At 40.1% G+C, this 112,717-nt stretch overlaps 1 protein-coding gene across 1 annotated transcript; it reads left to right on the top strand.

Moving 5' to 3' along the window:
• Positions 1 to 32,241: 32,241 nt before the first annotated feature.
• Positions 32,242 to 109,335, top strand: COL4A5 (collagen type IV alpha 5 chain). The gene is made up of 51 exons (XM_065729625.1): positions 32,242 to 32,496; positions 55,376 to 55,435; positions 62,343 to 62,432; positions 63,640 to 63,684; positions 64,367 to 64,411; positions 64,518 to 64,580; positions 65,582 to 65,635; positions 65,828 to 65,854; positions 67,115 to 67,195; positions 68,259 to 68,321; positions 68,748 to 68,783; positions 68,884 to 68,925; positions 69,037 to 69,129; positions 71,160 to 71,213; positions 71,320 to 71,376; positions 73,461 to 73,505; positions 73,602 to 73,655; positions 73,828 to 73,869; positions 74,375 to 74,507; positions 75,328 to 75,501; positions 76,619 to 76,702; positions 77,821 to 77,913; positions 78,439 to 78,509; positions 78,701 to 78,892; positions 79,289 to 79,457; positions 80,089 to 80,181; positions 80,279 to 80,383; positions 80,979 to 81,076; positions 81,333 to 81,483; positions 82,097 to 82,210; positions 86,076 to 86,243; positions 87,119 to 87,208; positions 87,730 to 87,879; positions 89,173 to 89,271; positions 90,265 to 90,354; positions 90,971 to 91,110; positions 92,396 to 92,522; positions 93,771 to 93,851; positions 94,442 to 94,540; positions 95,127 to 95,177; positions 96,032 to 96,217; positions 101,735 to 101,868; positions 102,271 to 102,343; positions 102,491 to 102,562; positions 102,921 to 103,049; positions 103,293 to 103,391; positions 104,660 to 104,872; positions 105,194 to 105,371; positions 105,695 to 105,809; positions 106,146 to 106,318; positions 107,785 to 109,335. Exons 1-51 carry the CDS (start codon positions 32,401 to 32,403, stop codon positions 107,864 to 107,866), a joined length of 5,073 nt encoding a protein of 1,690 aa, XP_065585697.1. The 5' UTR covers positions 32,242 to 32,400; the 3' UTR covers positions 107,867 to 109,335.
• Positions 109,336 to 112,717: the final 3,382 nt, after the last annotated feature.

The raw sequence follows: 112,717 nt of genomic DNA, 5'->3' as shown, positions 1-112,717 counted from the left end.
TTCTGAAACAGGGTGACACATCAACTGAAGACCGGGTGGAGCCAAGTGAGAACCACTCCCACAGGCAGAAATAGTTTAGTTAGCAAAGTTCTGTGACCCAAAGGCAAAATGTTCATCTACCTTTTCCAGTTCACTGATATCGAAATTAAGGTCAGTCAATCTTCTTTTGGGGAAGAGACTGATAAAAATCTCAACCAAATCATTTTTTCTTCATTTAACCTTTCATCTTATTTTTGAAATAGGAGATCTATATCACAAGTTACAAATGGATCAAAATGACCAAACAGCTAGAAGTCTGTATGATTATAGTTTATCTAAATAAATACATAAGTAGTCATCTTCTGGAACTGTCAGAAGACAATGATGTTGGTACTCTAACAGATTAACTCCTTAACATCTACCTGTATAGCCTCACCTGTTTGCTTTCTTCCTTCATTTTGTGGGGAAAGTAATCTAATTGCAGATCACCTTGTACTCTGAGATCCTGCAAACATGAGCTTGCTTATGTTTGTTTTGGATATCTCCTAAGACTCCTAGAGGTTGTGTCACTGTCCTGAAGACACAGACAGCCCACAGCAAATACCATTGTGAGGCATCTCACTATGAAGTTGATCAAGTCTTCCAGTCAAGACTGCATAGTTCTAGAAAGTACCAAGTACTTGTGTGTTTCTGATTAATAAGATCAGAAAAGATATAAGGGAAGCACTTAGTGTTCAACCCACAAAATACTTCAAAGAATAGCATCTGTGAGAAATTACCCTCCTTTGGGGGCAAAGGATAACCACCACTTTTATGTTTGTTTTAGGCACTGCACAATGAGTTCTTGCTGTTAATTAACCTTTGCCATCATGGTAAGCACAATTTAAGTACATATCTTCAGAGCTGTTCATCTATACTATTCCTAGCATTTTCAGGGAGTGGACTTCTCAAGTCAAAATAGTGCATCTCATAGGAATATATAGCTGTTGACTCTTGGCTGTTGATTACTTTGTCATCTTGATTGGTCATTTACCCTTTACCCAAAATGTAAGATGACGCCAGGTCAGCTCAGTCATCTTCAAAAGTTTTGCACTAGCATAAATATCAGTGAACAATTGGTTCCTTTATGTCAAAATTAAAAATAATGAATGGTGCATACAACCTTAAAATTGTATACACTCCTGCACGCACATTAAACTGACTGAGCAAACAAATTAGAGAGTAAAATCAGACATGTTTTACTATAGCTCTGCAATTCTGCAAAAGAAAAGTTACATAAAAGGCCCAACCAAGCAGCAAATGCAGTCAAAATGCCCTTTGAAGTCTAAAGATCTCTCATTTACACCCAGACAGAGGATAAAACAGTTGGCAATTAAGAGTTTTCCAGTACAGTAAAAAACATTAAGTAGAAAAGAGTATGTAAAAGGTGCAAAATTAGGAAATTATGTTTAAAAAGCAATTTTATATATGTAAGATTGACTATACTACCATGCAAGCACATTCACATAATTAAAATTGATTTTAAAGTAACTCCCTTTCCTTACCACAGCTGCTGGCAGTAAAGACACTTTCCATCAGAGCAATGACAATAACCATATGGTTTTAAAATAAGATAAATGTGCTAATAGATAAGTTGTAAAGTCCTCTACAGATACAGTGGTCATCCTGCAAGGCATTTCTCAAACAAGCCACCTATGTTACAGATGAGAAGAGACAGGGAGACTGAAAATTTTATCTACTGAAAATACTGCGTTTCAGTCTTTTTTTCCCACTCCATATGGAAGAAAGATTAGAAAATTAAAAACCTCCTGCAAAATGGAAGCCTTTTCAGGCTAGAATAAAATGTGTGTTTTTAAACCCTGGGAAATAAAATCTAGGGCACATTTTTCTTACCCTAAAGCAAGCCCCAGGAGCTTTTGTTTCAACAGCACATGAAATTAGAAGGCTGGAGCCCTTGACTGTTGAGCAGTAGGGAAGAGAGGAAAGCAGCTGGTGACCAGGCAGGTTTTCTAGGAAGATAACTTCACAGCTTCTGCCTACTCCAGGGGATTCCTTGTGGTGTTGCATATTTTCTCTCAGGAGCATTTCCCAGCAGCAAAACATTTTAAGGAGGATTTTCAACCCCCATCGGGGCAAACAAAAGCAATAGCCTGCCCATTTGAAACAAGTAAAAGGAAATAATATCCCAAAATTCAGACACAAATGACAAGATTGAAGGAACACAAGAAAAGAGAGCAGCTCCAAAAGAGGCAGAGAAGAAGAGACTGGAGGATGCAAGGCTGGAAATTCAAGACTTAAATAGCAAAAAAAAAATCTTTTTCAAATTCTACCCAAAGGGAGGAAACAGTGATGACTGGAGTCTGTTTTCTCCTTTGTGCCCCAGCAGAGCACTACTGAGCTGCATGCAGTCAGCTGCTGCCTCCTTCTCAGGTCCCCCATTCCCACTTTGCTGTCATGCAGTAGCTCTGCAGGCTGCTTTCCATGCCTCTGAAACCCAGAGAATGAGCTGAATTTGCAGAGAATCTTGTAAAGTCAAATGCTTCCCAGCACTTCTTCCTGCTCAGAAGAGCAGCAATGGCACAATCACGCAGACAGGATTCCTGGATCCTGCCTGGGAACCTGGCCGGACTTGAGCACAGAATGAACACTACACTATGCTCCACAGTCCTTAAAGCCTTATGTGGTGTGTCTACCATGAAATCAATTACTGATTTTCTTACCACTCCTCTCTCATCAAAATTACATATACTGCACAGTGCACACAACAGAATGCTGAGTTTAGTATCACAGCTGTCAGTACAGGCTGATTTTCTGAGCTGCCTCTCTCAATTCAAGGAGAATTGCCTGCAAGAGAAGGCAAGCAAGCTGTGCTTCCATGTTAAAATGACCCCTCTCAGTAACAACCAGCTAAGCCCTTCCTGCAGGGCAGGACAACTTGCCTGAGGATTTCTTTCCTGCCTACCAAGAGTGGACACCACTACAGAGCTATTCCAGATGACAACTAGACAGCAGCTCAAGACAAAACAAGGCTGTATGCCACATGTTGGAGAAGACCGTAGCTGCCCTGCTAATTCCTCTACCTCGTGACATGGTCAAAGGAAAAGTGAGGGAAAGTACAAAATATGAACTGAGGCAAACTACTAGAAAATATCAAAAGAAATAAGTGGCTCCATTGTGTACCCGTGTATTTAACTTATTTCTGAAGCCATTTAATTTCAAGTAACACTTTAAGCAGAATAGATGCCTACTCATCTGCTGTGGATATCACAAACTTCTGCCAAGACAAAATGCACACAGTCTCCATTAAGGATAATCCTACCTGTCTGGAACAGGAAAAGACAAAATGCCATTCTAACATTTATCTAGATTACATAGATCAGAGGAGGTAAGGTCTGATGCAGTATTTTGACAGGATGAGAACTTGTTTGCTGAGGAACAAGCACTGATTAAATCTGAGACAACGTGTGCCACGAACATCACCACTAAGAAAACCAAAAAAGGGCAAAACACAGAACTGGCAGAATAAATGCATGATTTTATTTACAAACATCCTATTTTTAGCACGTTTCTAGGCTACTAAGCAGACTATTAGCTTTCAAATTATATATTACACAAAATACATGTCATGATTAGTTTGTACTGGATACAGAAAGGAAAGAATTAGACAAAGGGAATCTATGTTTAGTAACAGCTGAAAAACGTGACAGGACAGTCCTCTGGGACATCATTATCAAAACCCCACAATTTGGGAACAATAAAAAAAATAAGGGCCTACGTGAGACATGTAATGTGTATTCTTTAGAATCTCAATTTTACTATATTACTTCAAACGTGTGGGGGGGGAGAAGAAAACAAAGCTTGTGTCTTCAGATTGCCTTAGAGGCAATAAAAGGTATCTAGTAAGCATTTGCAACGCCAGCTTTCAGTTGCCCAGTTTGCCACAGAAGTTGACAAATTTTATGGAGTTACCCCCCTCCCCTTTTCTTTACTAAACCATGCAAAGCGAAGTCTGTCATCAAAAGACTAAAACTAGAAAATTAGACTGGGGAGTCTGATGCAATTTAGAACTGAAATATCTAGTTGATAACAATCTCCAGAACTCCTTTTTGCCCAAGGCAGAGATCTGTATCACTAGGTGTGTGCCCTCACAGGTAACTGTTTGCAATGGTGACTTGGTGAAACACTTAACTCTCTAATCCCCACGTATCCATCAGATATATTGCTACCAAAGCACAGACATGCTGCCTGGAATAATTCAGCATCTCAGATGGGTGGATGAAAAGAAGCTGATCAGGAAGGAAAAGCAACTACAACAAAGCTTAATCAACTAACGTAAAGCAACAGGCAAAGCTAAATAATTTTATCCTGGAAGTCCAAGCAAGTAACTGTTTACTGAAACTGCAGAATTACAAATTTAACCTATAAGAACAGATTTAATCTGTTCAAGACTTCACTTTGCTCTTTCTTTCACAGAGCCCACTAGTGCTGATTGAGGTGATCTAAAGTGCAAAAACCAACACGATGATAGAAATAAGAAAATGTCACCAAAATTAACATTTAATGACCTGCTTCCATAACTGGTTTCCCTCAAGCATTCCCTCAGGACTGAGAGTACCATTGTGGTGAGAGTCAGAAGTGCTCAGACACGGGAGCCTTGGAGGGGAGCGTTTCTTGTTTAAAAAGCAGTTGCCCCCACATTCAGTGCTGAGAATTTAAATTGATTATCTTACAGAATCAGTAAGAACCCAAAAAGCTCATCTTAACATTTCAAAGTGTCTAAAATGTTCTCAAACTGATTGCATTTGTGTTCCTTCTTAGCTACCAGGCATAGAGTGATAACGGAAGATATGAAGTAGACAGGGAAAACTGGTGCACCCACCAAGAGAGAGACCAAACGCAATGCAGAAAGCATGCTGCCAGAATATTCTTGGTAATTTAATATCCAGCCTTGAACATTATCACTCAGATCAAACCCAGCAATTCATGAAAAACCGTAGAAGGAATAAAGATTAATGCTATGAGCAACAAATTCAGTGTCTGGTTGTGCAACATGCTAGCTAAGCACAGATGTCTCTTCTGAAAAAAGAACACCCACACTATTCCAAACAACGTTTTTCAAGGACATTGCCAACTAAAGGAACACTCAAAGTCTTTTAGCTACAAGCATCATAAATCATAACTCCTAGAAGCAGAAAGACTAACAGAAGAACTAACAGAAGAATGAGCATTTCTGCACTGGTTACTGATTTCTGCTGCCTTTCTGTACAACTTGCCTCATTGCCCTCTGATCGTTTACTGTGAATCTACTGGACATCAAAACAGATTACAGAATTTAACCCAGAAAGTGTCATTATAAAAAAGCAAACAGGTGACTGCAGCCACAGAGGGACCAAACTTTAACTGAACAATGACTACTTTTATTTTTAGAAGACTCCTCCATTTTTTCCTTAATTTTGTAAATCAGCTGAAGCTGAAAAATATCACGGTTTGTAGAACAAAACAACAGATGTACTTAGAGTAACAGGCTCAGGTATTTCTGACAGATACCATATACAGAGAAATGCCAAATGATGCTGGGCCCACCCAGGTCTCATCCCACAAAGTGCTGAGCCATCCACACGCATACAATGGGAGGGAACACTCAGCAGTTCAAGGACTATCAGAACCAATTCAGAATGTACCTAGTGCAATATTGCTGGAAAATCACCATGTTTTACTCAGAGCCAAGCTGTGGCAACGTTTGCATGGCTATGCAGGGGAATTAAAAGCAGAGCTAAGGGAAGCATCTCCTGCATTCTCACCTCCATGCCAGAGCCCTGACTTCAGCCTCAGTGAACCTCCCAGCTCAGGATCCAACCAACAGACCAACACTCCCAAATGCTACAGAACCAGAGCTTCTATCATCTTGTGGTATGTCCCACTTCAATTCCTGTTTGAGCCAGAAAGCATCTTCTAGGAAATCATCCAATCTTGATTTGAATATCTAAACATGAAAGTTCAAATGACAGAACTAGATGCAAAATGTTTTGATTTCATCAAAATGTTTATAATCTCCTGTACACCAGGAGAATGAATTTATCTACCACCTCAAATTCCTTGAGCTCAGAGACAACATTTTGGTAAAAAAAATCCATTTCAAATTTTAAGCACAGTTGGACAATGCTGGTTCATACTGAGAAAGCCTTATGCATACTAGGGTTTTTATTAAACACATTACTATCATCTTCCAACTGTGTGAGAACTACCACCAAAAGTACCTCTCTCCTTTCCATGTAATTAATTCCACAGCACTGCTGTAGATTTTAAAATGTAACTTCTAAAAGAGCTTTACTTGTATTTAAGCCTACCAGCATGTTAATCCAACATCAGCCTTTCTGTATCACAGAGAATAGAAAGTGGGAGTTAGCAGCATTCCTGTTTATCTGCTCATAACTGAGGCTTAGCCCACAATTTTATTCTCACTCCTTACATTTCTTCACCTGGCTAATCAAGCCAGTCCCTCACCAGCCTTTACTCCAACCAAGGCCACTCACTGATCACCTGTGCTAATTTGCTGAAAGAGCTTCTGAGATTACAAGCAAGTATCACTCAGGAAGAAAAACATGCTGGTTCCATGGCAACATGAAAGTCAATGAGCCCACCTTGAAACCCGCAAACAATGGTCTCTTTCAGAACACCGCATAGAGGGGAGGGGCTTTGTTTTATTGAGATGTTGGATTCCTTCAGATTATTTGCCAGGTTTTTTTTTTTGAGAGAGAGAGGAAAAAAAGGGAAAAGCACAACTTCTGCAAGGCAAATGTATGGTGATTTGATTTTTGGAACCTATTACCAAGCCACCATTGAATTTCCTCCTGCTCCTCAGTCCTACCCAGAAATCAGCAGCATACAGCAGAATTAAAGCTGCTATCACTTCATTCAGAGTATATACATCTGTGACAGCGGGACAAGAATGCTGATCCTAGAACAACCAGGAAAAAGGGATGGCCTCCAGGATGATGTGAATCCTAAAACAGAAAATCTGGAGAAATGTAGAAAAAAATCAGGAAACATACAATGACAAAAGGGACCCTCTCCTCCTGAACTGATGGGAAATTTGCTGAGATTCACTGCATTTCCCCAAGCTAGTTCTGCCCCAGCCACTTCAGCAGGCTTATTAATATTTACATGCCTTCCAGTTTAGAACAATACTTCAAGATTACAGCTGGCCATGGCAGTCTGCTTTGTGGTTTTGATTTTAGGTTTAAAGAACTGCTCTTCAAGGAGATTTTCCATATTCTCTTTATTAATCTTAGGAGATCTAGTCTGGCTCAACACCATGCTCCACATCAAATCCATCATAGCTGCTTTTTAATAGCCACTTCATCAACATCACTAGATGCTGAGACTCAGCAAAGTAGGAAGCAGAACCAGAGTCCGCCTTAGAGCACAGGTTGTCAGTTGAGCTGCCTAGAATTTGCAGCCTTAGGGCTGGCAGTTTCTGGAAGAATCTGGAATAAGCCCCTATGGCTGTCTTTCCAGTCTCTGCTGTAGCTTCATGATGTAACTCACTGGCTGCAGACCACTGGAAGCATCCGCAGCAGTAAGGCCCACAGGGTCACTTCTTGGATTGCTCCCTCAGCTTCTCCTGGTTCACCTCCAGAGAGGTGTGCTCATGGTTGTTGCTCAGATTTGCAGGTGCCTCACTGACAACTGTGCTCTGAGTGACAATTCATCACACAAAAAGTCAAGTCATTTGTGTTACCCTCTCCTCAGCACAGATAAGACTTCTGGTACACCATCATGAGCCTAGCCACAGTTGCCTGCAGGCAGTGTGACATTTTTCCTCCAATCCAGGTGTCAGGCTCTCATTCTCACTGCACAGCCTTCTAAAAGGATTAAGCAAGGGAGTAAAACAGAGGATCTAGATAAGAGATACACTTGTATTAACATTTCTTGTTCCCTGGAACTGAAAACACAAGAGTTGAAAGAGTTTATACTTCACACTGTCCAGTAAGAATTATTCTCCTTGTCTTCTTGTCTTTCTATTAGTAACTTCAGATTAAATACGTTTGCTTTTCAGAAGATGGTTTTACTCATTAGCTATTAGCAGGCGTGAATCCCAGAGCTGCAAGATTACAGCAGGCATATGCTCACAGCTGGAGCTGGCCATTCCCTTGCAGACTGTAATTACAGACCACAGCTGCTTTACCCACATTTTGAAGAGACCAGGTGTGTTCTGCTGAACACCTCTTGAAGTTGGGCTCCTTAGGCTCCTTTCTTGCCTAGCTCCTTTTTTATTTCAGCTACACATACACAAGGAGACAGTAAGTGTACACAAGACAGATTCATGGTAAATATCAGAAGCATTCAGCTTTATTCAAGCTAATATTAGTGGCCTGGAATATGTAAAAAAGATTATTTTCTTTGAAAGGAAGGTTCACCTGATCTCACAGCACACTGAAGCAGAGGAAAACTCTTTGGACAACAAGATTAAAATGTCACAATTTACTTCTGAATTCTTCCATTGCTTCAAAGGCCCCCACAAAGAACTCACAAGCCCTTCACAACAGATTGTTACCACATATCCTTAATCACCCCCACACAACTGCATGTTGGGTACCACTTGCTCAGAGTGGCATAAGATACAGTCCTTGAGCTATTCAGTCACTGGCACATAAGTGGTGGTTGTGCTCCCAGCACACCCACAGACTTTTCCCTTTTGAAATATCTCTCCAGAATGTTATAGTGTTGAGGCATCTATCGCAAACATAGTAATTGTGAGGAACATCTTCAAGTGGGGAAAAATAATCAAAGTTGCTCCTCCAGCTAAAAGAATTTTAAATAGCAACAAAATACAACTTGGAAAGCAACATTTATTTCCAGGGTACACAATCAAGAAACCTTGAGCAGTCACAGGTTAAGTGCCATTTACAAATGACACAAGCAAGACCCTTCACAGGGGCCACAGTTCTTAAGGAAATGGATGCTCTACCCCCTAGCCAATGCCTGTCCCAACAGCCACAGTGACACTCAGGTCCTGTCATTAAGGATGCCTTCAAGGTAACACAGGCACTGCATTATGCTCCAAAGATCACATACCAAGCAGCAGTAGGAAAGAAATGCAGTTCTTAAGTTCCTGAGAGCATCCTGCTGGCAGCAACCTACTGAGTATCTCTGCCCCGAATCACCTACGAGATAAGACACAGCACTATCCGGTTTCAGCAGCACCAGACAGAAAAACACATTTGTTTGAGGGGCCCTCTTTGTTCATAAAGTATTCTGAGGTTAAAGAATCTGCATCTTACTCATTTGCCTCAGGAAAATTACTAATATAGCCTCAGCTGAAATCATTATGTCTTTGTCCTGACAAGAAGTGACTGGAAAGTTGGTATCATGAAGAGTGGGAAAAAAAAAGACTGAATTGTGAATGTACACTGAATTATCCTCTCCACCTTTCCCACCCGAGGTGCACCAGCCTGCACTCTGTAATTCTTCCTGCTTCTATCTGAAACCTAAGCAGCAAACTCAATGAAAAGAACTAACAGTTTGCTAGTTGACTTAGAACAATATTTGAAGAGCTATGAAACGCGACAAATCACATTCATCCAGGCTTGTCTCAGCCTGATGCAACTAAAAACAGCTGCTAGTTTAGCTCTCAGATGGAAGGGACAAGACACAGCTGCTGCTATAGTAGGAGCAGCTTCACTGCCACAGCTCTAGGCAGCTTGGTCAGTCCCTTCACTCAGCTCAGTCAACACAAATGTGTTATTTTTTGAGGGGCTCTGGCACCTGCATAGGCCAGACTTACAGTTTAATATCCTTGATTCATAAGATTATCTGCGCTCCCATGCAAATTGCACAGGTCTGAAGGCCACTGTGCAAAATCCTGCTTCCTCTTCCATAGATTCCTCTGTTTTGTCACTCCTTATTCCCACTTCTTCAGAGCTAGCAGTCATGAGAGACTAGTGGCAACAGCTGGTCAGGCTGGCAGCAGGGAGCAGACTGCTGTCCAAGCAATGGGATGCAGCTCACCTTGCAACCACACAGAGCAGGCAACAAGCCATGAGCAGGACGGAAGAAAGTCCCTGCTTAGGTTGGATTAAGTACAGTATAAGACTGCACTTCATAGAGGACAAAGTACACAAGGTTTGATTTTAAGTATTCAATTATAGTTCCTCAAGTTGGATGGGCTCAGCTCTTTGCTGGATTAGTCCTTCTCTTGCTGAGTGTATTGATAGGAGGGGCAGTCTGACCTCACTGAAGACTTGCCAATACTTGTGAATCCTGCATTCACTGAAGTCAATGGAAACTTCTGGTTGACTCCAACAGAAGCGAGATTGGGCTTGTTACCCAGATGTCCTCCACAGGCATGGCTAAATGCCATTTTATCCAGTGACTGAGAATAGGTTGTATCTTAACCACCTTAAGACCTCTCTACAAACATATTCCACTATAAGAAAGATTAATACTCTCAGCTACTTGCTTAGTTTTACTCTCACTAGTGATCACAGAAAAAAAAATCACCTTCTACCCTACTTGCTTGTTCTTGTACTTGTCTCATCACTGCTCCCTGGCACACAGGATTTCCTATTCACCTCCTGCTCTAGCTCTGACAAGGTTCACAGGGACTCAGCTCTCAAGATCAGCTATGTTTAACCTGAATCAGAATTATTTCCTGTACTAAGAAAAAGTTAACAATTCATTTTTAACAGTACCAATAGCTATTTAGAGAAGGGAATAGGAGGTGGGTGTAACACTGGACAAAAGCACCTAGGTTGCTGCAGTAACCCTGCAGGGCACTGCCACGAGCTCACCAACATGCTACTCATGGCAGCAGACACTGCATCTGCCTACTCAATCTAGTAGTCTCACAAGACTAAACTGTGGTATGGAAGAACTACTGATGCTTCTCCAAGACTAGAACCACAAGACTACACATACTGCTCTTTCCACACAAAACTTTAACACAACTGCATATGGTGGAAGAGTCACTTTTCTGAAAACTATTAGCTACTAGACCATCAAAATCACCATCATCAGACAGTAAATAATTACACTGAGATTGATAAACTTCCTTGCCTCAGCTGTTGGATGTTAAGACAAGACTAAACACTTGCATACATACTAGTAAACTTCCATCATTTGAGTAGCTTTCTTGTTATTGTCAAGCCTATAAGCAAATAATCCTTCTGACTGAGCATATGGTAGGAGAAAAGCAGCAGGATGGGAGAGGAATTTAACATGTCAGTACAGTTTTGAAGAGGCCTCTCTCAAAGTAAGGAACAGGCTGTCCTTTTAATGACAGTTCCAAAAATGTCATTTTAAGAACAAAGTGCTCTGGCCTATAGTTCTACTTAACACCCTGTCCTTATGAGCAGATGTTTTAAAGGTCACATTAGGTCCTTTTCTAAACTAACACAAAAGAATAGTAATGTTTGTTCATTTCACAATGACATTTCTACAGCCAACATCTCAGCCTCCTACTAACCCTTAACCTGCTCATAGATCTGCTATGTCTCAGAACACAGTTGCAGTCTGTAAGATTTATCTGCAGCGGAGGAGGATCAGGATGGGAAACATTTAAACAAGATGAACATCTGTAAGTTCATGGGACATGACAAACGCACCCATGAGCAGGGAGGGAGCTGGCTGATGTCACTCTGCCTCTCCTGATCATCTCTGAATGGTGATCAAGATGGGTTCTCGACATCTGAAAGAAATCACACATTGCTCTCATCATCAAGACAAGCAAGAAAGAGGATATGGGAACATGCCAATCAGCCTCACCTCACTCCCCAGCAGGCCAGAAGAGCAAATCCTTCTGGAAACCATTTTCACACTTAAGAACAAGAAAGTGATCAGCAACAGTTTGCACATGTTTCTGAAGGGGCAGTGATGCTTAATCTTCCTGACAGCCTTTTACAATTAGATAATGTGCTCGATGAATGAGGGGAGAAGTGGATGTTGTTTAATATGACTTAGTGAAGTGCTCAGCACTACTTGCACTAACATCCTCATACACAAACTGATAAATCACAGTGAGACGCACTGAAAAATGATTCAGCTGAAAAGACTCAAATGGACCTTTTAAAATGAATTAAGTTCTGATATTTAAGTTTTACTATTTATATACGTAAGAACAAGTGCAGTCATCACAGTCAAAGAAGCTGAAAACTACAGAGGATGGAAACCTGTTTTGAAACAAAGATTTCAGTTACCATTTTTACAAGGGCCTGATGCAATCCAGCTCCAGCTGGGATGAAGGTACCCAGTACAAGGGATAGACAGGTCTCAGAAGTCTGTCTCCTATCAGCTAATCCAGAGATCTCAGTTCCTTGTCATCTGAAGGCTAGTAAATAATCAGTTTCACTACACAGAGAAATGATAGAATAGCAAAAGCTATCAAAGGTGACTAACTTAAAAAGTAGGTAAAGAAACATGGTTCCTAATTCTAACTTCATATCACTTCAGCCACTTCATATTACCACTACTATCAGCAGGTAAAGCTATAGTTGAATAGGGAATCCATCCCAGACTTCTTGGGAACTTGCACTTGCTTAAGACAAACAATAACTTATCCTGAACATAAGTGTAAAGGAATTTTTAAGACACGATACTTAAATACATATTGCATAAATGTTATCTTAATCACACTTGGTAAAAACCTCCTGAGCAGAAGCATATATACTCTTCCAAACACACTGCTGGAGCACCACCAGAAGAACACCCCACTCTTTGATTTTGCTGTACTGCTTTAAGCTGTAGAAGATAATCTTTAGCACTACCCAAATTCTTGGGTCGCATTAAAAGCCTCTTCTCTACTTACTGCATTTTACTGAAGAAAAATGCCACAGAAGTAATCTAGTGAAATTCCTTCCTCTCCTCTGCAAACGCCTTTCCTACTGGTTGATTTCAGAATGCCAGCAAAAATAGTACCTCTGAGTTCAGAAAATGCCACCATAAAAAAAAAAACCCAGCATACAGATAGAATGTGAAACTTAAGGACAACCGATAAGACAGTGTCAGCACAAGCATAACAAAGACTTGTCCTGGCAAAATCTCTCTGTACACAGTATCTGCTGATATTCAGAGCTTAAAGTATGTTAAGAAAAATTAAGTAATTTGTTAAAGCCAATGGTTTTTCCATCACTTATATCACTGTTCCCATTGCAGAGAGGAGTTAGAAAATAACTCGCATTTGCACATCTCTTCTATGAGCAGAACTCTGACTCTCTGGACTCCAACTTGGCACTTTTATTACGACTCAAGACTATTTATCTTGCAGTAGACCATCTTCAAAGACTCCTCTTATGTCAACAATGAGAAACAAATGAGTTTTAACAAAACAGGAACTGATCAGATGCAAACAATGATGAGAAAACATCTGGGAGGATATTATCTAAGGAGACTATACCATAGCCATTCACATTCACGGTATAAGGTTATTCAATTCCCAACCACCCACATTTTGATTAGGACAATTTTGTCTTCATTTGTACATGTATCCTTTCCCTCCTTAAACAAATCTATGGGGTCTCCAAAGAGGACAGTAAATAGAATTCTGTCAGGCATGGATATCTGTTAGAACTGCTTTTTGTTTTTCCAGTGAGGAATTTGAACAGCATGCTTGAGCTGTTTGAAGGACACAGTTCAAGGATAGCCGTGCTATCTCCAACATTTTAAACAGAGAAGACACTCCAGGCCCCCTTAAATCACAAACTCTCCCCATCTAGCTCCATGGCTGGAATACAAGGACGAGATGTTCTAAGCATTCTTCTTAGTTTGAACACAGCACAAGAAGTCAAGCAATTGAAACTAGAAGCGTAAGAATACAAGCAGATGTTTGGACTTTTTGACCCTTATGATATCCTTGACCACAGACTGAATGCCCGCATACCAGCAGATTCAACAAGATGGTTTTAAATCCTTTCAATAGCACCTTTGAATTGAAACTCATAGTTCTAAGAACACTCAAATTCTCAACAAAAAATTTTGCTAGCCTAGGTAGCATACATGACTTGTCAATACCAGTAGCATTCATTTAGAGCTACATAGGCATTTAATTCTGATTAAGACAGCTGTAGAGTCTTACTAGCTGCTAATTTTCTCACAATCTCTTATTAATCATACTCTCCCTCCAGTATTCAGATTGTTCTTGGTATATTTTCAAAAATGCAATAGAGGTTAGACATTAAGAGGATGTTTTTCACTCAGAGGGTGGTGATGCACTGGAACAGGTTGCCCAGAGAGGTGGTGGATGCCTCATCCCTGGTGGCATCCAAGGCAAGGCTGGATGTGGCTCTGGGCAGCCTGCTCTAGTGGTTGGCAATTCTGCCCATGGCAGGAGGGTTGAAACTTGATCTTTGAAGTCCTTTTCAAACCAGGCTATTCTATGATTCTGTGAAAAAGGAGAGAGAACACACACACACACCTAGCTACTTACTGCAGCTCCGAGAAATAAGTATTTGGATAGGAGTTCCAATCTAAAGCCATGACTGGTGCAAGCAGAGACTCAGAAGTTAACACAACCAATAAGATATTTGTTCATTCTTACTACTTCTGCCTCGTTTCTTTGGACTTAAGATTGACAGAAATGTGCTTAAAATTGAATGTATTAAAAAAAAACCCACAACAGTGCATCCTTGTATATCTTAGCTCTGAAAGTTAAGATACAGTGTTGACGCTGTTCAGCATATAGTGGAAAAGAAAGGTCTCCATCTTTCTCCATACAGGACCACAGTTACACTCAATTACAAACAGTACTATAATATAATGGGTCAATTAAACTTATTCAAGATCAAACAATCATCCATTAATAAAAAGACTGATGTCTTTTCTTCGCCTGAACAACTTCCCAGAGCTTTACCTAGCCCCTTTAAGTTTAGTACAGGAAAATTTCTCTCTTAGCAGATAGTAACATAGCAAACCCATGAGAGTGACATTAGTGTAGGTCAGCAAAACCCCAAAATAGACAGAGGTGGCCAGCTCACAGCTTAGATATTGTAAACTAAGCCTCTCTGATTTTGTGCTTTATAAGAACTGTTAGAAGGATACGCAGAAAGAGTAAGAGCCAGAACACAGAACATTTGACTTCCCATATACCTGTGCTAAGCTACACTTCTGAGCAAAAGACATCACCTCCTGTACAGTAGATACACACACTGAGTTAGAACAAAAGAAGACCTGTTTGAATACCCCATCATGTAAACTTAACCCTGAAGATTTCTGAGCATACAGCAGTAATAATATATCGGTTAGAATTCTATTTCAGAACTTTCCAGCACTACTGGGGATCAGTTACCCCACTGATCAGAGTATTTTTCACCTTCAAAAAACCTAGGTTTTGGCTCAAGCTTCTTTATAAAGCATGCAATTTCACTGTCAACATCTCACCATTACAAACATTTCCATAAGGGAAACATTTCAGTTACCACTACCTCCACTGGATATAAACTAACTACCAAGGAGGAATCCAGTCTTAAATTCTTTCCATCCTCCAACCTCACAAATGTTTGAATTTGAGCTCCCTTATTACAACAAAATGAGCAAATTCAAGCCCATGAAATCATTGTGGTACAAGTTAAGTTCACAGTTGCCATATCTAAGATCATCTTTTCCATGAGCTGTTTGATGACATTCTTTAGGAAGGATGCAAAGACTGACTGGATTCCTGGCCTTGGCCCTGTCCAAGGCTTGTTTTGAGGGAGGCCAAAGGACGCTCAGTTGAAAAAAGGCTTTCAGCTTTCATTGGAGTGGGCTGGAATTTAGCAGGAGGGAGTTAGGAAAAAAGACTCAGTCTGCTCACAGCTGTCCCACAAATACAAGTCTGATATGCCTCAGCAAGGTTTTAAGGATTAAAGAAGTTCTTGCTGAAGTCCAGTAGTGGCACTTGCAGTAACAACAAATAAAAGGGCATTATCATTTCCATCACAGCTCCCCATACATCCACTGTAAAGTCAGCTTCCTTCTTTTGTTCATCTGCTGAGATATTAACCTTACTTTCCTCAACACACAAGCACTATATGGTTTTCAATGCTTTCCCCAGAACAGGTTTTTCTCATGCACTCCAGACATGCACAATTAAGCTCACCTTTTATTCTTCCCCTGGAAAAGTAGATGCTCTCCCCTAAGAAATTTGTTTCCCCCATGCCCTTTCCCCCCCAAAGAAAGGCTAGAAACCTTGCCTCTACAGCTGAACTCTGACTTCAGAAGTCAGACGTACAGTAGTCATAAACACAGGATCTGAAAACTTTCAAACAAACATTAGAAATAGTTTCCTCTTTCTACTTGTGATCTGTCCCACTGAGTTCATGTGGGCAATTCACAGCACTTGTATTGCACAAGAGCTGGAATGTAATATCCTGTGGTTCAGCAGGTGGTAGGATAACTCTTTACAAGCTCATTACTGCCTACAATACCCGTAGCCTTTTCCACAAATGTGGCTCCACTTGCCACTAAAGAGGAGAGAGATAGCAAGCTCTGGTTTTGGTATGACCCTGCAAAACTGATTAACAAAGATGCACGGCACAGCCTAAGGAATTTAAGGTAGCACTTCTTGAAACAGTGGTCAAAGTCCCTGCTTAACTGGAAGGCATGTGGCAATGGCTAAAAAAAAAAAAACACCTGCTTAATGACTTGCAAAGGGAATTTAATCACTGCTCACCTTTTGAACACTGCTAGCATCCACAGTTTTAAGAGTTAAAGCATTGTATTTGCTTCTGTTCACAGAGCAAACAAGGAGACTTGAGAAGACATCTGTTCTCCTCCAGGGCAGCTTGATGCTAAATCAGCACAACAAACACCATTAAGTTATGCCTGAAACAAGCCTGGCTTTATTTCATGCATATAGGAGCTATAGAAATACCAAAAGCAAGAACAATGCGCTATGGCATGACAATTCTCTTTCTGAAAAATGACTATTAAAATAAAAGCATTTCAAGTTGTCCAGTTCACAAACTTAAGATAGGTCCTATCCTCTTGCTGGCATGTTACAGAAGCATTACCAAATCTAAGAGGGAAGGGAAATGAATAATAATAAAGTATTAAAACACTTAATGACTTGAAGCCTGCAGCTTGGTGTTTATCAGCTTCCTGAGTGCAGGTGTCATACAACAGCACAGTGGGATAACAGTCACTAAGACCAGAGAGGAACGTTACTGCTTATACACTTACCTTACAAGGCCAATACACGGACTGATCCAATACACTACAACTAAGCCTTCTGAAGAAGGCTTCATGAAACACTAATATTCTTACACACAGCTGAGCACTTGACTGCTTTCTTAAAGGTAAAAAAAATAGGACTCATGGAAAGGCATAGGAAAGTGGCACCCACTAAACCTCTCACTGGAATTACTAAAAGCAAGACTATTTCCTCATTAATTCTGACAAACTACTTCTGAATTCATCACTGCATACAAATCCTCATAATCTAAACGATCCTTCATAATTTACTCCTGTGGGAGTAATCATTTAAAAAAGTGTTTTAGATAAGTGTGTCCAGATTTACTTTCTTTGTTATGACAGTGATCATCATAACCTTTGCCTTGATGTGCGTATCTCACAGGAAAGCCACAACCTTATGCACCCAAGCTATCAGAAATCCCCACCACAGAACAACATTGTCATAAGAAGCTTCCACAGAAAACAGTGACAGAAAAGGCAGGGCTGGGAACGTGCAGGATGCATTTCTCCCTCTTCTATCCTGCGCTATTAGATCTCTGATGACTTACCCTCTGTCTCAGAAGAGATAAAAAAACAACTAAGGTCCTGGCACCCAGTGGCCAATAGGAAATTGGAGTTATTTGGGTTACTAGACACTGTGTCCTGGTCATATTTCAATATAAACAATTAGATTTGACCTTAAAACTCCCTGCTGTTTCAAGGAAAGTCATGTGCTCTTCTACCCATCCAAAGATGCTGAGCAACACTTGGTATGCTGTAAAACAGAACATTAACACTGCAGAAAATTGGTATGCTGCACTCCACAGTGACACAACACTTGCTTCAGCTATTTATTACCTGAAACTGCTAGATTAGGTTTTCCTACCTCAACAGCTATCCAGAACTCTCACTCCATAGTGATGGAATGTGAAGGAGCTGCACATTCCATAACAGGACCCACCAAAAAATCTTAAGGTGGAAGTCCTTAAGAGTTCCCCATGCATTATTGCAAGGAAAAAATAAAACAGCTGTACAGTGTACAGCCTTGCTCCCTATTCTGGGGATCTCATGTACAGCTTGAGATACATCCAAAGGCCAGCTTACAAGAATGCTTGTTATAGCATCTTTGTGTCAGATGTAAGCATTTATGGTCCCCTGTCAGTCAGTCACCTGACCTTGGTACTCCAGTTTATCTTTCTTAATGTTGCCCTTGGCCATAGAAGGGCTCTGGTTAGTAATAGTCATTCTCAGATTTATGCATTAATTCATTCAAATAAATTACCTCAAAACAAGATTGAGTAAATATCATCACTTCCAACCTTCTTCCAGACATTGAAAGATTTCATATAATTTTGAGAAATTAATCTGGATATCAAATTTATACCAAGAACTATTTCAAACTGTTCTTACTGCCATTTGAGACTTCCAATAAGTCAAAGCTAAGCAATAGCTGCATATAAACATACACCCACACACATTTTTACTTCCATCAAGAATAATAACTTTGGATACTTTAATCTTAATCATCCTTAAGGATTATGACCCTAATTAGTTTCTCTATTTGTTAGAGACATGTGTATTGTCCCCAGAGCATACACTGAGATGTATTTTCTGGCATGAGCAGGTTTCCTGTATTCTTTTTCTGGCTGCACACAGGAACATCTCTCCTGATGATATGAAGTAATTTCATGTTTTCCAGAAGACTTGTATTCCTGCTGCTGCAAGGGAGAGAGTGATCCCTCTGCATAACTGATCATTGACTCAAAAGATTTATGATCTGAGCTATCACATTAACAATCCTCTTAACAATAAAACACTGTTGCAGAAAGGTTCCTTATTTATGGTCTCTGTTTACACCCAGCCACATGAAGCCCAGCTGTGCTGAGCTACAGGCCCTGCCACTGCTTCAGTGCAAGACTGAAAAGAAAGAACAGTTTGTGAAGAAGCAACAGATGCTCTCAGGACTTTCCTCAGCACCTACCCACTGCCAAATGGTATTGTTAATTAAAATCAGGCCTGAATATTCACATCTATGCTCAGGTAAGACATTTACCTCAGGTATTCTCTGCTTTAAGAGGCAAGGGATCAGGCTGAGCATCCAAGAAAGCTATGTGCGTACAGAGCCTTTGACAGCAGCAATGAAATCCTGCAAGGTTCCATATGCATCTGGAAAACTGCGTATCTCCCAGAGATTTCAATTCTAACTTGACACGTGTACAATAGGGTCATATCTAGTGAAATAAGTTCACAGGTGCCAGCATTGCAAAAGTAGTAATAAAAATGAGAAAACTAACAAATTGCCATAGTGTTTTTTTTTATATTTGCATAGCCATGTTTAAACTTCACAAGTTTTTAAATACAGTTGACAAAAGTTACTCTCTGAATTATCCCTTTAAATAGTAAAATCTCAAAGTTGCATCTTAAGATTTCTGATAACTGATAAACGTAACATTTCCTTCACTTAACCATAAGGAAAAAGTCACAACTAGCCACGCTGTCACATCATCACACAGTTAGGATGGGTACAAAAACCTATAGCTGCAGTGGGAGAAATATACCCAGAGCTCAGAGTTCAACCTATGAACTGATCCAAACATCAACTTCCTAGAATCCATCCTGGAGGCAAATAACTTCAAACTGTAGAACAGGGGTGGTACATTGTACATCCTGACACCCCACAGATTCCTGTGGGGCAGAATACATTAATAAGGGCAAAAGGTGATTTTCCAGCAAAGTTTGTAAATTAAATTCCATAGAAAACCAAACAAAAGGCTACACGAGTGCTCACTTATCTATGAGCAGTGAATTCAAAAGTATTTCATTTCAGATTTTCTAAAGTCACCCTAACAACGGCAACTCATACAGTACAGATCTGTAGTTAAAAAAAAGCTAGATTAACTGATATAAAAATCCTCAAACTTACTGACCCTAGAAGGCTCTAAGATGATTTTATAGCCAAATGAACACAGGGTTTAAGATCTTTGCTAACAATTAGTACAGTAAGCGACACTGAAATCACAAAAGTAATCAATTAAAATGCATTTAAGCATGCAGGCTGGTAAAGAGGTGCAATAGGCAAATAAAGCATGGACAAGGAAATAATCTGATTGATTTAGTTTGATAAACAATTTATAACTTATTTCAATTTAAACCAGCTACAGAAAACACCTTATCTCAAACTGAAGAGAACACCTTGCATTTGCTGCGTTCAAGACATAGAAGTTCACATCAAATCACAACAAGGAACAGAAGGATGCTGAGGAGCTGTCAATAAACATTGTCCTTTCTCTCATACACACACCTATACATGGTGCACAGACACAGCCTCCTGTCTGATAACAGCAGCACCGAGCAGGATTTCAGGCACTTGTCCTGGAGGCTTCCCTGCTGGGTTTCCTCACTTCATTTAACAGCCTTCCTCCTCCCACAGGCACCAGCGCATCCAAAGACACTTAAAATACTTAGAGAACATAATCAATCAATGTCTTTCAAAAAGCTGAACTTTGTTCTCAACACTTAACCATGTTCGTTGTGCAAATATGATATAACACAGCATATCCCATAAGCCAGAAAAATGATTTTTTTTCTGCCCTTCTATCCAGCCTGCCAGAGATCCTAGCCCAAACAGCACCAGTGCCAACTGCTTCAACACAAAGGTCCAAGAAGCCCTACAGCTGACAGATCTGAGACAGTGCAGTTACAGGGAAGCAGCCACTCAATCTCCAAGTGCTGGGAAGGCAAACATCCAGACATTGCATAACAGCCCCCTAAATTCACACACCTGACTTCAATGCAATGAAAAAAAATACTTTTCAGATTGTTTTGTTTCCTTCAAATTTTATCTAATACACAGGAACAGAAGGCAAGATTTTATTTAAAGTAAGAATGACTGTTCTCATTCACACAGAGCTGCAGAAGCACATCCAGAGGAGGGCTAAAAAAAAAAAAAAATAACCCAAGGGATGGAACCCCTCCCTATGAGGGCAGGCTGCGAGCTGGGGCTGCACAGCACGGAGAAGGGAAGGCTCTGGGGAGACCTGAGAGCAGCCTGGCAGTATCTAGAGGACTGTAAGAAAGAAGCAGGGAGTGTAGGACAAGAATAAATGGTTTCAAACAAAAAGGAGAGATTTACAGTGGATGCAAGGAAGTTTCTTACGATAAGGGTAGAACAGGTTGCCCAGAGACACTGAAGATCAGGCTGGACAGGGCTCTGAGCACCCCAATCAAGCAGTACACATCCCTGTTTATTGCAGAAGGGTTGAACCAGATTACCTCTGATCACCCTTCACAATTCAAACAAAGTTAAGATTCCAACATCCACAAGATTTTCTAAGTATCCACAATTAAAAAAACTAAAGCAGCAAATTCCATGGAATTTTCAGAGATTGGTATGAACTATTTTTTAACCCTTCAGAAAAAAACCCACATGTGCTATTCTTAAAAGCGCAGCGTCCTAAGGCTAGCACAATTAAGATTCATGGAATCCTTAGCACTATTAAGGTTAATTCTCCCGTAAAACTTTAAAGAAAACCCGTCATCACTTGTCCTTAAATAATATATTATGCTTTTATTTATATTAGGACACTAGAACACAGTAATACCAGCTTTCTTCTGCTGCTTTACATTGACACCATGTTTAATACAGTAAGGGATTTTATACAACCCTGATTTTTAATCATCACTATTGACTTCAGTGGAACATAGGTACAGGGAGGTAAAAGATTTAGGTGAGAGTTCTAGTTCCGTGGGGTAAAACTGAAACCCAGTGTTGCATTTGGAACAATTTTTATAAAATACATGTTAAATATTAAATTCTTGTGATCGTCGTTCATAAACATTGGAAGAGTTGACAAGTATTTTGATTCCTTGATTTCCATGAATAATTGACCATCTGTAGAAATATGAACAAAAAACAAACATCACCCCACTAAATTCCGTTTGATTTTACCAACATCCACTTCCCTTGAAGTAAAAGCAATCCCATCCCCTTCAGCCAGTTCCCTCTACTACAATGACCTGAAAGAGTGATTAGATATTTTCCCATTCTCTACCCTCCTTCAGCATGAGCCTAATAAATGGACATACACCAGGAATAAACACAATCACTTTACACATACAACAAGAACATCACATAACTCATTCACCAAGCCACACTGAAATTATAGAATCATTGGGGTTGGAAGGAACCTCAAGAGATCATCGAGTCCAACCCCCTTGCCAAAGCAGGTTCCCTACACCAGGTAGTCCAGTTCTGATTCTATACGTTGCAACCAACCCCTGAGCTATGACCCACAAAGTGCTGCCTGCCCTACACAACAGGACTGGCAGAGCCAACACCCTGCTGCAGGGTCCTTATACCACTGGACAGCAACCAGCAGCTTTGTGCTGCTCTGTGTATATCCACTACAGTCTCTGTTCCTGGTAAGCCCAGTAAATTTCACAGCTCTGCCAAGTATTTGAATGCACTGTAGCAGTTTCATCTTACAGAAAGAATCTGGCTTCAAACAGAACTAGAATTACTTTCCCATGGCAGTTCTATATTGAACTTGTTTAATTGCAGCATTTCTCCTCTGCAACTTTTTCTGGATACTTAGTGATCCTTTGATACAGAGACAGGTAATAACTAAATAATTGAGTATAGGATGTAGCTGACACCCAATACATGAGGAAATAAGGATCATTCATGCCAGACAATGAATTAAATTCCAAAAGAAATGGAGTGCAATCAGCTCAACAAGGCCCTCAGTGAGGTCCTTTGTAAGGTGCAGGCCAAATCCCAGCTATAAGCATAAACTACATCACAGAACACTTAAGTGCTTATTGATTTGGTGTTAGTTTTTTTGTCTCTACCTTTCTTACACCTTCATCCAGCTAAGGATCTTATAATACCCTTTTGCTACCCATCTATAACAGGGGGAAAAAAGCAACTGAAACCATTTCCATTACCTGAAAAGAAAACTCACAACATTCTTCATTAAGATTAACTGTGCTGTCACCCTTTCATTACAAAACCACACAGCCAAGGAAACACTGCAGAACGGAGATGTATAAGCTGCTGGGCTGCAGAAGGGCCCCTCCAAACAAGCACATCATGGAGCTAGCCCGTACCTGCACCTCACTGCACATTCCTCCCTCAAAGGAATTCAGAGCTGAAAGCCGGTACCCCTCTGTCCTCCTGTGTGTGAGCTCACAGCACTGGAATGAAGAGGAGGAAAATAGATTTCTCAGTGGAATTTCTTTAATGGGAATTATTAGTGCTCATCTCAATGACTGAACAAAAATCATTCCAGTACCCTTAAGCACAGAACACTTTCAGGATGGAGAACACATCTGTACCTCATCAAAATTAATTCCTGGTAAATTCAGTGATATACAGTGTGAACAAGATCAGTGAGCTGGCAGCCTTCTGACATGTAACAGTCATTCCAGATCTGGATAGTAGCTTAATGAAAATAATGAAAATAAATAAATCACTATCCTTTTCCTTTGTTTCACAGCTAGACAGTAACAAAAAGGACAAAAAAATCTGGAGAGTTATAGTCAATAACAGAGTACTTGTGTTTAGAACAACTTACATGATAGTTTTTCTTATTAAATTCAAAACTCAGTAATTTTTTAAATAAAATCTCCTGAAATTTGTTCAGCACTTACAGCTTTTGGTATCAGATTTATGCTTGAAGGAAAAACCACACACATTCTCAAAAAAGCTTTTTGTGTTTGTTTTTAACATAGCATTCATTTACTTCTATCCAAAAAACTCAAGAAGCAATTCAGCTTGTTGTTTCATAAAGTATCCCTGAATAGAGTTGAAGATTCATAGTAACACTGAAGATCTGATACAAACATTAATTCTGCTCCGCCACCATCAGGCTACAGCTGAGATAATGCTGCTCCCCAATCCGTGCCACTCCTCTCTGAACCACGTGCTGCCTAGTGTGAAGCCGAAAGATAAAATCCAGTGTGAATTTTTCAAGGTCTAGCTTTCACATTAGCACATAGAAGAAAATTGAATTGGACAGCATTTCTAAACAACCACAACCAACTTCTTACACTTCCATGCAGTACTGGTTAGAAGCACCGCCCTTCCAGCTCTCCAAAGGCAGGCTGCACAAGCACTGCACTCAGAGGGCCCTAGGGCATACAAAGCACTGCCAATTATGGTCTGACAGTTCAAAGAAGCTGCACTACCTAACACAGCAGGATCATTACGCAAAGTGTTATTTGCATTTCCTGGCTGGAACATCTGTTCTCATCCATTGGCTAACCTGAGAACAAGGAGTCACAATCCAGAACAAAGACGTACTCACAGGTGGAGAGGAGCAGTACTACCATGTAAACTACTACAAAACAGCACAGGCAGGACTCCTGCAAAGTACTCAGAATCATGAAAGACTATACAAATAGAACCAGCACTTAAGTATTTAGTAGTGAAGATTGATATTTTACTCTGTATTTACGTAAGGGAAGCAGAGTCAAATGCATGTCTGTGGTAATATGGACCCTAGAAAAGGGATTAAACAGACCTATTTTAACTGTTACCAGTACTTCATCTCAGAGCTGGTTCCCACCCACAGTTCTGCAGCCCAGTTTGCCTGTGAAAAGCCCTCCCCCAAGCTCAGGTGATACTCTGCAGATTACTTGAGGCTCAGAAGGCCCTCAGTCCCCAGACACCCACTGAGGGTTCTCAACATTCCACATACTTCAGGGCCAGCACATTAACATAGAAACTGTACCACTAAGAGGTATTAGGTCGAACCACAGTTCAGAGCTCACTCTAATCATCTAGTCAGATTTTAGTTTAACACTAACAAGATTATAGATGCACAGAGATTAATCTTGTTAAGAGTACCACTGAGAAAACCATATAATCACTACCTTGGAGAGACCAGCTGAAGTATTCTGCTTATGGACACTAACACATTTAGCTTTAAAACCTTTCTGGAGTTTAAAAAAAACATTCCTGGTATCTACTTGTTGGATCTCTAGCCTGCTTTTACCACATTTACTTTGGTAAAAAGAATACTTTATTACTGTGTGGTTAGAGTTTCTTCTCTTCATCACCCTACTCACATTTTTTTTCCCTCTCTTATTAAGCCTACACCTTCCCAAGTAACAGCAGAAATCCTAGTACCACTCACCAGAGGAGATTTCAAGGACAACTTCCTGCTGAAGCCTGAACTACTTTATTAGGTTAAAAAAAAGTAATACTCCTTATCAAAAAGGATCACATGCTCACAAGAAGAGAGAGCCATTAGAGAGCCATTAAAACTGTGTTTCAGATAACAGTAGATTAAAAGAAAGCTTTTCCTAAACAAAAAGCAATTAGTTTGCATTACATCTATTCCCCTAATGAATCAAAGTAAAAGGCATGTGTATTTCAAAAGTAAGCAGGAACACAAGCACCTCACTTTCAGCACCCACAGGTAACTAAAGCCCATCACTGCCACCACTGCAAGACAGGAACTCGCCACACTCCAAACCTTTCTTACAATGAAGAGAATAGCTGGCACACTTAGTGTGAAGCACTGCACACTGTGCCCTACAATGCAGAACTTGCAAAACAAACATCCCAGCTGAATCCATGCTTCACTCATGCTGCAGTTCATGTAGAAAATGTTTACAAAGATATATTACTTTTGCAGATAACACTCCAACTTTTCAACCCCTTCAAACACATTTTGTTGGTAGCCTGCAATCTCACATGGAGGGCTGAAGCTGAAAGCATACAGGGTCCTTTTATGGAAAAGTCTGAAGACTTCTATGAATTCTTAATTTTACAAGCTTGCCTTTTGCCAAGCCTTTTTGCTCCTGCAGGCTATGTTTTTCCAGCTCAGTTACGCCCTGCTTTGTGAACAGGTTTAATCATCAAAGTAAAACACAATGATTCACCCTCCTATTGTTTTGATGAGTTCACACTAAGAGTTGCAATGATTCCAAACTGCTTTCAAAATGTATATATTCTATCGAGCAAGTGACTCCTATACACTCTTTCACAGCAATATTTCAATATGACAAGGACAATTACAACTAATAAGTGGTCCTGTAACTCTTTGGGAAAGTCATTTAATTACTCTGTGTTAATTAATCTATTTAACTTTGTTACAGTAATGAGTACTTGGAGTTCTTATGCTTATTAAAGGAACATTAGGAAGGCCATTCTTTAACTGCACTTCCTTTTTTTTTTTAAACTGCATTTTTCCTCTCTTCTGTTGCTTCTGTGGAAATGAAAGCATGACAAATATGTAAAACGACATGAAAGGGAAAGACAACTCATTTCTTACAGAAACCTTAACTAACACATTACCTTTTCTGGCAGTTCACAAAAAGTCTAAAAGCAATGCCTGGATGATCTTACCTGCATTACATCAGACTAAGGTTGTGCTAGCTGCCTGCAATAGTGATAAGATAGTTTCTATTGGTAATGGGAAAAGTAGTAAACATAAGGCACAACCCTCAAACAGATTTGTGCAACAGAGATTCCTAGGTAACAGGCGTTGACATGTTCTCACTGCTGCTAAGTGAGGCATCAGAAAAAGCACTGCAAGATTAATGCCAGGAATCATACTGGCAGCCTTTCAAGACTACAAAGACACAGAGGAGAGCATAAGAGCACAGTGAGACAAGGGGTAGCAATGGAAATTACTGTAGGTTACTGTAGAGAAGAAAACAGACCAGTGAGTGAATCATCAAGCAAATGTGGCATACAGCAGCTACTGATACCTCTGTGGACCGAAGCAAATCTGACCAACCTACTTCTCAGGGCTATCTTAGTATCAAGGTACAAATGACAGAGACCAAGTTCACTGGATGGTGCTGGTTCAGTGGTAAAGTGAGGCTGACCCAACCAAAGCCAATGCAGAAGCAACAAGAAGGTGGCAAGCTTGCACTGACCATAGGGATTACTATAGCTTTGTACCTGTCCAGAATAAGAGTAGAATTAGAATGCCAGTTCAGTCTCTTCTGCCAGAGGAGCAGAACATATGACTTTGTGTTAATTCTGCCTCTTTTGGTTTCCTCACAGCTGAGGAAAGAGAAGGCTATTCCAGACAGAAAAGATGACTTCAAACACAAGCAATAACATCGATGTCAACACCTTTTGTTGCATACACCTACCAGAAACTAGAGTAACACAACTTCTGTATAAACGAGGCCATCACTGAAAGGGAAAGTGCATGGTGGAAAAAAAAACACAAAATTGGATGACCTGCAGGAAATCTGTGCAAAAAGCACAGGAACAGATTATTTTATTTCTCCAAGTACTTTCAGTTTTCTTGGATAGACCTCCAAAGACTCTTTTCACAAGCATCAGGCCATAGGAAATGACCATTTCCACCTTACCTGCTCTTCCTTCTTAAAGTAAACTGAAATGTATATCAAGTTCAGTTGGGTTTCACAGTATTCTCAGGAGGGTAAGGTACTTCATGGGGGATATTTTGAGAGGAAGACACAGTTCATGTTAGTTACTGATCTTCTGTCTCACTGATTTGTCTTCCCCCAATATTAACTTAACACTGCAGTCAGTAACAAGACAAAACTGAGTTGAACTTCATTTCACAAACACCTTCTAAGAAGAATCTCCATTTCCTTCCACATCCCTCTGCTAGAACAACTCCCTGCACAGGAGTAAGGACATTAGAGCTTTAATTTCACTTCTGATGAAAGAAAGCAGTCAACAGTTTGAAACTGATTCTTGGAGAACTTGGATAAATAAAGTTCCCTAAAAACTCTATTTTCTTTGTCATTATTATAACATTTAAGCCAAGACATTGTTGTTACCAAGCTCCTTATGCTTGCTGTTTAGGCAATGATTGAATTCAAAACTGCTATCAATGGAGAGAGACACAAATCCACTCTGGAAGGAAAAGAGCAGGTCAAATACGTCAGCAACTCTGACATCAAAGCCACCACCCTTTTACTGTCACAACTTTCAGCACCCTGCAGCACTCTCATAACATCCGTAAGCATCAGCTCATTACTGTAGTTACCTCAGGAGGAAGAATTAGGAAGGAGTTAAGATGCTAAACCACTATTCACCTGGAGAATTTTTCATCAAGTTTGACATATCTTGACAAAGCCACACAATTAACAATATGATACCTACTTCATATATTTATATGCTGCATATAAAACTAATTGACACTATTTTTATATAGAACCAGAGATTAGCAAATATATTGCTATTAAGAAATTGACATTTACAAGATAACAATCTTCAATGCAGTACAAAATTCTTCACTAAAGAAGTGCCTCTGTACACTCCACACATGCTCTTACTAGTAAGAAGTTGTGTTTTCTAGTAAGCAACTCCTGAGGTTTAGAGGATTGAAAAAAGAAAATGTCATTTTTCTACAGTTTAAGTTCAATAGACCTCTTCCTTACACAGGCAAATATATTACTACTTTCTTTACAAAGCTCAATACTACGTAGATATTATAGCTGTAAAAAAATAAAAAAAAAAATAATCAAGCAACAGGAGGCTTGCATATCTATAAAAGCTGATCAAAATGGCAAAGAAACAGGATAAAAAGATACTTTACTGCAAACCTTCATGGATAAAACCATATTTCCAGAAACTTAGCAGTGGAAAGCTAAGCGATGAGAGTTGTAACTGTGCTTTTGAATACCCAGTTAAACAGTTATTTTGTGCTTACTCAGATCTCTAGGATCTAGCTGATCATCTCAACCACCTTTATCTCATACCACACCCAGCCTCTATAACAGGACATCACAGAATCATCAACATTTTGAATATTCTCCTATGTCTATTTTTTAAAAACTGCATTTTGCTTAGATACCTGAGAAGCCTCATTAGCTGAGGCAAACAACTCTCTCAGGCATTATCTCATCATCCTATCATGATGCTTCCAGCTCTGAACCAACTCCTCTCATTTACCTTAGAGTGCAATGAAAGCATATTTGCTGGTTTATGCCTGCACAGGATCTAATACTAATGCACCTGAAACATGAGTTATATAAACTGCCACAAATAAAAGAATGAAAACATGAATGAGGTATTACTGCTGAAGCAACATCAGGTAAATATCAGTAAAGGAAACTCTTAAGTCACTCCCATCTATTGGTCTACAAACAAGGTAAGAGACTTGCGAAGTAACTGCATAGGTAACAAAAAGTCACCTATATTTTTGAGGTTTGGATCCAGGAAATTTACATTATAGGCTTAATTTCATAGTACTACTCAGCATAAGTCACCATTTACACCCAAATAAAACATGAATCAACAAAGACATTAAGTTCGATACATGCAGTGCTACAACGTGACAGAAAATAAAACAATAACAGCAGGGGGACAAAACCTTCAGTTGCAACAAATGAAAATGAGCCTAAATATAGCAGTTGTAAGCACAAATAAAGAAAAAAAAAAACAACCCTGCTTACCTTCAGAAGGCCTCAGGTAGGCCAGGATCTCCAACAAGATACCCTCACCCCCACTGCCAACCCTTAAATGAGGTCTGGAAGGGGTGGATCATGGTTCCACCCCTTCTGGTCACTCAGTGCATTGCATGCACCTGAGCTCCCCTGGGCTGGCCCTGCCTTCCCACCAGGTGCTCCATCACTGCTTCAGGCTCTAACAGCATTTCCGCCACAACACACTTTTAAATCCTATTCTAACAAACGTACGTTTGTGACAGAGACTTCTGAGACAAAGCCATCCTTGGTACAGCTTTATTGAAGTTGGTGGCCACTGCCAATTGGTTGTAACATTCCAGATGAGTTTATGAAGTTTCATGACTGAAATCTGATCAACTGAAGGAAATAAAAGGTAAACAGTTGTAAGTCACATCACCTCTGACAAGGAGTGCTCCAGCTTTTGACCATTTCTGAATAGCTTTGGGGGAAGCTACTATATTAACCTGAAGTTTTAACCTCTTTCTATTAATGTTTTATTTCACAACACTCAAATCATGAAGCAGAGATCTACTCAGGAATCCTATAGAGATTCTTAATTCTTGGAAAAAAGTTCTATTACTGCAGAAACAATTTCAGGTTCACATTTTCTCCTAATGGTTCCATGCTGGAAAGTGTTTAGAGTGTGCCTGGTTTCTTGTGTCAGATTTTGTTTTAATTTGGCAATACCAGAAAGTCAATTACCTATAATATCTGAAAAGATGACAATAACAGTTGTCTTTTCTTTTCCTATTGAGCATGTGACGGCTTTTTAATTAGAGTAATTAAGTGCCTTAACTGCTCAGACATATGAAGTGCTAAAATTATTTGAAGAGCCTATTTCTGATTCTCTCATAATTTCAGACTGCTCACAAAAACAAAGATTTTGCTCTCTTTCTCACTCTGAAGGAAAATGCCAGGAAGACTCAGAAATGGCACGTAGGCATTGGTCTAACTCGTTTCAGTACACTTCCCTTGACAAAGTCCCTTGGTACACAATGAAACTTGTCAAGAAACTGCAGAAAGAACAACCCTGAGATACGCTTTCTAACAGCTACACAGCAAAATGGGAACAGTTTAAAACTCTGTTGGTCACCTCTGCATCAATCGGGACGAATTTCACTGACACGCTGCACAGATTTACACGAATGACAGCAAAGCGTGCTTGCTGAGTTTGTTTCAAACAGCTCTGAAAATACCTGCTGTGTTTCCATGTACATTCCAGTGCTGTAGGAACGCTCAGGAGAACAGTTGCCGGGTTTTTTGTTTTTTGTTTTTCTTTTTTTTGAAGGGAAAAAAACTTACAAAAGAAACTCTCACAGTTTTGCATGCTGTCTAATCTCTTAATCTTTGGGAAGATTAGAGCCTGTAGCTACCACCTGATTAGGATGGTGAAATTCTACCAGCCCAACGCGTTAGGAAAAGCACAGGATAGAAACAATTCCACTACGTTTCTGAAAAATATAACCTCCTCTGCTGCTACAGCAGATTATTTCTCAGCGGTACAGGAAGGTTCTAATCAAAACAGTAGCAAAAGCACTGGGAAAACTGGCTCAGAAACCAAGAGCTCACGCTTTAAACTGTTCTTGTTAGAAGCTTGTTAGAGAAGTTGAGTTTCAATAAACGTTCGGAGGGCACGTTTTGCGAACGGCTTTCACCGATTCCTCGCAGGCGATGCGTGGCAGAGCCAGGACCACAGGGACCGGAGAGCATCGCACGATGCCATTAACATCACAATGTAACAAAGAGATCGCCCGAAGGACCGCGCGTCGCGCAGAGCCCACATCGCCCAGCCCGGAACGTCACCGACAGAACCAACGCCGCCAAGGCGTGGGAAGCCCGCGATGCCCCGCTAATCTGCTTCGACGTTAATTGGGAACAGCGGGAGAAAATCTGTGTTTACGCCATAAACTTGTCAGACCGACGGATCGTAAAGCCACCGCTACTGTATGCCACGCGGGATCTAAAGCACGCCGGCTCCTATAGCGCGTTCCCGCTTTACAGCCCCGAGCTCGGCGCCCGGGATCCCTCGCACCGCCGCTCCCGGGCACAGCGGAGGCGCGGGGCAGCCCGGCAGCACTTACCGCGCTCGCCGGCTCAGCACGCAGGCACAGCAGCAGCACCGGCAGCAGCAGCAGCAGCAGCGCCCTGCGGGGAGGCAAAAGGAGAGCGCAGCGTCAAGCGGGTCCGGGGCGGGATGGGGTGGCGGGGCCGCGTCCCAGCACTCACCCTGCGCGCCCCGGGGCCGGGCCCATGCCTCGGGCGGTCGGGGTCCGCGGTGCGGCTCGGAGGAAGGGGAGGACCGCCGCCGTCGCTCAGCCAAAGTTAGTGCGGTCTGAGCGGAGGCGCCGCACCTGAGAGAACGGACGGGGAGGGGAGGGCGGCGGCGCGGGACCGCAGCACCGCACCGCACCGCCCCTCCCGAGGTGCGCCCCGCGCCGTGACAGCAGCACCGCCCCCGCGCCCCGCGCCGCCTCCGCCGCAGAAAATAGTGCGGGGTCCGGCGGCCGTGCCCGCTCCGTGGAGGTGCGGAGCGGGGAGGGGAGGGTGCGCGCCCTCGCAGCCGCCCAGAGCCCGGCGCCCGGGGGGGGGAAGGGCGGCGGCTGCGGGGAGGTACGGCCCCTGCGCGAGAGCCGGCACGCAGCCCTGCCCGCCCGCACACGCACGCCACACGCCCGCCGCGGGGTGCGGATGAATATTGCGGGGGCAAAGTAGTCCCGGGAGGACTTGAGCCGGGAGAAGCGGGCGAGCGCGGCAGAGGGGCGGGCGCTGGCGTCGGGGCGGCCGGCGGGAGACGCCTGCGGGAGACGCGCTGCCCCGCCGGGTATGCCTGCGCCGCAGGGCCGCTCCCGGAGCTCCTGAGCGGGAGGGAGGATGGAGCCGCGGTGGTGGAGCTGCAGTCCGGCCGCTGGCTGCGCCGTGCTGCTGCTGCTGTTGGGCTGCTGGGGGCCGCGGGAGGCGGCGGCGGCGGTGAGTGCAGGGCGCGCGCCTCCTCCTTCTCAGAGCTCCGTTCGGGGCCCCGAGGGCGGGCGGGCTGTGGGACCGCGGGTGCCGGCACGAAGCGGGCGGAGCGGTGCCGGCGGGATCCCCTCAGGTGCCGGGGCTGCCGCTCTCTGAGGCTTCTCCCTTCCCGTGTAAGAACGCGCCGAGCCGGGAGCGGCGCGTTAAGGGCGCCCGGGCGGGCTTTGTGCGGGCCGGGCCGGGGGCTGCTCGGGACAAAGGAGGAGAAGCGCGGCGCGCTGCTGGGAGGGCGCACCTGGAGGCGGAGGCGACGCGGGGATGGCACGCGCGGGAGGTGACGGCCCCGCGGTTCCGTGCCGCCGTGGGAAGGGGCCCCGAGCAGAAGGGCTCCGCGGGCAGCGCCGCTCTGCCGGCACGCTCCGCTCCTGCCGCTCCGTAATGCCTCCCGCTGCAGCGTGCCTCCTCTCCGCGGTTCTTACTGCGCGCTCCTCCGGATAACTTTACTAGGCTTGCTCGGAAGGCACTTGGGGATGATATTCTCCTGGTTGGGAAAAGCTCGTAGTGGAATGGGAGGTGTGGAGTACCTCTGCCGCGGCCGCGCTACATGCGCGCTCATTTTGTAGCTAGAGCTGACAAACTTATCGTGGACTCAGTGCTGAAGTGCGTTCCTTTACTGTGAGGCTCTGTAAACCTTTCATTTGCCTTTCCGAAAGCTGAAGCACAGCCTAGCGTGCTCCTTTCCTCTTTCCTCCTCGATGCCCAGGCGTGTACCCAGGTGTGAGCAGTACCAGCGTGCAGTTGTTGCTCACAAGTTGCTGGGACTGCTTGTCTTCACACTGTCTGTGGTACTGCATCTGTTGCTTTGTGAAGTGCCACCCAGCCCCCACTACCTTCCATAGTGTTCCCCCTTTTTACCCTCCCTCCACGGAGGAAGGACTGGGGAAGTCCTACTTGTAGGACTTCCCTGTTTTAGGAGATAGGGATTGAAGATAGGCTTATGTTCATGCATTTGGCTTTTTTTTTACTCTTGCCCTTTTAGGAAAGTGCCAAAGCAGAGATCTCTGTGCGTGCAACTGGTGGGAATCTGTGGGGTCCTGAAAGGAGTTGTTTTATCCTGAAAGTGCTGGGTTGACCTTAGTGAGATGAAGGTGACAAAGTGGTGGAGGAGGTGGTGGGATTGTGAGTCTGAACACCACCTGGTGCTGCAGCCTTCCTTTTAGCATGAATCTTCTGGGGGTTTACTACTTGTGGTGAGATGAGATTAACTCACGACCTGCGGGCTCATGGGGTGGGAAAGAGAGAGAGACCTCTGTTCCCAACCTGCATAGGTTCCGCTGATGTTTGGTTTCCTAATGGTTTGGTATTCTGATGCCCTTGAATTTCCCGTGATGGTGACAGTGCTGTATGGATGCTGATCCTTATCAATTAAGATCAGCATTTTATTTTCTGATTGTCAGAAGCACTGGAATTAACGTTACAGCAGTATGCATGGTACACAGTCCTTTTGTGAATGTTGTTTGGGGCCTTGTGTCAGATTTCCTGACCTCAACAGGATGGATCTGATGGGATGCATTCAGGCTGCTTCAGTGTCCTGACTAAAATATCCAAAGTTGTTAGTCAAGCTCATCGTACAGATCTTAGGTGCAGAAATCACATGCATTTGTTCCAGATTGCGTAGTATATATATGCTGTGATAAATTACAAGGTAACAGAATGTCACTATCTTATCTGTTCAACTTGATGAGTAAGGCAGGGACCAGGCAGTGCTCCCCTGTGCTGGCTGATGTAGGATGAAACATGCAACTAGCAGTTGGTCGCTGTCAGAGGTAGTTGGCAGCCTGAGAAAGGTCCTGGTTCAGAATGAATGAGGTGGGAGATGGTGTCATCTGTGCATGGTGTAATTTCTAAGGTAACCTTACCAATAAGATGCTGATTTGTTTCATGCTTTTATTAGGGTGTGTGAGTGCTTAAGCTTAAATGACTTGGTGTTTTTTATGTAAAGCTACCTAAGCATATATATGCCAATTCACTCTTCTTACAAGCAGTCTTTTTCTTTCCTGGAAGGTAATAATTATGCTGTGCTATAGAAAAGCAATCTCAAGATGCAACTGTGGAAGCTTTCTAGTTGAAGATTATGAAATAATTAGATTACTGAATTGTGCTAGTCTGTGAGTCTCAGTTGGTGGTGGATTATTGGCTTATACTGGAGGAGGGAAAAACCTTCATATTGAAGACCTCAATTTGTAGTGTGTAGATAGGCTTTGTCAATCCTGAAGTTGTTAAAAGTAATTTCTGAATTGTTTTGTTTTCTTTACATTCTGTTTTGATGATAGTTAGACCCAAAGTATAAGAATGAAGATAAGTGTTGAGACACGGAAGGCATGCTGGCAAGATGGGTGCCACTAGTGCTTGTGAGTTGGTTTAAGTAACACTGCTTATGGAAAGTCTGTAAGCTTATTGTGTATGTAACACATATGCATGTCCATTCTCATTAGTTACAGTTTATTCAATATTCTTCATTTGTAAATGATGGTCACCTTTAGTTTCTCCTGTTTGTCTCAAGGATTTTTTTGCAGTATTAGTTACTGTTATTTTGAGTTTCATAACTGTTTGTGCCTCTTTCTTGTTATGAAAGCTAGGCCACTAGAAGGAGGAAGAAGTGGATGCTGGCCTTTGGAATTCCATGGATATGTCTTGGTTAGTCATGCACAAGACTGTTTCATAACGCTGAGGCTCAAACCCTCACACTTGCAGCTTGTCCATTGTCAAGGGTTTTGGTTTTGACTTTCATGATTCTTAACTAAAGACATGCAGTAGAAGTTGTATCTTGAGACGTGTTCTGGTATATATGTGTTCTCTGGTGCAGAGAAATCAAAGGAATCCGAAGTGAAATCGGATGCGATTCCTGTTTGGGCTGTAGTAGGATCCTCTCTGGCTCTGCATAGAGGATGGTTATGTACCCTAATCCATTTTTCCACATAATGGAAATGGACTGATAGTTCAGTGGGAGCTCCTAGGTTTCAACCTTCCTCCTTATGAATGGGTTAATCCTCTTGCTGAATGCAGTTAGCTAAGCCACTTAACTACATCTGAAGTAGGAAGGGAAGTTTTCTAAGGATGTTCCTTAGTTTACATTAAATGTTAAATCTTACGTGGTGATCTCTTTCTACAATGAATAAGGAACGAGTAGTGCTTACCATCATGCAATATAGTTGCTGTTTAACTGGAACGTGCAGAAACATCTTTATTACAAAACAACTGAAATCTGTAAGAACACCCTGACAAAATGAGTGTGCGTATTTTCTATCTGGGACAGAGTGCAGCAGGAGTCTGTTCTGCACAGGCAGTGAAGATGGATTGTGCACTTCAGCCTTTCATTCATTTAAATTAAAACTCTTCCTTCTCTAATCACATCAGTTGTGTATACTCTCCTCTGCATATCACCACTTAACAAGATATCTCGATAACGTCTACTCGCATGTTCTAGGGATATTGTTATGCAAGCACAGTGAATGGAAAGTGACCTCTGCCAGTAATGGGAATACCAGACAAGTTGATCTGAATGAAAATGCTTTTTGCTTAATTGGTTCATAAGGATGTATGGACTCAGTAATACCTGAACGTACTGAGATGCTCTGAAGCTCTTGCAGTACCCAGTGTTTGGCTGAGACTTCTCTGTTAAGAACAGATGACTTATAGCACAAAATGTAGAAAGTAAAACCTGTTCAGAAGGTATATTCAGGTATAGTTTTAAGGTGCCTGAAGCAGCATCCCGTTACCCTTCTGTGAAAGGTTAATGATGCAATTAAACTCTACTAAGTAGCACTTATATATAGCAGCTTTTAAACAAGGAAATTTGCTGAGAGCCCTGGTTAGAATGCAAGTGTGTGGCATGTGGAGAAGAAGCCTTGGTGTAACATGGAGTTATCAGCAGTGTAAACATAGCTGAGCTGAAGAGATAAAGGTCCTGTTTTAAAATAAATCTGATGCTTGTAAGTCAATTGCGAAGCTGCTTTTGTTCTGAGTCTTGCAGAACTCGGGTCTTTCTTCAGTTTCCAAAGAAGGAATGGTCTTATTTTTTAGTATACTGCGTGTGGAGTGTGCAAACTTAATTGGAGATGTCTTAATGTGGAGAACTATTTTGCAGTTGCATACCGTGAAAATTATACTGCACTTTAAACATTTTAGCTTGGACTTGTTAATGGCTTAGTCTCTCCAAAAGTCTTGATTCTTTAACTGCTTTATGTCTATAGACATGCTGACATCTGTTTTAAGACTAATGATATTTTTGTGCAGTTATTAAAGTGCATCTCTGTTGTCGTGCTCTGAGGGGGAATCTGGAGTGAGTAATAACCTGAGGACTCTTCCAACCTGCACCAGGCTTGTGTGTAAAATTAAACCAGAGTCTAGCTATACTCCTGAGGGTACTTCGTTAGACATATTGCATATTCCATAGTAAGAATTAGTCCTAACTATACTGTAAAGTTGAGAGTGGCAGTTTCTTGGTTAGATGGTTAAAATAGTTATGTGCACATACAATTTACTTTTCATTTGTGTGCAATAGTAGCAACCTTGCCACTACTTTCTAACCTGAAGTGTGCTTTAAGGAAAGGAATGCTTTGAGCTGACTGCAGTGATAGCCTCCAAGGCTTCTAATTATTGCCGCTCAGCCTTCTGTGGTTGGATTTCTCTTCTTGTCTCCCTCTCCCTTTTGGAGAGGGAAGAAAATAGTTTAGTCTCATCTGTATTTTGTTTTTAAGCTAATCTCTATGGAGAACTAGAATGAAATGGTTGAGTTTTAATCTTTCTTCTGGCACTGAAAAGGCATTTGCACACAGCACTTGACTAGAAGTCAAGTAGTTGTCTACAGAGTGGTTATTTTTCTTTACAGAGGCATATAACTAGACCTGCAAAACTCCCTTCCGGTCTAACGTGACCCCACTGTTTGCTAGGCGGGTTGAGCTCTATTTGTTTCCTCAGCTGCAAACAGCCTAGTAATATTTTTGTCTTTTCTGTGTCTGTTAAGGACTTAAAATGGCTTAAGCATGTTGGTGAAACCTATTTATTCCAGTACTGACCTTAGCTGTTATCACTGTGAATCTTAATTTCAAAGCACATCGTTAACTTTCAGGAAAGCATATATTCTGTATTTCTTCCTGGGGAATTCAAATGCTCTCTGAAGTGAGATGTGGAGCTGAAGTGTATATGCATGATAGATACCCTTTCCTGTAAGAGGCAATAAGCATGTAGAAGAACCTTGGTTATTGTTGGAATTTTTCACTCACATGAAACTGAGGCTTTTGTCTCCATCTTTCTCTAACAGTAGCTTCTCTCACCTACTTTGTGTTGTGTTTGGAGAGGTAGTGACAGCAGGTAAGATCACATCGTTGTCTGGTAGAAGAACTTGAAGGCTGGTCCACTTGAGTCTCTTGCATTAGGTTAAGGGAAGACCCTTCTGATGCTTATTTAGCCAATAGTCAGCAGAGCTACCTTGGAATGGTTTTGTTTAAGAGGCTGAGATTGTAGAGAACATCATGAGGAGGGTAAAGCTTGCTAGAGGTCTTTTGACTGCTTGTTCCTGGAACTGGAGAGGTAAGTGACTGCTGAGTCTCACTCAAGTTATAGCGTGTTTTTGGTATTTAGAAAATTAAGCAGAACTACACTGACCTTCCTTCCTAGCTTAATTTTCAGTTGAACTAACCATCTTCTTGCATGGATACTGGACTAGACAAAAATACAAAACCTTAATGTGCTGAACATAAAAATTGGCTTTATTTGGCAACTGTAGTGATAAAGTGAAGCAATGTGCCAAAGCTTACACTGAGAGAAAAGCAGTGAGGCTTGACTATCAGTGCTGGGGGGGTGGGGGGGGAGGGGAGTTTCTTGCTGTTTTTGACTGACTCCTGTTTCTACTTAGACTTTCAGGAACTTCAAGTACCTTAAAGTGTTGGCAGCATGGAGTGGAAGGAAAGAATTTTGTAGATGATATCAGTGGTGTCGTATTTTGTTTTATAGCCTATATTAGCAGTGTGCTATCTGTAACTGGTAGTTATGGCTGGGAAATGAAAGCCTTCTGTTCATCTAACACCTTCTAAAACAGAAATTTAACTTGTGTAAGCATGAGCACTGGTAATTTTCACTGGTATGTTGTATTTTAATACGTGTAAGCATGATGCGCATTTTTCTGTGAACAGGAGGAAATAAGATAAATGAGTTTCCTTTACAACGTGAAACTTAAGGAAAGAAATCACCTAGCACTTGATAACAATGATGACTTTTCAGTGAAACTAGTGTTTCAAGTCATTAGCACAGTGTCTGGAATAATCAGTTGCTTGGGTTTCTTTCCCATCTTGGAGGGTTATCCATTTCTTCCCGTGCTGTTGCTTTGCTCCTTGGTTAAGTGTCTCTTTCATTTACCCAGGAGAAGGGTGGGGTACTTTGGTGATAATTCTATAGGCTAGCAACTTTTTTTCCCTTTCTGTTACAAACTTCTTTATGCTGTTTTTATACTGGGAGGTTTCTATTTTTGTCTTATCCTAAAGGGATGTAATCCTTTGTTCTTAATTTGCATGCTACTATAAAATGTGGTACAAAACTTATTTTGGAATCCAGGGATGTGTAAAAAGGGACCAGTGCTGGATGGGTTTCTTCATTTGGCTGTGGACACATCGGCTGTACTCTTTTAGGAGCTACCTTTTGCTAGACAAATTAACTTTACAGCAGTGCAAACACTTTCAGGCAGTATTTCTCACTTCTGTGTGTAGAGGAGTAGTTCTGAGTACATACCCAAGTAACATAAAGCCGCTGCTCCTCTGTCCTTAGCAGTTTTTGCTGTTTTCTTAGTAGATAAGTTCTTTTTACCTACGTTTTCTAATCAAACCAGGCGACTGAAGGGTAATAGTTTTGATTATACATACAGAACTTATTTCTTCACTACTCTGGATATTTCTATAGATTTGGCACTTCTTTCATAGTAGTTAATTTTATACTTCTGGCCCTTAATTTCTCTGTAAATCCCATGTCCTTGGTGAAAAAAAGTAACAAGCATTAGTTATTGTAGAAACCCATTAAGATTAAGCAAGAATTAGTTAAACACTTGCTTTTGATTTTTTTTCCTTCATGGACAGCAAAGAAGATTAGTTTTATGTTAAGAATGACCTATCTCAACTGTGCAGTATCAGTGTGTGCTTACTAAATACAGTATTAATTGTTCAGAAGCAAATATTGCTATTTAAGCACTGAAATCACACAGATTTCCAATGGAGGAGAACAGAATGACCACTGTGGGCAAAGAATTGTGCCCTTTATACACCTTGAATTCAAGTAGCAGTTATTAAAAATCACTGCTTTATGTAAAGCTGTTTAATTGTGGTAACTAATGTAATGTGCAGGCAGGGCTAGATGAGCTGTCAGATCCCAGATGAGATGATTTCTTGATGAGAAGTGCCACCGCAGAACAGTGTCTGGGTGATGGAGCTGATGTACTCAGTTTAAAACTTTTTAAATTCTATTTGAGGTGGTGACTTGTGATTCAGCTTGCTCTGAATGAACCTGTTAAAAAGACTGACAGCACAGGCTAGCCTTTGAGTTAGAGAAAATACTTATTCTGAGTTACTCTAAAAGTTTCTCTCTATTGAACCCCAAAAGAAAAAGGGAGGCTTTTTTAATGGCCTGAAAGGCACGAATTTGTTTAACTATGTCTATCTCTCTTCATTCAGGTACTGTCTATTCAGGCATGAGAACAAAAGTTTCTGTGAAGCCATTGCTTTTTTATTTTTTTAATCCCTGCACATTAAAACATATCATGGAGAAAATGTGGAGAGGGTGAGAGAAGCTGCACATCTTGGATTTTGTATTTTAAATGATCCTAGGAAGTAAGTGCTGTGGCTCTAGGTTTGAATGAGGAAACTCTTACTGATGGGCATAGCCTTGCTCAGAAAGTGTATGCTTAGAACTGCACATGCTGCACCTCAGAGTGACTGCTGTTAGACAGGTACTCTGACTGCTTAAGTGATCTCTTATTGCTCATATACTGTGGGAATAACTATGGAGGCACAGTGAGGTCACTTATGGCTTTGATGGAAACAGTTTTTTTCCTTTTTTCTCGTTATTAATGAGTGTTTAACAAGATGCGGAATTGCTGTAGGTTTATTGTTCTAAATTTCATTGAAGCTTTTCAGAGACTTCCTTTTTGATAGTGAAGTGGTGTAGGTTAATATATTTGATTGAAGGCTGCTTGAAGCAGCAAGCAAGCCCTTAAGCTTTTTGGTGCTATTCAGGAACATACTACAGACAAATTCTTAAGTTCTTTAAACACATACTGAACTGAAGCAAAGATGGTATTCTTGCCAATTGGGAGGCTCAGAGGTCAAATAGAGAAGGTGGATGGTTAGATATTAAGACTGGTTTCTGAGGGCTAATGGTTACAAACCAATAATGAAATATGTGGAAAAAATCTCCAGTCATAGTCATGCAGTATTCTGCTGCTCTTGAGTTGCAGCTGTGTAATAGCAGTATGAACATCACTTTTCATTGGTCACTGTAAACCTGCTGCCTGAGAAGCTTGAATTCCTTGCCTCTAGGACCCGTGATGCTTTCTCTTGAAGAAAACTTTCATCCAATGAGTATCTGTAGGCAAAAGATCGTTAATATTTGGAGAAACTTCTGTAACTTTTTTGGCTCCTGGCTTTGGATTGAGAACTTATTTTCTCCCACTGTAGTGGCTGATACTAATCAAATGTCTGAGGTCTAATTGAATAAGCTGCAGCTGGGTCTTGGTAGCTCTTTCGATCCTTAGAGACCTCTGCTGCCTTCAAAGCTCTGTTTATTCCCATAGTTGCAGTCTAAAAGGACACTACAACAGCATCTGCTGTTCCAAACCTTGCTTTCTGTAGGCATACAGCTAGAACTCTGAAAATACTCCATATTTAGTGCTTGTAATTAATCCACTAGTTACTGCAGATGCAGAGCGTATATCACAAACTTGCAGCAGATTATTTTTTTGGAGTATGTCCAAATAGCACTTGTGGGAGTTGGTATCCTCCCTGGAAGAGTGCTTCAGGGAATACTTTCCCTTAGAGAAAGTGACTTCTTGTTTTGGAATGTGTGCAAATGCCAGTGGCTGTTTCTTATTCCTTCCAAACTTCACGGTGGACCGCAGCTTGTGTTTTAGGAAGGCTTGAGTTGAGGGTGCAGAAGCAACGTGTGTTCTCTCTTGGCCTGCTCTCGCTGTTTTGAAACTGGCAGTACTTTAATGCAGCACTTCAAAGAGGGCAGCTTACTTTAGAAACACAGTCAGTCTCCTTAACCAGGTACTTTGAGAGTTCTTAACTTGCCTGGAGTAAGCTCCAGAGAGTGACTGTAAATAAAACCAATTGATGGAGAAAGCAGTAACTTTTAAGCTTCTCCTTGCTTTAACAAGGAAATTATACCACTTCTGAAAGCTTCATCTCTTCCCAGGTAAATAATACTAAGCTAGTTACACACTATCTATTGATAGTAACACTTTGCTCATAGGTTTTAAGAGGATGCTATTCCCCTGAGTATTTTCCCAAGGAATATTTGGGCTACATATGTCATCTTGTTTTCAGTGAAGCTCTATCTGGTATGTTTTGTGTATATGCAGCGTGCCTCTACGAATTGTTTTTCTGACTGCATCTCTTTGGATGAATACTCAATTGTTATAAAGTTATCTTCTCCACTGTTGGGGGAGGGCAGGGGAAAAGTAGAGGCTAAGAACAGAAGAAATTATAAGGGAGAAAATATCAGTAACTGCTTGAAATAAAAATCTAAGGTGTTTTCCTCCCTCTGCACTCATTCTAGCATTGATCAGATTTATTTTGCTTTTCCTACTGGTGATACCATGTTAATTCCTCGAAAAACTTGTTGGTTTTCAAGGCTTTTTGTTAAGATCTTATCTCTGGTCCTTCTAGCTTGTTTCTTGGCACAGGTTCAAAATGTATTTTTTTTAATGTAGCAAGGCTTTGACAAGTGTGGTTGTTCCCTGGGCGTGCTTTCTGCTTAGTGATGATCAGTTAAAACAAAATGTGATGATTCTCCTGATAATGTGATGTATAGTCACTACGTGTAGTTTCCTGAGTACAGGGGAATTAAATCAACTTATAATCAAACTTGAATATCTAATTCCAAAACCTTATGTGTGCCTAGGTAGACTGCCCTAATAGTGCTAGCCTGAAGCTGTCTTTCTTATCTCTTTAAAGGCAATAAAATAGATTAAAGCTCGCTTTTTCTTTTTTGGGCCCTGTTAAATGCTCTGGGAGATCACTGTTTTGATTCTCTACTACTGTAGGCTCACTATATCACATATATGTCACATTTCAAGATGTAGCTTAATTTTATTACCTGTAGTTGAAGTGACAGATGTTCTAAGGTGACCCTAAGCTGGTGTTTGCACATATCCAGTGCATTAGAAAATGAGCTGAGGAGCCCAGTGTTGAGATCTGCAGTATCCTACTCTACTTAGTGAGTAAGCATCTAATTCCCATTAAATACCTCCTACTTTGATCAGCTTTAGGAATGTCTGAACCTGTGTGGATAAAAGAAAGGGACTTCCCAACTCACCAGCTCTCGATGTCCTTTTCATTTGGAAGGAGGTGCCCCTGACTTACAGGACTGTGACAATTGCTCTCAGTTCATTGCTTCCTTGCATAAATTCTCTCTCCAGAGGCACTTAATTTTTCAGCTTTGATTACCTGAGGCTGGAGGGTGGTTTTTCATCTATATTAAACAATACAGAGAAACCGCTGACCACAGTGTCTTCAGGTAATGAAATGAGCACGTAGAGTATGGTGATGCTACAGGCATAAACACATGATAAAACAGCTCTCACTAGGAGAACCTTGGAGCTATGATACTTGGTCCAAGAAATAAGAGAATGGAGAAAATTCCCCAGACGTCTACCAAGCTTTAAGTGAGTCAAGTCTTGTTCAGACAGTTAAGAGGGTGTGTACTTCTTGCAGATAACATCTCAACACAGTATCGCTGTGCAAAACCTCTATTCTTTTCAACATCTATACTTGCTTAATCTGTAGTTTAGTGCCTTCTGTAGTTTCAAAATAGACCACAGAGAGGTAGTTGGGTTAATCTGAAATGTTGTTCTATTTACTTTAGTTTCTCAGAGGAAGAAGTGGAGTTTTATTCGTGTGTGGTCTGTTTCATGCACATGAAGGTGCACTTCTCAGTGTTAAATGGGGGATGTCTGCTAAGGGACTGACACTTCCTCTATTGCATGTTGTATGGATAAAGGTGAGGAGCAGGACATGTTCTGGGGAATTATTCTATTTCCTTAACCAGGAAAGGGTTGTAAACAGACTGCCAGAATGAAAGGTGTTCTGACTGAACTACTTGGCCTGCAAGCATATCTGAGGCTTACAAGCCTAGCTGACAGTCAGGTCTAGGTTTGTGTTACATTTGGACATGGTTGTAGAGAGTGGAAACATCAAACACCTGTCACTTGAGAAAGGTCCTAAATGGCTAGTAAATTATAACCTGTAATGAATGCCATATGGCACCTTTTATTTGCATCTGGAAAAAATCAGGAAGCCTCTAGAGGCTAGTGATTAGAGACTTGTATGTAAAATTCAAATAAAACTGAAGTGTCTGAAAGTAGAGCAGCTTACTGTATATTGCTGCTGTCTGAATGGCAGGTGCTTACTGTTTGTGTCTGAGTGCAAGCACTGCAGATAAATAAGTGGACAGCAGAGATGAAGGCATGCTGAGAACAAACCATTCCTCTAATTTGCAGTGTGCTTGCCTGTATGTAAGGTATAGGATGGCTTGATGCAAGCTTTCATGGTATAACTAAGCCAACAGAACTGCAGTGCTGAGTTAATCTCTTACAAACTCTGGGCATTTCCACACACTGTTCACACTCAAAAACTTTCCCTGTGTATCAATGCACAACTTCGAGTTCTAGCTGTGGTGCTATCATTATAAAGCCATTTGCAGTGAAATAATATCTCCTGGTTTGAATGATGGGGAATTAAAGTAAATGTGTGTAAATCAGATATTAAAATATTCTAGGTCTGTTCTAATGCTTTTCACATAGATTGCTTCTGGAAAAGAATCTGATTTCAGCAACTGAACCTGAAATTCACGATAGCGAAGTGTGATCAATCTGTAGAGGAGGTATGAGAATGTTATCTACTGATTCACAAAGCCTCCTGTTACAAGACTTTAAAGTCAGGGAGTTACTTTGTCTGTGGTGTGTGTTCTTCTATTGGTGCCCTCTCTGATAATATTAAAAGCCTTTTCCACCCTGGGTGATTGATGAGGGAGGGGTTCCATGGATCTGCAGTGTATGCTGATAAGAGGAGTCTGTGTAGGGTACCCATGGATTTGTGAACTTGAAGGCAAAGTGGTCTAAAAAAAACCAATCCGGTAGCTTACATTAATTTCTCTGCTTGCACTGTTAATCAGTGGGATACTTGCCAAACCATCCTTGTAAGATACAGCCTATGGGTTGCAGCATAAAGATCATACTTACCATGAGCTGCCATCTGAGGACAGTTCTGCAAACTGGTACAGCATGATGCTGAGATGTTCAGAAACTTGACATGAAAGTATTTTGTTTTTCAGGTGTCTTCACTTCCAACTTTGAATTGTTTGATTATTTTTCTTCTCGTGTGTCCCACATGCTGCAAGAGCCTCATAGGCCACAGAAGCACAAGAGTTCTGAAGTGGTGAGAACTAGCCCTGTTCATTTGCTTGCTTGCAGTTTAGTGTGAGGTTGGCAGCACTCAGAAAAGCAGAGAGGCAACTATAATTTTCTAAGATGGAGTGCTCTGCAGAGAATGAGAATGAGCTCCTGGGAGTTGCAAGTTCCTCTCTGTTCCTCAGAAGTTCCTCACTGAAGTTTCTGTCCCTGGCAGTTCTTAGCTAAGCATGGAGAAAAGCAGCAGAACTGGGAACTGATTGGCTTGTGTTTTGTCCTCATCTTTGGTTGTGGAAGCTGACACACAGAATCTGTCTCACTGTGATGCCCCAGGGCTGACCTCTGTGTATTGGCCCATTGCTTTCACCTTCTATTTTTCTTCAAAAAAAAAAAAAAAGGTGGACAGCCTTAGCTTCTGAGAGGGTCAAGACTTTCAGTGCAAGCTTCTTCCTGCTGACTTGCAGCCCTTCTGTGCCTTGCTAGACAAAAACTTGCAAAGGATTCATCTCTGTTCCTAAAACAGGCATTTGATTAGCCTGCTCTTATACTCCCCTTTGCTGATGGCTGTCTTTTGTGCTGTAGTAGCAGCTTCTGTGTGGCAGGTCACTTGCCCTGCCAAACTCTGTAGGTATGTGATTCCATAGAGCTCTTCACCAAACCTTCTGTAGGAGCTTCCAGTAAATGAGAGAAAGTTTCCTTCTGGTCTCAGGCTTACAGGGAAGAAAAATCTTCATGGGCAAATAGTTGTGATTTGAGGTTAGATGAAGATTAAACAAGCTTTGGGCATGAGTTCAGTGAAAACGTGAAGTTTGAAAGCTGTCTGTGGCTTTTGTTTAGTTTGTCAACTGGTCTAAAGAGAGCTCTGATGCTGGAAATACTGCTGTTATTTTAACTAGAGACTTACGGTGACAATTCATGCGTGTCTCTACTGGTGCTTTCAAAGCAGCAAAGAAAAAAGTGAATGTTTGGATATCTAAATAGCCAACAGACCTAATACTTGTTATGGTTTTATGATTTTTGTTGTATTATTGATATTCCACATCATAACATCATGTGGTGTATTGGGAGTTAAAAAACGTATCAGACGTTAAACTGATAAGAACAGATACTACACTTTAGGAGGATATTAAATACTGCCCTTTAGAAGGAGGAAGGAGGGTTGTGGAGCATCAGATGTATCAGTGTAGTTAATCTCTCTCATGTTCTCGTTCACAGTGGCCAGAACTATGGCTACTGCACTTAAAAACTTTCTCTGCAAGTCTGAACAGACCTTGCATTGTGCAGGCTTCAAAGGGAGATGGTGCCTTGAGGTATAACGGGTTAGGTTACGTGTCAGAAGTTTCCTTAATTTAAAAAAAGTAAGTTGGTCAGTAACTTCTACAAACATGCGCTTTGGCTCTTAGATTTAGACCAAGATGCTTACTGTCTTGCTACATTTAGCTAGGTAAATTGAGGGAAATGATTACTTAATGGGGTGTGTAATGATGCACTTCAAATTTGGATTTTGCTTTAGAAATGTTACTGCTTGTAAGTACATAGGTTGCTCAAAAAGTAATGTTGCCTATTTATTTCCATGGAAACTACAGCAGGTACAAAGAGCTCAGTAACTGTTTGGTAGAGGAAATTCTCAGCTATGAAACATTGTTTTTCAACATGGTCACCACCATTAGCTGTGCATTTTCACCAGGGATGAATAACAGCCTGCATGCTGCATTTGTGGAAATTAAACCAGTGGAGGAGACCTGCAGTTTCAAAGCTGCGATGATGGTGTCGTTGCTGGGAAAATGTTGCCCATGCAGTCTGTCTTTCATTTTCCCAAAAAGATGGAAATCAAAGAGTGCCAAGTTTGGATTATATGGTGGCTGTGGTAGGACAGTCCAGCCAAGAATAGTGATGTACTCCGTGGTCTCCAAGCACATATGGGGCCTGGCATTACCATGTTGCAAGAGAAAGGTTGTCTTGTCTGGCCTGGCCCAGGAAGTTCAGGCCTGTATTGGGTCAGGATTGATGGTTTGTCTGGGTCATAGGAAATCCAGAAGGATCACCCCTTATTATCCCAAGATACGATGCATGTCACTTAACCTTCTGAGAGCTGTGCCTTGAACCTTTTCTTTGATGGGTAATTCACACATTGCTGCCCTGTGGACTGCCATTTTCGTGCTGCTCTTAGTGCTGTATGACATCTTGTCACTGGTAACGGTGTAATCCAAGAAACTGTCATCTTCATCTCATATTGGTTCAATAGGCCCAGACAAACACACATACAGTGTTCTGTTCTGGCATAGACATTCCTGGGATCCACCAGGCACAAACTGTGATGTTCCACAATTGTTACTATTATTTCCAATGCATTGAAGCCGATATTCAGCTCTGTGCACTGTTCCTTAGTTGTTATCCACTAACTGTTGCGATTGAGTTGGTTGAAACTCTTCATTTCATGGTGTGACTGCTGTGCATGGCTGCCCAGAACATGGCTTGTCTTTCTTGTTGTCACCACTGCTGAAACGCACTGCCCACCCCTCACTGTGCTCACATCCACTGTTTGTTTTCCATTTAGTGAGCTCTGATGAATGTCAGTGGGTGCCATTTTTCCTCATGGAGGAATTCAGTTCCACCCCTTCGCTTCATCCACACTTCTGTGTCAGATGACATTCTGTCAGACCACCCCTCTGCTGCCATCTCTCACACAGAAACAAAATTTAGTGGGATGTGGGTGGGAGGGCTCAGCCTCTACTGCCTTCCCCCCAGCATCTGCCCCTTGTATTGTGAGCAAACATTGTAAAATGTGAGGCATTACTTTCAGAGCAGCCCTCATGCAATACAGTGAGAAAAGAGTGACTGTCTGAAATCTGGGATCACAGTGGCTTGTGCTGCTGTAGCTGACTTGCACAGACAGCAGTAAACTTTTGATCTGCAGACTTGTACTCTTGTTAAGCCCAAAGAGCGTGTATCTAGAAATTAGAACTCGCAAAAGCAGCTTTAACTCTGCTTGTCTAATTCCCACACAACCTTTTCTTTCTCAGTTATATTCACATCCAGGCAAGTGAAAGGAAAGCTATACTTGCTGAAGATAAATGGTGGAATCTTTGACCTGGTTGAGCAGCAAATCTTTAGCTAGATAAGTGTGCAGGTGTCTTGTTATGTGGCTAATAAATACACATTTTTCAGGAGCAGCACCAAAATCAAGGTTAGTCTGTCTTCATACAGTATCAAGGCTGAGTTCCTCTTCCGTTATAAATATAGGCTGTGTGAGATGCAGAACTTGTCCCGTTGCATGAAAGCTTCTTTCGAGGAACAGTTCTCACTGTTGTTTAACAAATAGTTGCAGTATCTTCTGTGAAAATTTCTACCAACTTTAAGTCACAACTGAAGGCAGATGATAAGGCAGTGGGATTCATGTGAAAGTGTGTAGTTAGCACAGCAGTCTGGCAAACTGCAAGGTGCTGTGAAGCTGATCCTTGGCTGTTACAGCTGTGTGCTCCTGAGCGAATCTGGGTATTCTAGCAGTTCCAGGAAGTAGAACTATCTTCCCGTATGTGTGTAGGTATAGCATTGGTCAGTTGTGAAGTCCTGTGTCACTGTTTCCTGGAGTAGAAGACTTCAAAACCATGGATTTTAGTCTAACAACACTTACATAGTTTCTCCAAGTTCTCTTTGGCTCTCAAAAAGCTTGTGAGGATGAGGCGTGCTGGGTGAGAACCTGAGGGATTTGGTGTTCCTTTTGTTCTTTTGACCATAGGCTCTGTGACCTGATAGGGCTGTCAGAATGCACGACAATGTTCTATTCAGCTCTTTCTTTTCTCTGCTCTCCAAAGGTAGTTGTACTATTAATTTTTACTACCTGGTTAGCTGGCTAAGAAGAATAGCTAGTTGTGTTTTGCTGGCAAATATTGGAGTAAGAGGACTGAAACTGAGGCTGCTGAATGATTATGAGGGCTTATTATGAGGAGCATGTGCTTTTTGCAGCCCTCGGAAGGAAGGGGAAGAATAAAGCCTGAAGAACTTTGCGTTGTGTCCATCCTGAAGCTGCAATTATACTTGTCAATATGCACACTGATTACCTGAGCAGCTGGAGACTGAAACCTGCTGCAGGTAGTGGAGTGACTTGCAGACACGCCAGCCTTGCAGGAACATCTCTGTTGTTTGTATACTTTCTTGTACATATGGAGTACAATTGTGATTATTTCTCAGGTTCAAGAACAGCTAAAGGAGTGAATCCTCATGTGTTTGTGCTGTATGGGAGCTGTCCCAAGTTGAGTTGCTTTTGAGTGGATTTGTGGCTGGCTCTTTCTTTGCCCATTATGGAGGTCTTTTAAAACCAAACTAACAAAAGTTGAGCTTGTAAGTACTCAAGTAATGTGGGAATGTGCAAACACAGGAGATAATCTGCTCCTGCTGCTTACTATGGCTTGAGGGCATATCATCTGTTTATGTAGCTTTTGCTGCCTGCTCTCTCAGCTGCTCCTTCACCAGTGAGAGATCCATGGTTGAGTATGATCCTGTGATCCAAGTGGGTTGTAGACTTTTAAATTTGCTTTAAAATGTTAGCCAATTTTTCCTAGGCAGAATTTCATTTCAGCGATTTCTGTGCCTCCCTTTGCTGCTGGAGGGCTCTTCCCACCTGCAGTGGGGCTTACAGTGCAGTGGTGTCAGGTAACCATGGTTCTCTTCAAGGCACCTGCTTATGAAGCTGGCTTGGGCATGTTAATCTCATACACAAATAGATGTTGCATGCAGAGGCTCCTCTGAATGGTGAGAAAAGGCTTAGTGTATTGCAGGGCAGCACAGCACCTAAAAGCAGCGGATACTCACTGTCTATTTGCAACTGTTGCTGGAGCAAAGGAACTAGTCCACTTGTAAATGTTCACAGCTTTTTCTTTCTCTTCTCCAACTGTTTGGTGAGATCTAGATTGAGAATTCATTTGTGAGCAGTGTTGGTCACGTCAGAACTCTTTTAATTGTTTACAAAGGCACCTTATTGATTCTTTACCTGTGCCTCTTTAAGAAGTTGCACCTTATTCTCTTGACTAATGCACAGGTTTCAAGTTCTGTTAAGTGATCAACATCATCCCTCTTCATCTCTAATTTCTTACAGTGGAAAGAGCACTAAAATATTGTTAAATAATTGTATGTTGAAGTACTAATACGTTACTTAAATAATGCATACTTCACCTTGATGGTTTTTAGATGTGCCCCTGCTGCCAAGTAACTTACCTTCCTGCAGCTGGGTGGGTGTAGTGGTAACTCACTTCCAAAGCTCAACAATCCGTGGCAGTAGGTACAAAGTTGCTTAATTGTGCTATTACTTGGATTCTGATTGCTTATGAGCAGATTAATTGATCTGAATGTTTGACCAGTCCTCTATAACTTTTATTAACTTATTCTTAGGAGAAACTTTTATTGACTACAGTTTTAGGAAGTCCCAGGCTGCTGTTCTTTCCAGGAATAACATTTTACCCTCTTAAATGTTTTGGCTGATGTGGTTGTGAATGGGAGGTGGGGAGGAGTGGGGTGTGCTGAAGTTGCCTTGTAACTAACATCTCTAGGCCTGGTGAGAAAAGAAAGCAGTGCACCTAATGTTTAGTGGAGGTTTCTAGCCAAAACAAATCTTGAGGATAACTTAAGCTTATCCATTTCACTGAGCTGTCTGTTACAAACGTGGCCAAGAGTAAGAACTGACTTAGCAAACTTAGACATTTGAAGCCTAAGTCAATTTAAAGAAAAATTAAAAACCTCCACCCCTTTCTGTCGATGGCATAAAGCAGTTTTCCTCAGTTCTTGTAAGGCACAAAAGACCAAGCTTGTTCTGGAAGAATTATCCCTTGACTGGAAAACCAATACCATCCTTCCTTTTATATACTAATGAAAAGAACTTGCTCTCCACACACTGGTTCAATGGGGTAGAAGCTGTCAGGAAAATCCAATGAAAGGATTAGCTAAACTTGACTAGATTAATTAGAGCCCTTCATTATATCTTGCTATGCACTATAACAGCAGAGGAAACAGAAGTGATAGTGAGTCCATCCTTACAGGTGTGTGGTGGGTGGTGGTGAGGGGAGTGTTGATGGGAAAGCAATGAGAAGCAAATCTCCACTGTTTCAGGCATTTCTTACAAGCTGCATCCATTCCCTGTCCATCCTCCTGTAGCCAAAAATGAGAAGATTTTAATTGTTGTGAAGATCACGTGACCCACTCCTTATGATCAAGCCCTAGCCCACTATTCCAACCAAGATTTTATTACCTTCCCTTTCACATTAGGTCGTACTGACCAGAGCAAGATTCGAGCTGCTGCCTGGCAGGAGACTTTCTCGCTTTCTCTGACTTGTAACAAATAGACCAAATGTAACTTCTGACTTCCACTGAAGTGTGAGGCCTGAAAACACAGTCACTCAATTGCCTGAGCTAGTGATGATTAAGCTCTAACATAGCGAACTGCTGGTGGTAGTTTAGCGGATCTAAACCTTGGTCTTAATCTAAGTTTTTCTGGGAGTTCAGTGTTGTAGTAATCATATCTGCTCTCCTCAGACATACTGCTTACATGAAGGAGAGATTCCAGGCACTGGTACTCATAGTATGCAGCCTAGATTCACTCATTCATTTATTTAGGTATTTTGCATTTGTGTGAGGAACATAATTAAATCTGTGATATCAGAAGTCTCTTTCTGCTGAGTTGCTTTCAAACTTGTACTAGCTTGTTATGCAGTACATGTTCTGTAGCACAGTTCTTGAGCCTGCTCTTCTGAGGAAAAAAGGCCTTGAGACTATTGAAGAGTCTAAACAAGAAGCGATTTCTCATTTAGAGCAGATCACTGAGCTCTTGAGTGCTGTGCTTTGCTTTGTTTTGTTTTACACTGCTAACACTTTTGACTTGATTTTTTTGTTATATTGCTGTATGACCCAGAAGTGGAATGAGTCAGTCTCAATAGAGGACAAATTCTCAGGGATTCTTTCTTTCAACTGTTCAGGTCACAAACCTTAATGTAGTGTAGAATAATGCAGATTAAAAAACAGTCAACCAAACTACTACTTTTGTACAGAGAGATAAGTGACTCTGGTGAGGGAACGATTCTTGATAAGCTTGTGGGTAAAGAGATCTTTCCAGGATTTAAGCCAAAAGCTGCTGCTGTTTGCTTACAGTGAGGGAGTGGGGAGAGCTTTCTGATTACTGACTTCGTTCAGCCTCCCATTACTTCTGTCTGGGAAAGACCATTTTCCCTTCCTGCAAGTAAAACATCTCAGCTGGATATGCAAAGCAATCTATCAAAAAGTGTTCAGTGAGTACACTTTGAGACGGGATAATTGCCAAAGTTAAGAGGCTCCTCAAAGTGTAAGGAATTCAGTTCAAAAATATAAATGATTTTGGAAGACAGTCACAGCTTTTGTGGTGTTTTCAAGTTATGATTTATGGTAAGAGCTATATTGATGAATTCACTTTAAAAATGGGGTTAAGGAGAGAAGCACTTAAAAATACTTTACACAGTAATAAAAAGTCTTTAATGCCATAATACTGGAAGGGGTGCACTCTGTGTTTTGGTATCAAGTGCACAGATATTTATTGCCTGTGTGTGCAAGGAAGATATGTACTTTGTCAGCTCCGTAAAGATCAAAATCAGCACAGATATAGCCCTTTGTCGTAACCAAGCTGATTTAAAGATCAGTTTGCTTTGGGATACCCAGATTTGAGAGGCTGTTACCCAAGAGGTTTGGGAGGGTACTGGGAAAATCCTTTTCCTTCCTCTCAGGAAAAAAAGCTTAAGGGAAGGGGAAAATCTCATGGTTATCCTTATGCTACTTAGGGGAGGATACAGTAAAGACTCTTCTTACCCTGCATGGTGGCTGTGCATCGTGAGGGACTGGTGAGATTCTGTGGGGTGCTCTTCATGAAGGCAGCCAGCCCCTGGTCAGGGTCCAGAGAGGCCGTGGGATCTCCACTACTGGAGCTACTCAGGGTACAGCTGGACATGGTCCTGTGCAACCTGCTTGGAGCAGCTCTGCTTGAAGTGATCCCTTCTGTACTGCACTGTTCTGTGATTCATTATCTTTGATTGTATCTGCTGCATGCAGTTGTGCTGGTGGGATTGGTGCTGAAGATGAGTTAGCACTAGTGATACAGTTCTCTGCTTTTCTTTATAGAGTCAGTGGCAAAGGGCAGAGGCTCTTCTGAGTTTGTATGAAAACTTTACAAGTATCTTGTTTTGTGAAGGGGCCGCATTGTTCCTTTTCCCTTTAAATTCTTTCCCCATTCAGTCCAACTATTTTACCTGAAAACTCAGGAAAATTTCTGTAGGAAACATTTTTTTGAAATGTAAGAGGAGGACTAAATTAATTTCGTGTTCCTTAACCTAAATGAATTTTCCTCATGCTCTGTGCCATTGAGATGGTGCATTGTTTTAAATTGTTTTACCACTGTGTAGCTTAATGTTATTAAAGACTAATGATTTTTTTTTCCCGTCTCTTGGAGACAGCAGAGACCTTCAAGTAGATCTGTGTGATCTCCTTGCAATAGGAAACTGGCACTGCTGCACAGTGAGATAAGTACTTGTTCTTTCGTTCTCTTAGTTTTGTGAGGCAGGGGAGTATTACATGTAACTAAGGTTAATCTCTTTTAAATGAAGCAAGATTAATCCTAAAACTTGTTTAAATTGAACTTGTTATTTAAAATACACCTCTGAAAGTAACAAGGATCTGATCCTGAATTCAGAAGGTCGCTTGGACTGGAAGAGGACATCAGGAGTGCACCACTCTGCTTCAAGTGGAATCAGGGATGAGGTCAGGCCACGTTATTCAGGGTCCAGTCTGATCTTTAAAAACCTCACCTGGCTACTAAATTTAATCTTCACTTTAGCTGAATAATCTGATTACTGAGAATTTTGAGTTTCTGTGTACATCAAATTAAGGAACCAATTAGAAAAGCTGAAAATCTGGAGCTGTGCCCTAGCTGTGTTGTGTGGCACTATTGCAACACAGAAAGCTGCACCTTGTGGAACTGGATACTTTATTTATCCTGGGTTTCTGTAGCTTCAGGTGAATTAAGCTACTTTGGTGTCTTCATTCTGATGCTTGGTAGTGTGTTTAGGCTAAGAGCCAGGACATTAGTAATGCCAGGTAGGTGATGGGTCATGTCTCTGTGGTAATGAGGGCTATAGCTGGTGTGTGGGTGTACTGAGAACTGGCAAACTGGCTCGTCTCCTGCTTGAAACTTTCTCTGTACATACTGTTCCTTGCAGGTTATTTGAGGTTGAGGGGAGAAGCCCAAACCTTCAGCTTTTTCATCTGTTAATGATGTGCTGTAATTTATTGTAGATGTGATATTACATGTGTCCTCAGAACAGATTAAATCCTCAAGTATTTGGGGTAGTATATCTTCTAATGCTGGTTGTGATTTTTAACTATTAAGAGGCTTGGAAATGTTTACTGTCTTACATACACTATAAAGTTTTGCTTTCTCCATACATCTGACTTTTTTTAAGCACACCAGTCTGCTCACTTATGAAATCACTACAGAACTGTAGTGAGTATTATATGCTGAAATTGGGGAGAACTTAAACAGATGTAATATCAATAACTTTTCTAGCTTGAATCATCTTTGTGAATCAAATTCCTTAACTCCTTCCTCTGACCTTCCATCCCTCTCAGACCCTCATGTCTCCCCAGTATGTGAGGGAGCGTTTTAGCTGACTTGTCGTGCTTGGTAGAGTGTGAATATGACTAGATGACATCTAGATGGTTTGTTTGTTTGTTTTTTGAAACCTCTTCTGAGTAATTGTACTGTGGAGGCATGCATTAATTAGGTACCAAGTATCTTTCCAATAACTACCCTTAGTAAGGATTGGTTGAACTCTTGTTCAAAACCTGACATCTACTGGTGAGAGCTATAAATTGGGTGCTGTCAGTGTGGTGGTAAGTGCTGAAGAAGCTGTGTTAAAGTTATTTGGTCATAGGTGTTGCATTTTTACTTTGCCCTAAGGTAAATATTATTTGAGAGTAGATCTAAAAATATAATGAAATATAAAATAAATATAAAATTGCTAAGGAAACTAACATGTAAAAGCATAAGTCTCTTAATAAAGCTAATCAAGCTTCCAATATACTGTATGCTTTGAACATGTGTATAAGGGCTAGGTGACCTACTTCATAACTTCTGTCGTAGTATTGCAGACCTGATGTTACCTTACAGTGACTCAAAACATGTAATCTTTTCTTGTATCTTTAAAGGCCTGCCATGGGTGTACATCTCTAACCAAATGTGATTGCAGTGGAGTTAAAGGAGAAAAGGTAAGAATATCTTATGTGGTTGACTAATGCACAGACCATTGCTTCTGTACAGCTTTGACTTCCATTCCTGCTGTCTGAGCTCTGTATTTTACCACTGGTCCTGCTTAGGGTTTTACGAGTTTATCCTTTGGGGAAACAGTGGGTGCTCAGCATTATTTTTTTTTTAGGGCTTCAATTCTCTAGATTAATTTTTGACACATTTCAAAGGTGATTTTGAAGTCGCATAATCATAACATCAAGTGAACAAGTGTGATTCAAAATATTAAGTTACTGCTTTGATTCAATATTATGCTGCTGCAGAATTTTACTATTGGCTGAGATTAAAGAGGGCAGATGTTTAAAACTGAGAGTAATATATGGCACTGTACTTGCCATCCAGATAGCAGTAGACAAATGAGGTCATTCCTTGGTGTTTACTTACTTCAGTTCATCGAGCATTTTCACAGTATAATTATCTAGTGAAAAATAACATCCTCTTGATGGCAAGTTTAGAGTTTGATTGGGCTAGCTGAAACTTCAGCCTGGTTGGTGCATTTCCTTCAGATGCAGGTGGCCAAAACAGGTGTAGCATAACTCTAGTAACAGGACTACTGTAGGTTTAGTTTGAAGGCTCTCCAGCACTAAGCTACACATTCCTGATACAACTATAGCAGGTGCAACTTTGGAGGCTCCATCTGTGATGTACTGTTAGCCTTTTTCTGAACTAGTCACAGCTATTTTGTGAATTCAGTGAACAAAATCATCTGGTAAGTATAGATACAAAAACCTTGGAGTACATTTTCTGGCTTTCTAAATAAAATAATAAAGGGAACATAGTGTTTTTAGCACCCACTTCTGAAACTGGTAGACATATATAATGTAGATTTCCACTTGCAGAGTGGAAGATTTACCATGAAATATGGGAACCTGGATTCCTTCTTCACCAAAGTCAAGTTAAACAGCATGGAAGTCTGGCAGGCCTCAGTATTTTTATTAAACAGCCTTTCAGAAACTTGCAGGCCTTCATGGTACACAGCTGCAAGACATCTAGAGGTTGTCCTCAGATGATGAGGCTGACCCATCACAGCATACCAGTTGCTTAAACATTTGATACCTCTTCACCTTAACCTTCTTGCAAATTATCTTTGTACTAGTTGCAGGTTTACACTCAACAAGCTTTGGGTTTTTGCTTTGTATTTGATGCTTGGCACTTGGTATTTCTGCTTCATTCTATAGTGACCTTTGAACCAGAAGTCAGACTCTGTAGTTCTTCATCTAATTGGCATGTAAACAGCATTAGGCAAGGAGTTGTTTAAATAATTATCCCTCTTTGATTCTCCATTGAAAATGTGACAATGTACTCGTAGAATTAGTGGAAGTCAGGCATATGGAGCCTGGTGATGTACTGGGAAGACAGGAAAAGCCTTGTCAAATGCACTCAGCCTAGCCCTGCGCTTCTGTTTCACTGTTTCATTATGAGCCTGCAACTACCTTCTGCATCTAAGTTGCTGTCCCCTTGCATTAAGTCAACTAAGAAGTGCTTCTTTGTTCAGCTCTGCAGAGCCTACTGTGTCCCTTTGCAGAATCAGAAGTAACCTTCTTTCTAAGTATCCTAGAGTTCCCTTCTGGATATCCAAATTCTATCAAATCAGGCAAAGTAATACAAATTGAACTGCAACAGATAAGAAAACTGTTTTTGTGTTTCTCCTTGGGAAGCTGCAGCTCTTAGCTAACTGCTTCCATGCCATCAGTGATTCTTGTGTAACTCTGTCTCAGGCCCTTATGTACCAGCAGTATGTTATCTGTTGGACCAAACTCCAGTAAGTTTTGGTGTGTATTTTTTTTTTTTGTTCTTTTTTTGGGGAGGAGGTGGAGGGGGAAGCCCATACATAGCTGACAAAAATCATTGCAATGAAGGTTTTCTGTTCCGGCTCATCCACCTTACTCAACTATTAAACTTCCCCCCCCCCCCCATAATACACATTTTAATATGTTATCATGAATGAGCAAAGAATTTACTAGAAAAGTTAGAGAAAATTGGTCACAGATGAGATCTACCATGTCCTGTGTTTGCAGTAAGCTGTTGCTCAATGAACTGGATCCAGGAAGAATCTGTGAAAACTCAAGGAAAACGATTAAGCTGCTATACACAAGAAACTAAAGCAAATGGTTGATCTGGTATATGTGGATGTTTACAAGAATTACTTGTGCTTCTTCACTAAATGCATGTAATAGCTTCTCCTGTAAGGAAATAGATAACGGTTGAGTTTGAAATAAGTACTGCCTGGCACTTATGAGATGAATCTGCCTCAGTGCTGCTCCAGCTGATCAAGACTGAGTGGCAAGGGCTACAGCAAGCAGACTGCATGCATCTTGGTCTCTAAGAGGGCATGTTCTCCAAGATCAACGTTGGTTTTGCTTTCAAGTAGTGCAGTTAAAATGTTTTCCTACCTCTCCCTCGTAAGGTATTTCCATTTCTCCTCCTCAACTTGGGTTCAGAGCTGTCACTGGGTCACTCTCTCTGAAAACCAAGTCTCTGGCTGCAATAGAAACATGCAGCTCAAGTTAGCAAGAGTTACAGGACTTTGTTTTGTTTTTTACATCTCAGGTGCAGTTTTACCTCCGAATAACTAGGAATATGTTAGGCTATTCTAGATGTTCACACCTACTTGGTTCTACCCATTCAAATTAGGCTAAACAAGCCAGTTCAGAAGCTGCCCTTTAGTTATGTATGATTAGTCTATGGCCTTTTAAAAAGGGACTTCAGAAGATGACAAGATAACTGGCTTTATTGATCACAATATAAGAGCTGCTGAAGAATCAGCTGGGTGGAAATTCCTAATGTATTCAGTTAAGTGTTTGGTGCGCAGGATTCTGGCCAGAACAGCTTGTAATACTTGAGTTCTGAAGACAGTTCAGATGCAAGGAATCCGTAGCCTCTGACAAAAGCAGATAATCTTGGAATCTTCTGATCTATGTACTTGGAGCTCTGACTTTCAGGAGACAATTCAGTAAAATCCTCAAGCAAGGTTTCTATTTCCTTCTGCATTTATCACAATAAAAGATGTGACTGAAGCTCAGCTGTTTTCATTGTTGGATAAAAATAGCTAAGAAAATTGAAACTTCTCCAACTTCAATCACTATCATGAGTAATTACATGCTTTGTAAGTCCTGAACTGCAATAACATTGCCCTGTATTCGGAGATGTTTACAGATTGCTGTGACTTCTTTTGCAAGGTAAAGCAGATCTGCTGAAGAAATTCTGTATACTGAAGAATGCAGACTGTGCTGGAGTGATTTTTTTCATTGTACTCTACCTCAGTATTAAACTATCTTCAACACTGCTTGTGTTTGGTTATGTGCCTGTTTTTTGTGTAGGGTCTTGATCATGTAGTTTTATTTATTATGCTTTAAGTGACATTAAAAGCACTAAGTTTAGGGTGTTTCTTAAATGTTTTTAATTCTCATATTTCAAGCAACATTTGCATTCAAGCTTGTAAGCTGACAGTTTTGCTACATCTGTGTAACTGATTGAGGGCAAATGCATTGGAACTACGTGGAATTTATCACTGAGATCAGAATCTGATTCCTTGCCCATTCCCAAGGGTAATGATGGCTTATAGCTGATGACTCTTCATTCTGCTCTGGAATCCGGTACTCGTAGGACTGGAAGATGAGATCTGAGCTGACCTAAACCTTTCCTATTTTATTTTTTTTAGTAGCATCATGTCTGAAGCAGAAAGTATTCAGACTTCCTTATTTTTATTTTGGGGGGATTTTTATTTATTTGCTGCAAGAGCAGGCTGGCAAGGCTGTTGGTTTTAGCATCTGTAAGAAAATATATTGCACGTTACCCAGAGATTTCAACATCACTCCAAAAAATATATTGTCCTTTTACTAGCTTTGACTCTGAGGAATTTTTAAAATGCCTTTTCTCTTTCAGTATGCCCTTGCAAGGGAACAGACACTTTTCCCTAGTAAATTCAGCAATTTAGCATCTGAATTTTGTTGCATACAGTACCTTATGTGCAAAATGTAGGAAAGCCTGAAGTGAGAGCAAGTTATATCTGAGAACTGTTCTTGCTTATGAAATCCTTTTATCCAACACTGGAAAAGAAGACAGCTGTTGGAAAAAAGAAATCTCCCAACATCTATTCCAGAGAGCTGGATCAGGTTGGCCTCTTCTCCAGCCTTCGTTTCTCCCACCATTTTTTTTATCCGAAGTAACAATTATAACACCACTCTTTCCTCTGTAGCTACTTTGGTACAGTTCCCTCAGTGTTTGATGCAACCCCTTAGCAGTTTCCAAATCTAGTCCTTCAAATCATCTGGTTGCTCTTGAGTGTAGTTTGGCAAGCTCTGCTGGCATTGCTCTGATAACAGTTTCCTCATGTGAGGCTCACATTGTAGTTGTTCACTTTCAAAGTGGGCTTTGAAAATCCTATATTCACTATTTCAACAGCGCATCTGTTGCCTCCTGTATTTCTTTCAGTTGTTTGGTTTTGTTTCCTCTTCTACTTTTAGGGCCTCTGGCTTGACAGTTGTGTGACTGTTTGGAGTGGAGACCTCAGAGCAGTTGCACTTCAGAGAACAGTTCAGTAGCAGCAGATGACACAGAAGGCCGTATGTTGCTTTCTCTAATAATGTGACCAATGCAAGATTAATAGACACTGTGTAGCCTAGCTTGTACCTGATGCATCTGGCATGCCTCATGTATGTGAGTGTTTCCTTAGTGTGCTAAAGCTGTTCTTGCTCCCAAGTCTATCACTGCCTTATGTTTTCCTTATTGGGCACTCCCAAATTCCTCATTCTCTCTCCTTCAGGGTCACACTAACCCTTTCATATCTGGGCCTGGGCTCATAACATTTCTCCAGTACTGCATTTCAAGTGAAGCAGTGTCAGCTGTATAGCTCCATGTGAGGGTAGAACCTGGAGATCTGCATGCAAAAACACTGTCAAATTCAACCTATCCTTAATTTAGATTGTAATCAGCATTTCCACAGGGGAAAAAAGATACCTGTGTCCTGTGTAAATGAGCAATACAGGATCTACAAGAAAAAAGTAATAGGTTTTCATTTTAATTAGGGAACTAGGGTTGGCAGGCTGGATGGGACCATGTATCCTTATCCAAGGACTTTTATCTGAATCTCATTGTGTTTAGAACTGAAGTACAGCTCATATTTGCACACAGTGTTTAATCTGTCATCCAAAGGGCTTTCCTCTTGTCTTCCAAGAAAGCAGCATTGCAGGCATCCAAGTAAAGTCATGAAGAGAATCCCTGTTACTCTTTTTTTCTGATGATCAGTACATTCTGTAAGTGTTTTGAATGTAACTGCTAGTTTCTTATCCTCTGCAGTGAAATGTTACTTCAGTAGGTGTTCTCCGTGAGAAAATCAGAATTTAAAAATAAGACTTAACCCTGCTATCCTATGAAACCTGAAATCGTGTTCAGCATTGAGATGCTGTGGAAAATAGAAGGGAGGTGAGCAAAGCCATAATGTTACCTTTTGTATATCATGTTCCAGGCTGCAATTAGATGCTTCTGTCTTGAAATCTCCAGTTTTCAATTCTCTGCTGATGCTGCCTTTTTGAAGATAGGAAAATCCTGATTCAGTTCCTTCCCCTCGTGGAGATCTAGGCAGGGCCGTGGAGTTCTTTAGGGAACACAGTCACTGGCAGATCAACAGGTCATAGATAAAGGAGCTGCTATTTGAATTCTCGATGAAGTGCAAGAAAATGAAACTTCAAGGTGAATTAAAGAATGCACAGAAAGCTGCACAGCTTTAAACTTAAGATTAAGGTGCTTATTAGGATGGAGTAATGATCTTTCTTTGGCAGTTCCTGTAGTTGTGAAAAATAATTTGGGTAAATCTATGGAAGTTGCTTTGCAGGTATCTGTAAAGCAGTAAGGAATAATACTGAGCAATTGATTGTTATGTAAGGATTGTTATGTAAGCGTTGTATATGCTGGTTGGTAGAGAAGGGCTGTAGGAAATAAAAGTGGATGTAATTGAAGAGCATACAACACTATATGCATAAAAAGGTGTACCTATTCTGGTATTTTCTAATTTCTTCATACTGATCGAAACCTTAATGTTTATTGATTTTTATGTATCTATTTTATAGGAGGAATGAAAATAAGTATTTTTTTCAATTTGCAGCTGTGAATGTCTGAAGCTGCAGGAAAGCAGCACGTTGTAACAAAGCAATTTACAGAGTGGCGTACTGTGGTGTATGGCAGAGGCATATCTGATATGCTAAGCTGTCATGGCTAATCGTTGTATAAATATTGATTGAAATACGGTTGCTGCTTGGTAGCTTAGAATTATAGTATGAGGTGCAGGTTAGAAGGGATGAGAAACGTTATTTCAGCATTGTCTTGTCTCTGTTTCTCTTGATTTAGATCATAAGCACTTAGGACTGGAACCATCATTATAACCTGTCTTTATGTAGTGCTTAGCCTGCAGGGCATGACCACTATCTCACTTTTTGTATTATAAAGAACAGCCTTATATCTGTGAAATGATAGTAAACAGCACAATATAGCAGCAATCTGTATCCATCTGAGCATTTCTGTAGGTATTGCAGTGGAAGTTGAGTCTTCAGGAGAGATCTGATGTCTAACAAAGCTATGCTTTCAAAGGAAGATGGGAGAGTTCTACGCAGATGACCAGTGCAGGAGAGTTGCTAGTGAAGTGTTACTGTCAGTAGTGGATGAACATCTATGAAACCTGTTTAAGGGGTGTGGTTAAAGCCAGTGCCTACGTACAGGAATTTCTGTAGCTAAGCCGGTGAGATATTTAATTGAATTGTTAGAGTTTGTAGGACAACTTCCCATTGAAAAGCAGAAACATAGTTTATTTTACGAATTTATTTAAAGTATCTTGTGCTGTTGTCATGTTACCATCTGCATGTATCCTTTCTGTAGGGCGAAAGGGGATTCCCAGGCTTGGAAGGACAGCCAGGTCTGCCTGGGTTTCCAGGACCAGAAGGACCTCCTGGTCCAAGAGGTGCAAAGGTAAGTCTAAATTATCTTGAATAGCATGGAAATGATAGGTAGTGTTAGCTTGCTTGTAATGCTGATCCCAAATCATTCCAGAATTCTTGATTACCATCAGCTTAATAGTGAAAATCTTCAGTAGATATTGTGTTAGATCACCTGAAACAGTCAACTGTAAGAACGTTACTCTTAAGTTTCCTATCATTCAACTACATGTGCCTGCAAACACTGTGTGTTCACTTGTATCCTTTCCCTAGGACTGCTGCTAAGGTCAGAGAACAGGTTTGGCAAGGCATTGTATTGTTGCTGTATTGATGCTTGCAGTAATGCATTACTTGGGTTACTGATAAGAGTGGTGTTCAGCTCCTGGAGGGGCCCCACCATGTGGGCAGTATTGCAAACTAGTTTGCACCTGGTAGCATTCCTGGGCTGGGTTTGGATGGGGTGATGCAAATGAAGACCTCATTGAGTTATGCAGAGACAACTGAGGAATGTTCCTTGCTTTCCCTGCAGTTTCAGTTTATTTTTGTTTGCTACTGAATTACATTACCTTGTTCAGATGGTTTTAAAATGTTGAAAAGCCTTTCTTTGAATGAGCTTATATTTAATGTATACAAGCTTATCCATTATCTGCCTTTTTTTTTTTTTTTTTTTTTGGAAATATCCACAATCTAAACTAACAGAAACATAACTAACAGATGAAAAGAAGATAGTAGGTAGGCAATAAGAGTAATCAAAAGGCTACACTGAGTGAGATAAAATTAGAAGTATATCAGTGTAACAAGAAAAGGGTCTTCTATTAGAAACCATGACTATGTTTTTATTAAAAATGCCCTTTTTTCTCGGTCTTTTACTATGAAGCTTAATCTTTTCTATCTTGTGTTGCCCACAAGAGGTCACTGCAGTATATTTGATGAAAGCAAGCTGAAGGTGTCTGCTTCTGTACAAGCTGAAATAACTGATGAGAAATAACCATTTCCTCTCTGTTATGGCTTATCAGCTGCAACAAATGCTTTTCAATTGGAGATCCAATGACAAAAATGAAATTTTTTGAACCTTTTTACTCAGGACGTGATAACTTAGGTAACTGTTAGCCATCTTATTACAAAAACTAAAAGAAGCATTCAAAGGTAACAGTTTACTTTGATAGAAAAAAAAAAAAAGACTGCAAACTTCAATGTTGTTTTGTTAGTGTGTTTTTGGTTTTTGTTGTGATTTATCTTAGGGCGATGATGGACTTCCAGGACCTATTGGCCCCAAAGGAATCAGAGTAAGTATTGGTATATTTTCTAGTGATGTACTAGAATTATGGGTAGAGCCTGTTATGGGACTGGATTCTCCCAGAAGTGGTGATTTTGAGGGAAAAAAATAATTAGGAAGAGTAATGTATCTATCAGTTAGAAAAAAGATTGTATTACTTTTTATGAATAATCTAAGATTGTGTAATACAATCAATGCAGTAACTTATTATGCTACACAATCTTATGTATTACTTGTATTATTTTTCATACTTTCGTAAGGGACAGTAGTCCCAATGCTGTATATATGTTATATTTGTATGTAAGGTCAATATGTGAGAGATTAATTTGTCTGGAAAACCTTCGTGTTTGGGGAATTTGCTTCTTTTTGTCAAGCTCCTCAGCTGGCGTTGATACGTTGCTGACTTCAGTGGTACACATTCTTCTTTTGTACCATGAGTTGTTGCTTTTGTCCCTCTGTACATCTGCATACTATTATCTTAGTTGTTCTGCATGGTCTTCTCTGTGCTTTTATGCTACTCCCCTGAAAGAAATGTAAGAACCTTGATGGCTGCCCAGTATGACATTCTTATTTTACAGATTATTTTGATGTTTTTTGTTTTTTTTTTACAGGTTTCATTTAATATCTTTGTAATTTATTTTATATATATTAAACAGTACTGTTTAAAACATGCATGGTTAATTTCTTTCTAGGGACCACCGGGGCTTCCAGGATTTCCAGGAACACCGGGACTTCCTGTGAGTAGGAATGGGCTGTATAGATCTGAAACTGGTCCATTTTGTCTTTCTGTCCCCGAAGACCATCCTGTGAGCTAACTGTTCTATCCTGTTTTCCTATTCAAAGGGTTTACCAGGACAAGATGGGCCACCAGGACCTCAGGGCATCCCGGGCTGCAATGGAACGAAGGTGGAATTCCTTTAAAATTCCCAACACTCCAACAATAATGTGATAAAGGGCTCTTGTTCTTCTGATCATATCCAATGAGTTAAATTTATCATGAGCCGTGATACAGTTACTGAGTTGTGCATGTAATTCTGGAGTGATTCGCACACTTGCATCTGAGAGAAGAGGTTGTGACCTGATATCTGAAGCATCAACTGTTCATCACAACATTAGTACTCTAATGCAGCCAACATAGTTAACTTCTTGGTTACTGTCTGCCAATATTTAATTTTATGGTCAACCACAGAGGAATAGATTCATAGATTCATAGATACATTAGGTTGGAAAGGACCTACAAGATCATCTAGTCCAACCATCCTCCTATCACTATCCCTACCCACTGAACTACTAAATCAAATCCCTCAGCACCTCATCTAAACGCTTCTTGAACAGCGCTAGGGATGGTGCCTCACCCACCTCCCTAGGCAGGCCATCCCAGTGCCTGACCACTCTTTCAGAGAAAAAAATTTTCCTCAAATCTCATCTAAATCTTCCTCGGCACAACTTGTGGCCATAGAATGTTTCATTGTTAGAATAATATGCTATGATCTTTGCAGAAGACTCTTGCTACCACAGAAAATGTACTACTAAACAGTGGGATATTTTAATTTTTACTTTTTAATAATAATACCTTGAAATACTGACCTAGTATTCTTGTTGCAAGGAACTGATTTTATTCAAATATGTTGCTTAGATTCACTTCATGATAGTTCTTTTTGAGAAGCTGATCTTCTATAGCACTGTGTGCTTTTTCCCTCACTGTGTTATAGTATCTTACCTGGAGCTATGAAATACCTGAATTTGGAAACCTGTTTCTGTTACTTGTGTGATTTTTGCATACAGTTTAACCTACAGCATTATTGCAATTGCTAGCTAACAATGAAACTTTGCTTTTCAGTAACCATTTATCTGTTTTTGTTATATTTCACGTTGGGTTTTGGCTAATTGTCATCTTCATCTCTAAGGGAGAACGTGGATTCCCAGGCAGTCCGGGTTTTCCAGGTTTACAAGGGCCCCCTGTAAGTGAAAGTTTTTTCTGCTGTTTCATCTCTTTTTTTTGTTTTTCTTTTCTTTTTTTTTTCTTTTTTCTTTTTTAATTCTCTCTTTAATGTTTGCCTCATGCTGTAGATCTGGTCAGTGGTTTGCAAGTAACATGCCAAGAATTTATTTCTATTGATCTTACTTTCTTCTTTTGTTTCTTTTAAACAAAGGGACCCCCTGGACTGCCAGGTATGAAGGTAAGTGTTCTTTACTCTTACACCTAAGTACTAACCAGGCATGAGTGTGCAGTGTGATCTGGCAAAAGTAAGCTGCTTGCTTTCATCACAAGACCGTATACATCCATTGGAATCTAGAGTGAAGTTCTGCAAAAAAACTTATTGCTTCTAAGTCATTCCAGTGCAGCTAACTAGAAATTCTGCACTAGCTTGACTGCAAACTGTTTTCTGAAACTCATTCCCTTGGGAATGTGAGGAACGGCATCTGTGTTGAGAGGCATCAAGTTAACAAAAGGTCTACAGACCTCTGAATGCTCCAGTAGTCTGTGTGAGTGCTCAGAAGTGCAACTAGAGATTGAGCAATAGAAATACTCCAGTAAAGGGAATAGTGCATTTTATATTCCTTTTGGAAATGTGCTTTCTACTGTTTAGATTACTTATGTAAAGGACTTTTTTTCCAAGTGTAAAGATTCTTGTAATCTGATTTTGGACCTTTGAGGATTCCTTTTTAAGTTTGGTCGGGGAGGGGGTGGGTTTATGTTGTTTTTATTTGTTTGCTTGGGTAGGGGTTTTTTTGCCTATTTGAGCATGAGTCAAAACATTAGTTTTGGTTCACATTTATTTAAAAGGAAGCTTGACCCCCACGGAGTTATTTCTTTAAACTCCTGAGAGGACAGCATAACACATTGGCACTGGGAAATGGTGACCATTACACTAAACTGTTGTTCTCAGCCCCTTTCAACCCAGTCATTATGCGGATATTACAGTGCTAGCTGATCACAACATTTACGTGGAAAACAAAGATGCTAGTAGAAATCGGTAATAAATACTCTGCTTTAGCTCATGAAGTGTGACTATAACAGTAGCATACACAGCATTAGTCTCATGAAGTGGGACACTGGAAAAAGCTGAAAGCCTTTTCTTGTGTTGTGTCATCAACAATTTCAGTATGTAGAGCTAGAATATCTCTTTTGTGAAGCATTTCTATTTCAGACCTCAGTGTTCTTTTGGAATTCAGATCAGTACTGATAGATTTGTACACACAAGCAGATGACAGTTGCTAGTTTAGCCATTTAAAGAATTCCCCGAATATGCAGTGATGTGTCTCATTAAAAGAGTTATTTCTTGGAGAATCTAGTGCTTAAATTTTAAGCTGGAGTGTAATGTAACTCTGATTCTCTCTTAGTTTTAAGAGCCATTGTTTGCATCCTTTGGAGTCAGAATGGTGATAAAGATCTGTTGAATATGCTAATAATTAAAAGCCAGCTGGCTTTCTTATAGGGTGAAGCAGGAGAAATAATTACATCCTTGCTACCTGGACAGAAGGGTGACCAAGGATTTCCAGGTCTTCCAGGGATACCTGTAAGTTGAATAAAGTACTGTTAGACTATGTTCTACCAAAGAAATAAAAGGAAGAGTATTTAAATTACAGCACAGTTGGAACATTTGGTGTTGGGGAATCCCGATGTATATGTGGAAGAGTAAGGCTTATATTTACTGTACCCTTAGTTTATACTGTGAGGAAGGTTTCAGAATTGCTTCCACATTGCTCTAAATAGGTGGCCCACAAAGGACAAAGAAGTCTCCTACTCGGGAAAGCAGTGTCCAGCAGACAATAGTACCCACAGTTATTGACTCACTTCACTATTTCCCCTTCCTCTTGCTACTTCCCAGATATTCTCTGTTTTAATTCTGGAGCTCCCTTTCCTTCCTCACTCTGAGGTAAAGTGAGTAACAGTCTACACTTCTGGGCTGTACCCACTGTTTTCACTATGGGGAAAGGAGGGGTAATGTCTCAGCTCTTCTCCTCTTGTTGAACCTCCTGAGCAGTGTTTGTGTTCTTCCAGCAGTCTTTTGTGAAAATAGCTAGTGACTCTAGGCCCTGTGCTTCCCCTCTGAACCATTCATTGCTTTAGTGGAAGAACAAGGGGAGCAGAAAATGAGTCAGTCGGTCTGTGCTGGACAGAAGCCAGAAACTGCCATTTCCTGGTACAGGGAGGCAAACCTCAGGCTATTCTGACCAGACTGAGCCTGTTAGCATTTCTGTTCCTCTGATCTGTGCTTTCCTATTGTCTGTTTCTGGCTGGGAGGAATCACAAATACAAAGTGTTGTTCTCTCTCAGTGCCTTCAAGAGAAAGAAAGAACAAAAGTAGTTCAAAACAAACAAAAAAGCATTCCTTTATCCAAGCTAAAGAGATGTATTGATGTAGGGAGCAGAACAGTCTTGGCACAGCATATACTCTTTTAGGCCTTTCATCAAGAACAAATTGGTGGGTTATGGTCAGCTCCTTGGATTTGACATCTGTAGGATGTCAGCTGTGTGTTCAGTGTTTGTTTTTTAACCTTGAAGATCTCGCACTTGTCCCACTGTTTTTCTGTTTCTGAAAAGAGACTCTGTGATAGCTTCCTCTGCTTTTTCAACAGGGTCCACCTGGTTCCATAGGAATACCAGGTCCAGTTGGTCCTCCAGGGCCCCCAGGTTTGACAGTAAGTTTCTTAGCATGTTACCAGTAAAATGTTGAAGAAGGCAGTTGCTTCTTTGTTTCCATGTCCTCAGAGGCAAGTTGGCAAACTGCAGAGGTTTCTTTAGATATAACTTGATATGAAGACAGTAGCAACCACACACTCGGTTGACCCTAGAGCTGCTTTAAGTGTGATGCCTTTGAAGCATTCAGCGTGTTCACAGACCTCTTTTTACTTTAAATCTCAGTCTTTGTGTAGATTGCATTGGCATGAAATCTAAGAGATTTAGCTTATTTAGACTGTATTTTTAAGCCTTTAATTAACATCTCACTTAAAGGAAGAGCTCATTTCTTATGTATCTATGATGTTTAGTACTAAACAATTCCTCTTTTTCTCAAGAGGACATGTGAAATGCTTGGAAGAGTGACTTTTGTTTTCATTTTTCAATAGGGACCTCCTGGTCCACCAGGACTGCCAGGACCTAAGGTATTTGCTGTCTCTCACTGATGATGGTGGTTGGAGTTGTTTTGATTTTCTTTCTGTTCATTTATGAATTCTAAGGGCTGACAAGATTTCCTTCTTGCAGGGTAATATGGGCTTGAATTTCCAAGGACCTAAAGGTGAAAAAGTGAGTAGGTGATGATGATGATGATATTTTTGCTTTTTACTTTCAAAATATCTATCCTTGCCATTTTTTGGTATTACTACCTGTATCAAACTCCATCTTCTTGCACATTAGGGTGAACAAGGTCTTCAAGGACCTCCAGGGCCGCCAGGACAAATTGGAGAACAGAAGAGACCAAATGACATCGAGTTTCAGAAAGGAGATCAGGTAAATGGGAAATTATATCTGTCTATGACCAGGCTGAAGCCTCTGTTGGTTTGGCTCATGTTCTAATGACCTTACAGAGCTTCATTTTTCCTAAAGCACAGAATGTTTTGGGCTTGAGTAGTTCTCCTTTAATAGAAGGCATGCTAGTCACATTAGCTCAGTTACTTCTCTTAATGAAGTAGCTATCCTACAGAAGAAACTATCTCAGATGAAGATTATAGTAATGGTAAAAGCAGTTAAATTGTTCTCATTCCTTGGAACACCCAGACTGAGATTTTCAAAGCTGTAGGGATTGTGATTCCCATTAATTAACCAGTTTTGTCATCCATTGTGAAGAAATCTTTCAAAAGTTCTAGCTCAAATTATTTTTCTCTTTTTTTTTTATTTATTCGTGCCCCAAGATCTTTCATCCTTGTGGTCTCAATAAGTGTTTTCCCTATTTCTGAACTCAAAAGTAATATCAAGCCATATTGTGGCAGTAAGCTCAAATGGTTGGTTTGATTTATACAGGTCTTTTCCCATTGCAAATGCCAAAAAGCCATTGTGTGAGTTGTCATTTTTGAGGTTACATTTTTTTCCTTTCTTCTTCACTGGGAATCATTTCATAGAGCTGTCTGCTTGATTCTGAGTTCAAGTTACAGACAGTCTGAGCACCACCAGTGTGGTTATGAGCGCCTGAATTTCATTTTTTCTTTGCAATTTCTGTGGTATGCTCAGATAACACCCTAAGTAGTAGAAGGACAAAGGCAGATATTTTGTTTTGAAAATGTCACTGTGGTGGTTGAGCTACTATATAATTTTAAACTATTAATTTCTTCCACTTATATTTGTATGAATTTCTTGCTTTCCATCTTTTCATCTTGAGCAGTGTGTCAGAAGAAAGTCTTGGTAGGAAGCAGTATTTTGTGTTGTCAGTGCAGGACATTTCTACTGCCCTACATCTTGATTAAAATCATTTGTTACCCATCCTTTACAGAGAACATTGTGCACCACCAAGAGTTGTCCACTGATGCACATTTTCAATGTGCAGTCATCTTAAAAAGGTTTTAGTCTCCGATTTTGTCTTTTTTTGTTTGTTTGATTTTTTGTTTTTACTACATTTTAGTTGAAACCAATATTCAGCTGATGTTATTAGAGTCAGAGCAATTTGCTTCTGTCATCAGGGGTATCTGAAGGACTAATTCTGCTGAAGTGCAGGTGTATAAATGTACAAAATCAAAGCATTTTAATGCTCTTGCCTCTGACCAACTCTAACAGTGATTTTGAGGTTTGAAGATTTGTTTGTTTCGACAGAAGTTACTTGATAGTACAAAATCAGTAAAAAAAAAATCAACATTTTTTTGTAGAGTGTACACAAGATTCTGATGCGTATTGCCACGGTGATCTCTGATGACAGTCAAGTGTAAAGATGGGCTTTTTAAAAGTCTGGGAGCCCAAAAAGGGGAGAACAACAACAAAACACACAGAAAGCTTTTGTAGATTCAATAGTCTGTAATGTTTTGCTTAGGTTAATGTTACAAAAGTGAAACACAACGAAGTAGAAACCCTGAGTTTTTCACATTGTGATCTGTGATGAATTACAGTATTGATCCTAGGGCCTCACAACTTCAGCAATTACAAACAGCAGTGACTGTTAGTCCTGTAATTTCAGCAGGATTTTGCATTTGTTTCCTGTCTATCTTTCTGTGTGTCTGTTTTTTTATTATTGTATAGCAGCTGTAGACTACCAAAACAACTGCTGCAGTATACACAGGAGGCAGTTGTGTCCTAGTGTAGTGAGTCATCTAAATAAACAGGATAAGCAATTAATAAAATTTACAGTTTTACTTGAATACAAATAAAGAATTTATGTGGCCCTTTACTGGTAAGAGTACTTGGGAAATCTAAATGATAGTAAAAAAAGGATTCTGTTATAAATTGTGTGTGTGTGTATTCACATGTATGTATATGTGTGTGTATATATATAGAATGGAGACACTATGAAGTAATGGAGGCTTTAATCCTCTTTTCCTTTTTCCCATGTTTGACAGGGTATTCCAGGTGATCCAGGCCCACCAGGACTTCCTGGGCCACAAGGCCCTCCTGTGAGTAGACACATTCTATCTCTTTTTTGTTGCATCTCTTCAAGAAGTGTAAATTAATTCTACTCAGACTTATGGGCTCAATTTAAGATTATGTTTGTATGTTCAGGGTCTTCCCGGTGGTGTAAAAGGTGAAAAAGGTGAGCAAGGAGAGCCAGGCAAAAGAGTAAGTAGTCTGTTTAACCAAACATTTATTTTTCCAATCAATGTAATCGTTGAGAATAAAGCAAATGTTGAAATCAGGTGAGGCCTTCAGCCTCTGGGTAAGAAACTTTTTTTTTCTTGTAATCTGGTAAACAAGTTTGTTATACATGTGGTTCACAGCAGTGCTTCTAGCTATGGATCTCTCAAGGCCTTTTTATAGAATTATGTACACAAAGATCTTAGTTGTAGGTACAGGAAAACCTGATTTTAATGATGTTATCTGGTTACACATGGAAGACTTCTTAAAAGCTTTTATACTACTTGGCTAAAGCAATGGTTTTCTGTTTCCTTTTAGAGAATGTCTTTATTCAGTTAGTTATTTGCTAAGATTTTCACACAGCATGAGGTTGCTGTATTTTTAAGATGGTCTGTGTAAGCTCATTCTCAGTGTATTTGTGAGGTAACTCACAAAAAAAAGTCTCTGAACAATGCATTAGGACAAAAAGTCTATTTGTCATATCTCAAGTGACCACTTCTGTTTATGTACTAACTGGAAGGGGGACAAGTCAGGCTAGCTGCATTTGGGGACAGCATGAATCACTTTGTTCCTGTCTAGACTCAGTCCATTCTGCAATTTTAATTTACTTTAATATCACAGCTCAGAAAAGCTGAAGATGATCATAGAGGTGTTATGAAGAAGGATGAAAAGAACATGAGTTGGACTAGCAAAGAAAAGACAAGCTGCTACAAGCTCAAAGCATTCTGTATTTTCATTTTCATAGTTACTGAACCTATACTTACATCAGCATAACGGCCCCTTTGAAAACTAGGACACAAATCTTACCCTGGTTAATCAGACAATATATAAACATTCCTTAGAAACAAGCTGGTAATAGGTTTTCCAGTTTCCATGGGGAATAAAGACTGTGGAAGATAAATCTTTGGCATTGTAGATAAAATTCTTCTTAGTTGCTGAGATTTATAGGCAGGCTTTGATATTTGCCTTCTCATATGCACATGAGAAATTAGGCAGATTTACAAAGCCAAAACTCTTGTTATATTTTGAATTGTATTTTCCAAGTTGCTTTTCTCTGCAAAAGTAATTGGTAACCACAGAAATTTGTGAAGATCTGAAAGGATAGAAATCCTGAAGGGATATAGCAGATACCTTCTGCTAAAAACTTATTTACCAGCATTTTGGTCTTATTACTTTGAATGAATGTTGCATATTCAACATGCAGTTTTGTTGTTAAGTGACTTTAGAATTGGATTTTAGCATTCATATTATTCTATATGACAGAAATCCATTTAAATTTATTCAATTTTGAGAATCGAAATCACTAATATTCAGGACTCTACAGATCATACTATATTCTGGTGCACTGTATCTGACTGGTCTTATCATCAACTTCTCACTGATTAAGACTTGATCGTGCACTATGGTGAAATTTAATCAGTGTAGTTACATTCCACCTGGTGACTCTCATTCTGTATTTCTAATAACATTTATGTTTGTCTCACCCAGTGAATGGTTTGGAATAAAATGGAGCTTGCACTACTTCCACTGTAGCAATAGCATGTCTGTTTAGCAAGAACATGTGCTTTTTGGAAGTCACTACTCTGAGCAGAATTTGATTTATTTTGATAGTGTTCTTCAGAAAATTCCATTTGGCTTTAGGGAGAGTTAATATTTAAACACAAAATGTTTGGTTTAATTTGACCAGCTGCAGTATACTAATTACCTAATTAAATGTAGTATTCTAATGTCTAGTGAGTTAGGTTCTGTTTTCCAAGCAAAGAGTTTCACTAGTGGCAAAGGGGATTATTAAATGCAAAGAATTGGTAATAGTTGAATATTGTTGTATTCTGTATTTGCTCACTATTTCTTTGGGACTTGTCATGTTTTTGTGCTCTTGTTTTCAAAAATGAGAACCCTAAGTTAAGATAACTTTGTTGATTATGCTTGTTTAATATCTTTGAGCTATATGTCACAAAGAGTGCTTTCTGGAGTGTTTGGTTTTTTGAAAAATGGGTAGTCAGTAAATAATTTCCACAACATTTCACCACCGAAGCATTTTATTTCAATGCATGTTTATGTTTTTGAAGGGAAAGCCAGGCAAAGATGGAGAACCTGGTCAGCCTGGCAGGGATGTGAGTACCTGATGCATTTTTAATCTCACCAGACCCCTTTAGTTTTTCTTTTGATATGGAGAAGATCTGAGTGATTATTTTTCTCCTTTCTTGAAGGGTTTACCTGGTGGGCCTGGTGTAAATGGTGTTCCAGGAAGAGATGGTGAAAAGGTATGACGAGTTGTTTGTCATCAATACTATAATTGCTTGCAAACCTCCCATCACTGAGCTCAGTTCTGACTGAGCAGTAATTGCGTTGCCTTTGCTGTTAAAGTGTTGAGGAACATTTGCAATAATTATCTTGCATAATAATACGCTGTTTGAAAATGCTTTTTGTTGGTAGGGTGAAAAAGGTGACATTGGTCCTCCTGGTCCTCCTGGAAGTGTAAGTCGGTGATCCTTTTTTTCTGCATTTGGTTGGCAGTGTTGTCTCATCGTAGTTCTGATGTGATAGTGAGCTTGCATGTCCAGGTATAAACAAAAACTGACTGAACCAGCAAAGATTTTGTATGCTTGCTAATAGAAACAATTATTTCTCTCTTTCTAAATTTATAATTTCTTTCTAATTATATCCCTCTTTCTAAATAGATTCTGTGCATGAGGATTTCCTAGCTTATGAAAACAAGGCTAGGCTATAACTTCAAAACAGCAGAAACATAGGGAGCTTCACTGAAGCCTGTTCTAGCTATGTTCTTCTGGCAGTAAATGAGAGAACGTTTTACTGAAATTTTACTACGTAATTCAGTGATGCAGGACATGTGCCATATCACTGGAATAAAGTTCAAAGGACGCTGATCTTTTCTTCTCTTACATCTCTTTATCTTTTCAATGACTCTTTTTTTGCCTTTGTAACTGATGTTCTGTTTCACATAAGCTTGAAATGTTTACAGGTCATTTCAAGACCAGGTATTGATGCAACAGTGGGACCAAAAGGTAGCAAAGGGTTGCCAGGGCTCCCAGGAGCCAAAGGGGAGCGTGGATTCGCTGGTAGGCCAGGCCCACCTGGCTTGCCAGGTTCTCCAGGTAGGACTGCAAGCATAAAAACAAGTTGTATATTCAAATGTATGAGTGGATGTTTAATGTTGTGGTCTTTTTGCTCTCATTTTGTCAGATAGACTGAGCAGAAAGTGAAAGCAAAACTATTTAGAGCTACCTTTAAATGTCCTTAGATTGTAGGGATAATACAAGGAATTTTCTGAACGTTCATAATCTGCTGTGGTAATTGTGGGTAACAAAAAATGCTAATCATCAATGCTGTCAAACAGATACTAGCTTAACGGTCTTGGAGTTAATTTATCTCATATCACTTATCTATAACATTCGTTATCCGTTGTATTATACAGAGAAAGTATTGTGTATTGGAAGTGTGGTGCCCGGCCTTCTAATCTAGTCTTTGTTACAGATTGACCAGTCCTAAAGGAAGAGGTGATCTGAGCCTGCTACAGTGGGAATGCATAGTGACACCTGTATTAATCTTATATACGCACACAAATTGTCTGTAGTGCTGCAGCATGTAAATGTTCTTTTTTCCATTAGTCCTACTTCCACATGTCCTGGTTTTGTTTTTTTTCCTCATAAAAGATTTGCACAGTTATTGAATCTGTGGTCAGTTCTTCAAAGATCTCTTAAGAATGCAGTGTATCAAACAGTGCATATCAACATACAGACTTCTATCTGATAAAAAAAAATTGTTACCATGTTCTTGTACTTGCATGGAAGGGTATAGCCTTACCTGTAGCTTGTTATTCATCTCATGCCATTGTCATCTTTACAAAAAGGGTAGTTTAAACATTTTATTAGTTCAAACCTTTGAGCTCTAAGGAAACTGTTTTTCACATCTTAGGGATCACTACTGTTGGACCTCCTGGCCCACCTGGCTTACCTGGTGAAAGAGGGCAGAAGGGAGATCCAGGTTTACCTGGTGTTTCCATTCCTGGACAACCAGGACTTGATGGACCACGGGGACCTCCAGGGCCTCCAGGTCCTCCAGGACCACCTGCACCATCTGTTCCTCCTGGTAAGTGGTTACCATATAGGAAGCAAGGAGACTGAACAGTTTTGACTTTCAGTCAGTTTGTTGTTTATTTTTGTTGTTGTTAACTTTTTCTCCAAAGGTATAATTTACCAGCAGCTTTCAAGCTACCAAGCAGATTCCAAGCTATACGTATGCATCTTCCCAAGTCACTCACATTGCACATCAGGACAATTGTAGGAGAGTTCTAACTGATGTAATCTAGAGGATTACAGAATTTGGGAATATAGTAGTGTGAGTTGCAGTCTGGCTTTATCATGTCTCTTCCTACCTCAAGTGAGCCCTGCCTTGACTAATTAATCAGTGAGATTCAGCTAGAGTGGAGGAGGAGAACTCTTATCAGACTTGAAGAACCTTTGTGCTCACTTACACAGTAATGACAGTCCTCTAGAGCAGGACGGATTCGGCCCAGCAATATAAAATCAAATATTTTTTATCCCAACTGTTGTTAAATTCTTTTTAATCCAACTGATTAAAATTCCATTAAAATTTCTACATAAAGCAGAAGATAACTGCTATAACGCTTTCTCGAGTGAATTTAACTTTCATGATATTGTCTAATAAATGCTTGGAGGGGTTATGATAATAGGAGTCAAATTTTCAGTGTAATTTGATAAACTAGTGGACAATTGGGATGAAAGCTTCTGTCTCACTTTTGGGAAAAGAGAACTGGGGAATGGGAGTTGAGAACTGGATAGTTATGATGGAGGGAGCCTAACATGATTCAAAGAGAAATCCAGTATCTACATGGCATTGGCATCTTGAGTCTCCTGACTCAAACTGATTACATTTCGTACACATTTCTACGATCTAAAGCTAAATGGAGTGTAGAGATGGACATGTACAGGTTGTGGGAGAGAGGTTTTGAAGGAAAGCTGATGGCTGTTGTGTAATGTCAACAGATTGTTTTCTTTTGAGTTTAGGTTATGTTAATGAGTTGTAGCAGTGCTGTGTCTGAGTTTTTACAGTGTTTGATCTGACTGTGTGTGTATATTATATATTAGAATATACTTACAAATACGAGGTATTATTATCATTTTTTTTTAAGTCGAATACCTGTATTCTAGTATAATTTGATGATGAAATCTCTCCTGTGTTTTAGGTGAAGGATTATGTGAACGGGGCCCACCAGGTCCTCCAGGGATTCCAGGACAACAAGGCTTTGCAGGAGAGAGAGGCCAAAAAGGTACAGTGTCATGGCTATATTTTGCTTTTGTTTTTCTTTTTGTTAAAGCTTGTTAAACAATATAAAGCCTGCATTAAAGAATGGTAAACAGTGGGGTTGACAGTAGATATTTTATTTCTGAGTAAAAGATGTCTGTTTTGATTGGACTTAGGATAGCCCCTCCTCTACTGTAGAGCACAGGAATCTCAAAGTGATTTAGGGTGTAACCAGTTTGCACGTGGGCCTAGTGTAGGCAATCATTAATGTAAAATTAAGCTTTGGATTTTAAAGTACCTTCCAGATAGATAGAAACTTAATAGATTTGTAACACCAGTTGCCAACTCCATGTGAGAACATTAGAACATTTTATACTTAATGAATAAATTCAGCATTTTTTTAAGGAAAGTAGCATTGAAATTCTAAATACAAGATTCACTATTTGAGTTGGTCAGTCTAGAATGAGTTTGTCTGCTTGTTTGGTAAGGAAAAGAAAGATATCTTTAATGTGTATCCTTGTCTCCAAAAAGACAACCTTGCAATGAGGATGCTGATATGGGTAAGTGAGAATCTTTTCCTGGGTCAACCATGGACATCTTAGATGACTTTGAGTCATGACTTAGATGACTGATGACATCTCAATTTCATACTCCCTTCAAACATGGATTTTCCAAGGATTAATTAATTAACCATAATGAAGTCTTTAGACATTACAGTGCTAAATGTCATAGAAAAGTCTGTAAGTGAATGAGATTTCTAAACTTTATTAAAAGAACTTTTTTCTTTTACATATATACATATATACATATATATATATATATATATATATATGCAGGAACCTGCTGTAGAAGGTGACTAATTGACAAGAAAAAAGTTCAGTTTTATAATTTATTATTGTGAGCTTATTTTTTGTTTTGTTTCATACTACGCTATCCTAAATACATTCTAACCATATATATTAGTTGACTGATTCATAGTGGCCAAAAAGCTTCAGTTTGGCCTTCATTGGGGAAGCTTTAAGTTATCAAATAGTTACATAAAGTTGTCATTTTGGACCTGATATTACAAATCAGTAGCAATAATTTTTAATATTTTCTGAGATCTGATGCTCAAGTATGCTTTTTCAATGCAACTCTTTGTAGGTGATCAAGGAGACACATGCTTCAATTGTATAGGAACTGGAATATCTGGACCTCCTGGTGAGAGAGGACCACCGGGACCTCCAGGGAGTCCAGGTAAGGCTGTAGTCTTCATTATTTTAATATATTCTACAAAGCCACCTTCAGATTTGAGTATCTGTATATTGTGTTCAAATTCTGATGCACAGTTGCCATCTCAGGCATATAGGTGGTTTCTGTCCTGTCTTGCCCAGCTAAGGACTGTTAGGAGTATATGTAAAATAAACACTCATTTTTGAAAAACTTGTGTTTTGAAAATAATAATTTTCTGATCAAAGACAGGTTTACAAGCGTTCTGCCCATTGAAGGTATATGGTTTGCTGTAGATTTAGCTGAAGGAAAACAAAATGCTGCAACTCGCTGTTTCTGAATGATAGAAGAGCTGGAGCTTTCTAAGTGGGACGTTTTCTGGCCCTCCTGATTTGACTTAACAAGTTTTGTTCTACCCCAGAAAAATCAAGCTTTCTCACTTACTAAACTTTGCCTGATTTTAAACAGCTTAGCCTATTATCTTGTGCAAACAACATGTTTGGTATTTACAGCTTCTATATTTTCGTTTTCTGTCTTTTCCTCACTACTCAGGTTCTCCTGGCTTTCCTGGGCCAAAAGGTGAAAAGGGGCTTCCAGGAATTACCGGCCTTGTAGGGCCGCCAGTAAGTGGCGCTGTTATGTTTTACCGGGGAAACAGCATCTCATTTGTCTTCCATGTTTGGTACATCAGTGTACAAATTCTTGTCTTATGAATATTTTTTGTGTATCTTAGCTACTTTGAGCACATAATTCTTGTGTCAACCTCAGACAGGATGTGAAAGGAAAAACAAGTTGTTTGTTTGTTTTCCCTCAGGGATTCCCAGGGCCACCAGGTGCTCCTGGGAGACCTGGTCCTAAAGGAGACCCTGGGGATGTCTTAGCTTCACCAAGAATGAAAGGTGACAAAGGAGACCCTGGCTTCCCTGGACCCCCAGGTCTTCCTGGAATAGATGGCACTCCTGGACGAGATGGACTGCCAGGTCTGCCTGGCCCTAAAGGGGAACCTGTGAGTTCCATTTTATGATGTCTTGATTGGACACATGCTTTGGATGCATTCTGGATAGTGCAGATAAAAGGACTGATAATTGCAGGTTCTTCTTAATTTTTCTCAATAACTCTCTTCCATAGATGCTAATCTATTCATGATGTACAGAGTAGTCCCTGCAACCTGTCAGTACCTCTTCTCTTGGATCGTATCAGCTGGTCCTTTCCATCATTCTTTGAATTTCACCTGTATGGTGTGATGGATTAATTAGACAGGTTTAAACCTTGCCTTTAATAAGATGCTGACAGCTAATGGCTGTGTGGGTTAGAGGGATGAAAAATGGCAAATAGTTTCAAAACAGAAGACATCAAATACTTCACATGTTCCTCTTTCTTATCCTGCTGTTCTTTCTTTCAGGGCAGTGTTGCATTCAAAGGAGAAATGGGAATTCCAGGTGACCCAGGAATACCAGGTCTTCCTGGAGACAAAGGGCTTCCTGGACCTCCAGGTTTTGGTCCACAAGGTTTACCTGGTGAAAAGGGCATCCAAGGTGTATCAGGTCGTCCAGGGCCTCCTGGAGTTCCTGGTGAGTTAGTCTCTGTATGTTCTTGAACAGAAGCTGCAAGTTTTTATCTGCAGGCTCTGGATAGTTCTCAGAACGTAAGCTTTCCTCAAAGGCACTGTAAGACCTAGTGTTTGTAAGTTCTCTTACTGAAGGCCACCACAGAATCACAAAGTGAGCTGAAATTTTATATTATTATAGGACTATGACTTTCCCTTCTGCTCTGACCTCTAGAGAGGCTTCTGCTTTTTTATTTACTTTAGTGGAAGTGCGCTGTATCTTCCATCTGGCTTACACTTAATTATGGTGTGACCACAACTGCTTTTAGAAACAAGGCTTTACTTTTGTTACTTCGTTGTCAGCTGCACAGATCCTAAGTTGTATTGAAGCTAGCTATGGAAAATACTATTCATATCATGGTACCTTGGAGGAAGCTGAAAAATGACCTGACAGAAAACTCTTATATAAACAATGCTTCTAAGTCTATAAGGGCCGTTTGGGGCTCAGGGCCAGATAGCCTAATGGGCAGAGTCATGTTCTGGTGTTTATGTTCTTTGTAAGCTTGAGATATGGCTAGCAACTTTTCTTTCTACTCAAATAAATACAGAGAAGAAAATTCTGTTGACTGATATAAGTTTCTTCTTTTCTTTCTCAGGTCCAAAAGGTGACCCTGGTCAGACTATTACAGAACCAGGAGTTCCTGGACCCCCTGGTCCTCCAGGAAGGAATGGTGACCCAGGTCTTCCAGGTGAAGCAGCAACTTTACCAGTCCATGGAGTTCCAAGGACAGTTTGTTATTATTTTTTTTTTATGACTGACTCTTGATAACTTTCTTCTTTTAACAGGGGATCCTGGTCAGCCAGGTCAGCGTGGCTTATCAGGCATCCCAGGTGCAAAGGGAGAGCCAGGTATTCCTGGCATTGGACTTCCAGGTCCACCAGGCCCAAAAGGTACGTTTGCAACCATGTTGCTGTACTTACTATCTGAAAGAGGGGACACTGAGGATTGTGCCTCTTCACTTACTCGTAGTGAATTGATCTCTCTGTAATCCTTAAAAAAATGTTTGTCTGGAATTTGTAGATCCTTAGACTTACAGAAATATCAGCAAGAAACCTACGTGCTGAGCTCTCATTCCTCTGTTCATTACACTGCTTCTTTGTGGTAGCTTATGTCTTTCATTAATCCAAGATACTAAAACAAATGGAAAAAGCTTTCAGAAACTATGAAAGTTTGAGCTATTGATAAATGATCTCCAAATGCTCTCTCAAGATTTTATTGTTTCAGATGTGAACTGTTTGTAATTGTTGTTAGAACACACAGAAAAGCAAGTGCCCTCCTCTGAGCAGAGTCCCAGAGATCCTCTGTGGTAGAGGCTGCATACTCAAAGCTATCTCAGCCAGAAGGGTACCTCCTGAATATCCTTGAGCTAACACAGAACTACTTTTCAGAGATTATTTTTGATGATACCTGAATATTCTTGGAAGGGCTGTTCCAATGCTCTCTGGTATCTTCTCTCTGCTGCCCTAACCATTATGTCATGTGTAGGTTTCCCAGGGACTCCCGGCCCACCCGGAGCTCCAGGAACTCCAGGTCGCCCTGGCCTAGATGGACCTCCTGGACCACCTGGTTTCCCAGGCCAGAAGGTCTGTGCTTGCTTATTTAATATAAGGCTTCATTTTTTGAAGGTTTGTTTACATCTGTGAAGTTGATCAACAGGGAGGTTCTCACCTCTCATTAGCTTTAGTCACATTTTCTACCTGAATCTTGAATGAGCGTAGACAAAAAGAAATAGAACTCTTGAGATGATGTGTGTTTTTTCTTTAGTGCTCTAGCATTTTCCAGGAGAGGTTAAACTCAGAAACCTTCTCTTTAAAATCTGTTGATTTTAATTTGTTACAGGGGGATCGTGGATTTGGTGTTCCAGGACCACCTGGACCCCCAGGACCACCAGGCATAAAAGGAGTTCAAGGGCCTAAAGGTGATCCTGGCTTCCCAGGAAATCCTGGTCTTCCAGGACGAGCAGGTTTTGATGGAACTCCAGGACCCAAAGGTATAGAGAAGTCTCCCCTTTTCTGTTCTCTTTTGCGCTTAATAACTGTCTGCAGTAAGAATCATGTGGCAATTACTTCAGAATCTATTTCTCCAAAGCTCAGTTCCCTGTGTAAATGGAAACTTGTATTCTCAAAAGGCAAGTAAGCAAGGGAGTAGATATCAACTTGTGGGTCAGCCTCTGAAAGTCTGTCATCTAGAGACTAATCATGCTTCTGTGGGAGTAATGTAGGATGATTGTCATTTTTTTATACTCTATGTAGAGCACTTTTAGAAATTGATGATTTCCTGCTGTTCATATCTACCTGTATTATATTGCAGAGTATGTCTAGTTTACAAAGAGGCATCTGTTAAGTTAGATGTGGATTATAATGCAAGAATGTTTCCCTGTGTAGTATAGAAATGTAGACTTTATACATTGCACAGAGGGAGAGAAAGAGAGAACAAATCTCTGGCTTGCCTCTGAGGTGTGGCTTTTTCACTATATCAGATCCATATTTATTTTGTATGCAAAAATGAGATTTCAGAAACAATATGCAGGCACCACTCTGCACCTGAAAGCAAGTATCTCTGAATTGAGTTCACTATTTAACTAAGCAAGAATGTTCTTTTAGGTGACCCTGGACCAAGCGGACCACCAGGACTTCCAGGCCCACCGGGCATCCCTGGCATTGGAGGCCAAGGGCCACCTGGACCTCCAGGACCACCAGGTCCTGTTGGCCCACCAGGTAAAATGCATACAAGTCATACCCTGAGTTTATTTCTGACATAATCCAAGTAGGTACATGGAACACTCAAGGCCCATCTGAACACATACATAAAGAAAATTAGAAACTTTTCTGTTAGCTTAGCTGTCTTGCCAGTGAAGTGGGCAAAGCTTGTTGCACAGTGATTCTTACTGTAATCCGAAGTATATTCAACCCTGCTATTTTCATGACATTGAGAGCTTAGTAGGTTGTAAAAATCTATTTTTTTTCTCTGCCTCAGCAGAGATTCCAGGAAATATAGTATGCAGATGTGGCAGAGATGATCTCTGTAAAGGAGTTTATCACAATATTTACACTTCAGGACAAGACAGAAGGTAACACAATGTCAGTGTAGAGGTTTTGGGACACAGAGAAGGGAGGAAAGCTGCCCTTAGATGCCTGTGTTGTGCTGTCATTACATTGCTTTCAAATGGCAAGATGATTCTTAAATTCCAGAACAGATTTCTAGCTTACTGAACTCTATTCCAAATTCACTGAGTGAGAGAGATTTTTTTAATGATTTCTTTACATTATTATCTACAAATTTCATTTATGTGTTTGGAAAGAAAGCTAACTAAATCCTCTGTACAGTGCTAGATATCCTCCGCTTAAATGGTGAGTGCAAAGTCAAGAGAGTAATTCAGGTTCTCCCTTATGATTAGGCACTTTTCATTACAATGGAAGCTGAAGCACAGATGAACTCAGTTAATGGAAAGGAAGAAAGAATGAGCATTCTAAAGTAGCTTGTTCATTATTTTGTAGAGGAGTACTGTGTTGACAAAAGACCCTCAGTAGAAGAGTTCCTATGCTTTCACTTTGTCTTAAGTATGCCTTGAAAACACCCTTAGAATTTCTCTTACAAAAACTTCTGAGTTCTGGGTGTCCTGATTCCTTTTCTCAAACGCGCGAAGCCTGCAAGTTATGAGAGTCCTGATAGGTTTAAAGTAGATTAGCAAAGTAAGATCTAAAGATAGTTACAGTTCTCTGTCTGAAGGGCACTTGATTGTACTTTGTCTAAAATGACTGCTGATTGATGAAAATACAAATTTGTTCTGCTTCTGTGCAAAAAGATTATATGTGCATGCATGTGCATCATGCTATTCACAGAGCTTGTTTAGGGAAGTTCCTTTATTCCTGCACTCCATGGATGGTCTTGCTGTGCACCAACCCTTGATGTTGCAAGTGCATGACAGTCACCACACAGTTAGAACATTCTCTGTTGGCATGAGCGTGCCTCAGATGTATTTTTTCACCAATTTCCCAACTGGGAAAGGAATGTGTGGTTGCTGCACCAGCAGATCTTAAATGTGTTGAGTCTTAAAGAGCTGGGGACAGAAAGGTCTGAATGAGGTGCATGGAAGTTCCTTGAGCTATCAGTTAGCTCTTCTCCCTGAATTAACTGGGCTCACCATACCTCTCCTGAACCTAGAACTGCTCTTCAGGCTGAACTGAAGCAGAAGGCAACTTAAGTGTGCATTGCTGGGGAGAGATGTTAGTATAGGTTTGAATGTTTCATCCAATGCACGTTGTTTGCTTTTCCTGTAACATCTCTTCAGGTACTGGCCGGAATTTGAGTTCATGTGGTCATGGTATTCTGTGAAATATCAGTTTTGACCAATGCAGAATTACCAGTGAAGCTGGCATACCAAAATGGTTATGTTTTCACTCTTCATATTTGTACTGTGGCTACTAATGATGTGGTTCCCCTGAAATCCAGTGCATGGTTGACTCCCCATTTGAGAACTCCTTGTTGCACCCTCTGGCAGTGCTGTTTGTGTTTTGTGCCTTACGTTCCTATCTATTGTCCCTTGTTTCGTTGTCTTCCAAATCTGTTATGATTCTTTTAAATGGTGCAATGATAGGGTCCTGTTTTACAGGCAGATGGGAAAATTCTTGAAAGGATTTCCCTCTTCAGATTTTCCTTTCTCTGTACCATCATTTCTTTTAATAGTTTGCAGTAATTCAGCAGATTTTTCTGAATATGTAGCAGATTAGTCTAGAATTTATTTTACTGTCTGTATTATTCTAATTATGTCATGATTAGACTTTTGAGAACTAGAAATTTAATTAGAATTTGTATTTGCAAAGTATCTTTATCATTTTAGATACTGAGTTTGTCCTATTACTAGGTTAAAAGTTGTCATTTTTGGCCTTGTGTTTGGTTTTTTTTTTAACTTGCTGAAAGAACACACAGAATCCCTATCCATCCTCTGATATTGTTTTTTCTCTGCAAAGTAAGCAGTTCCAGGCACATGACACCATAGTTTAATACAGTGGTAAGCAGCTGCCAATAGAGAGTGTGATTATAATTAACAAGTGGACCTCTGCAGCCTACACAGTCAAGAAAACATGATCTGCCTTTTCAGCATGAAAAATGCACATCACAGCATCATTCTTAAGCTTGTTCCTGCAGCTGAGAAGGAGGGGTCCCTGTCAGAGTAACACTGCCTTGTATTTGTGAGCTTTTGGCATAATGTTTTCATAATCTCAATGCACTATGCTAGGGCATGTGAAGTGTAATAAACCATCTGAGCAAGTGTAAGGATGTCAGTTTGAAAAATGATACAGTGAAAAACAACCAAAACAAAAAACACATCTTGAATGTTTTGGTTTGTGTTTTCTTTTTGTTGTTGTTTTTTTGTATTTGTTATAAAGTGGAAGGATCTTTTGAAAATCCCTGTTTGGAAGGATTTGCTAGGTACAAGAAGCTATTTGCTTGGATGTACTCTGGTGTTCAAAAGGTGCCTGCCCAACCCAGTATCTAGTAATGATAGTTTCAGGTGAGAGAGTTCAGAAACATCTTGTTCCTCTCAGTTGTGAAGAGAAGGCTAGATGTGTGGAGAGGAGCCCATACAGTTTTTTTTTAAAGAATGTGTCATCAGTATTTGAAAATACATTGCTTTGTTTCTCATTTCTGAATACAATAGTGGCTGTACTTTGAACAGGACACCCAGATTTCCTTACAGTCTGGTTTCTCTTAACAGTGTTGATGTTGTATTCTTTGTACTTAGATCTGTTTTGAATTTTATTTGCTTTTTTTTTTCTCTAACTTGTATGTGCTTTATTTTGTTTCCTAATTTAACAACTATTACAACTCCTTACTGCTACCTGTCTCAACTTCCTGATGAGCTTTAACTCATTGGCTTATTGAACCTCAGGTTCCCCAGGTACTGTGGTTTCTTTACCAAAGCTTTTTTCTTAGCTTCTCATTTAAGAATGGTCATTTTTTTACCTTTTAAGAGTATGTACCATCTCTGATACAGGGCACTGGAGGGAAGCAAGCTGTCTGCTTGCTTCAGCAGTGCCTCGAGCTCAGAATTGTTAGCATTAAACAATGTTGAACATATTCTGACTATTCATATTTTTCACTCAGAGAAACGTAATGCAGTGCAGAATTTTGCTGTGCTTCAAAAACATTCAGCTGTTATCTTAGAATGTTATAAGATGGAAATATACTTCTGAGAATCACTTTATACTTAATGACAAAATACAAACCAACCTAATCAATCTTTGATATTTATTTTACTTGGATATTTATTTTATTAATCAGAATTAAATGGTTATTGAAGAAAGGTATTCTTTCCTTCATATTTGCTACAGTTTGTTAAAACTGTAGTAATACATCTCTTCAGGAAAATCTTCAGGGGAATAAGGCATCCAGTGCCTAGGAAGTCATTAAAAATACATGGGTTTAAAAGAATTTGTGGATTTTCATCAGTGCTAGGAATATTTTGCAGATAAAACTTGTCTATTGCTATAGTACAATGCCCAGAGACACACAGATCTCAGCCTTGCCTTGTTGTTTGGGTTTTTTTTTGCTAAAAGATTGTATCTTAACATTGTCCAGGGTTGCAGGGCGTGCCAGGGGAGAAAGGGGATCCAGGTCCTCCAGGCTTCGATGTTCCTGGTCCTCCAGGTGACCAAGGAAGCCCAGGATATCCAGGACCCCCTGGCCTTCCAGGCCCTCAGGGCTCACCTGGGCCACCTGGCCGGGATGGAATACCTGGATTTCCTGGTAAGTTCACATTTTTTACCTGTGGACAAAGGCCAAACTGTAGTTGCAGGTGAATATTTCTTATGCTTGGCTTAGAGAGCCTCAGTGTTTATCCTATTTGCTTAAAGTTGGATCCATGCTAAGTATTGCATTTCATAGTGTTGTTGCATTAAACTCCTAAATCCCTCCACTCTTCCCTTTTGCTTGATACAGTATTCTCCATGTTACTGTTTCATAGCTTTCAAAAGTGAAATCAATTATTCCCATTATATAACCTTAACTTTCTAGTTTATTATCTGATTTCTTTTCCAGTCATTGCTACTATTTAGGTTGTTTTGGTTTTGTTTTTTTATTTTTTAAGAAAGTAGTGCTGTCAACTGGATCCAGCACATAGTTTAAAATATTAATTTACTTATTCTTTTTGTTATTTAGTCATCACAGTCTTTTACTCCTTCTGGACAAGAAATCTCAGTTTTAAGTTTTGAAGATCTCTGTTTATGCCTGGGGGGGGGGACGGGACGGGACATATTAAAGTTTTTGCAAGTAGTGTATTTGTAACTTCTTGGCTTTCAGTGAATTTGAGTTTACTTTCAACCAAGTATTTATTTTTCAAACCAGAGAACTAAACTTATTGGAGATCTAAGTATGTTTTTTACTGAACAGTGCACTGAAAATTTTCTTCCTAGGACTTAATTGTTGAAAAATTGATAACATTTTCAAGTATTCTTCTAATTCAGACCAATGAAGAACCTAGTGTTTGTAATTTCCTTAAACCATAGTTCACTGTTTATATGCATGTGATCATTAATACTATAGAGATACAGGCAAGGTGGTGTTAGGTACTGATGGGCTTTGGCTTTTTGTTTGGAATGACAGTGTTGATTCAATATGTTTAGGTGCCAAAGGTGAGATGGGCGTCATGGGAGCCCCTGGGCCTCCAGGGCCTCCAGGAACTCCTGGAAGAAGTGGCCTTCCTGGCTTGAAAGGTACTGTTTGTTTTTTCCTATCATGAAGAGAATGCAGAATGCTGTTTCCATGTCCCGCGTGGAAAGTGGCTTTGTAATGCTAACATCACAAATTAATTACTGGGATCCATGTGGGTTATGTTTACAGTTCTCATGTTCATAATTGCTTTCCAGTTTTAAACCATAGCATTCAGTCAGTATTCTTTAATTGATGTCATGAAATGTTACCTATTTTTAAAGTGTTATCCTTGGACTGATGGGACCCAGGTAGGGCTCTCAATGTGGGTCACACAGACAGCTGTTTCCTCTGTGCTGAAAGACTGCCTTCTTGCAGAACAGACATCCCCGTGCAGTCCACTCGTTCAGGTTTGTTCCAGGGCTTAAGTTGCTGTGGAGAACCTTGCATAAACTGACAGGTCATTCAGAGAATTCAAACTTCAGTGAATAAGTCATGACCAACCTAAGTAAGGAAAAGAATTAGAAATCCATTAGCCTACCTTATGGACTGTATTCTTCTCTTTTGTTGTCTTTACCTACTGTAGGTAATAATGGACTGCCTGGCCCACCAGGGCCTCCTGGACCGTTAGGACAAAAAGGTATCAAAGGTGAAGCAGGCCTGCCAGGTCCACCAGGAAAAGTTGATCCAAAACAGCTAGGAGCAAAAGGAGAAAAAGGCGAGCCGGGTGTTCCAGGTATAGAACTTTGTTTGTGGATTCTGGGGTGGTGGCTTGGCCCCTGCAGATAACAGTGACCTCTAACTGAATCCATTGCAATTCATTCTTTCTTACAGAAAAAATAAACTCAGAATAGGAAAGTCGAGTCAGGTTCTCTTAATTTAAGCTTTCTTATTAAAGGAGTTCTGTGATGAAGGTACTCTGGTTTGCAATGTCACTGTTCGTTAACTATTATATTATTTGGTCTATGACTATGTTGTAATAGCACTAAGGTGCTCTTACCAGGGTTAGGATTCAGTCTTCAGTTGTTATTCCTAAGTATGATGAGAGAGAGTTGTCATGGCTGCTGTGCTAGCTGTATTGCTGCTGTCTCTCAGGCCATTGGGATTTTGCCTTGTAGGGTGGAATTGCACAGGTCATCTGCTCATGCGTCGCCTCCAAATTCTCCCTTTGGGTGTCTCTGTAAGCTTACCCTCAGCTCAGCAAAATGTCATCTCTGTGTGTCATCTCAAGAAGCTGGAAGCCTTGAAGGTTTTCTCAGTTCACTCCAGTCTGTTTTCTCTCTTGCTTGCATTTCTACTCCCCCTTCCTCACCCCCCACAAATGTTCTCATGTCATCTTTGAACTCTAATTTAGTCTTGAGAAGTGTAAAAATATTCTACCCTAGAGAGAACCGGAATGCCTTTCTGTAACGTTGTCCCAGCCACTGTGTGCTAATTTATCTGTTGTATTAATTTCTGTGAAGCCTAGGTAAGCTCCTAAGACATTTGCTTTTTAAGTTTTTTTCTGTTAAGCGTAAACTGTAGAAAGCAGACTTAAGTATGTTTGTATGGCTGCTCAAACTTATTGTATGGGATAGTAACAACATAGTAGTTGTAAAAATCTGCCAAAATACCTTCATTACTTGTTATAACAGCTCAATCCTGAAGGGCTTTGAGTGTACCGATGTAATTGAACACATATATCAATAATCTGAATGAACGTAGAGAGGTTAGCATAGAGTCTGCTTGTCCAAAAAGAATCCCTTCTGAGTGAAGTGTACTGATGTTAGTTGAAAAGTTACTTTTTACTCCACTTGCAGCATATTGTTTTCATAATGTAGTTATTTAAAACTTTTCAGTAGCAGTATTTTTTGTCCTGTGATACTTCTCTTGGCCAAATATAGGGGGAGTTATATTCACAGGAGAAAAATCCCTATTTGGATTTTTATTCATACATGTAAACATCCTATAATTTAATGTTAAAGCAAATATACAGTAATAGTCATAATAATGATAACAATAATAATGAAAATATATCCTTTTCTTTAAGGTGTTCCTGGATTGTCAGGGCAGAAAGGTTATCAAGGTCTCCCAGGTGACCCAGGTCCACCAGGACTTAGTGGTCCACCAGGTGCACCAGGGTTGCCAGGTAAGTAGACAAGCTTTAGATGGATAGTTTTGTTACATAAAATATTCATGCATTTTTATATTGTGGGATTGGGAAGTTAATAGAGGCATATCTAAGAAAAGCCTGAGGATTTGCACTTAAAACTGCAGCACAGTTTAGGGCTGTTCAAAATTATTATCCAACCAGGCTGCTTTGAGCTCTTTCCTCTGAACAGACCCAAAAGCAGTTTTAAGCTGATTCCACTGAAGATGAGGACTGCCTTTAGGATGGCTGGAGAAGTGCATGTTGCTTGAGTAACCAAAGCAGGATTTGCCAACAAGACTTGGATTTTTTATTAATGTTTACATCTTACATTGTAAATCACTATATTTGCACTTTTGAAATAACCAATTGAGTGTAGTGTGAAAGCTGTCTGGATGTCACATCTTTGCTTTCAAGAATTCTGAGCATCAAGAAGACAAATTCTGTTTTGCTGCACTTCTTCCTACAGCTACCTCAAGTTATCTGAAATCTGGGATCTTTGCTCACTATGTCTGATGTAGGTCTTGCTCTAAATATCTTGTTGGGCTTTGGGAATTTTTTAACCATCCAGGACTCATACTAGTTAGAACACTGTAGGTCACATTTAATTTTCTAATAAAAGCTCCTACCTATTGCAGATAGAGGAAGAAATAATGTGTTCATTCTGCAGAACTGTTCACAAGAGACCAAGTCACAGTGGTACTAAATTATTTCAGATTGTTACTAAATTGTAGGCTGAGATTTGACCCATTTAATCAGACTAATCTCCAGAACAAAGAAGAAATTGTCCTAGTCAAATCTTGGCAAAGAACTAAAGTAGTTTAAAATTTCTCTACAGATTAGGAGAAGTATCTAGGAGAAGCTTGAGGTTTCAAGTAACTTCAAATCCATTGCCCTTTGTAATTAGATGACAAGCATATTTGTATGACAGTACATGAATATCAGAAACTTTTAATTACTGTAATTAATTAACTAAACCCATAACTTTTCCAGGCATCAAAGGAGACATGGGGCTTCCTGGGCAGCCAGGACCAACAGGGCCTCCAGGGCTAAAAGGTGCCATGGGAGAGATGGGCCTTCCAGGTTAGTTCATCTGCTCATATTTTACTTTGTTTAGGCTAGTGCTTTTCATTTCTGTAATATGAAAGTGGACCTGTGTGTGTGCAACATTTAGTAATTTATTTAAATGAAAGTGCACATTAGAAAATTTATATACTAAATATGTTGTAAATATGCATAATTTCAAAGTGCTTGCAGAAGTAGAAGCAGGATGATCTGCTTTTTGTAACTTCCATTTTTTCTAATGTCTTAGATTCCATTCTGTGAAGTAGCTCAAAAATAAATAAATAAATAAAAAGGTTCAATAAATCCTGTTCTCATCAGACAGTCAGCAGATACAAACTTAACAGGGAAAGAAGTCTTAATAAAGACTGCTGCTTTTTGTAGTATTAAGTTGTACCAAAGTAATAAAAAGAGGGGTTTGGAATTGTGTACATTAAGAAGGAGAAAAAAGAAATCTTAAAGATGTGATGAAAAACCCATGGAAGATCTTCAACAATTGTTAAAAACAGAAGAACATTAGTTATTCAAAGCTAATTTGTTAGTCCTGTCTAGTTAGCTGGTATAATGAGTGACTTCTCTAAACCACTGTGGAAGTTTTATTTATATTAATAAAACTTGTGTTTTATATTTTGGACAGGTCCCCCAGGAAGTAAAGGCAGCCAAGGAATAGCAGGACGTCCAGGGCAGCCTGGGCCTGCTGGATTTCCTGGACTGAAAGGGGAGAAAGGTGACCCTGGTCTTTCAAGCATCGGTATTCCTGGTCTGCCAGGACCAAAGGTATGCTTGCAAAATTTTTCAATAGGAAATGACATGAAAAAAATCAGATTGTGTTTATTTTTAAAAAAATATGCATTTTTCATATTTATAATAATAAATATGTATAGAAATATATTAAGAACAAGCAGAATTTCCTGTAGTCTCATCTGCTCAGGTGGGAGCAAAAATTTCTAATTTTAATGGGGAAAAATATTTATGTGTAATTTAATCTGCTGAGATCCGAAGATGGTTTTCCAGTCTTTCTGGGTTGCGTTGATACTCACTGTGTTTTGACAGTTTATATGGATTTATACAAGTATCGTTGTTCCCATGTCTAATGAACAGTTAATTCTGGAAAAAAAATGAAGACCACACATTTAGGAAAAAAAAATTACCATGGAAATGACATATCATTATTAATGCTGCTTAGAGAGCGCCCTAAAGGTTACTTGTTCCAACCCTCCTGTTCAGGCAGGATCACCTAAAGCAGGTTGGGCAGGACCATGTTGAGGACCAAGGACCATGCCCGTTTTGCTGCTTATTTTCTAGTTAATGCCACAATCCTCATTGGTGTTACATTTGGTTTAAAACGTTGTGTGTTTCTTTCCAGACTGTCAAAAGCAATAGAACAACTGTTGGTACATTTTATAGAACATTAAAGTTCTACCTTCTGTTCTGTTCAGGTTCTGATTACTCTGCAGAGAATTTCATGTCATTTCAGAGATGAGCTCACTTTCCTTCTACTTTTACCTTCTACTTTTAAAAACTTTATTTAATTACTATTTGTTCCTTATATGTATGCTTTCAATCCATTTCTGGTTTTGTATGCATTTACTGGTAACCCAAATAACCTTTACAATTTGACATTTGTTTATGGCTAAAACTTTAAAAGCTGTCACTGGTTTTTGAATGTTAGACTACCCAAAAAAATCTGGGAAAGACCAGTTGATGAACTGGTATGTGAGCATAACTACTTGGGATTAAATAGAAATGCATCAGGATTGCACAGATATGTGCAAGGTAATTTGATTTTCCTTTCTCACTTGCATCATCACTAGTATCAAAGAACTAGAAAGGGCTCAGCTCTCTTAATGGTGGTTGCAAATTTGCTTAGGAAAAAATTCTGCTGGCAAACTGAAAATGTTGGTTTGCTATTTGGCTTTTTTTGTTGTTGTTAAATTGCTAGCATTAACGGGATATAAGAAATACACACCAGTGTAATTGTGATGGTAAAACTGGGAATGTACAAGAAGGACTTACTGGTCCTGCAAAGACTGGGTTCTTATTTCTGCTTAATGTTTTCTAGGGTGATATTGGTTTGCCTGGATACCCAGGTAGTCCAGGCAGTAAAGGTATAGCTGGAAATCCTGGTTTGCCTGGATTGCCAGGCAGTCCAGGTGCAAAAGGAGAGCCAGGCCTTCCTGGATTCCCAGGTAATTCTGAACAGGATTTTTCTGTTCTCTCTTGTTTTCTGAAGTGGAGATTATGTATACATACATGCATACGCACGCACATTATATATAACTCAGTGGGTAATTGATGGAGTGCTCCTTCTACTTCCAAAAGCTTTAGGAATGTGCTGCTTACAAGCTTTGTGCTATGGGAACCGTCAGTGCAAGCTCAGGTGTGAGAGTGCATTGCTTCAGAGCAATGTGAAATGACCCATCTGCACTGGGGGGAGGCTGGGTAGTAGCTGTGTGAGCCAACATGTTCCAATCCTATGAGTGGCTGCTTGGATCCTTGCCTCCTATGACCTACAAAACACCTGTTTTTGGATCAAGTTTTTCCTTCACGAATCAATTATGATAGTGTAATCAGGAAAAATGAACTTTTTTTTTGTTAAAAGTGTTTGTCTAAAAGGTGTTCTAAAGGGAAATCTGTCTGAAACATTTTGAAATTAGGCTTTATGCTATTTTCTGGAAATGTTAGTAGGTAGTTCATGGGTATGTGCCAGTTCTTCCAATTCTCAGTTTGTTGGTGTAAACACGACTTAAAAATGAAGGTTTTTACTTATGGAGAGATAAAGGATGTTCTACAAGCATGCTTGAGCTGTCTTTAACTTAGGGAGCCAGAGAATTTATAATAGTGTAGTCATGGCAGCAGAAGGCTTAGCACAGAACAAAACCTGGCCGTGAACCTGAGAGAATTTAACCTGTGCTTCATGCCATGCGTGGAGAACTGTGAGCAGTCAAAATGTTATTATTTGAGCACTCCCCTGATCAAGCTCAGATGATGTTCAGAACAGACATTCTAACAGGTTTATCAGTTTTCCTATCTCCCACTCGGTTTATGCTGTAGAGGTTAGTCAGGCATAAATACTAAGACTGGGAAAGAACTGTCCATAGTTCATACTACTTTTGCTTTGCTGTCAACAAGAAATACCTGCCTCTAAAATGGTAATTTCCTAGCAGACTGCCAGACTGACTCTGTCCTTGGCCACTGGCACTCAGCAATTAAGATGACCGGAGTCTTGAAATTAGCAGTGAAGACAGTCATACTAGTATGTTTTGTTTCTATACGTTCTTCCCTTTATAGTTCATCTCCTCCTTAAGTTGTAAATATGCAGAATGGACTTACAATTAGCTAATCTGTTACTCAGGGCATCTGAGACAGTAGTATTTCAACACCTGCTAAAAAAGCCACTTTTGTGCCCTGTTTAATGAACTGTTTGTACTTTACAGGAACACCAGGAATTCCAGGACCAAAAGGTATTGAAGGGCCTCCAGGTAATCCTGGGCTGCCTGGACCACCTGGGCCAGTAGGTGAGTGTGTACGGTGTGACAAATGTCACCTGCTTCTGTGAAAAGCACAACACATGAGGCCTCCTCCTTTCTTCTTTTTATCATGAAAATGCGTGTATACATAATGGATGCTCAGATGCCATTGTGCACGCTTAGTTCACTGGAATGAAACAGAAAAGAAATAAAGTTTTAACTTTTCGCAACTTTTGTCTGCTATTTAAATCGTATCATCAGCCACTGAAACAACTAGTTAACTGTTTCACTATTTACAAGCTTTGGTTGTGTATTCCAGTGGTTGAACATCATTCTGTAAGAGAAAAATTCTGACTTATACTGGCAAGAAACATTATGTTATTTTTAATAAAGCATTTATTTAACATGGGCATAAAAGCCTTTTCTAAATTGTCAAAGGGAGTGTGGGAGAGAGAGAACAAGAGAAAGCAGAGAGGTTTTAATTTTAAGGTTATACCCTTGTGACTTCGATACTACACTCTCAGACCTTCAGATTCAGCTGGGGGCAGGGTACGTTTATTTATTTGTTTTTTTTACTTTATTTTTATTTTATTGTAGGCTATGCTTTGCTGTGCTTATGTGTTCTATCCTCCTTTTAGGTGATACTGGTCGTCCTGGCCCTCCTGGTCCTCCTGGAGAGAAGGGACAGCCTGGTCGAGATGGTATTCCTGGACCAGCTGGTCAGAAGGGTGAACCAGGTTAGGTATCCTTTGGTGGTGCTGGTTTTTTTGTCCTCTTCAATATGCATTGTGACATCCTGCTTTTTCTATTCCATTTTTTCCTTTAACTATCCATATACCTTCAAACTGCTTCTGTGGTTTCCAGCTGCTGAATGGTTCACAGAGGATGCTGTCAACATGCCCATGAAGCACAGGACTAGAATTCAGTCAGCTCTCAGATTCTTATTCCCTGGCATGTCTCAACACAGGCTACTGTTCTTGTATTCAGTGGTACCAGTATTACTTCAACTCAGTGAGAGAATGGATAAATGGCAGAATGTCTGCCCCAAACTTAGAACCTCAACAAGAAATACAGATGTGTTATAAACTAAAATCTGACAGAGCACATTGTGAGTGGGTGGAAATATTTATAAATATTCATAATATTATGAAAGTCACAGATGCGTTTTGTAACAAAACCTGTAGTTTTGGTAAGGACTGTGCATGTGAATAACGAAGCAGAATTTTAGATGAGCTCCACTTTCATCATTCTTAGCTCTGTATTCCTCTTCCCAGAGACTTGAAAGTTAAATGTTCGTTATTAACTGAATCTGTTTCTTTCCAGGTCTGCCGGGTTTTGGGCGCCCAGGACCTCCAGGACTCCCAGGATTGTCAGGTACAGTTTCTCTGCTGTATTTATTATTATTATTATTATTGCTGATATGAAGAAGTTTGAGTGGAAACTGTCTGTTATAATTAAAACCAGCAACAACAGACAAACAAACCCCAGCATTGTATCTTCCGCAACACATGAATATAGACAAGAAACAATGTGTTTTTTTCACAACAGATCATTTTAAGTTAACCAAGGTAATAAAGACACTCCTGACCACTGAATATTGTAAATTAGGAATTATGCAGGCAAAATAAAACCACACGGGATAATTCAGTCTACTGCATTATGTGGAACTGTGCTGATTTGTCTCCGTAAATAAAGCATTCCTACTACAGATGATAATGAAGCTGCTTTGAAACTGCTTGCTATGTTTTCAGAAGCACTTTATAATCTAAGTTGTATTACTTTCCAGTAACATTCCTAAATCCCAAAACTTATTTGAAAATCTTGCGTGCATGTCTTAACTGTCAGCAGTGTCTCAAAAAAAAAATACTGAAGTCTTAATATTCAGAAGATTTCTTTGCAGGTACATAAAGCTCATGAAAGCATTGCTTGTAGGTTCATAAGCTCTGAGGATGCTTATAAATTACAGTGTCACTGAGTAGTAAAATGAAACTTAGTAAGATCTTTTCACATTTCAGAAACTATAGCAGTTTCTCCTACTAAAATTATTAGCCCTAATTCTTTTCTGAATTTGTTGCATCAGTTTTACATTTTCTCAGTGCGTGAACGAGGTAAGTTGTGGTCAGACTTGCACCTCTTAGTCAAGAGAGGGAGAAATAGCTCTGCAAATTCACATCTGGAATTTTCTGTATATCAGTGTGTAACTGTTCATAAATGTGGCTGTTTTACAGGGCAAAAAGGCGAACTGGGATTACCTGGCCCACCAGGACCCCCTGGACTTCCAGGTCTGAAGGGAGAACCAGGTTTCCAGGGATTCCCTGGTCTACAGGGTCCACCAGGTCCACCAGGATTACCAGGGCCGCCTCTGGAAGGTCCTAAAGGTAGCCCTGGCCCACCAGGTGTTCCAGGAAGACCAGGTAAGGGCATGATCCACATCTATCAACATTTTCCAGTGCTATTGTTTTTTGCTGGCAGGTTATCAGTTTTCAGTCTTTCTCAGTTTATTTGGATGGATAAGTCCAAGACCCATGGAATGGGTCTTAACTGTTTATGGGCAACTGGAGGATTTTGTTGCCAAAAGTAACGGTATTTAAAAATAAAACATCCTCAGTTTCTATTAAGTTCTGATACCTGGCAGCAAAAATTCAGTGTTTTAATAAATGTGAAATTCTCCGCATGCTGTCACAGAAATCATCTAGCGAGCACGGTATCGACTTCTGAGCACCTGATCCCTTTTGCAGTACTGTCACTTGATGAGCAAATGTCACTGCGCACAAAACCCAAAAGTAACAAACTGCATCGTTTTGAGTCATGAAAATCAAATTCATGTTAGCATCACAGCATGATCAAATTGGATAGCTGCCTCTTCACCTTTGTATCACGTAACATTGCTCCATTGTGTCATGTGGCTCCCATGGATTCAGTGCACCATCATGCCATGTTCATCTTTCCATTCCATGTTTGCACTTTGTTCCTGCACCAACTAATTCTGGGAATGAAAAACCTACCGTACTGAGTTAACATTGCTGAGCAACTTCCTTGCTTGTTTTAGAATTTGATCTTTTTGTCATAGAATGTTTAATAGTGTTAAGATAATACTCTTAAAATGTATAATTAATGAGCCTGGCACAGCTCTCACCCAGGCTTACTGCTGCATCTTAAGTCTAGAAGTACTTCAGCACCAGTAAGACTCGACTCATCTCACTTCATGTGGTTGATATTCTCCTTAAAGGAGACAGCACTTCCACATCCCAGCTAATGATTGACTACAGTTTTTTGTTTGCATATATATAAAGTAATATTACTTTTATTTATTGCCCTCAAATTCTCACCTCAGATTTTTCTGTTGCCCGAATGTTCATTTGGGTAAGTCAGTTTTGAGCTAGTGTATTTGTAACGTAGGATATGTTTTTCACTTTAGATATCAAGGGAGAATACAGTTTTGAAGTAAACCTTTGGAAAGAATTTAATGTTCTTTAAAAACTAATGATTTAAAAAAGTAAATTGGCCAAGCATCTCCTGGTATGCATGGAATACAACTAGTGACTGAGATTCTGTGCTCTGCAGTAGCATGGGTGTTCTGATGAAGCTTCTAATCCTGTTCACATTTCTCTGTGTAATTGGGTGGTTATTGACTCAAATCAGCTGGGGAAGTAAGAGTAGTGCTGGGACACGTTCTGTGCTGTTTTATGAGTTTTGAGGGGAAATAAACAATCAGTGAGGCTCTGCTCAGCCATGTTCTCTCTTTCTTTCTCTTATTTCTATTTTTGTTGCATGCAATGTATAAAGTGAAGCATTTGTTTCACTCAGTTATGCGTGAACTAATGTGGACAAACCAAACTATTATTGCAGTTCTGGTACAATCAGCACTCCAACCTTTTGTTTCAAATGATAACAGTCTATTGTTGAATGCTGATTTTTATAACATTTCAAATAAGGCAGCTAGTCATAAATGTGATGTCTTGCTGTCAGATTACTCCCTTTCTAGAGACATAAATAAAAACAGGAGTTGTATGTATACATTGTCTGTTGTTGACTTCTGGATATGTTCTAAGATTAATAAAAGTGATGAGGTGATGAGATCATGATGAAACACTGATTTCAGCTGAGTTGCCTCGAAACCAAATTTGGATAGACTGTGTTGGGAGGGATTTATTCATAAAAAGAAGCCAATCTCCAGGGCAACGTAACACCACTGTTATTCCATATGTCATTTTTCATTGCAATGAATAATAATAGTTTGGTGTTTTGCATTCTGTACGTAAAGAAATATTGAGCTAAATCTAAAAAGAAAGGTTTAGTTGAATATGTTAGTTTGTTGATATTTCTAACAATTTTGATGTTTTTCCCCTCGTTCTAATGATGACCTTGGTGAACTCTGACCCCCTACTCCCAGGTCCCTCAGGTTAGCCCCTTAACTCCAAAATAATAACTTTGCATGCAGGTGAAAGTATGCACTTTTTTTAGTGTCTGAATATAGATATGCTGAGTCATTTTTCTTACATAACTTTTAGTTTGTGGGAGAAAAGAACTTAGGCTTTCAAAGAGTAGAGTTCCATGTTGTAGGACTGACTGACACTGGAAGGGCTGCTTTCCCCCTGGTGAAAGTTCACATGGATCCAGATTTACAAGGCTTTGATAGTGACCCAACTGTGAGACTTAACTTTGGTGTGTTTATTCCCAGAGGAAGTGGAAAAAAAAATGCTGCCTTTCCTCTTTATATACATACAAACAAACCATCTGAAAACCAGCATGTTTTGCTGTCCACCCCTGCCTTTGCTGCATACTTGTGTTTTGTAGCTTGGGCAAATGGCAGTATTCATTTTTCTAACACCTGCTGCTGCTGAGTTTGGATGCCCTGAAGTGATATAACTTTAATAAGATGCTCCTTTAATACCAAAAGCCTCCGCAGGAGCACAAGCAGTTACACAGAGTAAATAGAAATGTTTTATGTTCCCAGCATAGAGCCTTTCAGCTTTCCAGTGCAGAGAAGTTTTTATTTCCATTGCTTTGTTTCACCAGCACATGTTTGGAGGAAATAAGGAAAGCTCTTACTCACGTCAGCACGTGGGCTTTTCCTTCTTACCACTAGGGAGGAGCAGGACTGGAAATTTTCACAAGCTTTTCTTAATTCTAGCAGTCAGCACATAGCACAGGTCAGCTTTTGGGGAGAGCTTACCATTTGTGTCTAGATTGAAAATGACTTAGTATATCTACTTAATAATAATGAAGTCTGTAAGTTTTGCTATGATGACTTCTATGAAGCAAAGAATGGTCATCAAAATTCAGGAAGTTTTTAGAGTGCTGTGCTAATCACTGTGGGTTAGCAAATGTGGTAGCCTCTGATGTTTGGAAACTGAAATATGTATCTACCCTTATGCAGTTGTGGAAATAATACAACAACAACAACAAAAAGAATATGGCTTTTCTTTTTAATTAAAACATGGTCATATGGTGACCACAATGTCAAAGAGAATTAGCATCATGGCTATGCTGAGAAGAGCTTACCAATTGCTTCATATTTTGTTCCACCCTTAGACTGTGCCCAGGCAGCATTCAATAATCAACAAATATACAAAAGATTTATAAATCATAGCAAAACTTATTTAATAGTGGAAGAAAGTTTGAGTACTTAACAGCAACGATGAAATGTCCATGTCATTATTTTTAACAGCTATATTACAACTAGTATTTAAAATGATTTACCAAATATGTAAGAAATAGTACACCAAGGTAAACCTGATATGTATTTACTGTAGTTTTTAGCTGCAAATTGCATGGTTATACACTGATATATTTAAATCATTTCACTGACATGAAAGATGCAAGTGGCACAGGAGCTGCAGTACCTATTAATTCAGGAGGAAGACCAACTTACCTTTAAATAAAAGGATACTGAAGTTATTTTCTTCAGGATGTCATCACATGCTATTTGCCACAATAAATTTTAACAGGCAAATTAGCAACTTGGGGTATTTTTATTAAGAAAAATCAATGCTAATGGTAAATACAATACATTCTAACTTTCTAAGCTTTTGCTTTTTGCTTTTGTATTTTTGCTTATAGTTACTATTTTGGGAATTATATGCCTACTTTTCAGACGTAGGATTTTGGTCACAGATTGTGGCCACTCTTACCTGATATGTAGTGTAAAGTCCTTGTTATCAGTTGTACTCCTGCCCTGCCCAAAGCACGATTTTCCTCAAACATAAGCTGCCATTCACAGTGTAGCTGTGTATTTGCCAAGCTTCAGGCCCTGTGAGTGATGAAAATTGTCAGTGAAATGGTTTCATAGTGTAAACTGCATTGTGAGTAGGACTAACCAGGCACAGGCCTCAGTTGTAATGTTAAAGCAGTAACACATTTAGTAAAGCTTTTAAGTTTGTCATTAAATGAAGAATGTCAAATTAGTCCTAGTAGAGCCAAGTCACCAGAATAGCTTGTATCTGAAAATACATATCGTGTACTCATGTATGGTCTTATGCATGCATGTGGATTATATTCTAAATACAAAATATGCTGGTGAAATGGGTTGATGTGTAGTGTATATGCTGTCATCTGTACTATTTCTAACTAGTAATCTTGTTTTGTACTGTGTGATGTCTGACCCTTCTAACATCGATCATTGGGCTTTGGTGAACTCTGATCCTTCCAGGTCCTCCAGGTTAGACTCTTCACTCAGTCACTTTATTTTACTGCGTTGCATTTGATATAAGAGAGAGTTTATTTTCCTGCAATTCTATCATTTTCTTTTTAAGGACTGTGGTTACCCTGCAAGATGTGTGTGTTTGATCAGCATGCCTCAGATGGTAGCCTGTTGTTTTGCATGTGTACAATTCTGTACCAGTTAAAAAGAACAAAATGAGCACAAAAGCCTCTTGCATGAGATGGGATGTTTTCTATAGCTGAAACTGCAATGGGATATGTGAGAAATATAGTACAAAATTGTTCTTATTTTAAAAACAAAATTCTGGAATTAATTCAACACTCAGATTTGCATGCAGAAATACAGCTCATCAAGTTTATCCACTGAATACAGACAATGAGGAATTCAAAGGGCATTTTAAATTCAGAGGTTTCAGAAGAATTGAAAATCCAGTACACTGCCACGTGTGATTAATTTGTTGCACTACAGGGGAGAATGTCATAGCACTGTCCTGCAAAGAGATCCTTTTGTTAATCCAATTAGGAAATCTGACATAAGTGTTCTTAGCTGTTGCTGCATTTGCTTACAGTTTGCTTTGCCACAAGTTACCTTCTGTTTGGATGGTAGCATAAAGGTGCATGGCCTCATTTTTTAGTGCTCAGAATAGCTAGGCTTCATTTAAATATGCAGCTTTCTTTTGGTTTAATGTGGCTGTTGCAAAGAGAAAATATTTAAAGACTGGCTTATATATACATAGCATAATTGTACTAAAGATAGAAAACCAGCTGGAGGGTCACTGCATATAAAGTCCAAAACTCCAATTAGTATTTAGGCAAGACATGGTTAGGGGCTTCCTCCTCCTGAGCAGTCAGTAAATGGCAGATACTAGGCTTCTCTGTGGGTACTGGAAACAGCAGAAAAGCAGCATTATTTTTACATTACTGAATCTGTTAACGTAGCACCTAGGAGATTGTGAATGCAATACAGGACAGCAGAGGGTATATTTGTACCATCTAATTTGGGTTTTCTTGGCTCCTATTAAAAGGTAGCTGTCTGGTCACTGGTAAGTTCCTAATGCAGGTGATGTGCACTGCTGTCTAGAAAGTTCTGCTTCTCTTCATCTGCTAGATGAGGAGCCTTGGTTCCTGATTTGGGTAGTACAAATAACCCCTCTATTTGTTTTCCCTTTAGTTTAGGGTGTTTTATTTTGTTTTTATACTGAAGGCACAGACTCGTGGAGAACAGGTGACATGTACTGATATGTGTGTATTTGTTCTGCAATGTTAAGGTTCACCGGGCCCAGAAGGTCCACGAGGGCCACCAGGCAGTGGGGGACTTAAAGGGGAAAAAGGGAATCCAGGACAGCCTGGCCCACCTGGCCTGACTGGTCAAAAGGGAGACCAAGGACCACCTGGACGCCAGGTAGGACGAGAACTGGGTTTATTTTTAAATGCAATAAAATGGAGTATGTTTAGGTTAGATATGTCTTTTATTGTAGTAAAATAAAAGCCAAAATATGGTTGTTATTATAATCTGTCTTATAGCAAGATGTAGGGTCTTTTCTTTATCCCTCAGTACCCAGGCAGGTTTTCCCCATTATATTCCCATGGGATCTGGAGTTGCCAACAAAGGGTTCACATTCTAGTGTTCTCTGACAGCACCTGCTGTACCAGGCAGTGAGCAAGCAGAATACAAGGCCTCAGCCTTCTCAAGTACTGCTTCACAGATCCAAAATGTTCTGATTTGTCCTTTACCCACTGTTTTTATCTTCTTTTCTGAAACCACTGGGGAGATGAGTGAATAACATGAATCTGTTGTCTTCAGGGAGATCCTGGTCGTCCCGGTCTGAATGGAATGAAGGGTGACCCCGGGGTTCCAGGTGTTCCAGGATTCCCAGGTATCTAACTAGCATTTCAAGTGAAAACTTCCAGGCACAGTAGCAGCTCCTCAGGGAGGAAAGCAGCCTGATATGGGCTATTCTGCTGCAGATTTTATTAAACAACATGTTCTTTCACTGTGTGACCGCATGAATTTGATCTTTCAGGTATGAAGGGTCCCACTGGACCTGCAGGACCTGCTGGCCTCACTGGCAGTCAAGGACTGCCAGGCCCACCAGGTAGGAGTCTTGGGTAGCACTACTGTCACTTTGATCCCTGTTGGTAGAATTTGTTATGCAGCTCTAGAACTGTGTGGATCTCAGCCAGCAATGGATGTTGTTTAGAGAGTATCTGTACTTCTGCTGTATTTTATACTCTGTATACAGTCTACTTGGATTAACTTCTGCAAGTGCTATCCTTTAAGATATCACCAAGAGCACTTTTTGCCTTTTTATTTACACAGACACTTATTCTTTATAGTTATAGAGCTCTTGGCTGCTGACTTCGCAGTAAATAACAGAAATACTGTGCTACCAAAACTGTCTTCAATGCTCTCTTCCATCCTGGTTTATCTAATACCGAGCTGTTTTCTCTCAGGTCCACCAGGTTTACCAGGTACCATTGGACGAAGCATCGTTGTCAAAGGTGACCCTGGTCCTCCAGGACCTCCAGGACTGCCTGGGTCAAAAGGGCCACCTGGACTGGCAGGGCCACAGGGATTGCCAGGTATGGTTCTAGGTCACTGCATGAAAAATGACTAAGAAGTATAGCAGACTGCATGTTACCACACGTCGCTGAATTCAGCAAGAGATTAAAAAAAAGTGGGACTGTACCCAGATGTATACAGCTGGTTTAATGATCTGTTCTTGTCTAATGTGTCATGAAGAAACAAGAGATGACCCCAGATAGCTTAAACATTTCCGTAGTGAGGTTTCAAAAGCTTTAATTTCAATTACCTGTTTGTTCTAGGTCCAATCGGTGTTCCTGGCGATCCAGGGCGAGATGGACTCCCTGGTTTTGATGGCCCAGCAGGACGTAAAGGAGAGAGAGGTCTTCCAGGCCAACCAGGTACAGTGTTCATCCCATGAGGACCCACTGGAAAAAGAGATGTTCCCTATTGAGTTCCAGCTAACAGTCATGTTAGCTGGGAAGGGTCACTTGCCTTGTGAGAATAGTAAAATCATAATTTGAGGATTTTCTTAGTACAAAAATATTACAGGCTGCTGAACACACTTTAGTTTGGAATATTCTTGTGGTAAGCATATTGTTAGTCATTGCTGAATAATACTGTAGAACGCTTTATCTCAAGATGAATGGCATCCCCTTTGGAGCAGTGATGAGGCACAGCAAAAAGGGAAGAAAGTAAGAAAAAGAATTGAGAGATTACTGAAATATTTTTTTCCTTACATGGAGATCATGAATGAGGAAAAGGAGACTTGGTAAAGGAAATAGTCATAATATGCAGAGATCAAGCTACCATGAAGTTATTGCTTAGAATTACTGATCTGAAAAAACTTGACTACACACTGAACAGTTTAGCCTAAAGCAGAAGACAAATATTAGGTAGCTATATGTTGCAGTCTTGTGAGGAAAAAAATACTAGAATTTAAAAGTTAAAGCAGTATAAAAATCCACAATGCCTGTTTTATTTTTCATTTAAATAGCTTTGTGAAATCTGTTGGCATTATTTTAAGAGAAAAAAAAAGTAAACTATAAATATTTGTGGTTATACTTTCTGGTATTTTGCTGTTGAATAACAAATGCCTTTTCTGATACTCCTCTTGGAGTAATATCACTCTCCTTGCTCTCACCCAGGGTTGTCTAGCTTATTTGCACTTCGTATTCTACTCCAAAACTGACTACAGTTTCTCACTTCATTTTGGGTTTTAGCTGAAGTATTGTTAGAGGGTGCCCTGGAGTGAGATGTTCTTCTGTTTCTGGCTCTGCCACTTATTTTGTGATCTTGAACAAGATGTTTCAGCTTTATCTTACCGAGCTGCATGGGTAGATGAGTGTGTTTTGGAATTAGGAAGCTGATTTGGACCTACAGCAGTAGCTGTGATAAGCTATTGCCTCACAGCTCCAAACATATTTAAATTCAGAATACCCCCTTGATGCAGGGAAGTTGCACTGTTATAATTAATTCATTTAAGCTTAGAAGAAAAAAATAGTTTAAGGTAGTTTAAGGAAGATGGTGTCAGCAGATTTCAGGTTCCTCAGCTTGCAAGCACCTTAGTTGTCACTGCACCATCCTCCCTTTCAGAGCTAGGTTATTCCTAAAAGAGCAAGAAATTGTCTAAATAAATACTGTGTTGTGCTTTCTCTCATGTGAATAGGTTCACGAGGAATACAGGGACCCCCTGGTCCTGATGGCTTACAAGGCCCACCCGGGCCTCCTGGAACAGCTTCTGTTGCTCACGGATTCCTTATAACTCGTCACAGCCAGACTAGGGATACACCACTATGTCCACAAGGAACTTCGAGAATATATGATGGATTCTCTCTTTTGTATGTGCAAGGAAATGAGAGAGCCCACGGCCAGGACTTGGGTGAGATACTTTGTATGTTCTGCCTTTAAGAGGGAAGATGATGTATGTGCTTCTTCAGATGCGCTGGTTTAATGAAGACAGGACTGTCCTGGAGCTTACCTAAATGAGGATGGGGGATGCATGCTAAGAGCCACTACATCCAGAAGCTGCTGTTAGTAATTTGGGATGAAAGACTGTAAACCAAAATTGAGAGTTAAGTTTTTCCCTCATGTGACAATTTGATAACACATGCTGGACTCTCACAATTATCATTCTCAAAACTCTGCTAAAAACAATGAAGCAAGAACTTGGCAGTCATATTTTACATATCTTATTCTGTAGGTACTGCTGGGAGCTGTCTTAGACGTTTTAGCACCATGCCTTTCATGTTCTGCAACATCAACAACGTTTGTAATTTTGCATCAAGGAATGACTATTCCTACTGGCTATCAACTCCAGAGCCAATGCCGATGAGCATGGAGCCACTGACAGGGCAGAGCATTCAGCCGTTCATCAGCCGGTGAGACGAGGGCTGCCAGGTCTACTGTTTTAGTATCTGGACAAAGAAATAGTACCACGTATTTCCAACCTGCATTTTGGATATTGTAAGATTGGTCTTGTCACATTTTGCCCTGGGAAATTCAAGGGAAAGAGCTGGTTTTAAAGTGTCTGTTGTCTGAAAAGGCCCATCTTATGTGCAGCAGTAATCCTTAGGTTACATAAAAAGTCTAGACTAATAGCACAGCCCCTCATAAGCTAGGTCTCCCTTTTTCTGTGTGATAACTCTTAATAAAACATACATCTTATTGTCACTTGTTTCTCTGATACTTCCCCTGTGTGCAGATGTGTTGTGTGTGAAGCTCCTGCTATGGTGATAGCAGTCCACAGTCAGACCATTCAGATTCCTTCGTGTCCTCCAGGCTGGGACTCCCTTTGGATCGGTTACTCGTTCATGATGGTAAGAACTGCCTCCTGCTCCACAAGTGACTATTACCTGTTTGTGTCCTCAACCAGCTGCTTGAATGCTGCTAAAAACTATAATGGCAGTCATTAGAAAGCCTCTACCTGCAGTTAAAAAGCATGGCAGCCAAGATTAATAACAGTTTTCCAGTACATAGAGAGAATGATAACATTCTGAGAGTCCTGCCTTTCTAAGGATAGCTCTGGAGGTGTCAGCCATCACATTATCTCAACCAAACAGTGGTTCTTTTAGCAATTGCATCCTGTGCTATTAATTTCTAGCTCCTTCTCTAAGTTTCTTGTGTGCGTGTTTGTTTCCTCCCCACTCCCCTAGCACACTAGTGCTGGAGCAGAGGGCTCTGGACAGGCCTTGGCATCACCTGGATCCTGTTTAGAAGAATTCCGCTCAGCTCCATTTATCGAGTGTCATGGTCGTGGCACTTGCAACTACTATGCCAATTCATATAGTTTCTGGCTGGCAACTGTAGAGGTCTCAGAAATGTTCAGGTAAGAAAACCTGTTTTTTCTATATTGCTTTATTCCAGGCTGGAATGTTTGGAAACCAAATTTATTCCCAAGATCAAAAGAGAGGTGTTTACAGGGAAGCAGGGAAGAGTTTAGTTTGTTTTCCCCCTCACAACCAGTTTTTCAAGTGTGTGCTTGGGTAAGCCTTTTATACAATGGATAGACTTGTGAGGGCACATTCTGTTTTGCAAGGAGTCAGATTCTTTTCACATCAACTCTTATTCACATTTAGTAGTACTTCCTCTGAATGTTGTCCTGCTGTAGTGACTGGAGTTGGAGTTTAAAAGATCTGTTTCGTTGTTTTTTTTCCTTGCATGCTCTTAATTACTCAAATATTTTAAAAGGTGTTTCACAGACACAGAGGGGACAGGTGTGAGGGGAAACGGGGAAATCTGCACTGTGTAATTCTCAGCCCTAGTGCAGGATCAACTGTACTTAAACCTTTCAAAGCGGATGCTCATGTAATCTGTTTTTAAAAGCCTTGTGTGAAGGAAGTTTCATACCCTCCCTGGCAAACATTTTTACAAGGATTAGGACATTAGCTTCTCTGCTTTTAGGATTTCAGCTCCTCCAGGTTTTTCCCTTTCTAATTGATCAGCAGAAACAAATGCTATCGCCTTGTTTTTGCACTGGTAAAAACCTCAGGAATATTCCCACTGCCACCAACCTGAAAAATGTGGCCTTGTAGCATAGGGCTGGCAGTGTGCAGTGTGACACAGCAGTAGTGGCCTCTAATTGGGTTTTGTGTAACAACTACACTGTAATATTTAATTGCACATGAAGTAATCACCTCCAAGTTTTCAGGGTAGTTGATTAGTGATAATTCATGGTGAAAACTGCCTTCTGCTAACTACTGTGGATATTTTAACTTTCTCACCCTACCATTTGCCATTTCCCATTAACACAACTTACTTCACTGAGAAAGAATTCAAGGATAGCACTTAACGTGTGAACACACATTACTAAAACATGTTGCATTACCACTTCTCATTTCCATTTCCTTACAGAATAGAAGTAAATTATTTGGTATATGCATAATGTAAATTTGCAAATGTTCCTGTAACAGTGTTTCTAATGGATTGTTGTAATTCCCTTCAGCTGAGAAACCAGAAATCACAAATGCATGTTTCATGGCAGGGGGAATGTACACTGTGGACCATAATATGCAAAAATTGCATTCAGTCCTGTATATGATGCAGCACAAATAGTAAAGTGAGCAGAAGTAGTGGGTGAGCATGTTTTGTGTAGTGGGGCATTGGACAAAACTGCAGTTCTGTTATCTGCTGTGGATATACAGAACGATCACTCTTAAATCGGAATTAGTCCTGCAGGTAAGAGTTCCTGTTATGTTTTACCTCCAAGTCTGGAGTTCAGTAGAATTGTGAAGCTGCACTTCTCTGAGCAATGCAGCAGCTAACCTGAGCCTTACTGTTTTGTGTGTCAACCAGTAAACCTCAGTCAGAGACACTGAAAGCTGGAGACTTGAGGACGCGTATTAGTCGCTGTCAAGTTTGCATGAAGAAGACGTAACGTCTTGAAGGATGTTTTAAAACAGTTGAAAATTCCTGAGATGCACTGTCCTCCAGCTGCAACAATGGTGCTACTGTGCAGAAAGAAAGCAAAAAACAAATCCAAACTGTTCTAACCATGCAAATTCAAGTGTACCTCACTCGTGCCAAGCTAAGGGTTGTTTGGTGCGTATTTGACAACAGGACTGAGATGAGATGGAAGAATTGACCTCCTGGAAACGGTAAAGACACTTGTGGTTCACAAAGGATCAGAAGATGAAAATTTCCTTTCTCTCCCTGTACCAAAATGGCACCTTTTTGATCAGTCAAGAGAATAAAGAAAAACAACGCACTGAGTATGTTTAACGTAACAAGACTGCAGTTTTGAAAAACATTTTTCATGGTGCTACTAACCCTACTGTATCCCAGGTTTTTAATATGAAATTTTAAGCTTATTTCTCTGTAAGTAATGAAATGTGTATATTGTGTAAACACCTTTTTAGCTGAAACTTTCAGTCATTTAGAAACAAACCAGACTCGGATATAAAAATGCTTATGTCTAAAATTAAAATATACAGCAGTATTTTATTACAAAATTCATGGTACAGAGAGAATTTACAGCTCCTACACCAATTTATTCATTCGATATTTAATTTCTTCCTCTGTGGCCAACCTGTCATATCTGGGGAAATGCACAATTATTCTGAAGTCATTTTGATCAGGGTTTTAAATGTTGACACCGTATACCATGCCATCAGTGGTTCTATTTGTGCTTAGAGATCCCAATCCACTTGAAAAGTTTGTTGCTTTATTTTTTTTATCTTGTGAAGATACGTGAAATGATTAGCCATACACTCATATCCTTCTCTTCTGAACAAAAGTCACATTCACATTTTAGTAGCATTTGGTATAGTTCAACAACAGCTGCTCCTTGGGAGTAGCCAGTTATCAAAGCATTTAAGATTATGCTTACATGAAACCTCTCTCTACTCTGAAGTGAAGTCATACGTATTATCCAAACTAGTGTACGTGCTAAGAAACACTAAAATAAAGTGTAAACTGGTGGAAACTGATCTTATCCTACTTACAATTTAATCTTTTCGATCTTATGTGAATTTATATGCATCCAGTGTATTTACAATATATAGCAGCTCCTGCATATGTACAGTTCACATAAGGCCTTTAAAGATGGTGCATGCAGTTCCTCATTTCTGATGTCATTTTGTAAGAATTCTACTGTGTATGTCTTAGTGTGTCACTATTTGTGCAATAGCTGAAAGGTGATCACTTTTTGTATGCATAACTGTCCACGATTGTTCTGCTTTTATGCTCAGTGCTGCTTCATTTACACCTATGTATAAGCAGAGCTCCCAGCCGAAGCAAGACTGTTTTTCAAAGTGATGATAACTTTAATGTTTTCACTGTATACTGTCACCTCCACTATCCATCAATATAACTCAATTTGTGAATTAACATAGAGCTTTATACAGGTGACGTGTATTTGTTTATTTTGACTGCTGTTAGTGATTTATCTGCTAATGGCTGTTCACCCTTTCCTTTCAGTTGTCCTTGTAACCATGGAGCATCAGAAATCTTGTTTTATGCATATGTGACAAAGACATAGGACTGGTGACTAACCCAGGTGGCAGTGGTATATGCAATGAGATTGGTGCTGATTTCAAAAGTTTTCAGGTATGAAACAGGTTATTTAGTTTAACATGAAAAATATGAATAGCTTTATCCTTTTTCCTTTAATGCAATTATATATGTTGGTAGAGAGTGGCCTATCCAGTGATGTGCATCCTTCAACTCATTTTATTTTGATTTGCTGATGCATATAAACAGAACCTGTTGCTACCTCCAAGTCAAGTACTTGTTACCAAAGCTAAAATAAAATGCTAAGTCTCTTTTATTGTAAGCCCATATCTTGCTACTTGCTCCTCCCTCAGCAGCCTAAAATGAACACAGGAGCCTATTCCTACCCCAGGGAGCAGAATAGAGGCTAAGGTCCAGGAGCACCCAGGGTAAAGAGCTCATCCAGCCCTCACTTGGGTCTGTACCAACTCCACTTGTCTTGCCTCCCCACCACCAAACTGTGTTCATATATGGGGATCTAGGAAAAGGCAGAACACGTTTGTTCTTAGTACTGCATCAGTGGTGCTTCTTTCTAAGATTGGGCCTCTTTTGCAGCATGCACAACAGCACCTACTGAACAGTGACAAGACAGGAGTTACAATTCCAGTCTAACATAGATAGCGTGCAGAGCAGCTTGTTTTGTGGCAGCAAAGTAGCTCCCCAACCTGTGAGATGACCACAGAAAAGCAGATACACTTCTGACAGGTATGTTCTCATGAGCTTTAACCAACTTTAGGCTGAGATTTCTCAGTGAGTGTTTTTTCTTTGTTTTGGCTTTTTCCTTGGTTAAAGAAGGAGCATCTTTTAACTGAGACACACAGTAGAGACTAAAAAGATATCGCACCTTAGAACAGGCAAACCACTTGACCTGTGTTAGATTTGAGTTTCTCTTCTATAAAAGCAAGCATGGTTATTTTCTCCCACTTTTTGACTGCTTAGACTGTAAGCTCTTTGGGGCAGAGACATGTCTACGTGCAACACTGGGGAGGCGTCAGATGTTGACTGGGGCCTCTAGGTGCTATCCATCAGTATATAATATTAAACTACAGGTAAAACCTTGTGTTGGCAAATGTATTATCATTATTTTCAGTGAAAAAGAACTACAACCCTGAACATGTACAGTCTTTAGCCTAAACATGATCAGGATCAGCCTCACCCTCAGTTAGGCTTTTTCTCCTGAAGTTTGATCTGTTTTTAACTGAAGTTTTTATTACCCTGGCTAATTACATCAAACCTCCTTTAGTTCACCCTAAGCAGGAGCCTGGAAAATAACACAGCTGCATAAGCTGTACAGGGGAAGAGACGAGCACTTTAGCCACTCGAGGGCACCGTACAGCTTTGAAAGAAAGCTGAAGTAGAAAGAGGACCCAATTCCTGGAAACGCCTGCATCAGTGAGGGCGTACATTAAAGCGTGCTGGAAGGGGGAGAGCATCACCCCCTCTTGCTCACTGCCCAGTTTTTTGAAAGCTTCCTGCAGAGTGGAATTCAAGAACACGTGCTGTCAGTTGCAATGGGGCTTATTAGTTTAAAAAGGCAGTTTTCCAAATGAATTCTAGTTTGCAAATCCTAAACCTTCCCCAGAACTTGCATTTAGACTGCTCTAGTAGTAAATAATTAAATGCTGCTTAACGCAGACTGTTCAGCACCTTCCTTTGCTCTCTAGTAATTCCTATTGCAGTCAGGACTGAAAGAGAACCGCTTCCTTCAGCCTCAAGGTCACATGTAATATGGGATTTAAACTTCTGAAATGGTTCTCCAGTCCAAGTACAACCTATAAACCAAGGTGGGTCGCATGGAGCAGCATAAAACATTTGCAGTATAGTGAACTAGAGTACTGCATGTAAATGTTGTGCTTTAAAAGCTCTTAGGCATGCAGTTTTTTGTCCTATTCCCAACAGCTAAGGATTTCTCACCTCAAAGCATAGAAGCAGCACTAGTTTTATAACCTGGAAGTGACTGATTGATCCTGCAAACAAACAAAGCCCAAGTTCCAAAGTTGTTATCTTTTTCCATCCGGGTTCTGCTTTTCGTAGTGTGTGCTTCATGTATTTTGTAGACTTTGCTAATGGTGCAGAAGTGCCATTGTAGGGGCAGCAAGAGAAAGTGCTTTTCCAAGACTGAGGAGTGTAGTGCTCTGGGCACCATCACATATTTGTAACAGCTCCTTCCCAGAGAAGTTACCCTTCAGACAGCTGAGCAGTGTGGTCAGACAGGATATTTCTGCTGCTGTGGCTACTTCCACTGGGCTTTGAGCAAGACACAGCAATAACTTCCTCCTCCCAGGGCAGGCTATTGACAAAAAGCAGGACACTTGCCAGCAACAGGCAGGAGCAGTAATTAGCTCAGGGGAGTAGCAGCAGTGTGCTATGTTTTAAAGCACAGGATAAGTATCTTGGATTCTTTGCTTTAGAAGGAAAGATTATTAACTCAGCCCATTTGCAGCAGACTGGTAACCAGTGCCTAAGAACAGCCCCATCTGGCAACTGAGTCAGGAGTAACTGGTTATTAAAGCAGGCAAACTGCTGGCTCCACTGGAGGTGCTCACTATAGCTCAAGGGTGGAGTGCACAACAGCAGCTGCAGCTGCTCCGGTGCCAGCAAGTAGCTTCTGTGCCCACTGAGCTCAACTTTCCTGACTGTCAGTCTCCTGTAACTTGTAACTCTTCTTTAAAAGGAAATTAAAAATAATCTTAAAATAATTTAATTGAAAATTAATTAACTTGGTGAGTCAGAAAGAAAAGCAAAGAAACAAAGCAACTGCCTACACTTGGTGTGTTCCTCTAACAAAAAAGGGGGGAAAATGTTCTTACCTCCCTGGTATGCACAGCAAGCTCAGTGCTCCCTCTGTGGTGTTCCTTCATGAACCTTCAAGAAAAAAAGAGAAGCTGTAATGTAATGTAAACTGAAATGTATGTTTGTTTGAGGGAATGCTATTGCAGCAGTCAACAGAGGGAGCAGGGATGAAAAAGAATACAAATATTACCTGAATACTCTTAAATGGTTCTTCTTCCCCTCCGTGAACTCCTCATTCTCAGATATTTGATTACTTCCAGTGTCACACTGCTCAATGAGAGCAAGGCTCAGCAGCACCAGTCACTGTGTTTCAAAACAAAGACTTTTAATGTGTATTCTAGTGTTGCCTTCAAATTCAGATAGGAAGCCCTACTGCTTTCTGGAATCAATTGAGGGCTTTCATCATCGTGCTCCAGGAGCTGAGTTCTGTCAGTGTTTTGTCTAA

This window comes from Cyrtonyx montezumae, unplaced genomic scaffold, assembly GCF_038088225.1.
Source record: "Cyrtonyx montezumae isolate F1298 unplaced genomic scaffold, pur_monq_1.0 scaffold_11, whole genome shotgun sequence".
Classification (NCBI taxonomy): domain Eukaryota; kingdom Metazoa; phylum Chordata; class Aves; order Galliformes; family Odontophoridae; genus Cyrtonyx; species Cyrtonyx montezumae.
Note: the sequence above shows the minus strand (reverse complement) of the source record. Positions and strands in the feature narration are given on the sequence as shown.

What these genes read in the sequence shown, in the direction of transcription:
- COL4A5 (XM_065729625.1), top strand. Translation starts at nt 32,401, where the DNA reads ATGGAGCCGCGGTGGTGGAGCTGCAGTCCGGCCGCTGGCTGCGCCGTG. An exon ending in CAGGAACACCGGGACTTCCT is followed by an intron (nt 64,412 to 64,517) that starts GTGAGTAGGAAT and finishes TCCTATTCAAAG; the next exon opens with GGTTTACCAGGACAAGATGG. An exon ending in CAGGTTTACAAGGGCCCCCT is followed by an intron (nt 65,636 to 65,827) that starts GTAAGTGAAAGT and finishes TTTTAAACAAAG; the next exon opens with GGACCCCCTGGACTGCCAGG.